The sequence below is a fragment of the Drosophila obscura genome, unplaced genomic scaffold (genome assembly GCF_018151105.1).
Source record: "Drosophila obscura isolate BZ-5 IFL unplaced genomic scaffold, ASM1815110v1 contig_73, whole genome shotgun sequence".
In the NCBI taxonomy this organism is placed as follows: Eukaryota; Metazoa; Arthropoda; class Insecta; order Diptera; family Drosophilidae; genus Drosophila; species Drosophila obscura.
Genome location: NW_024542865.1, coordinates 8313061 through 8449971, shown reverse-complemented (window position 1 = coordinate 8449971; position 136911 = coordinate 8313061). Strand labels below are relative to the sequence as shown.

The following is a 136911-nucleotide window of genomic DNA, read 5'->3' as shown; positions in this document are numbered from 1 at the left end:
GTATCTATGATGCATTCAAGTATGTATCTTTTTTATATGTTAATTTCATGTATGGTTTATGGTTTATTGTTTTTTGTTTTGTTTTTTGTTTTGTATTTTTGTTCACTTGGCCGTCGGCCTGTCGCTGCTATCGCTACTGTCGCTACTGTCGCTCTCTGGCTCTGATTCTGATTGTGATTGTGGTTCCGGGCTTCGGCTACGGCTGCGGCTTTGTCACTGGCACTGACAGCCGCCTACTGGATCTCCGTTCTGCCAATTTGAATATATCTAGCGGCACGGAGAGCGAGAGGGTACGACTGAGAGATGGAGATGAGGCCAGACAGAGAGTGGTGGAGAGAGACAGAGAGAGAGAGAGAGAGAGTGAACGAGAATTGAGTCTGCTCTCCTGCTGTTTTCTTTTTTCCTTTTAGTTTCGGTTTTAATTTGGGCACAACAAAAAAAAAACTTTATAAAATTTATGTTTAATTAAAAACAATAACAAAAACGAAAGAGAAAATTTATACGGATATGGTGGGATGATTGGAATGCACTCGCACTTCTGTTGTGGTTGTTGTTGTTTGTTGTTTGTTGGTTACTTTTTCTTGTTGTTTGTATCTTTTTGTTTGTTTGTTTTTGTTGTTTGTTTGTTTGTTTGTTTGTTTTTCTGTTTGAGCTGCTGCTGCTGTTGCTGTTGCTGCCGCTTCTTGCTGCTGCTGCTGCTTGCGGTGGGTGACAGAGGCGTCAACGTGTCAGGAGGCAGCCGCCAGGCGCCTGCTTAAACAAACGAAAAAAAAATCTGCTGTATCCGCGCCAAAGTTAACGCCGTCGTCGCTGATCGTTCAAAGGCTTGCAACTGTTTCACGCGAACAAAAAGCTTGGCCAAATGTCGACGTCGCCACACTCCAAGCAGAATGCTGCAGCCAGCGCTCTGCCAAGGGGCGCGTCCCACACAAGAGAGCGAGCGGGAGCGCGCTAGCCAAGGCCGTGGCGGCCAGAGAGAGCGAAAGAGATTCCAATTCCGATTTCAATTCAATTCCGCCAAAGCGCTGGCTGCGCCAACAGCAGCAGCGCCAGCCGCCAGCCACCCATCGCTCGCCCCTCTGCTCAAAGGCAGAGCAAGCGGGACGACCATAGGGAGCCGAACCACCACCACCGCCACCACCACCGCCACCACCACCGCCGAGAGATCATCATCGGCGTCGGCTATGATGGATGGAGGCTCAGAGCGTGGAGAGAGCGCGCGAGAGAGCGAGTGCGAGCGAGCGTGGGCCCTTGCGGCAGCTGCGGGGCTCGGGTTTCATTCATAAAAACCGACTGGCGGCCCGACAAACGAGTTTCGGCCAGCCCCCCCGCCGGCCGACACCCAGCGCCGTTTGGCCAATCGCAGCATTGTCTTTGGCCGAGAGTGCCCTAACCTATAATTAGAGCGATGGCCGCTGTGCGAGCGGGATGGCCAGCTGCCTGGCACGCGCATGCCTGTCTATTGTCATCCCGCTCTGCATCTCTACAGGACTGCGCTGCTGCCCCTGCTCTCACTCTCTCTCTCTCTCTCTCTCTCTTTGGCTTGTTCTCTCTCACTCTCACCTCGCGTGAGTGAGCGCCCCTTGACGTCAAAGGGAAAACAAAACAGAGCCCAAAAGGCAGCGCAGTTTTTCCTTCGGTATTGTTCCTTTTTTTTTCTTTTCTTTTTTTTCCTTTTTTTTTATACCATTTTCTCATTTTTATGTTAAATTAAATGTTCTCCAATGTTGTTTCTCGGAATTGGACTGGCTGATTGTGAAAAATCTACGCGCTCGCCAAAATGACAAATTGTTTTCCACATTTCCAGTTTTTCCTTTTTCCATTTCTTATCGCACTCTGGTATCGGGTTCTTTGACATTCGTTTGGGTGGATATTTCCACCCATGGGAACGGCATTAGCCCATTCTGGCGCACTTCAGGCATACGATGATGAGGGGCCACTTGGTGGCGCCGCTGGAGCTGAATTTTCGCCTGGCTTGGCCCCTAAAAGTAGACTTCGAGCCGCATGGTCAAGTTCAAGGGGGGACAAATTAGCTTTTGTTTAGAGGGAACGACTTAATCCCTTGCGGGAAGCTCTACTTGTGAAACATCCGAATGATCCTTTTGTGAGCGCATCCCCTCAACTCAATTATGAACTAGGGCCCTGCCCCTAGGGCTGAAGTTTCCGGATCAAAGCAGGCCACTTTTGGGCCACCGCCCACAGCTGATGGATGGAATGAACTGTTGCATCTGGGCTTCTGCTTCAGCTGGGAAGTAAACTAATTGAACCACACCCCGGATTGGCAGCTGCCGCACTGCATCCACACACCACACTGCCCCGGCCTGGCCTGGCCTGGCCTGGCCCGCCCCGCTCCTGCCCAGCTCCACCCCCCGCGCAACGCCTTATGCAAACAGAACGCCCAAGCAGCCGAAAAATGCCCAGCCCCTGTAACCGCCCGACAACAGAAAAGCTGAAAAGCCCAAAAGAGCCAGCCAGCAGCCGCCGGATGGCGGTTGGCGGACGGAGGGAAGTGTGCTCGGTACAAGCCACTGGGCCGCGGGACTCTCGTGGAAACCTGATGCACTGCGAGAAAATCTAGGAAAAACAAAAGATAAGTGGCAGATAACTTAAGAGCGAAAACTGCCGTAACGAAGCGGAAGACAGGGGTCGGCACGGTCCTATCTATTGGCTATGGGAAAAGGCGCTGCCGCTCACTTACAGTGTTCCGATTTGCCTGCTGTATAGGAACTGCAAAAAACATGTGAATGTGTGCGTGCCAACCGCTGCTACAGATCATAAATGGAGCCTTTGCTTAAATATCAGGAGTACCAAGGGGAAGTTTGAGAAGACTCTTCCTTTCTGCCGAATCTATTCCCTATATATTGCGCTTTCCAAGATGTTGTTCCTTTATTTCCGTTTTAAGATCATCCTAAGCCACAATCTCCTGTGTAATTAAGGCCTTAAAGATCGATAGATCCCCAAGGTTCGGCCCTTTCCTGTTAGTTTCTTTGAGTGCATTGGATGATGCCCAAAACTGGAACTGGAACTTGGACGGACTCTGGTGGTGCTCTCTGTAGGGGCTTCGGGGCAGACATTGTCTGCTGCGCATATCTCACGACATGGCTGCAGGACAAATGCAACACATTAAGCGGCAAGTTGGGACTGGGACCTCTCTCTGGGTCTAGGAGGGGTGGCCGGACGGAGATGGGGATGGAGCTGGTGCTGGTGCTGGTGCAGGAGATGAAGGAGTATGGCATGGGGGTGTGCCAACAAAGTCGAAGGCAAGGCCAACTAACTTCCTGCCTTGTCATGGCCTAGAGGTTGCGGTCGCTGCTGCCCATCAGCTGACCAACTTGATAAGGCTCCCTCCGACCCTCCCGCCCTCTCTCTCTCTGCTGTCTCTCTCTAACTGCCTCTGACTGACTGACTGACTGATTGCAGTGGTGTAACCACCAAATACTCTTACCCCTTCACCTGCTTGCTCATCAGTCCTGAAGGTCCTTCTCCGTCGACAAAGTATCTCGCAGCTCACTGCAGAGATTTGTGCGGGCGAATCAGCTTTGTGCTAGCCATCTTCTGCTCTCGCTCTCTCTCTCTGTGTTTCCCTCTCTTTCTGTCGCTTGGGCAGGGTGGTCGGCCACACTGCTGCCTGCCCCCTTCTACAGATATTGTGGGTGGTTACCTCTCGGCATTGTTGCCTTTTTTGAGTGGCCCTGATTGCCTCTGACTCTAACTCTGCCACTGCCTCTGCCTCTGCCTCAGCGATGGCACACATCAACTTGATACAAAGCTCCATATTTCTGTGTATGTGTACATGTGTATGTGCAGCAGTTACAGTTACAGTGACCCCTGGCTATGGTAAACGAAAGTTAGAAATTTATTTCTTGATTTTTCAGCTTCCTTTGGAGCTTCTTTCTCATCTCTCATTGGTCTGATATTCCCCTGACTCACTTCTGGCATTTCTCTGTTCGCTGCCCATGAGTGTTTACTGTGGGCTTCCCGTTTCACTGTGGCTTTGAGCACGACTTTATTTACGATTTCATTAATTCAATGCACGCACTGCACGAAATCGTCGTCGTCGTCGTCATTCTCCATCTCCTTCTCTTTCTCCACTCTGTCTTCTTCTCTCTCTCTCTCTCTCTCTCTCTCTCCCTTTCTCTCTCTCTCTCTCTCTCTTTTTGCCCCACTTCTTCTCTGTCTCTGGGCCCGGGACTAGCAATTTTCCAACTTCATTTTGGGGCGTTGCCCGTTGCTCGATTTGCGGGCGCCCCAAAAGGGGGTGCTAGCGCTAGGGCTGAGAGAGGGGCAGGGGGTACGTGGTACTGCTGGTCCTTTGGCCAGGTCCTGGCGATGATTTGCACTTTCGTTCGTTGTGCCTGTCAACAATTATAATGACACTCTTACTGTCCGCTGGGCCATTCGAGACTTTTGGCTTCGCTTTGCTTTCGCTTAATTAAACCATTTTGCAATTTCGTTAAGGGTACCCCTGTTGGGGTGTACCCCTACCCATACCCACACCCCTCTTACATGCCCACTCCAATTGCTGGCCACGCCCACACACCTCTGGAAGGGCCCTTGAGCCCGCGCAAAAGGCAGCAAAAGAAGTTGTCCCATCGCGACTTTTATGCATTTAATTAAAAATTAAATTTTTAATTGCACTTTTTTCTGATGATGATTTTCTCCTTTGTTTCTGCCTACCCCTCCACCCTCCACCCTCCACCCTCCACCCTCTACCCATTTTCTCTGTCTCCTTTGCTGTCTCTTTGTACTGTGTGTGCTTTTTTTATTGCGCTTTTTAATTAAATTGTTTGCAACACCCACAAAATGACAGCCGACGACAGGGACTCCAATGACGAGGGAGGGGAACGGGAGGGGACCGGGAGGGGGCGCCTCCCTTGACGGCAGTCATCATCAAATGAGTTTTCATTTAGTTAGTTGATGGCTCTCTCGCCCCGCTGATATGTCTCAATTAAAAACTGCTCACTTAATTACAGAGTTCAGAGACCGCGCAAATCGATTAGCATACGATCCCCCATCTGGCGATGATATAATCCAGGTCCCCAAGCCCCCCTCCCCGCAATGCCCGAGCCCCGCGGCGCCAATTAGAGCCAATTGCCAAAATTTTGGTCGCAATTAAGTGATTTATGGATGGCCAATGGATATGAATGGACTCTATAGATACATATCTATGAATGTCCCTGACACTGCGGGGATTCAGATCCATGGCTACGTCAGTCATTCATCAGCATTAAATTTGTACAATGGATTTGAAATTTAGATTGCTAAAACTTAAAGCCTTCAAGTGATTGAAACCAGAGAAAGATTGAAACCAATTTATTATTTCCTAACATAACTGCAGATGAGGCACATTTAAAGTTTCTAATAGAGCCGAGGGCCTCGATACTAGAGATTGAATATTATTATTATTATTATAATTTATTATATTATTAGCTTTAATATTATTTCCTAATATATTCAAGTAAGTTTTAATAATAAATAAATAATAAACTTTTAATAATATTTGTAAGTATTCATTACTAACTTTGTAAGTATTCATTAATAATAAATAATACGAATTTTAATATAATCAATAAATAATAAACTTTTATTAATATTTGAAGTATTCATTAATAATAAATAATACGAATTTAAATATAATCAATAAATAATAAACTTCTAATAATATTTGAAAGTATTCAATACTAATAAATAATACGAACTTTGTAAGTATTCATTAATAATAAATAATACGAATTTTAATATAATCAATAAATAATAAACTTTTATTAATATTTGAAGTATTCATTAATAATAAATAATACGAATTTTAATATAATCAATAAATAATAAACTTCTAATAATATTTGAAGTATTCATTAATAATAAATAATACGAATTTTAATATAATCAATAAATAATAAACTTTTATTAATATTTGAAGTATTCATTAATAATAAATAATACGAATTTTAATATAATCAATCAATAATAAACTTCTAATAATATTTTAAAGTATTCATTACTAATAAATAATACGAACTTTGTAAGTATTCATTAATAATAAATTATACGAATTTTAATATAATCAATAAATAATAAACTTTTATTAATATTTGAAGTATTCATTAATAATAAATAATACGAATTTAAATATAATCAATAAATAATAAACTTCTAATAATATTTGAAAGTGTTTTTTGAAGAGCAAACTTCTGCAATCTGTACCTTGAACATTCTGTACGCAAAAAGAGACTAAGGAGAGACTCTAACGAATAAGAAAATTCGGACTTTCTTGACGAAAATAATGCTGGACTTTTAAAGAAGTAAAACAAATCGCTCAAACATATGTATGTATATGTATGTACTTATGGTATGTACTCTGTATTTCTAAGAGACTTGCCTGTTCCCCTAGTTCCCTGAAATGCTGATGATTCATTTGGTTTCATTTCATTTTGTACCTTTAATTTCCAACACACTTCCTGAATAATTCTCTTAAAAGCAGAAACGAATAAAGGATTCCTGAAGAAGTCTAACGATGAACTTAAGCATTAAATGGGGGAAAAACTCTTACTTAAATTACTCCATTAGTGAGTGTTGCCACTGGGTGGGGAAGGGGGTTTCCTGCTTTATTTTCGGACTATTTATTTGGTGGTTGACTTCTTTCATTGCAAACGTATTGCCCGAAAGGCGGGGGGAGGGCATTAAAGTAACCCCCGAAAGCCGCAAGAACTACCAAAAAAAAAAAAAACTACTCGCTGGCTATTTTACGGATATCAAAATACGATTCCACCAGATCCAAGGGGGAGAGAGGAAGGACAGAAACAGAAACCCCCTTGGCTCATGAATGCGATGCGAATGTAAATGTGTTGTGTTGTGTTGTGTTGTGCTGTGTCCATCCATCGTTGTTGCTTCGGTTGTTTGCTGGTTGTTTCCTCATCGCCGTCGTCGTCGTTGTCGGTTGTTGGTGGTTCTTGATGGGGTTTGGGTTTGGGTTTTCGGGGGGGTAAAAGTACAAGTTCTGTGCGTCAAAATAACGCCAAGGGGAGGGCGGCTCGTTGAGGGGTCTGTAGCGGTTCGAGGAGTCCAAGTTCATTCCTCCAAATTGCTAGGCGAGGGCGTGGCACAGAATCGTAAATCACTTTGAAGTGGGTCGTAGACGTCCGAGAGCTCCGTTCGAGACAACATAAAAAGCAACAGCAACAGCAGCACACCAGCACCAGCACCAGCAGACACTGAACCCCTCTCACTTTGCGTGCCCCGTGCCCCTTCCCGCGTGCCATACAAAAACCGCAGTCCCTCTCCGCAGTCGCAATGCCCCGCGGCGACAGGAAAAAGCACGCTAGGCGCTGCCAAAGCTGCTTATCCTGACACACGGTAGCCGTTAAGTGTCTAAGTCAAAGAAAAAGAGAGAGAGAGAGAGAGGGAATGAGAGAAACCGAGAAGAGAGAGACAGAAACAAAGAGAAGAACAGGAGGAAGCACTGAGATCGATCGCCCAGCGGGACAGGAGCAGCAGCGGCAGCAGCAACAGCAGCAACAGCAGGAGCCCCGAAGCAAATCAATCAACAAATTTATTGATATCACTCAACGCTTCTCTTGGCAGTGTTCGGCAAGTCCCACAGCCCAGAGCCGAGAGCCGAGAGCCCAGAAACAGACCGAGAGCCAACCCATTTAATAACAATAATTACTAAACAAATTAAGCCTCACGCATCCTGAAAGTGCACCATGACCAGTCATGCCCCATGCCCATGCCCATGCCCAGGCTCAGGCCCCATGTCAAGCCACAATCGATCTTCGATCTTCGATCCGATCTGCCTGTCGATCTGCAGTGTTTCGGTGTTGATGACGTGCCCTGCCCAGGGGAGTTCAATTGATCTGTAAAGCCAGTGCAGATCCTCAGATATTGGTGTGAGGAACTATGGCTATAGAATTTCCAATATCTAGATCGTTATATGATATATTTTCTAGCAAGAGAAAGCTCTTTGGTATATCTTAGGTATTTCCTGAAGTTATTTAAAATCCTTTTGAATCCACAAAACAGATCGTTAGCAATTTGTATGAGAAATCTATCAAAAGGGGGTTGGAACCTACAATCAGATCGGTGGAGAGCTTCCAAGCTTAAGCGACTGTCTTAGGGGGGGGGTTTTAACTTCGGATTTCGAATTTCGGATTTCGGATTGTTTTTAATAGAGCTATCAAGGTGAAATCTGTTCAGCGGGTGAAATGGAGGCGCGCTGCGCAATCAACGCCAACATATTGCACAATATAGCATACATAAATTCCAGGGTGAGGCCCCAACTTACCATATAATGACTACCTACCTTGATTACACACTCTCCTTCACTCTCCGTCCGTGGCATGTAGAGGGTGTTGCTGCCTCTGCCTCTGTCTCTGACTCTGAGTCTGAGTCTCACTCTGACTCTGGAGCAACTGTTGCTTCTGCTGTTTTGGGATGGTATGGATGGCATGGACGGCATGGGATGGCATGGGATGGCATGGGATGGTGGATGCTGCGTAGCCCAAAACCTGTGTTTAAGCTGAAGAGGGTGCCAACATGCGGCGACCCGGGAGACCCACACAGAGAGTGTGAGACAAAGAGAGAGTGAGAGAGAGACAGAGAGAGAGCGAGAGTGTCCAAGTCCAAGTCCAGCGAGTACTCCACTCGAGGCACGGATCTGGGCTGCGTGCCACATGCCGACGCCTGATTGGGCCCCTCTGATGTCTGATGTCTGATGCCTGATGCCTGATGCCTGATTCTGTTGTATTTTGCTGGCTTCATTGCACTTAATTATTGTTATTTATTATTTTTATATTGTTTTGATGAGATGTTCCACAGCATGTTGACGAAATGTCGAATTTGCAAATTGTTTAAATCAGTGAAGAGAGAGAGAGAAGAGAGAGAAGAGCAGGACAGGGTCCTGCCCCCTGCAAAAAGGAGTTGAAGATGTAGATGGAGATGGCAGCTCTCTGGATAATTGATCGATTGCAGGCTCGGGGCGTTCTGGGCAAAATTATCATAATTAGACTAAATGCATGCCCCCAAAAGAGCTACCGATGGCACCTCGTTGCCACTGCCTGCCTCCCCATTCCTTGTCAGCTCCCTTCAACCCATCTCTCTCTCTCTCTCTCCACTCACTCTCTGTGGCCCTTTTGACACTTGTGATTTTATTGATGGCGCCATGGAATGGCTTAAATGGAATGCAATGGCCTGGACTGAACTGAGCTGAACTGGACTGGACGGGACTGACCGAGATTGAGCATTTGGCGCATTCAAATTTAATTGCATAATTGCCTATAATTATACAGAGAGCAAATGAATCCTCCGGCTGTCTGTACTGTTCTGTCCGAACGAGCTGTAATAACCTGCCATCGATTACAGCTGAACGCCGACTCAATTGAGCGATTAATTTGCCAGGACTTTGTATTTATTTTGTTTTTGGATTTGCATTTGCATTTTGGTAATTTTTAATATTTGGCGCAGGTTTAAATCCAATATCAAATTCGGGCATCATTTGCCCAAACGGTAGCTGGAAATGTGTCAGGGAAAACTAATGGAAATTACCAGTGCCACAGCCACAGCCACAGTCAGAGGCACAGCCATGGCCATTACCCGAGCAAAGAGCCAGCGCTCTGGTCAAGCTCCAAACCCGTTCCCAGTGCCCAGTTACCCCGGCTCTTGGCTGCAAATAGTTTTGTCTTGAACAATTTCTGCTTTTCTCCTTTTATGTTTTGTGTTTTTATTTTTTTTCTGTTTTTTTTTTTGGCGCGTCCACACAATTAATTACACAAAAAGTCGGCAAAAGTGCCGGGCCAGACCATAAAAAAAAAGAGAGACACACACACACACACACACACACAGATATAGATGCAGATACAAACGGAAGGAAAAATAAAAGAGAGAGAGAGAGAGAGAAGGAGAGAGAGACTCTGGGATACATTTTTCTTCTTTGCAGCGCAACCTGTAATTATCGTTCGATACAAATCGAAAAGCGAGAGACACAAAACAATTTATTATTGTGAATTAATAAATTTTATTTTTTTTTGCTGTTGTTGTATGTATTTCTCTCCCTGTTTTCTCTCTCTCTCTCTCACATGCCTTATGCCTTCCATTTTCCTTTGGCTGAAATACACCAGAAATACCCAGTGTGTTGCTGTGTTGCTGTGTGTCTGTGTCTGACAAGGCGCATATATCTTGTGCATTATCTTGTCATACGATCTGGCAGCGGCATTAAAATGCTAAAATGTGAAAAAGTCAAGAGTTGCAGCAGAAATACTTCGTACTCGTACAGCACAAGAAACGTATATCTCTCTTTTTTTTTATGGGTTTGTTCGGCTAATTCCGAATGGATTGGATTGGATTGGACTGGACTGCCAGTGAAGGGGAGATGTTGTGCAAATTGTTTCATTTTCGTTTCACATTTACAGCTTACACGTTCCGCGTTCATTTCATGAATGCCCACAGTATAATATATACCCAAAAAAAAAGAGCCAACCGTTTAGGTATTTTGCTGTGTAAAATAAATTGAAAATACTTAATGATTATTACCTTCTTTTTTTGGTATGTATTTTAATAGGCTTTCTCCATAGTTTTCACCAGTTTTCTTTATCAGTGATAATTTTCCCACAATTTCCAGCTAAAATCCCTTAAAGTTTTTTACAATTTAATTGCTAGGGGAAGAAATGCTGTAAAAATGCATTTAAAAAATATTACGCATACGCCGTGTGTAGCGCTTGTTACCCCGCCTAGCAGCGAGCGGGGCGTGGCCGTTGCATGGAAATTTCACTTTTTTGTATCCTTCCTTTCCCCATGCTTCAGTGTCTCTCTGTTTTTTATGACAACTTTCAATGTGAAACACAACGAAAGGCAACATTTAATGAAGTTTCAATAAAAATGAAGGGAAAACAAAACAACAAGATGGAAAATACATAAAAAAAAAACAAAGGGGGGGAAGAGTGGGCAGGAAAAGAAAAAGGGAAATAAAAAATCAAATAAAGAAATCAAGCAACAAGAAACAGCAAAGAAATAAAGAGGAACGATGGCGATGACAATGACAAAATAAAAACGAATAGGTCACAGAGGGGAGGTGGGTGGAAAGAACGAAAGAAAGAAAGAAAGGATCTATTTGGATAGATAGTACAGCGATAGATGGATGAATGGATGGATGAATGGATGGTTGAATGGATGGTACGGTTTAAGGGCCCTGGAACACAGAACCAACTCCGCTACCCACTACCCACTCCCCACGCCACCCCACAGGCCTCGTCTCTCGATTGAAATTAACGCAAAAAAGGCGTGGCCTGTGCCGTTGACAACAACAGGGAAAGAGCAGAGGCACACAGAGAGAGAGAGAGTGAGCAAGAGCGAGAGCGAGAGGGGTAAAGAGTGGGTGGTGAGTGGGTGTGGTGGGGTGGTTTGTGTGGTGCTGGTAGGCTGGTGCTTAAGAGAAGCAACAAAACCGCCAAAGTGCAATAAACAAACAGAGAGGAAACCACAGAAAGGGGCACACATTTCGACTGGGGAAAGTCGATGTATGAGATGCCCTTCTAAAGATTTAGCTACTGGAAGTTCTTTATCTAATTTTAAAATCAAAGAAGTTCCTTCCTTGAATCCCACACGTGACAGTAGCAATTCCGGGCATATATATGGATATAGCTAGTAGAATATTGAATCGAAAGTGTGTATTACCCTTTTGGAAAGCGTATTGTAGCAAAGGACAACGAAACAACAAAGGGGAGTTGGTGATTTAAAAAAAGAGGGTGGGTGGCTTGGCTGCAGGGGAGGAATTTGCGTTCGTGTGCGTGTGCGTGTGTGTGCGTGGTGCAAGCAAAGAGTCAGGCAGGAATCGCCTTTGACTGCCACTCAATTAGTTTTTATTGCGCTGTCAGCAAACTGGGCCCAAAACACACACACACACAAACCAAAATGTGGTGGGGGGCGACTGGGATGGATCTACCTCGTTTTGTCAGCTCATAAAAATGTCACAGCAGCTAATTAAAACGGAGACGAAGAGAGAAAGCCAAAGGGCAGCGTGGGGGAGAGAGAGAGAGAGGGAGGGAGAGCAGTCGACTTGTTGTGACAGTCTCTGACAAGCAAACCAAAAATCCCTGTGCACGAACAGAAATCAGAGCAAAGCAGACCCCCAGACACCCAGACACCCAGAGCCCCACAGCTCAGATGATTGACAGCTTGCCCAGATTGCTAGACCGATCCCATGCTCCCCTCCATAGCATGGCTAATCACCTGCAACGCCAGAGTGTTGCGTAAATTGATTTTCATTAGCGTTCCAACTAATTAATTGGCAGCCAAACCACAACCCACCGCCGCCTCTCTGATTAATTTGCATGTCGATTTGTTGAACAGAACCCAGAAATCATCATGTACAATGGATCGATCGATGGATGCTCTTATGACAGAGTTTCAAATCCATTTCTTATCTTCATTTTTTTTTTGTGTACGAGCTGTGCGTACATGATACCCTTGGCTGTGGCTAGCCTAGGCCCATGGACTTGGACTTGGAGTTTTTTTCTCAGAGCTTGCCGCTCACTCATTAGCAGCCGCAGCCACAGCCACAATTATGCAGATATATATTGGCCCCAAGGTGGGCGTGGTTAAAGCCTAGTTGAGCAGAGCGCAAAAAAAAAAAAAACAGAACTAAAAGAGGGAAAAATAAATCGGAATGTAATAATTACGAGAGTGCCAAACGATCTATTAATGAATGGACAAATGATTTTTGTGCGGCTCGTTTTGCTTTTCCACGACTTTTGTGTAGCTTGGCCGAGTGAAATTTCCATGTCAAAAGCACCGGCCTCCAATCCCCCATTGGCCATGCTAAATTTTCGTGATGCTGCGAAAGTCAAATATGAACCGAAAAACCAACCAAAAAAGCACACAAAAAAAAGACCAACTTCAAAACGAAAAATGCCGACAGAAAGAAGAGAAAAATATGCCAAAGAAAAGAAGCCAAAAAAAAGAAATAAGAAAAGAAAAGAAAAAAAGAATATAAAAGCCAAAACATTTTCGCAACGCTCTCGAAAACCGAAAGCTTGGCAAAGTCCCAAAAGCGGAGATGGAGATGGAGTTGGAGCTGGAGAGCGGAACGGGTGGTGGAGCGGGGGGGGGGGGGCCTTCTGGGGGTCTCACCTGCCCCAATCCACAATCCACAATCCTCAATTCCAGGCATCTGCATCTTTAACCTCGACGACTTGACGACTTTGACTTTTGTTTAGCTCGAGCCCCGAGTCGTCTCGGTATACTGTCTCTCTGTCTCCTCCGGTTGCCCACGGGGCCTCAGATACCGACGCGTTGAAGATTTTGTGCCAACCCACTTTTTGGCCACAGAGACAAGGAGACAAGGAGACTCTGGTGCTGCGGCTGTAGCTGTTGCCGTAGCTGTAGCTCTGGATCCACGATGGGGCCACTGGCAGACATGGGGCCTGACCTGAGTGCCTGCATTTGCCTTCTTTTTTCGCTCATTTATTTAACGTTGCCATGAGAATTATTAAACATTTTATTCGCATAATTTGTGAATTATTTTGTGTCTGGTTTTTTTTTTCTTTCTTCTCTTTTTTGTTTGGTTTTGGCTTCGGTTTTGGTTTTGGTTTGGTTTTGGTTTTGCTTTTCCTTTTCCTTTGGTTCTGCGCCTAAACGCCTTCAATGGCCGCCACGCCAACGTTTTATCGTGGAGCGCCAAATGCAGTTCCCGTTTCCCCCCCTCTCTGGAGACGCGACTTAACCCTTTGGCGGGTCCGTAGGGCCAGAAGCACCGACAAGCTGCCCAAGTCATACAGTTTCTTATTTTGATAGGATTTCCATGGAATATTCAACAAATAAACAACAGATTCATGTGCAGAAGTCATGCGATAATTTTTGTTAGAGAAAGAAAGAATTTCAAGTGCTTGTGCTCTCTCCCGGTGTCGCTTAGCAGTAAAGGTTTTGTGTCACACAGCCACACTAGGGGTTAAGAGATCATGGCGTCTCTCTCCCTATAGCCTTCTACTGCTGCTCCAGCTCTCCCTCTCTCCTTCTACTGTATCTCTAGCTTTTCCCCCTGGTGCCCACCACTCAAGGGCTACCCACACAAAAAGCCAAGCGAAATCTTGTTGAGAAAATTCGTTTGCTTAACCACGCGATAAACATTTTTAATGCATAATAATAACGCAAAACTAATTAAATTGTTTAGGCTAAAAGGCGGCGGCGACTCTCTCCCTACCATCCCATCTCAAGAGAGTATCTGTGGAAAGCATTTTCAGGGGAAAAAGAGGCAATGGGGAACAGTAGGGGAAAGAGATCAAATGGAATATTCTTCGACGATGCTCAAGGGGGAATCTTTAAACTCGCTGTTGAAAGCCATTGAAAAAAGCCATTGCAGATACTTCTGAAAGCGAAGCATATTTTAATTCTTTCATTATCTGTGGCTTCCGAGTCCACAAATGACAGAGGAGGAATCATGTGGAACATGGCCTGGCAACTCACAGAGTTCCCCCCGCAATGGCAGTGGCGTGGCCCTGTAGTTTGGCCGAGTCCTGTTCGGGCCATAATTATCCTTTGGCATAGATTTGACATCATTAGGCCCCCCGCTGGACGTTGCCAAAATTCGGCAGCTGTCGGTCGGCGGTCGGTCGGCGGTGCATGGGCGGTGCATGCTACATGGTGGTGCATCATCTAGTTCATCTTTCCCTCTCTACCAGTGCTATGCTATGCGCTGCAGGTGCTCCTGCCTTGACCCATGCCGCCGCCGGAGAGGCACGGTGCGGCACGGAGAGAACTCATTAGCTATCGCCCCGGAATTCGGGTGCAGTTCCAGGAATCGCACGGGCAAAAACCAACGGGCAACCGGCAAAATTCATTCAGCAATTGCACTAATTACACCTTCAAGTGGCAGCGGCAGTGGCAGCGGCAGTGGCAGTGGCAGCGGCTGTGGCAGGTCGGTTCATTCATTCATAGGACGAATCCATTTATCACTCTGAAACTTTTCGGCAGGCCTTTCGGCCTCAAATGCCTCGAATGTCTGCTGTCCTGCTGCGTTTAATTAGCCAGAAACGAGAGGAGAAAGGAGAGCCACAGAGGAGCAAGCAGGCAGGACACACGGACACACGGACACACAGGACTCCTAACAATTCCTATGACAAATTGTCAGTTTGCTGCCAGCAATTTGCTGCACCAAGAAACAATTTTGTAATGAAATTAATTGAACTCCATCCAGCACACGGGGTTTGCTTGCTCCAATTTCGGTCAACGCCCAACCGACGAAAATCTAATAAATGTTTTTCAGCCCTTCAGACATTCAGAGGGGAGTTCTCTGAGCAGTCTCTGGAGTCTTGGCTTGGACTGGCTTGGACTGGCTTGGACTGGCCTGGCCTGGCCCTAGGCATCCTTTTGACACCTGTTTGTCATGCGGTCGAGACGGTGCCACAGCCAACAGACAGAGGCTGAGACGAAGGCTTCCTCCTCTCGACTTGTTGTCTGGGCTCTGGTCTCTGGTCTCTGGGCCCGAGCAGAAACTGTCTACAAATCATTCATCATTGACCCCAGAGCAACATTAACATTTAGGAGCTGCTTCTCCTTTACCTTTTTTCACTCCTTTCGCAACTTTACTTCTGCTCATCTTTCATATAAATGATTTCTTCGTTTCGTTACGTTTCTGTTTCTCGTACTGTGTCCGCGCTAACCCATAATTATGCGTCTTGTGACCCATTCGGCTGGGCCGCGGTTGCAATACTCGTATTGCGTTTGTGCGAGAATAAAATAAAAAGGGGGCTGGAGCGGAGCGGAGCGGAGCGCTCTCTGTTGCTCCAAAAAATACTCGGAATTTTCAGATACATATATCACTGGGCACTGGACACTGGCCAGTGGCCAGTGGCTGTCTGCTCAAGGATATGGCTAACATCAAATACACAAAACCCAAAGATTCAGCATGGAAAATAAATGATGAAACTCTGAGCTCTGATCTGTGTACAGGTGCAGGCCATTCGTGGGAATGATTCTGCCTATGCTGCTTAAGCATTCAGCCCAATCCTTTGCTCAGCCCCCCTAACCTTTTGGAGTCACCAGCAAGAAGCTGCAGATCATTGATGTGGGGTTCCTCCTGGGCTGCCATTCGTTTCAAGCTTTTGCTTTTCTCTCCGATTTCCATTCGTGTGTCGTGTGAAAATCCCAGCGGACAAAACTAGACTCATATTCGATTTAATTATAATTGATTTCGGTTGCAGCCTCCTAGCCTTAAGTGTGTGTGTGTGGGTGTGGGTGTGGGAGGGGAGTGAGTGGAAATCGATTAATGCAAGCCGAAAGGAAATTAATATAAAACACATTTCTGGTTTGGCCCCTAAGTGAGGCGGCACGGCACGGCTGCCCATTCAGCGGCGCATTCTGTGGCGCCACTTTGGGCCGGCGCATAATTAACCAAACAAAAGAGCCTCTCCCGCCGCATAAGCCGTTAAAGTGTCGAAGTTGAAGTTGAAGTCTTAGGGCTGGATGGGCAACTGGATGGGGTTCGGAGTCAGTCAGAGACCAACACACAAAAGACCGTAAAAAAAAACACACACACACACAGGAATAGGGCAAGGAGAGAGCAGGTAAGGGGAGAGGAGACTACTATTTTGAGAGCCGAAAAAAGCAAATCAAAAATGCGGCAAAGTACAAAGAAGGGGCACAAGGAGAGAATGAGGATTGGAAACTGTAACGAAACGATCTCTCCTCTCTCTCTCTCTCTTTCACTCTGTATCTGTATCTGCATCTGCATTTGTATCTGTATCTGTATCTGTGCTGGTGTTAACCACCTACGTACCGAAATTGATCGACGAACGAAGCCCAAGAAGACATGAAAGCATGAGCTGCAGACGAAGACGAAGATGATGATGATGATCAGAATGAGAATGAGAATGAGTCTAAGGATGTGGATGTAGATGAAAGGAAGGGCTCTGGGTCTCTCCAGGGTCTCTTACGGCAGCAGAAATCATTAAGCGTGATTAAAATGCGCGAAAGGATGAAATGTTTTCCCTCTTAGATGAATGCGAATGGTTCGGCTCGGCTCGGTTCGGTCCCAGCACTGCACTCCACTGGCCTTTTTGGGCTGGCCAAAAAACTCAATCAATATAACATTTTTCACTTTTGCTTTCAAGTCCCTTTGCCCAACAACAAAATGCAGTGTGGGAAATTAACAAATTTGCTCATTTGATGAGGGCTGAGAAGGATGGCGGAAGGTTGTGGTGCTATGGGCAGGAGTTGAGTTGAGTGGCTGATCGCAAAGGTTCAGCCGATCGATTCAGGGAACCAAGAAAAACCTGAGAAATCTAAGAAATACGCGTAATATATTATAGAGACAAGTTGCACCACAGATATGGGACTTTTGGCGAGCTTTGTGGCTCATTTTCTGATAGATCTTTTGAACACTTCCAGTCTGAAGAGCTCTCGTTTACGAGTACTACGGATATCTCTGGTTTGGCTTCTTGTTTCGGGACGGGGGGACTTGGAAACCCCTTTCCGCTGGGCCTGGGCCTGGACTTGAACCTGGGACAAATGCAAATAAAGCAGCAGCTTGAATATATCATTTCTTGGGGGCTTGTTGCTGTCGTTGTTTCTGTTTCTGTTGTTTCTGTTGTTTCTGTTGTTGCTTTTGTTGCTGTTGTGACAGCCTGTAATTAGCCGCAGACGTTCGTTGCCTGCCACTCGCCTGCCTCTCAGAGAACCCATCCCTCTTCTGCTTCTGCTCTTCTGCCTCCTCCTCGTATTTAGGCGTCTCTTCAGCTGCTGGCGGCGTATCTGCAACGTTTCTAACTTTTCAAATCCAAGACTCTACAGCTCCCAGTTGCAAGTCCAAGTCCATGGCCATGGCCAAAAGTTGTTGCCGGTTTTGGGCTCGTCGTTGCGGCTTTTTGACGTTGCCCGTTTGACCTGCCAAGCCAAAAAGAGAGTCCCCCCCCACCGTCCACGGACAGGCGCTGCTGCTGCTGCTGCAGTTCTCGTTCTTCTACATATAACTTCGCTGTGTATCTGCGTGTATCTTTGTATCTCTGTATCTTTGTATCTGTGTATAAGTTTGTTGTTTCTTCTCTTAATTTTGTTTTGGTTTTTTTTGTTTTTTTTTTTTTTTTTGCTTTGTAGGCGCAACTCGTAAAAGTCTAGACGTGATTGTATCACGATTTCTATCGCCATTTTTGTTGTATTTTCCCTTCCCCTTCGTCGATTCCATTTTTGTGAAAAATTCCTGGGAATTCTCGACTCTTCTCCGCTTGCTAAAAACATCAAAAACAAGAAAAAAAAAAGCAAATTTCTCATTAGCCCAGGCTCTAATCCAGCAGCAAGGCCCCGCCATGCGTGGGCCCCCCGCCAAAATGCGGAGCAGGAGCAGGCTCCTCCAGTTCTTAATGAGTTTTTTGTGCTTTTGTTTTTGCTTTGATAAAATAAAATTTTAATATGCGGCAGCCATGAGAGCAACACCGAAACGAACGGTAAATGTCCACAGAAATTTATACAAAATGTTGAGGCGATTCTCGGAGGAGGTGGTGAACGTAGTTTTAGCTTTAAGAGTAGTTTGCTGCTCCCTAAATACTCCCTGAATACCGCCTGAATGCCGCCTGAATACTCCCTGAATACTCCTTGAATAACCCCCTGAACACTCCTTGAATACTGGGCATACAAATCTCAAAACTAAAAAGGATTTTCCCCAATATCAAGCATACGCCAGTGGGCAAAACTATTCTCATAATTAAAGGCTTTCCATCAAATGTCAATTATTTGGAGCAAAATGATTGAGCTGTCACGCTATGGAAAAGGGTTTGGGTTCGGGCTCGGGCTCGGGCTCGGGCTCGGCCTAGGGTTTGGGCTTTTCCTCTCAATCATTAATCAATAATAAACTTAACCCCTTGGCGGCGGCCATGGCCATGGCCAAGCCAATATACAAAATATTTTAATTTATACAAATGACAAAATAATTAAAATTACCCTGCAAGTCGCGAGTCGCCGTTAACCAGGCTCATATATCATTAGTGGCAACAATGGCCGCACGAATGGGTGGGGGGTAGCTCTACCTGTGCGTCCAGTCCACCCCTGTGTGTGCGCTGTGTGCCCTCCCGCCCGCCTCTGGTGACAATTTCCATTATTGACAAATTAATTGTCACCTTTTAACAAAATGCAGCCAAGCGGCCCGTGAACACAGAGACACAGAGACACAGAGACACAGAGCGACAGAGACACTGGCCCATGGTGGCACTTTTCAGAAACAGAAGCCCATTTACCCGGGTCCGAAGTTGCCTTTCCTTGGCTCAGCACAAACTCAATACAAATTACAGTACAAAAAGGAGCAAAAGGAGCAAAAGGAGCACTTTCTTGTGTAGAAATCACATAATTATGATTAGATCTCGCTCTCAAATAGAGACACACGCGTACGCCCAGTGACTGTTACGACTATGAGGATACCCTAAAGGAGTGACAGCAAACAGCAGTTGGCCGGAAGTTCCCTCAGCTATTCAGCTGAAATCTGTACATAAAGAGCCGACCCTTAGCACCCCTCAGGAGGGCCCCCCCCCCCAAAGGAAAAACAAGCGTAAATGCCAAACACGTCAAACTTAGATTAGCGCCTTTTGTGCGACCCACACCCCCCATACCCCACAGGAACAGGAACAGGAGCGAGCAAGGGCAAGGGCAGGCCGCGGCCCCCTCACTGCAAAGGGTCATTAGTTAGCGCAGGATACGGCGGAACAGGTCCCCCCTTGTAGCAGGGAGCAGGGAGCAGTGAGCAGGGAACAGGGAGCAGGGAGCAGCGACTGTGTGTGGCTTCAGTTCTAATTAAATAGACACGACAATGGCACGAACCACAAAAGTTAATCATATTTTAATGTTCCAGTCAACCCCCAACAAAGACCTTGAGGATAGGTATGGATAGATAGCCAGATAGATGGAAAGGTGGATGGATTTGGCTTGGAACCAGCCACGTAGCCCCCGTCGGCTAATTACAATAACAAGTGGGTGGGGGAAGGGGTGCTACACGGGAGTGTCATTAGAGCTTCGCGTCGATTGCCATCGAAATGCCTTTAGTGGCAATTTGTATCCACTACAGGTCCCCCCCCCCCGCACTAGGAGTCAGCCAAGGTCTTTGGCTGTAGCTACTCCTTGTTGTAGTCCTTCCCGCTGTACTCTCTGCACATGTCCCCTGCTTGTCACTTAATAATTAAAGGGCCAACTAGCAGCTGGCAAATGTAATTTATCTAATGCAGTCATTAATTTCGTATTAACAAGGTGTGGATGGTAAATTATACAGACAGATAGACAGCACAGAAAGACAGACAGACAAACAGACAAACAGACAGTGAAGACAGTGAAGACAGTACAATGGCAGTACAATGACTGCGACTAAGAGGTGTCCATGGGGCGGGGTTTAGGGGGGTCCAAAGGCTACTCCCAGATGGTAAGTTGCATTCCGGGGTACTCGCATGCAAGTGAGACATTTCCCATTCAGCAAAAGATCTCCCATTCCGGGTGGTGTCATCATCCAGCTCCCCCCGTTTACTCATTAGCCTTGGCTTGGTGGCTTCCTCCACCAACCGCATGGAATGCCCAGTTTCAAGTGCACTGGCTCTGTGTGTCTGTGTGTGTGTGTGTGTGTGTGGACCTCCCACCACTCCACACATATCCCATCCACATCCACATCCCCAAATCTCCTCACACATCCAAGGAAATCCCATTCGAGCTGCCCGCCGTACTGAAAGATAAATCTACAAATGTCGCAAACGAATGCCACGTGACCTTTGACACATTAGTGTCAGTTGTTGCCCATCCCCCCGCTCCTCCTCTGATATGGCAGATTTTAAAGATATATATTTTGGATGGTGTGGAGCGAGCGAGCGAGCAAATCCAAAGCCAAAGCCAAAGCCAAAGGACAAACAGCAGAACGAGGCAATTTACACAATTGTTGTCAAATTAAAGTGCATCCGCTTCGTTGGTCATTTAAAGCACAAGTCAGGCATCGTTCCCCGTCTCCCCGTCTGCCCGTTCCTCGCCAGAAACCAGAACTTCCCCCGTTGCCGAAGCTGGTAATGAGGGGCATCAGGATGGCATCATGTACGCTTCTCAAAAACAGTTTCAGTCTGATTTGGCCACAAAAAAAGGGAATGGGCAATGGGCAATGGGCAATGGGAACATCAGCTTGGGGGGGTAAGTCCTGCCTGCTTGGTGGTGTCCTGCTAGACAATGTTGACGTTAATAAATTATAAAATGAAACTAATGACAAAACACATAACGAAGAAGGCCATGAGCCGCTGTGGGGGAGTTATTTTTGCTGCGATTTTAAAATTGTCGAGGGTTGAAACAATTTCAACCGCGTAACGAGCGCAAATTGTTTGCTTCCCTTCAGCTCCCATACCACAGCCACCCACCCCCCCCCCCCACGCCACCGTGACTGTAAAGCGATCTGGGAAGGACATCGTCAGGCACGTGACCATGGGGCTGCAGGAGAACATATTCGAAGGCCCACGGACCCACGACACAAGGCAGGGTGTCCGTTTTCTATAATTGTTTTTAGCTTTCCACACACACACACACACACACACACACACACACACACTATGGCACATGTAATTGTCTCCTTTTTCTGCCAGTTTTCCATTGATTTTCCTCCCGCAAAACTGTTTGAAATGAGAGCTAAAAGCTAATGACTGAAAGGCGGCTCAAAAGAGACCAAAAACACTCCCTGCTTCCCCTTAGCATTTTACAATTTATATCCTTATTCTCACACTCTCCCCCCCCCTCTGTCTCTGTCTCTGACTCTTTCTCTTCCTCAGACGCTCTCCTCTGCCCCCCTCCCCCATTCGCTGCCACTCTTCTGGGCAATGATTTAATATTACTCATACGCCATGTAAGTTAATTAAAAATTCTTTCGAACATGAAATTAATTTTTAGCGTCGCTTTGCGCATTGCCACAACTGCTCCGCACTGCTCTCCACTGCTCCTCTCTGCTCCCCTCTGCTTCCCACTGCATCTCTCTGCTCTCCTCTGCTTTTTTTGCGTCCCGTTGATTTTTCTAGTTGCTGGCTGGCTGGCTGGCTGGCTGTCTGGCTGTCTGGGCACACCTGCAAAGTGTCAGGGCTGCCAGCAGTCGAGGCTTTTGGTGGCTTTCGGAGGAGACCACAACGTCGTCGGCTCGTCGTTCAGATCCACACGATTCGATAGTGCAAAGTGTGCCGCACAACGCTGCAACAAGAGCCACAAAAACTACCAACAACAGCAGCAGCAGCAGCAACAGCAACAGCAACAGCAACAACCACAACGATGCAACCAACGAGGCACAAACTCAAGAAATCAAGCAGAAAAAAAAAATACTTTACAACGCAGCAACAACAAAAACAAAAGGAGTAAAATTTATTAAAAAATAATTTCCAGAAATTGCCTGCTTGCCTCTCCACGTGTCTTGCCCCCCCAGTACCCCTACCCCTACCCCTACCCCTACCACAACCATTCTCCAGGTTCTCCTGGTGCCCCGTTGCCGGCGCACTTTATTAGATTTTTATCGGAGGGGGCTCCATGTTTAAAATGACTTTGTGGTATGTGGCCACAGCGCCCTGCAACAGTGCAACAGTGCAACAGTGCAACATGGCCACAGCCAGAGGGGCGAGCGATGTGCCCAAGGAGAGTCCTTGAAAGAGAGCAGGCGGCTGGAGGGGGAGAGCTGAAACTTGCAGGAGTCCTGGCAGATACCCTCCAAATTATCTGTGGCTTTTCCCACACTCATTTTATACCCCAAACGATCAGATCAGCATTCAAGTGGAGCTTTTGCTTCTGTGCTGGGATCGAGCTCCCATCAACCCACCAGCCCACCATCCCAACATCCCACCATCCTGGCGCTATTATTATCTCGTAGATGTGCATTTAGAAACCATAAAGCGGCGAAAACGTTCGACAAATTGCATTTAAAATGCGAAGAAACCCCAGCGGCCTCATCGACTGCTCGCCTCAACGTAATCTACGACTCATCCAATTTGCTGACACCCATCAATCAAAGGCATCAATCTTCAATCGCTGAGTGCGCACCGCGCTCCATTCCATTCCATTCCATTCAGTGCTCTCAATGTGGCTCTGTGGCTCTACGGCTCTGTGGCTGCTTGGGGGAGGAGTAGGAGGGCGTGCAACAAAATGATCGCCGGTTCATGCGCTCAATTGAGCATTCAATCAATGCGCACGCCCCAACGCCCCAGAGAGAGTTTTGTTGTTGTTGTTGCTGTTGTTGTTGTGGGTTTTGTTTTTGTATTTTAGCTGGCTTCCCTTCCTTTGGCGTTTTTGGGCTAGCCAGCAGCAGCAGCAGCAGCTGGGCAGCAGCAGCAGCTGGGCAGCACAGTAGTTGAGGCATGGGGATGGGCGCGTGAGTGAGGCTCGTGAGGGGATAGAAAGGGTTCCTGGTATACCCACTTGCTGTGGCTTAATGATGGATCCACAACCATGAATAGGAATACGTAGCTGGAGTCGTGTCCTTGCTTACTTTCACCGCCCCCCCCCCAGCTGCACGCTGCAAGGCTGCACGTGTCACGCACTCATCTCCCTGCTAGGTTTTCTATGGGGCACGCACCGCACCGTCTGACATTCAATTAAGCCACACGAAGAGCCACAGACAAAAAAAAATTTAAAAAAAAACCAAAAAGAAAGCGACGCGACGGCTGCTGCCTGCTGCCTGCAATTTTCATCGAATGAAAGATCTCTGAGAGATCTCTGGAAGATCTTTTGGCGGTGGGTGTTGCACTTCAGTGGTTCCGATGCGATGGTGGCTCCTCCAGTGGCTGCTGCTGCTGCTGCTGCCTTGCACCTGTACATAATTTGCCTATTCATGGAAAACGGGCAATGGCCATGCCACGGCGTCGGCGTCGGCGGCTTTTGAAATCAAATTAACAGCCGCAATAACGGCTGCAGGGACCGGGGGGATGGATGAGAGAGCGAGAGAGCAGCACTGAGATTTTCTGTTTGGTCATCTTTACATCAGCAGTTTTGTTTTGTTTTTTGTTTTTTTTGTTTGTTTTCGCTCGCAAAACTTAAAAGCATTTTTGAGTGCGGCTTTAACAGAAGCCAAAGCCCTGACCAAGACAACGACGGAGACTCCACGCCACTCCACTCCTCCACTCCTGCGGCTGAATGCTTGATTGATGTCATGCTAAAAGTAGCAAAAGTTGCGTAGAAGTCGCCGCTGCTTATCGCTTTAGGATCAACTTTAGGATGCCGTCATCATCATCATCATCATCATCATCATTGTCATCATTGTCATCATTGTCATTGTCATTCGTTGACTGGCATAGGACTTTCCCAGGCAATCCCTTGCGGCTCGGCAGAGCGCTGCAGAATATTTTTTTATCTAATGCTGTTCAAATGTTTTGCTTGCTCTGCCGATCAGAGCCAAGTCTCGGACTAAGGACTGAGACTTGTTGCTGCACTCTCGATCCCTGCAACATTTTTGGCGATGCCTTAGAGCCCTGCTCACACCCCTCTTGTGGCTGGGCAAAAGAGCATCGGTGTGTGCCAGAGCTACTTATTTCTAAGAAATAAAAACCATTTGGGCGTGTCCCCTACGCCTGAAACCGCCCCAGAATCCAGCCCAGCATCAGAATCAGAGTCAGCATCAGAGTCTGGAGACGCAGCCAGGGCCCGACGCACGGGTTGGCTGGGTCCTCAGCCTTTGGCAGCTCATGCGCGCCGCCACTTTCAATAAAACACCCACTTTTCAGGGCAGTGTTCCCTTTCCCCTTCGCCTTGCCCTTCCCTTTCTTTCGGCGGGGGGGATGCTCGCCCAAAGATGCTCCGTTTCAGCTTGGGCTGTTTTTGGGTTTTTTTTTTTGTTTGGTTGTTGGCAATGCTAACGGAGAGTGCTTGCCGCAAATCAGTGGCAAGGAAAAAATGGCGCAACCCTTTCGAAATTAACTGCCAACCCACGCACTTGGGCCCCCGAAGAGGAGCAGGAGGCGAAGTCTCCATCTCTGCTTCAGCTTTCGCTTTCATTTGATATTGGAAACGGGAAAATGATGATGCAGGCTCCCAGACAACAGCTCAGACTCAGACTTGGAGCGAAAATCGAATACTCTACGAAGGCAAACAAATTTCTATGGGGTCTGGCTTTAAGTTGAGCGTCAAGTGCCACGGCACACAGAGGTGCGTGAAGGAGACTCTCCACTAGAATAGTTCCTGGAAAACTTTCCCAACTTTCCCAACTGGCAGAAGTTTTCAGCGGGCCAGTGGCCTCGTTCGAGAGCCGCTATCGATCCGCGAAAGTTGCAAAGCTCATAAAGAATGCATGTGACCCCTGGCTGACTGCTGGCTAAAGCCAAAGCCAAAGAGTTTTGTGTGTGTGTGTGTGGATGGGGAAAACTCTATGCAGCATATTGCCAGTGTGTCTGTCTGTCTGTCTGTCTGTCTGTCGGTTTTGAGTGCGTGTGTCACAAGGCTCAAAGCCTGTTGGCCTGAAAAATGGGTGTCAACGCATGAAAAAGCTACAAACACTCATTTCGTGCGGAGCCAGTATCCAGTCGAGCAGAATGCAGGGCACAAGGAGACATCAAAGAGTTGGCAAACTCAAATAACCCAAGCGAAGCGTTAACCCCATCGCAGGCCCACCCACGCCAAGGATGAGGACTGCACATAGAACGAGGACTGAAAAGGGTTCATCAAATTATTGGGCAACGACAACGACAACGACAACGATGACGATGACGACGACGACGACGTCGACAGTGAAGTCCATTCATTTGAATGGAGCGACGAGCGACGAGCGACGTTCGACTGATTTTGCGTTTTGTGTTTTGCCAGGATGTGCGTGTGGATCGAAAGGGGGGTGCAGGATGGGGGGAAGGGGGGGTGCGCTGCTAATGCTAATGCGAGCATCCAGGCAATTGGAAAATTTATTCAATTGTTGGCAATTCAACTAAATCACTCATTGGCTTTATTATGTGCGCCTAATTTAAATACACGCGCGCTGCTCTCTCTCTCTCTCTCTCTCTATCTCCCCCTGTTCTTTGAGTCAGCAGCCCATCGCCCATCGCCCACGCCCCACAGCAGCCCTGGCATTAGCATTCGGCTTCAGCTTCAGCTCTCGGGCTTGCTGGAAATAATTCGAAAATTGAAATTACTTTGTCTTCTGCGGCTTGATTGAAGGCATATTGCCAGTCATCAGTCGTCAAAGTGGGAGGAAGAGAAGGAGCAGGAGATTCCTTTGAGGGGCAGTCAGTCTTTGCAGGCTATGAAAATAAAGAAGAGATATGTATACTATGTACTATGGCAGGAGCTAAAGAGCGGCACAAGTTACTGTGGAACCATAATAATTCAACACTGTTCAACACTGCTATTTAGATGATATGCCAAAAGGTGCCAAGGAGTCCGCATAAAAGTCCAGGAAAATGTTTGATTTAAAATCAAAGTTACATCTTTAATGTCAAGCAAAAGGCGTTGACCAACACTGCACTGCCATGCTTCATTTTCATCAAACCTACACACGAGCCTAGGTCTCGTCTGCTCGTTTTCTTTGCTAAGATCTAGAAAAATTTTATCCTGTTGCTATCCAACACTCTTTTTCGAACAATTTTAGATTGCAGATTTATGCAACACTCACTAGAGCTTCAGCTGGACTGCAGACAGCACAATCATATTCCAATACTCTTTGTTCTGGATTCCTGTGCTGATTCTGTGCTCTGGCTCTGGCCCTGCCCTGCTCACATTTCAATGTCCAAACTGCTGTCCGAAACGGGGAAGACACATGAGAACTCATGAGAACCGAACGAACCCTTTTTCCATGTTTTGTTAGCTATAATTCGTTTGGCTCTGACTAATGCTGCTGGCCAGCAGTACGCATTCGAATGAGAGCAGCAGAGCCACTGCTAAAAATATTTCAAATACGATAAATCAGTTGCCATTACACGTGCGGCAGCAGCAGCAGCAGCGGCAGCGGCAGTAATCGGCCCAAGGGCATGAAATATTTCAACTTGATATTTTCCATTCCTACATACGAATATTTCACTGACGGCACAGAAAGAGAGTCTTCGAGGAGCTGCTGCCGCTGTTGCTGCTCGATAATTATAGACTACAGTTAACAGGCAACATAAAGCATAAAATGGCATTTCATATGCGGCAGACGATCGGTCGGGGCTGCGGCAGCTGGGCAGCCCGCCGCCAATGTATGTGCCATGTCAATTGATATGAAATATAACGAAAACAAAAACGGAAAAAGGTAACAAAAAATTGTAATGGCAATGGCAATGGGAATGGGAATGATAGCTGCAAAGAGGTGGTGCACCCGATACAGAACAGAACACAGAACACTGAGGACAGAGGACAGAGGACAGGACACTTCCCGTCAGGTGTCGCACGGTGTTCGATCGCCCGAAATGAAATGTGAAATTTGAGCAGACTAATCGCCGAATCCTGAGCACTGAATCCTGAATCCAGATCGCATCGCATCGCGTCGCATAAATTGTATCTTCATGCGAATTGTATCTTTCGAATTGCGCACAATGCTCAAGTGCGCGCGCGGCAGTGCCAGGATATGTCAAGGATATCCGTTGCCGCATAAGTCTCTCTCTCATATTCTAAGGGAATGGGGCGCAATGTTTGCGTTGTGTTTAATTTTTCCGCTTCGGCTCAAGATGATAAATCGCATATGCCATGGGCGGGGGTGGGGGGATACAGATATTCATGGCGTATCCCTCGGATGGGATGCTGCGGGAGTGGGAGGAGGTGTCGGTGTCGCCATACAGGAAGCCCAAGCTTGACACATGAAACGTCCTGTGCGAGCACAAAGGGGACAAATGTTGTTGTTGTTGTTGTTGTTTCGAAGGAATGAATGTCCTTGCGATGCAACGAAGTTTGTATGCCCTTCGCGGCTCTGCCAAAAAAAAATTCCATTCCATCTGCAATCAGTAGAGCTAGCTCCCTGCCATTTATGTACATAAATATTCGTTAGGGATTACCATGAATTGGCTTAGGTTTGGGGAAGGCATTGGAAGCCATGGACCCAGCCATCGTGTTCCCTTCTTGTGCCTTAGAAAAGCTGCAAGTTCGATCAGTAAGCTGGCTAAACTGCAGGACAGGATTCTCCCTCTCTCTCTCTCTCCCCTCATTCTGTTCTATACCCCATCCGCATTGTTCCCAGTTGTGTTTGGCGCTTTGGCATTTTGGTTTTTCTTCTCTTTTTTTTATGCATTTTTTATGTATATCGAATACACGATTTGGTTGTTGTTTGCCGCCGTTGTTGTACGACAAGTTCATAAAAAATGCAAACATGCTGCTTCAACTGCGAGTCCACACCCATCCACCCATCCACCCCCCCATCCATCCATTCGTGATTTATGCATTCAAGTGGAGAGCTCTTCTGCTCCATTGTTGTGTGCCGGACCACGGACGACGGAGCACGGACCACGGACCACGGACCACGACTGGATAGCGGTGCCAAGTCGAACTGGGCGCATGGCGAGTCCCTGATTCCTGTTCGGTTATCGAACACACACACACACACACACACACAGACAGACACACTGCTGACCGTGCGGCATCCATTTCCGCTTCCGCTGACCGACCATGTTTTTTATGCTTTCCTTTCCCCTTTCCCCTTGCCCCTTGCCCCCTGCCCCTTTTGTGCTCTTCATATAAAAAAGTTTATGCAAATCGTTTGTTGTTTACTCTGTCAGCGTTTTTCCTTCTTTTTTTTTGGTGTATGTGTGGTTGCTGAAGTGTCGATTTCAAGTGGCAACAAAACAGCAGTCGAGTGCCACAGATGCGAGGGGAATGCATAAGTACACGCCAGCCCCCGAAGGGGCAGCACCCCCACAGCTTCAAGCTGAGTTAAACGATTTAAGAGCGATCGATCTATGCCAAAAGAATCAAATAAACTTTCATGCGAAATACTTTTTGCAGTAAATAGAATCTGAATATTTATAGATCCCCCAGGATCTATTTATTTTGGCCTATTAGTATAGAAGATATAGAAAACATCTACAGCTATTTACCCCCCCCCCCTCCCTATTCGGGCAGCCCCTCCTTGAGCAGCTTGAGCTGCTTAGCGAATTTCTATATTTATTTTGTGGTTTGGTTTATTGCTCGGCTATAAATAATGGAAATGGCCCACTAGAAGTCACCGACAACAAACGGCGAAAATTCTCCTATTGTTTGGAATCGGCTTTCGGCCTTTTCACACATTGTTGTTAGGTAGGAAATCTCTGCCTGCTGTGCTTGCTGTGCCATAGCCTGGCTCTGGGCCGTCGTTGACTGGTGAGGTGACTGGGTGACTGTTGACTGGTGACGGTGCCGGGGCCACACACTTTGTAAGTGTTTTGCGGCCATAAATAATCCGGAATAGTTCGCTGGGTTGTTGCTGAAGTTTGTTACATGACATAAATCAAATTCTTGATTTATAATAATTGCAAAAACACTCACTCAACGTGTGTGTGGAGCCAGAGCCAGGGTGAACGCTTGCCACAGCACAGAGAGGACTTGCAACTGTCCGACACATGTCACCCAACAGAGAGCGGGTTTCTGGTTGAGTGGTGGGGTGGTGGAGTGGTGGGGTGGGGTACCCCACAGGATAAGCGTAATTGTTGGCACACACGTCAACGCCAGACAAACAAACGAATGGAAACTGAATAGGCAAAGGAACAGGAATCGGTATCCAAATCAGGCACTGGGCCTGGCGCCACTCGCAAAAAAAAACAACAAAAAGCAGAATGAAAGCAAAAAAAACCACAAGACACGAACAGGATCCACTCGAATGGAAAACAATGAAAATACAATGGCAGATAAGATGGAAATGCATACGGCAATAATGCCATTAGATACCCTGTAACCTGCCTAACAGCAACTTCTAGCAACAAAAAACTAAAGAAAAATCGTTGGAAAACTTCTGAAAATTTTAATTGCAAGTTCACTGATCGATAAGCCATAGAAAAAAGTGCAATAAATGATGCTAGAAGAGAACCTTCTTCAACCTCTCCTTCAACTTGCTCTCCTGCTCATTTCTTGAAATATTCTCGACTTAACATTCAGTGGGGACAGTAGCCGTTTACTCCCCGAATGCTACCCTATGGCAACGGAAATCACATCAAAAAGCAGGCGCAACAAATCGATTTATATATCACCCATTCCAAAAGGGGGAAACAGGGAAACTGGGAAAGAGGCAAAGAGTAGGGGAAAATGGGCAAAGGAAAACCTAATCAATTCGCAACGCTCTTTTGTGGCTATAATGCGGATTATTCAAACAGACATATATACACATGTTAGGGGCGCCTCAGCCTGAGAGGTGGGCGTGGCTGGCGGTTGAGAATGAACTGTGCTGGACCGGACTGTGCGGGGGGACATGCAGACATTTAAATGCATTTTAATAGATTTTCCATTTTTTTTCTCCATCTATTTTTTTTTTTTTTTTTTTTTTTGGTTTAGTTTGTTGTTTTTTGGGGCGGAGGCGGGCACCCGGAAATGGCAGGGCGGTGGGACAGAAGGGGGAAACATACAACACACGCGTGTGGGCGTAGGCGTGGCACACACACACACATAAATATATCGATAAGCCGCAACCAAATCGAAAGCAATCGTTTCGTTTTGACGCAAACAAATAATCGGAGCGCGAACAATAAAATCAAATTAAATGCACCAGAAAAAGGAACAATTTACTCGAGGACTTTTCCTCTACACTGAGTGAATGTGTGTGTGTGTGTGTGTGTGTGTGTGTTTGTATGCGTGTGTGTTTGTGGAAAATACGCCTGGTCATTGTGGAGCCATTAGCGGCTCGAGAGTTGTCGTTGCTGTTGCTATTGCTGTTGCTGTTGTTGTTGTTGTTTTCTTTTTCCACCGCTTTTCTGTGCTGTCAGCATGAAAAGTGGAAAATTTATTGACTGCACATATGTCGCACTTTTCCATTGGCTCCTGCTCCTGCTGCTCCTACTCCTGCTCCTGCTGCTGCTGCTGCTGCTGTTGCTGTTGTGTTGTGTCCTTAACGTGTGTCCTTAGTCCTAATACACACATAAATATTTTAATTTGTATGCCGCAGATGCCGCCAACAATTGAGTTGTTCCCTGTCCTGTCCCTGTCCCAGTCCCAGTCCTGGCAGGTCCTGCCCCATCTCCTTGTTGCTCGCTCGTTGGCCACTTCGATGTGAATGTATGTGTGTGTGTGAGTTTCTTTCCCCCCCATAATCCTTTATATATCCTTGACGATTGTCACGGCCTAATGTGCTCGGCATTGATTGGGTCACGTGCCGCCCGCGAGCCCCTTGCCGCATGAATGTCTAATCGATCGATTCATCGGTATTCATCATACTAATTAATTCACTTCACATTTGAATCACAAGTGCAAAACCATTTCTGTTCTCTCAACTGTTATACTCATGGTGCGAGTAATTTGTTTCATATTTTAAAATCTGCTATACGGGTATGCCATCAATGTAAGCCCAAATTGTTCCGATTTCCATTTCCATTCCATATTTCGCATTAATTATATTCTCACCTCTGACATTTTCCAGCACTGGAATAACCTTACAGTGTTATATTAATGGCTAATACTGTTGTATTGTAGCTTATTATAATATTAGCCCTTTATTGGGGATTTATTTCTTTATTTATTGCTCATTCCATTGCTTTAATTAATTCCTTAATTCTGTTTTCCCATTTTTCAGCACTGTAATTTTGCAACACTGTTATACTTTAACCCTTAGCTAAATCTGTTGTGTAATCTCTTACCATTAGCACACTCCAACAATAAATTATCATATTTATTTGCAGCTGCCATTTATCATCTCCATTCATTGCCATTCATAACCGATCGATGCCTACACACTACTTCCTATCTGCTGTAAGTCCAGCAGCAAATTAAGAAATTATCCTCCTCCCCGAACCCTCTCTTCGCCTATAGACCATAGGCTCTCCTCCACTATGGCAATCACCGCAGCAAATGGCAATCCATCTTCATAGTTTATCTTTTGGCAAAAAGGCAATCGAGATTGCGATCCTGTTGCCCAGCTGATTATCCTTTAAACACATGTCACTCTCTCTCTCTCTCTCTCTCTCCCACTGAGATGCGCACCCGCACCGACTCTCGAGCCCGGTCCAGCCCAGCCCTGCCATATGCCGCAACGATGCTCACGGATAAACAAAAGGGAGAACAGAACCCACACAGGACCTGGGAGTCGGAGTCGCAGTCGCAGTCCGAGCTCGACCGCAAGACAAAACCGAAATTTATAATCACCGATGACCATGTCAAACACGCCCCCCGGCCTACACCCCCCAAACGAGAGAGCGAGCACAAAGAACGAGGGAAATATGAAAAGTGAAAAGTAAAAACTAATAAATACCAAGTGCCAAGAGTGCCAAAGAGTGCCCAGACATCGGTCGATGAAACATAAAACATTTTCTAGTTAAGTCATGTTCGATCATCTAACCTGGGCACTGGGCACTGGGCACTGGGCACTGGCAGGACCCTTTTTGGACACGCTTACTTAGCGCAGGTCCTGCCGCCGGGCGAGCGATAATCTCAACTCAATTTGCTTTGTCCCTTTTGTGTGTGTGTGTGTGTGTAGGAGCCATGCTAGCGATCAGCGATCAGCGATCACCAAGGCGCGCAACATCAAAACATCATTTCCATGGAAAATGTCCCAATGTCAAGTCAAGTGGCTCTTGTGCAACCAAACCGATTATTTATAGCTTTGATCAAAATTAGAACGATCTCTGGTTACACGACCCGCGAGGAGTGAGGACCGAGGAGGGTGAGGGGAGTACCCACTTGAGACACTCCAAGGACCAAGGAGCGTGCCCATGCCCCCAGTAGGAGTCGAGTCGAGTCGATTCGGTTCGAGTATGTGTGACAACACTCTGGGGTTATGTGCCACTCGAGCTCGGACTAGGAGTGTCTCTCTCTCTCCGCTCCATAGGTGTGGTGTCGGTTGACCCACAATTCTGGGAACTTCTGTGGCTGCTGCTGCTGCTGCTTGATCTGCCTGAGCTGCCTGAGCTGCTGATCTACATAATTCTCCTTCTCAAGTGGAAGACACTTCTGAAATGATTTCATTAGGAGCTGTTTAAGCTGTGGATTCTGGCAGACTCTCAACTAACAAAAACGCTCAATTGACAGGCTTCAGAGTTCTACGCTTCAACGCTGATGAATTTCAGATGGAATGAAACTTATTTATCGGTAGGTGGATGGAAGTCCGAGCATTGGTGTCATCTGCCTTTGAGCGCCTGCGGCCTCCAGTGGAAAATCTGTAAACGAAATCATTTGAAGAGTCACCACAGGCACAGGCCCAGGCACAGGCCCAAGCACAGGCACAGATGAATGATCAACAAATCACTTGCCAGTTAGAGACATCTCTCTATGTTTCTGTAACCCATACTTAAAATTACACTTTCGCCCCAGAGAGCGTTAGAGGCAGATCGGCCGCCAGACTGTAGGGTGTGGAGGCGGTGGAGCCATTAAACTGACCAAAACAGAAAAAAAAAAAAAAACAAAAAAAAAATACGAAAAGAAAGAGCCTCATGTTTCGGGTTGATGGTAACTGGCAACAGGCGACCACTGGGGGCACAACACGCAATAAAAGCGAGACGAACCTGAAGAGGGACTTGAAGAAAAATTAACAAATCATAACATCATCATTTATCATCATTAAGCCGCCGCCGCTGCCGCTGCCGCCAGAGAGCAAGTTCCTCTACGCTCGTTCGGGGATTTTATTTTTTTTTATTTTATTTTCCCATTTTTCCCTCGGACTCCAGACTTCAGTTATAAATCAATCAGATTTTGTTTGCCATTTGGTGAAGCCCCAAAAAATAAAAAGGGTTTATTTTTTTTTTTGGGGTATCGTAAATGCTTTGCGGTCAATGCGGCGTATGATTAACGTGCGTGTGAAGTTGTTGCGCTGGCCCATCACACCCCCAGCGATGCATAGTGATGCTTATATGTATATAGAAGAGAGCAGGAGGAGGGATCTGGGGGCATCTACGAGTACCAATAGCACCACTACCACCACCGAGGTTGTCAACCGTTGCCAACCAGGGACAGAGACGGAGGGAGAGAGAGAGAGAGAGAGAGAGAGACAGGCCAACCTGGAACTCGTCTCATGTTTCGTTGGGTGCTTGGGGCGTGGGCTCGTGTGGGCTTGGCGCTCCACTCAACTTGAAAATTGATTGATGCCCCAGGAAAGCCTCCAAGAAGCATAAATCAATATTTTATATTGGCCACAATCAATCTGCTATCCTCCATCTGCATCGCGTATGGCATGGCGGTATGGCTGTATGGCCGTTTGGCCGTATGGCGGTATCTTCACGCCATCGTTGGCTACGACAAAGTTGGCCATTTAATTACAAAAAATAAAAAAAAATAAAACTCTGTTGCTCATCCATTTGGGCCTGCGATTGGATGCGGGGCTGGCCAAGTGGGATAGTCCGGGAGCGAGCAAATTGACTCTCATTGGTTCCTTCCCCCACTACCCCTGCCCCTCACCCACCCTGAGTTATGATCCCTATCTGCGCGCAAGAGATGATGGGAAATTTCTGAATTAAATTCAATATTGGTAATCGATCGTATCGCATCTATTTGCCTATAGGAAAAAAAAAGCTCCTGCACGTTAATTGGAATCTATAAGAAACCTATGAAGAAAGGAAGTTAAGAGAGGAGCGATCTACGCTGCAAAGGAAAGCTGCGAAGGATTTCTGTAGATACGTTAGATATTGAGGATACATCTAAGGGGTGTGGCAACGCTTTCTTCCAGCCATATCCTACCCTCAAAACGGTTGCAGTGCATGGGAAAGTGTCTGCTGTCCGCTGTCTGCACTGATCCAACGCACCCAAAAGCTATACAAAAGTATAAACAGGAAGTCAAGAAGAAGCTCGGAGAGCAATCCAATGCCTGAATTGCCCTGCAACCCCAATCAGCGCTCCCTCTGCTGATCAGCAACCCCTCCTCTACACTGGACTCAAGGGTGAGTCGTGGCTCGAGGGATCACATAAGGATCTTGTTCTGTTCTGTTCTGTTCTGTTCTGGAAAGAAGTAAACTGGAATTCGCCTTTTGTTTTCGATATAATTTTGTTCGTTTTTGTTTTGTTTTATTGTTAGGATTTTGTTGTGTTTTTGTGTGTGGATTTTGTCGCCTTTTGTTGTACGATTTGCTGTACGATTACGAGTTAGGTATACACATATACATATATATTTAATTTATCTTAAAGACAATTAACAATTATTACAATTATTATGGTACACAACTAGATGGTTTCTCTCCTCTCCTCTCCTCTCCTCCCCACATATATACTTCTTATATGTAGGATTGGTATATGGTATATCGTTCTATATAGAGTTATGTACACACATGCAAAAAAAAATCACTTTCTCCTAGGACTATTAAAAAAAATTGGACAAAAAAAAAATGGTCTCTTCTTATGGCTAAAGATTATTTATATATTTGTATATATATATATATATATAGAGATTACTATATATAGTAATATCTATCTGTATAATATAGACTGCATCTGCATCGGCATCTGCTCTTTTTTCTGTAGATTTATCAACAATAAACACATTTATATATAGAAAAAAAAAACACTAGATGGATCTCGTTCTACGGTTTGCTTCTGCTCAAAGAATGCTTCGAATATCTGTGTAGAGTCGTCCACACCAGATACCCAGCTACTCACTTGGAGAGAATTAAAGAGAGAGAATGTGGGGTGGGTGGTATCGGGGATTAGGGGCATGGCATCGGTTTCAACCGTCAACAACAACGAGGATGGGCATGGGCATGGGCATGGGGATGGGCATGGGGATGATTATTAGGAGGACTGTGGATTGTGGAGCCGCCCTAGGCAGTGGCATGCGGATGATAGGCCGCTGCCCAGGCATTGTGATGATGATGCGGATGCGCGTGCGGATGATGCGGATGCGAATGCGGATAGCCATAGCCGGTGGAGCCGGTGGCAAACTCCGTGGGATAGCTGGCCGCATACTCCGACTTCATGTGGCCAATGAGGCTGGAGTAGCCGCCGCCACCGCCACCGCCACCGCCGCTGGAGGAGTGGCTCGACACAGCATTGGCGGCGGCACAGCTCGAGCTGGAGTCCTGGCTGGCGCCGCTGGCTAGGCCGGACATGGTCAGTCCATACTCTGCCGCCAGCTGGGATTCGCTCTGCATGGCCAGGGCGGCATAGTGTTGCTGCTGCGAGGCCAAGGCGGCCACAGCCGCCGATGCCGATGCCGAAGCCGAGGCGGAGGCGGAGGCGGATACAGATGCGGATGCGGATGCGGATGCTGATGCCGTTGCAGACGGGGATCTGGCGGAGGCGGCGGAGGAGGACGGGGAGCTGGCCGTAACGGGCACTGAGGTGGCGGTCGCTGAGGTAGTCGGTAGTTGTATGGCACGATTATTGGCGGCACTGCTCCACGGCTCGTAGCTGCTGCCCAGCCCGATCTGAGACTGCTGCTGCTGCTGCTGCTGTTGCTGCTGATGCTGGAGTGGCGCCTGCTGCTGGAAGAGTGGCGGCGGCGGCGGTGGGCCGGCGAGCGAGGCTGAGGCGGAGGATGACTGCTGGTAGAGATTGGCATAGGGGGCATAGCTGTGGAGCAGGGCGCTCTCCGGCTGCTCCTGCTTGAACTCCACAGGTGGCGAGTGGGCCTTTGGCTTCTTTTGCAGTTTCTCCGCCTTCTCCTGCTTGATGGAGCCGGTGCCGGTGCCGGAGCCAACAGCGGCTGCCGCCTGCTCCTTGGCCTCGGCGGCCAGGGCCTTCTTGCTCTTCTTGTCCTTGAAGTGGGTCTTCTTGTGCTTGCTGAGGTGGTCGCTGCGCGAGAACTTCTTGGAGCAGATGGGGCAGGCATACGGGCGGTAGTTGGTGTGGGTGCGTCCGTGCCGCTGCAGCTCGTCGGAGCGGGAGAAGCGCTTGCCGCAGGTGAGGCAGAGGAACGGCCGCTCGCCCGTGTGCCACCGCAGGTGGGTCTTCAGGTGGGAGGCCTTGCCGTAGAGCCGCTCGCAGCCGGGTATGTGGCAGATGTGCTGCTTGCGGCCGCGCTCGTCCGGGCCCACAATGGGCGGCAGGCCGCTCATCTCGTTGGTGCAATTGGGGCAGGTGCATCGCACCGAGCGGCGCTGCAGCTGCGTCTGGAAGGCGATGTCGTCGAAGTTGAAGCTCGGATAGCTCTGCGAGGACCACGGCTGGTACAGCCGCTCCTGGTGCGAGAACCAGGCGGCCGACGAGGACATGCCCACCGCATTCCCGTAGTAGTCCGATGCGTACTGTGCGTACGGGAATTGGCTTCTGCAATCATTACAAAGGGTGGAAATGGGGAAGGGATTGGAATTAGTTGGGGGCGCTTTCATGGGCGGAGCACTTTCTGCTTCCCTCCTTCCTTCCTCTCTTTCTTTCTTTCTTTCTTTTTGCCTTCCGGCGATATTTACCTTGCGGGCAGGCCGGAGTAGGCGGCTGCTGCCGTGTTCCATCCGTAGGCGGCGCTGGCCACCGCCGCTGCGCCCAGATCCGCGGCTGCCGCTGCAGCTGCTGCTGCCGCCGCCGCCGCTGCTGCTGCCGAGGATGAGGGTGAGTGGGAGGATGCGGAGGACGAGGAGGATGTGGCTGCTGTGGAGGCGGCCACTGCAGCTGCTGCTGCTGCTGCTGCTGACGATGACGATGATGATGATGGAACGGCGATTCTGCTCTCCCCCGTGGCTGTGGGACTGGCCGAAATGCTGGCAAAGGATTGGGCCGGCGAGGGGAAGATGCTGGGCGACACGCTCGCCGAGGAGGGTGCCGACTGGATGCTGGAGTTGGGCGATGCCGTGCCCGTGGAGGAGGCCTGTGGCGGATATTGCATTTCCATCTTCATTCCGGGTTTCCCGATGCCGATGCCCAGACCGAGGCCGATGCCCAGCCCAATGCCGTACAGCGGGGAGCTGCTGGTGCTGCAGCCGCTGATGCTGGAGCTGGAGCTGCTGGAGTGGGAGTTGGGGGTGGTGCCACTGGAGGCGCTGACGCTAATGAAATCATGCGACGATTGCTGCTGCTGTTGCTGTTGCTGTTGCTGGGTATGTTGCATCTGTTGCTGTTGTTGCTGTTGCAAGAGGAGCTGCTGGTGCTCCTGCTGCTGCTGTTGCAAGTGGAGTTGCTGCTGCTGTTGTTGTTGCTGCTGCTGATGTAGATGCGGATGGGGATGTGGATGCTGTAGCTGGTGGGGATGTTGCTGCGGTTGCTGTTGCTGCTGCTGCTGCTGCTGCTGGTGGGGCAGGGCATAGGGATTCAGGTAATTGCAGGCCGCATCAATCATATTGGAAATGCAATTTATGTGATGATTCCTGGATGCTGATTCCGGATGGAGGGGGAGCTGGAGTACGAGTACGAGTACGAGGATGGCTGGTTGCGAATGCTGACTGCTTCTCCTCTGCTTCTGCTCTTCCTTTTGGCTTAACAATTTTCGCACATTTCGCTCTCTCACTTATTGATATTTGTCTTGTAATTATGGCACGCTTTTCACTTTAGTTTTATAATTATAGTCTTTCCACAGCCGCTCGCTGGTTGCTGGTTGCTGCCACTGCCACTAGCGCTGCTTTTGCCACTGCCGCTGCTCCTCAATAATTGCTGACGTCGATGCGTCGCACACACGCGAAATGGAGCCGCACAAAAACAAAAACAAAAACCAAACCCCAACGAACGAACGAACGAAGCAAATTAAAGGCTGAAACGCAACCAAAAATTCACAAGTCCCCCGGAATCGCGTGGTATATATCGTGTATATATATATATATCGAGTATATGGTTGATCCGAAACAAAGTTGCAGTTTTTACTGTAGAGTTACGCTGGCTGGCTGGCTGGCTGGCGGATGGATGGAGGGAGAGGGGGGTTGGCAAGCTCTCGTTCTCGGATTCGAATTCGTTTTCGATGTCGATGGTCGGATTCTCCTCTTCGTGCTCTTCTCTGCTGCTGCTTTGCTGCTTTGCTGCTGCTGCGCGTGATGTGATACAACCACCGTTAATTATCGTTCTCGACTGAATTCCAAAACGCAGCGAGAGAGTCTAACAACGTACAAAACGAATCACTGATGACGGCAGCAGCGGCGTCGTCGTCCGTTCTGCGGGTAGCGGGCAGGCAGAGCATGCCAGCAGCAGCAGCAGCAGCAGCAGAGACACATCATAGTGCTGTGCTCTTCAGACGCACTGCTCGGCTCTCTGCCTCTCAGTGCTGCTTTCTCTCCCTCTCTCTCTCCCCTGTCTCTCTCGCTCTGTCTCTGGCCTGCTGCTGCGGCTGCTGGTGGTGGCGGTGTGGCGGTGTGGCGGTGGTTGTTTTTGGATTTGCCTTTAGGGCAGCTAGCCACTGTCTAGCTATCCCACTTGCTCTCCGCCACAGCCATGCTTGCGGGCTCTACCTCTCTCTTTCACTCTCTCGCTCTCACTCTGTTTCTCGTTTGTGCTTCTTCTTTTCGGGTATCCGCGGGCGTTTTGTTTTAATTTCTATGTGTGGGTTTGTGTGTCAAAGCAATTGGGTGAGCAATTCCATTTGTTGTTGTTGTTGTTGTTTCTGTAGCGCCTTATTCTTGTTGCTCCTTTTAGACTCCTCTTAGATCTGAGTGTTCAAACGTTTGAAGCTTCTTTGCGTAACTTTCGAAAGCCTTCAAGTTGCCTACCATATGGAAAACGAAATATCAAAATGCTTAACCCAGGATTTTCTGCTCTTTAAAGTTAATTATTTTCAAAATTTTCTGTACTTTTATTTCACTTAAATGCTAAGCCAGAAAATATTCCATCTGAAATATTCTAGTATATTCTAAGTTTTTCCTTAGTGTTGCTTAGTTATTAATTCATAATTAAAAACCAAATAGATCTATGAGTCATCGCACACTTAGGGTATATAATCTTCGGCTTTGTGTACTAAGATTCGATTTAGTTTAGAATTAAAAATGTTTTTTAATATTCTGAGTGAAGAATAACAAGATACATATGTAAATCGACAGATTTGGTTCATCTGTACTCCTCTTTAAATTCCCATTGTTACCCATACCCATACCCCCCATATTCTCATTTATTTTCATGTAATTTTTACTTTTTCTTCAACCAACAATTTTTCAAGAGTAAACGAGAAAGGGGAAGATTGCTCATCATTTTAATTAAATTAAAATTTCTGTTTTATGGCATTTAATTTTTCATTTTACACTCCGTCTCTCTCTCACTCTCTGTCATGGGAAGGGGAACACAAGAAGGAGAAAACGAAAGGGTGGGGTGGGGTGAGAGTTAGAGTGCCGGAGCGGGTATGGGGAGCGTAATTCAAATATCAATACAATAACAATAAAAACTAATAAATTTGTGGTCGCGGCCCAATGAAATAACTGTATTTAAAGGGGCGTTAACCAAACACCACCACAAAAGAGAGTCGGCAGAGACGGCAGAGCGGGCAAAGGCAAGCGCAAGACGTCGACAGCAGCAGCAACAGCAGCAGCAGCCGCGGGTACCTCTCTCTCTCTCTCTTTGTCTATCTCTTTTGTGCTTATGCACTCCTGCGTGTGTGTGTGTGCCTTTGTGTGTGTGCGCACATTAATCACAATTGTTGTTGGCTCTCCTCTCCTCTCCCCTCCCCTCCCCACCCCCTCACCCATTCCTCTGGCTATCCCTTTTTATTATGCGGCGTTTTTTTTATTACGCATACGCAACGTGGGTCCCCCAGCCACAAATTTTACGATTTGCTGCCGCTGCTGTGAAAAGATAATGATGACTCCTAAACCGAAACGAGCCACAAAACAAGAGGCACGAAGCAGCCAGCCAGAGTGATCGACGGCAAAGCTACCCAGTACCCACCATGGGAATACCTTTAATAGGGGATGGGAATGGGGATGATGTTCCACTGCCATCCAATGGAATTTTAATGCATAAAACTTTGCGAAATATCAGTGTAACTTTCATACACAGTTCGCATACATAAATCTCTGTGGCAGCACATTATATTCCCATTGATTATTTTAGTATGAACGCAAACTCTCCCGCACGCCGCATACGCCCTAGGCTTCTGTGTGGCTCTGCATATCCTCTGACTGGGATGGGACGCGACTCGCTGGGGCAACATGTAATGAAACGGAAGATACAATTATATTGAAGCAACCAGAGTTGCAACAACAATAACGAGGAGTAGGAGGAGCACTGTCTCGTGCTGCCATGCCAGAGGAGCACTCTCTTTGGCCCCCTTTGGTGGCTCCTCCGCTGGCGAAGATTTATGACAATGCTGAAGTCAACTAGACTTGAAGACCGTCTGCCCTTCCTCCTCCCCGCTCAGCATAGCCCTGCCCTGCTCCCGTCTACCGGTCTGCCCGGTCTGCCCAGTCTCCTGTTGCCAGCTTTTGTCCTTGTTCTTGTTCTTGTCCTTGGGCCACAGCGTCGCCGCATAATCAATTAGCAGAAAAGAGAGCCCCAGCCCGGCAAGGAAAGTTCTGCCCCATACGCCGCCCCCTTTTTCCTGCCTTCCTGCCAGTAGGTCAAGTGGAGATGGAAGAGTGCCTGCTGCCTGCCTGCCTGCCTGCCTGCCTGTCTGTCTGTCTGGGAGTGTCTGTCCGAGTGGGAAAAGAACTACAATTAGATGCCAAAACTTTGAAGAATCATCTCAGCAAAGATCTAAGGAAGTGTACAAAGGAGGATCCAAAGAACAGCCGAGAAAGATCAGAGGAAAACGTAAATATGTATTTACCAGGGAAGGGAGAACTTTGAAAGAAGTTCGCTGCCAAGTGATGCAAATCTCCACAAATATTGTGCAATTTTTAATCTTTTGAGTGGGAATTGAATCCAAATCCAAATCCAATTCCAAATCCAGTCTCAAGCCTACACAAACAGTCAACCTTTAGCCGCAATCCTTTCTCCGCTCTGTTCTGTTCTGCCCTGTTCCCCAAGCCAAACCCCGATTCAATCCATGGCGATAATCAATTGATTAGCCAGGACGAGCCCACCAAACAGACACAAACAACTGCTCGTACGCGGATCAGAGCCAGGATCACGGCAATGCAGGCCATGCAGGTAGGCATGGCAAAAAGTTTTGACTTTTGTGCATTTAGCGACACCAAAGCTCCTCATCCCTATACGCGCTGGGGATTTCTGGGCTAGATCGCCGCTAATCCACGCCAGAAAGGAGCAGAGCTGAGCTGAGCTGAGCTGGTCGAGGATTACCGGGAGGGAATGTTGTGCTACCTAGCCCCTGACTCGGTTACGCCTGAATCGTAATTATTGATTCCCTGATTCCCTGATTCCCTGACGATCCAACCAACCAACCAACCAGCCAACCAGCCAGCCAGCCAGCCATCCACCACCCATCGAGCAGATTAATATCATATCTTCCTGGTCTCGGATTAAACCGCACCCCTGCTCTTGTGGGTGAGAGGTGAGTCAGTGTGCCAGTGTGCCTGTGTGCCTGTGTGGGGGCCATAAATGCATAATCCACGTTTTACGATCGCTTAGCAGGAAAAGTCAAGGGATCGTCTGCGGTAATCCGCAGCCAGAGGCAGAGCCAGAGGCAGAGGAAGGAGACACACATATAAGGTGGATCCACAGCCACAGCCACAGATCGAGAGAGTGAGAGCGAGAGTGAGGGAAAGATGGAAATCGAGTCACAGGTATGAAAATCTTATTCAATTGAAATTTCGCATTCCGCTTTGTAATCCTTTCGGTTGCAACGGCGACCCTTGCAACGATTCGTGAGAGATCCCTTAACCCGTTATGCAGATTTATGTTAATTGGATTTATGGGGATTTTCGCATTTAAATCCTTTCACTGTCTGCAAATATTTTGGCCTTTCTAACGTCTTGGCCCCTGCTCTTGCCCAGAGATTAGCCACGAAACCTAATCCCTTGCCCGGGGGTTTTTTGCTCGCCAATTGACTTTGAACTGCGAGATCTATTCTACGCCGATCCTGTGTCCTGTGTAGCCCCTATCTGCACTGCTATTCCCACTATACATACATACATACACACATATATATCTTTTTTGTTTTAGCCAAAAATGTGCATCCAAATAAATTATATTTTAATTTCGGACTTAATTTGTATTTTATTTATTTAATTTGTATTGCTATTATTTCAATTGGAAAACAGAATATAATTAATATTTAATAAAAAGAACATTTAAGCGTGTGGGGTAGCTTTTTGATCCCGGTATCTCGGTCCCCAGAGACCGGTACTTACTGTTGAGTTTAATTTCGATTATAATCATTTATAATCTTTATTTTTAAGCTGAATTTTTTTGGATAAAAAATAATGATTATGTTTAAAGCTTATTAAATTACTCAGAAATAATGATTATCATTGAAGAAAACCGTACAAAATTCAAATAATAATAATTGCAATGTAATTTTTAAAATATAACTTATAATGATTACGGTCCCTGATATTTATAATGCACCTGAATATTGTGATCTGATCATCCTATATCCTGGAATATACCCTTGTCTTAGCTTAGAGCTTAGCTCCCATTTATAATCCTTTTTGGAAAACTTTAAGCATTGTAATCTTCCATGGTAAAATATCTGAATAAAAACTTAAATTTAGGTTTCTAAATTGAATATCTTCCAAGCCAAGAGAAACGGTATACTTAAGCATCAAATAAAGTTTTTTGTTGTGGCAGAAGTACGCCTTAACAGCCACCGCCTTGGTGCAGTTCTCCAGGATATTTTCATTGTTTCAGATATTGGCCAAGCGTGTGTCTGGCAGAATCTACATACCCAGCCAGAACAGAAGTTTGTTTTTTGTTTCTTTAAATCCTTTAATATCCCTTTTAACTGTGCGGACGACCCCAAAATACATATACATATCTTCGAGATCTGAGGGCAAACAACAGCTGGGCCTAACCATCGATCGATCTATCGATCCAAATCCAAATGGGAATCGGGGAACGCCTTCTACTCGGACTCCGGACTCCACTGCCCTCTTTCTGAGCGACAGATTGCGCAATGCCTCGATTTTTGGCCCAAGGCCAGGCCGTGCCATGCCATGCCGCAGCCGCAGCCGCAGCCGCGTTGCGCCTCCTTTGACCTTTTTCGTAGCAATGGCTTGGGTGGGGGGAGGGGGGCGCACTTGCAACCGAATCTTCATCTACTTCCAGGGAATTCTCTAATCAAGCGGCTCCGATGCAAAAAAAAAAAAACACACACACAATAGAATCAAACAATAAATTTTAATTTCAATAATAAATATTTCTCGTGTGCGTGTGCGTTTGTCAGGGGCAAGTGGCAAGGGGCAGGGGGGCACAGGCACTGGCACTGGCACTGACACAGGCAGGGGCCGAACCGCGAACAAGATATTAGAGATCTCCTAGGAGACCATTTTGCACTAAAAATGTCAACAGCATCAATTTACAGGACCCCGAAACAAGAGAAACAAGAGAGAGAGAGAGAGAGAGGGAAGAGTGCCGAAACAAGAGGATTCTAACACTTCCAGGGAAATCACTTTACCCAAGCTAAGAAAATCCTACCCAAAAAGAAGGCTCAAAGGGCAAGGCACTTGTTCGCCGGTGGAACGGGAGCTGGGAGAGACACAGAGAGAGAGAGAAAGAGAGAGAGAGACTCCGAAGAAGATAAGAAGCCGCCGTGCACCATAAATGGGGTGTCGAAAAGATCATCATTTTGAGGGCGCCCCGCGGCGGCCTTCGGGGCCTCTGATCTGGCACCGCACGCCCCGCTGCGAGCGAGATAGAGCGGGGAAAACAGTGGCAACTGTGCGAAAGAGACAGGAACAGAGAGCGAGCAAGAGAATGAGAAAAAAAGGAGCAGCACAAGAGCTATGGGAAAAATCGATTTGATTTTTGCAAAAAAAACAAAAAAAAATTAAACAAAACAAAACAAAAAATTGGAAAAACAAGGCGGCAAAGCAGGTCACACACAGGGCACAAAGGACAAAGGAGGACTAATTGGTTCGATACTAAATTGCAAAAGACTCGTAAGCAGAGACCGCTGTTCCTTTCAAAGTCCTTAGATGTCCTGCCGCTGCTGCTCCCCTGCCCGTGTGCTGCTGTGGGATCCCCTTTGTTGGCTAATGCCATATGAATCATGTGACAGCGAATAAGAAAATAAACTCAGATACGATTAAACATAGTAATATCATTTGGACATTAGTTTAGTGCCACCAACTAACTCCAACTGCCTGATATTTAATTAACTTAAAATTTTTAATTCTTTTCAATTCAAATTCAAACGGATATTTTGTCATACCACAGATGGCGCTTTTGGTCCGTTAGCAAAGACACAAACCATGTGAATTTAGTGCCCACTTTGCATTACAGAGGGCGCTGTCTTTTGTCGTTACACAGTACTAAATAGTTGGTATTTACCAGCACTGAATAGTTTGTTTGGTTATTTGACTTCTGTTTTTCACAGTCACACTTAGAGATGGTCAGCTTGCAGGATCGGCACAATTCCGATAGTCGTGACCATGGCAATAGGTTATTTAGCTATTGTTAAAATATTTATACAATATTCTGACGATATCTTCCTATATGAATTTTAATGGCCAACTCTAATTGGACACCCGGCATATTGATGAATCAAATAAAGTTTAATAATATACCCAATAGATCACTTCGTAAGCATATCCAGTATATGGCTGACTTTGCGGGTGGTTTTAAATTTAATTTAAATCTAACAATAAAGTATATATGTATACATATATATTTGTGCTCAATTTGAGCTGCTCAATTAGCTCAATTTTTGAGCTCAACTGTGTTTTTCGCACGCCTGGTCTCTCAATTTTTTGGCGGCGCTGATCAGCGTCTTTCGCACGTCTTTCAATTACAATACATAATCATATTTAACAATTTTAATATTTGTGTGCGCGCATTTTCTCCTGCCGTGTTCCTTCCTGTGCGTGTCGACGCGTTCCCTTGCATGTGTGTGTGCATGGAACGGCGCATTGTGAAAACTGTAGAGCACAGGACCCAAGCCAGTAAAACTTAAATCATATTTAACAATTTACGGCATGGCATGTGTGTATATGCATGCTGCAGGCGTGTTGTAGTGTAGTAACATTGTTACTATCAAATACTATCCAGTTTGATGCTTTTCTTATGCTTTTCATTTCCAGATCAAACACCGTCGCTCGAAACGATCGCGAAAATTTGCTTAAGGGAGCAACCTCCAGCTTTAAGTATCAGAGTGAGGGGATTCTATTTCTATTTATTTACCTGTTTATTCCATATTCCAGCAACAGCAACAAATCAACGCCTTGTTGACGCACAAGTGACCAAGTGTCGTTGCACCAACATTTCCACATTAGCGGTGGCCGTGGTGGCCGTCGTGGTCGTGGTACCCGTGATGGCCTCTCATTGTTGCCAATAGAGAGTTTGAGGCAGAGGCAGGAGAGGTGGTCTCTTATTTCTGATCGGGCTTTTGAAATGATGCTTGCCGCCCACAATGGCAAAGTGGGTGCCATTGCCGAAGTGGGGCGGACACTCTTACGAAGGCTTAGAAGACACAATATTGGGCTCGGCCAGAACTGCAACAGACGCAACAGCCGGAGCAGCTACAAGAGGCTCAGCAGCGACATCAGCCACAGCCGGAGCAGCTACAATATCCACATCAGCTACAACAAGTGCAGCAACATCTGCAATATTCTATGCGGCATATAATATAATATATATACATATTATATAATATATTTATATAATCATATTATCTGAACATATTTATTGCAACTGCTTGTCAATTGGGATAGGTCTGAACATATTAACAAAAGTTTATACAATATACAAAACATATACAATAACGAATACTTCCAGATGTTAAGCAAAATACAATATTGATATGTACTTGAAATCCCACTGCAACTTTATTGCGTTTCTGAAAGGAATATACTCGTAATAAATTGGATTTGCTTTTCACATATGTAAAAAAAGCGAATTAATGCCAAGCGGAGACGGGAATTTCCGTGCATATGTATGCTCCTAAATAGAAGCAACAGACAGAAAATAAGATTTTAATGGCAATTCCAATATATTAACCATTTAATTTTATTTTTAATATCAATTAATGTACAGTTGCGAAAAAAATAATAACACCACTTCCCTCTGAACAAAAACAGTGCTACCGCCCTTCAAATTTTTGTCTATATATTTTTTTTTGGGAATTTAAAAAAAAGCCCACAAAAATTGCGAAAAAAAAATAGCACCATTAGCCCTTTTTTGGGGGGAATCCCCTGAATTTCGTAGCATTGCCTTTGCAGAATGCATGTGCTCATTAGTTTTAACTAAGAACTCACTGTTTCTATCATAAAAGTTAAAAATGATAATTAAAATGGGACGTGAAAAGCACTGCACTGCGGAGAAGCGCGATCTTATCAAAAAATTTATATTGGATGGAAAAACTTACAGAGAAGTTGGATACTCCAATAAAATAATTTAAAACGCCTTAAACTATGAAGAAAAGACTGAAACACGCGGGCGAAAACGATCTATGACCCCTGTTAATGTCAAAAGACTGATTCGTCAGAGCAAGAAGGAGCCCTTCAAGCCTGCTACTGAGCTTAAAAAAGAGCTTACAATAAATGCGACGGACCAAACAGTTCGCACATATCTAAGTCAACATAGCCTTAAAGCCTGCAGCCCAAGAAAGGTACTACGCCTGAAGTTTGCCAGGGATCATGCAAATTGGACATCCCCAAAATGGAGAAATATTTTATGGTTAGATGAGTCCAAAGTGGTTATGTTTGGTGGAAAGGGATGTCGATCATACTTTAGACGTCCAAAAAAATACTGAAAAAAACCCCAGTACACAACAAAAACTATTAAGCATAGAGGGTGTAGTGAAATGGTATAGGCCTGCTTCTTCTACTATGGAGTAGGTCCAATACATTGGATACAATACATCATGGATCAGCACGTGAATATCATGGAGACAGTAATGCTACTCTTTGCACAATATGAAATGCCGCTCATATGGGTCTTTCAACAGGACAACTCCAAACACACCAGCAATAAAGCAAAGAAATGGTTCAGGGCAAACTCTGTGAACGTTTTGGAGTGACCTGCTCAGTCGCCTGACCTGAATCCCATCGAAAATCTGTGGTGTGGTCCGACGTCAAGAAGGCAGTTGCTGCTTCTAAATTAAAGAGTCCTGGTCTGAAATTACCCTAAAACGATGCCAGGACTTGGTTGATTCCATGCCAAGACGCTGCGCAGCTGTTATTGCCAATAAAGGACACTGTACTAAACATTAAATTATGCATAGATTTAGTATTAATAGTTCAAAATGGTTAACTATTGAATTCGTTACATATTGCTTATTTTTTTTAAATTTTAAATCCATTTTTGAAAAGTGGTGCTATTCCTTTTCGCCTAGTTTTATGAATTTCAATTAAGTTCCTTAAATATTTTAAAAACGTTACAATAACATGATTTTTTTTTTTGTATTTCCAGGTTTGTTAGTCTCCCATTTCTAAAAATGTGCTTAAAGCTAAGAATGTGAGTTTGGCAATTATTTAAAAATTGCTTATGGTGGTGGTGCTATAATTTTTTTCACAGCTGTATGTATTTAAACATGTACCAATCCAATTCCAGCTGGTTCCAGAATATTCCTTTATTCCTAGAAAAATTAACCAAAAGCCGGCAGCGACCCAGTTTTTGGCTCAAAAAATCTCTGCCGATGGGAGATGACGCACAAGGTGACCTAAAAGTCATAATATAAATCAAATTAAAAATTACACCATTACTGATCTAAGTTTAAACAGAAGTAATATGCGACATAAGTAATTTAGCTCCACGACTTTAAAATATTTGTGAACGATCGCGGCCGCAAGCAATTTGCTCATCTCTGACGGGGAGAGCATAAATAAGGCCTGCTGCCCCCCGCCTGACCCCATCATGGCGCACTTTTCCAACAACAGAGGAGAAAAGAGAAAAACAGAAAAAAAGAAAACGTAGAAAAAGGTTTGTGGAGGAAAAATTGGCGCAAAAATTACACGCGAGCCCCGAAACGTGACGTAGTCGTGACGTTAGTGCACGTTAAAAACAGCCGGCAAAACGTATGTAGAAGAGCACACTTGTTCGCAATTAATGGCGCACTACCAGAGAATGTAATTCAATTATTGGGCAAATGCATTTAAACGTAAAAATTGTTGGGCATTATTCCCAATCGTCACTTTGACATTTTGGATAGAAAAATATATTTTTCTCAGCAGCGCACTCTCAGAGAATACACTCACTCGCTGACGTGACTGACTCGTTCGAGTGCGTCACGCCAGCTGGCCCGCTCACACGCACGCAGAAAATGCCAGAGAGAGCGGCTCTGTCTATCTCGCTTTCATTCGTGCCAACGTGTCTGTCTGCGTGTGTGAGTGAGAGTGCTCATGCTCTCTCTCTAAAAATGCATCTGTGTGTGCGGTGAGTCCAAGCAGCCGCCATAACAAAAAAATTGTAAATAAATAGGCTGCCGCCCGTCGAAAGCGCGCGCCAAAAAAAACCGGATGGAATACGCATCCGGATGAAATGCGCGGCGGAGCAATTGTTGGAACTGGAAGGCAGCAACTATGTGGCCTTTTATTGCGGAATAAATCACAAATAAATGTTTGATTCCGTGCGCTGTTGTTTCGATGGCCACCGGTTCGTCGGACAAGGACAACACTAGTGGTGTGTCCTGTGGCGGATGTTTGCGGCCTGTTGTCGCTCTCTCTGCAGCCGTCCGCTCACCGAAAACATGCTACTCCGCGCGTTGTCTAACACTGAGGCTCATAGAGATGCGAGAAGTAGTGACTGGGGTTATTTCTGTTTGTGGCTGATATGTGAAATAGTTAATATAGTTTTTAACAAAAAAAATTCCCAAACAAGCAGACATTTAATTAGTCAACAATTAAAATATCCATGGTGATTTAATGAATCACAAATGATTCTTTGTAATAGCAAATTAAACTCAGTAGCTGCTAATCTGTCTAGCATTTTCGCTTTGCTATGAAATTCATTTCACGAATTTTATTATCAATATGCTTGCAAAACGATAACTTAAAAGGTTCCCTGTCTGATGTTTGATTTTCCATGCGCCTTTAATCCAAAGATTATATAATAAAGAATGTTTGCAGGGAATATCACATAGATTATCCATTTCAATTATAAATATGTACATCTGATATGTTTCCTGACTAAAGACGTATGCATGTACATGTGTGTCAGCTACATGCCCCGATCATGTTGGGACTTGTCTGTATTCTTGTCTGTATATAATACTCCCGAACAAGTAGCACGATCAGTCACGATCGCAAAAGTAGCGATCTAGTGGCTTAAAAATATTTTGCCAACAAGTCGTGACATCACTATTCGACCACTCGCTGCTGCTTGTTATCTGGCCCGCTCTTTCGCGCTCCGCTCCCGTAGTAGCGGACCCGTAGTCGTTTCAGCTTCAGTCTTTCTTTCTAGTTCTGTTGCTACTCGTTCGCGAAATCAGTTGACTTTCTGCTGCAACACAAGCGGATGAAATTTTTTTGTTTTAGTGTTGCGAAAAAGTTTGCAACAATTGCCAGAAATCGGGGAAAAATGTGAAAATTATACGGTATAAATGCGAAATTCGAGAAAACTCCATAGAATAATACAAAATTAAGTGCGTGGCAAAAAGTTGAAGTTTACAAAATTAATTCGCCGAACAGAATAACTTGAAATTTTTTCCTAATTAACTACGATATTTTCCCGAATTATGAATTTGCCGGCCAGAATTTTGTGATTTTTTGCAAGGCCGCCAAAATTGCCTAATGCCTGGGCACAACACAAAAAATTTCTGCAATAGAAACTTTGAAGCGACGTGAAGAAGAAAACGACGAGCGGAGCGACACAAAAAATTGAATATATTTCTGTCGTCGTCTCTGTTTTTCTTTCCTTTTCCAATGCTCCTCGCACTCGCTGGTTGCTTACCCATAGTGTGTGTATGCTCACATACCAACCATTAAAACGCTAGCAGCACACTAGCAAACGTGCGAGAGCGTGTTACTCTCTTTCTCTCTCTGAGTCGTGTCGCTGTGAGAGCGTGCTTGTGTGTGTGGTGAAAACTTACGAGAATATCTGTACTCGCGTTCCATCTCGCTCTGGCGCCCGTCTCCACCGTAGCCACTGTCGTTGGAGCTTGGTCAGCATGACGAGTGACAGACAGAGACCCCAAAGCAAACCCAACGCAGAGGCGCAAAAAGCTTTTCGTCCAAAAACTTGCGAGTAGCATCTCGATTGAAATCTCGTACGATGATGGCGCCCGCTGCTGCGCCTCCCAATGCGGAAGCAAAATCAAAATAATGCAACTTTTGCCTGTGTCAAAGAACTAACGTCAGAAATTATGTCTGCCCTGTATGGGGAGTAATTACTTGAGTGAAAATTTTCGAATATACCGTACTATTGATTTTGTGGGAAATGCGAATGTTACGAAAAGGGCGGCACTTGTTTGGCCCTGGCGGCAAAACTATTTGATTATTTTTCCTATTTTTTGAACTGCTGTGCAAGAGCGAGAGAGGCTACACGTCCACGTCTGGTTAGAAATAGCGAGTGGGTGAATAATTGCGAGTGTGGGAGCGAGTGAGTGCGAGTGCCGTTGTCAAGTCGTGTCCGTTCGTCTGCGGCGGTGGCGGCGGAGGAGTCTGTGTCTCCGTCTCGTCTCTGTCTCGTCGCCAGGAGGTGGTGGCGTCGGCGGAGGAGGAAGCTGTGGTGTGGCAGGAGGCAGCCCGGCCAGAAGGCGGCAAGTCGGCTAAAAAGATAAATAAATATTGGCAATCGTAGCAGCCGCAGGCAGTAGCGGGAATGACAGTGTCGCAGTGGTCGCAGTCGTGGTCGAATTCGTAGTCGTAGTCGCGTTCTATGGGCCTCTCACCCATCCATCTCCCATGTGTTGCATCCTGTGTCTTACGCTGGGCTTGTGTGCTCTTTTTTTACAGTTTAAGTGCAATGTTAGATCAAAGGCAACGAGGAAAGACGGAGCAACAACGCAGGAGGCAGAAGCAGCAGCAGCACTACGTAACAAACGCAACACAACAATAACAAGTGCAACAATTACAACAACTACAACAACAAACAACCAACATGTGAATTGGGTTTTTTTTTTGTACCACAACAAAACCACGAAGAACAAGTGTAGCCACAGCCTGAGAGAGAGGGAGAGTGAAAGAAGGAGAAAGCGAAAAGCGAAGAGCGCCATAAGAAAGAGACAAAGAAAGAAAAAGCCGCCAAAATGTTATAACAACAACAGAAACAACAAACCAACAACAAATTACAGCAAACAAATACAAAAATAACAAAAACAACAAATGTAAAATGAAAACGCAATAAGAAATAACGGTTAAAGCAAAACAAAACAAAAACCATTTCGCGCGCGCTCTTTTTCCTTCTACCCTTTGTTTCTCTCAAATAAGGACGAGGGAACACTGAAACACACACACACAAAAAAAAAAAAAACCAAACAAACAAACAAAAATCGCTGCTTCTACGAATTTTATTATTTCGTCAAACGTTTCTTTGAAAACTTAATCCATCATCGATCGTCATAATCGTCAAAATACCCCCCACACCCAACCACAATATTCCGGCAATAATAATAACAACAACAACAACAACAACAAAAACTGCAAATGCAATAAAATGAACAACTTTTACAAGTTGGTAGAAACAGCAACAGAGACAGAAACGTAAGAACAGAAGAAGAAAAAAAAGTGCAAAAAGGGAGCAGCCACCACCAGCAACACCACCACACACATCCCCCCATCCCCAAACCAAGGTCATCTCTTTGGTGGGGCAAACCAACACGAAAATGCAAATGCCCGAGTTGTGTTTTGACTGGCATTTAAAGGAGTCAACTTGGTCATTAGCACATTCTTTCAAGTGTATTGATATTTGGCGTTTGGATCGGGAGCGGCGGGAGCGGGAGCACAACAACACAAATAGTAACGTATCCGCAGCAGCCGCCACAGCATCTGTGCCGCCGCCAGGAGAGGGTACTTCGACGAACAGAACGTCGAGATCATCTGGTGGAGCATCAACAGGAGCAGGAGCAGGAAGAGGAGGAGGTGCTGAAGCTGCCACAAACCACAAAATAACAACAACAACAACAACCTCAACGACAAGAAAAACTAAAAAGAAAAGAGAAACAGCAGCAGGAGCAGGAGCAGAAGCAGAAGCAGGAGCAGGAGCAAATCAGTTGACAGCTTTATCAAAGTTGCTGAAGCAACAAAAGATTCAAATTCAAATCAAATATTCACTGGAAACTCAGCAACAACTGAAAACCTTTAAATTTCAACATCCTACATTGGTTTTTGCCATTTAAGTGCTGACTGTCGAGCCGTACAGTTCTAGTTTCCCCCGTGCTCTCGTGCTTGTTCAAATTCTCGTTCCCGCGTACGTTGTTCCCCCCTTCTCGTGTGTATTGTAAAGTGTGTAAAAAAAAAAGGGAAACGAAAAAAAAATCGAACTTTTTAACGGGATAACACAAAAAAAAAAAACGAAAATTTTAAAAAAGGAAATTTTAGAAAACATTTTTTTGACAAGCGGTGGTTAGTTGCAAAGCGGCGGCGGCGGCGTCCTCTCGGCGTGCAGCGGCGTGCAGCAGCTCTGCAGCATCGTGTCGCAACTCGCAGTCGAATTTTCGTATAGTTTTTGTTGTCATTTTTCCATTTAATTTCGAATTGAAATTTTAATTTGGATTTTGGTTCGAAAGTCTGCAAAAATCTGCAGAACATAACGGAATCTTCATGATGGCGGATCATTTGGACGAACCGCCCACAAAGCGGGTCAAAATGGATCCAAGTGAGTAATCCTAGCCCCCCCCACCACCACCACCACTACCCCCACCCACTCCCACTACCACTCCCCATTGGATACAATTTGTAAATTTATTTTTCTTGTTTCTTTTTTAGCGGATATCTCTTTCTTTCTGGAGGAGAATCTGCCCGATGAGCTGGTGTCTTCGAACAGCGGCTGGTCGGATCAGCTGAGTGGCGGCGGCGGCGGTGGCGCTTCAAATGTCGTCACAAACACAAACAACACAACAGCCGGCGGCGGACCTCAAGCCGTCGGCGTAGGACCAAACAAACAGACAGGCCCCGGCCCAGGTTCAGGAGGGCCAGGCGGCCAGGTCGTTACCTCACAAATGAACGGAGCCGGCGGCGGTGGCTCCCAGCAGCAGGGAAGTGGTGGCGACGATGGCAGCGGCAACAGCAGCGGCGGCGGCGGCGGCGGTGGTGGTGGAGCGGGCAATCAGCAGCAGCTCCGCCAAATGCAGCAGCACCAGCAGCAGCAGTTGCAGCATCTGCTCCAGCAGCAACAGCAGCAGCAGGGCCAGAAGGGTACCATGGTGGTGCCGGGCATGAACCAATTGGGCAGTAAGTCTCCGAATCTACAGTCCCCCAATCAGGGCGGTTTGCAGCAGGTCGCCACACAGATGGGCATGGTCAATTCTATGCCCATGTCCATATCGAACAATGGAAATGGAAATGGCATGAATGCCATCCCAGGTTAGTGGTGGCTTGGCTAGCTAATCTCCCTGATCCTTACCTTAAGGAAAAGATCTGCTTTATACTATATCTGTCTCTGTCTCTCTCTCTCTCTCTCTCTCTCTCTCTCTCTCTCTCCCTGCTCCAGGAATGAACACAATCGCCCAAGGTAATCTGGGTAACATGGTCCTCACCAACAGCGTCGGCGGCGGCGGCATGGGCGGCATGGTGAACCAGCTGAAGCAGCAGCAGCAGCCAGGCGGCGGCATGATCAATGCTGTCTCAGTGGCAGGGGGACCCGGTGGACCCGTTGGCGCTGGCAGCGGCGGCTCAGTGGCCCCCAACCAGGGCATGCACATGCAGAACGGTCCGATGATGGGCCGCATGGTCGGCCAGCAGCATATGCTGCGTGGCCCACACATAATGGGCGCAGCCGGTGGCGGCAACGGACCAGGCGGCCCAGGGAATGGACCCGGCGGCGGTGGGCCACGCATGCAGAATCCCAACATGCAAATGGGTAGGTCCCAGAGTCAATGAAGTCCGTGGGCCTCAGCCTCAGCCTCAGCTAATCCTCTCTCATTTTGCTCATTTTCCCCGCAGGACAACTCAACAGCATGCCCTACGGCGTGGGCCAGTACGGCGGACCCGGCGGCAACAATCCCCAGCAACAGCAGCAACAACAGCAGCAGCAGCAACAGCTGCTTGCCCAGCAGATGGCACAGCGAGGAGGAGTCGGAGTCATGCCGCAGGGCAATCGCCCCGTTGGGACTGTTGTCCCGATGCCCAGTTTGGGCGGCGATGGCACCGGACCCACCGGCCAGCTAGTGGGCGGCAATCCCCAGCAGCAGCAGATGCTTGGCCAGCAGCAGCCGGGTGCCCTTGGACCACGTCCCCCACAGCCACAATTGCTGGGCCATCCGCAGCAACAGCAGCAGCAGCAGCCAGGAACCTCCCAGCAGCAGCAGGGGATCCAGGGTGTTGTCGGCGCCGCAGGAGCTGTGACGGCGGCTGGCGGTGGTGGAGCGGGTGGAGCGCAACCCAATCGCCAGGATGTGCCCGACGACCGCAAGCGCCAGATCCAGCAACAGCTGATGCTCCTGCTGCACGCACACAAGTGCAACCGGCGGGAGAACCTCAACCCGAATCGCGAGGTTTGCAACGTCAATTACTGCAAAGCGATGAAGGCGGTGCTGGCGCACATGGGGACCTGCAAGCAGAGCAAGGACTGCACCATGCAGCACTGCGCCTCCTCCCGCCAAATCCTACTCCACTACAAGACCTGCATCAACAACACCTGCATCATTTGCTATCCGTTCCGCCAGAACCAACCGGTGTTCCAGAACGCCAATGTCGGTGGCGGCGCTGGCAGTGGTGCGACCTCCGGCGGGGGACCACCAGGCAGCGGAGTGCCAGGCGGTCCCGGCAGTCTGCAGCAGCAGCAGCAGCAACAGCAACAACAACAACAACAACAGAACCAACCTCTCACTGTGCTCGGCGGCGTTGGCGGAGTCGATGTCAAGCAGCAGCAGCAACAGGTAGGAGGCCCAGGAGGAGCACAGAACTCGGGTCTCGTGATGCCCCAGCAGGGCGGTGCACCCAAATCCAATGCGGAAATGGCCCAGCAACTCGCCCAGCAGCAGCAGCAGCAGCAAGCCCAGCAACAGCAGCAACAAGCCCAGCAGCAGCAGCAAGCCCAGCAGCACCAACAACAGGTCCTGCAGCAGGAGCTGCGACGCTTCGATGCCATGGGCCAGGTGGGACTCTCCCCCGTGACGGCTGGCAATATGATCGGCGGCGGCGCTGTCGGAACGGGCCAGCAGCAGCAGCAGGGGATGCCTCCGAGCATTCGAATGCAGGGCGCCCCACCCACAGTGAGAGTCCTTGGACCCGTGGGTCCCGGTTCTGGCTCCGTCCTGCCCAACGATGTCAACAGCCTCCAGCAGCAGCAGCAGCAAATGCTCCAGGGCCAGTGCAATGCCGCCAATGCTGGCAATCGGCGACGCGGTGGCGGCGTTGGCGGCCTCCCCAACATGGTCGACCAGCAGCAGCAGCAACAGCAGCAGCAGCAGCAGCAGACGAATGCCTCCCAGCAGTTGGGCAACATTCCCACGCCGCTGTCTGTGAACGTCGGTGGCTTCGGCAGCTCCAACTTTGGCGGAGGATCGGCGGACAAGCAGCAGCAACAGCAGCAGCAGCAGCTGGTGGGGCAGGCGGATCAGCTGGCGAAGCTGAAGGTGCCCCAAGTACATCCGCAGGTCGTCGCTGGAGGACCTGGCGGTGCGACTGGCGTGACTGCCGGCGGCCAGGGATCCAGTGTCTTGATGCCCGCCGATACGACGGGTGCCAGCGGTGGGAATGCGAATGCCAATCCCAATCAAAATGCAGCCGGAGGCAGTGGCGGAAACAGCGCCAGTGGCGGTCCCGGCGGAGGAGGAACGGGCGCCACTGGCAACGACAGCGAAAAGGACTGGCGGGAATCGGTGACGGCTGATCTGCGTAACCATCTCGTCCACAAGCTCGTGCAGGCCATCTTCCCCACCTCCGATCCGACGACGATGCAGGACAAGCGGATGCACAATCTCGTCTCGTATGCGGAGAAGGTCGAGAAGGATATGTACGAGATGGCCAAGAGCCGCTCCGAGTACTACCACCTGCTCGCCGAGAAGATCTACAAGATCCAGAAGGAGCTCGAGGAGAAGCGGCTGAAGCGCAAGGAGCAGCACCAGCAGATGCTCATGCAGCAGCAGGGCACTGGCCCCGTACCCGGTCCCGGACCCGGACCCGTTGTGGTTCCCGGTGGCGTTGGAGTGCCAGGCGTTGGTGTCGGAGTGCCCGGCTCCGTGTCCGTCTCTAATCCCACGGTGAGTGCCCTGCAGGGCTGCGTCGGGGTAGGGCCGCAGCAACAGCAGCAGACACAGCAGCAGCAATCCGTTGGCGGAGTCCGTCCCATCATCAGTCCCATGGGGGGCGTGATGCAGCCACAGCTCCGTCCCCAGGGTCCTGGCGGCATGGTTGTCGGTCAGCAGCAGCAGACGGGCGTTCCAGTTGGCGGCGTTGGCCCCGTGGGTGTCGCAGGACTCGCTGGAGCACTCGGTGTTGGCGTTGGAGTGGGCGTCGGAGGAGTCGGCGGCCAGGCGAATATGGTAACGATGCGTAGCCACTCGCCCGGCGGCAACATGCTCACGATGCAACAGCAGCAGCGCATGCAATTCCCGCAACAGCAACAACAACAACAGCAGCAGCAGCAGCAGGCGGGCAACATGCTGGTGGGTCCTCCAGGACCCAGTCCCGGCGGCATGGTAGTCAATCCCGTGCTATCCCCCTTCCAAACGGCCGCTGGAGTGGCCAATGTCCTCACCAGTCCAGTGCCTGGCCAACAGCAGCAGCAGCAGCAGTTCATAAACGCCAATGGCGGCACCGGAGCGGGCAGCAATCCGCAGCTGAGCGAAATGATGAAGCAGCGACAATTTCACCAGCAGGCAGCGGCGGCAGTGGGCATGCTCATGCCCCAGTCGCCCTTCAGCAATGCCACGCCCATTCAACAGCAACAGCAGCAGCAGCAGCCGAACAGCAACAGCTTCAACTCTTCCATGCAGCAGCAGCAACAGCAGCAGCAGCAGCAGCAGAAGCCGCCTGGAAGTGTCCTCAACAACATGCCACCAACACCCACGAGCCTCGATTCAGCCTTGAGTGCGGGCGGAGGAGGAGGAGGAGGAGCAGGCAACACAGGCTCTGGCACGGCGGGTAGTGGAGGAGCAAGTGGAGGAGCAGGATCAGCGGCAGGTGGTGGAGGTGGAGGAGGAGGAGTACCCCTCGAGTGCGGGGGGAATGACGGTTTCAGCGCCCAGTCCCTCGCCCGGAGGTGGAGGATTCCTCTCGAATGGCCCCGTTGGGACTCCCTCCAACAACAGCAACAGCATCATCAATCCTCCGTCGGTGAACAGCCTGATGCAGCCGATGAGCAACCGCGCCAACACTCCGCCCTACGTACCGGCCTCTCCTGTGCCGGCCACCAGTGCCTCTGGCCTGGCGACGAACAGTGCCCCCACCTCGGCGGCGGCCACGTGCGCCAGCAGCAACAGTAACAGCAATAGCAACGGCAGCAACGGGAGCAACAGCAACGGCAGCAACAGCAACGGCAGCAACTGCGGCAGCGGCAGTGGGAGTGGCAGTGGCAGTGGGAGCGGCAGTGTGGGAGGAGTCGGTGGTGTTATGGCCACCACAACGACCACGACAACATCCGCAACGACGCCGCTCAGCTGTAACTCCTCCTCGTCGGCGACGGCAACGATTGCATCGAGCGGACCGGGCAGCGGTGGCTCCCTTTCGGCGCCCAACAGCAATCCCCACATGCTGATGTCTGCACGTGGCGAGGGCAGCGGCGGTGCGACGACCTCCTCTGGGGGCAACAGCAACCAACAGCAGCCGAGCCGCATGATGAGCAGCTCGAGCAGCCTCTCCTCCCAAATGGCCGCCCTGGAGGCAGCGGCGCGTGATAACGACGACGACACCCCATCGCCCACAAACGACACGAACGGCAGCGGTGGCGGTGGCAAGGCCTCCAAGGGCAAGCTGGACTCCATCAAGCAGGAGGACGAGATCAAGAAGGAGTTCATGGACGACAGCTGCGGCGGCAACAACGACAGCTCCCAGATGGACTGCTCCACGGGCGGCAAGGGCAAGAATGTCAACAACGATGGCACCAGCATGATCAAAATGGAGATCAAATCGGAGGACGCCGACGGCGATGGCGATGTTAAGATCAAGACCGAGCCCATGGATGTCGATGAAAGTGCCTCGTCGGCCACACACGAAGGCGGCGGCGGTGGTGGCAAGGATGACATCAATGGTGCCCACGATGGCGTCTCTGGAGGCATGGACATCAAGCCCAAGATAGAGCCGAAGCCATTGGTGCCCGAACCACTGGCCCTCAATGCTGGCGACAAGAAGAAGAAATGCCGTAAGTTATAAAGAGAAACGTCCCCTTAGGCAACCCCCCACACACACATTTACATATTTATTTATTTTATTGGCTGCTGTGTTCCAGCGCTGGTCTGAATATTCTTTACTTTTTGGGCTACATATTCCCTGCAGAGATGCGAAGACAAAAGATAATCAAAGATAGCTGACGGCACAGCTTACACTCTTCGTCGCTCTCTTCGTTCTCTTAATACTCTTCATATCCTTGATATCAATCCCATTTGAGCACATTCTCATTACGTACATAACTCTCGCAGTCTCTGCGCTGAACGCAAGTAGCTTTAGTGGGGAAAGTGCATAAATAATTTGTTTACATTCAAGTGAGTTTCCCCCCCACCCGTTGCTCTGATTGCCGAAAATCGCATCCCAGAAAGTGCGAACTCTGCAGCAAATGTGCGCTCTCGCAAAGCGACACTTGATACAGCCAACCGCTATCTGTCTATTGACTGGCATAAACACAGACAGAGTGCCCTGTGCCGGCATTTGTGCTCCCTCTCGGCCTCGTTCTATTTCGCCACAGATCCCCATCCTAGAGGGATCAGTGTTGCTTTAGCAATGAGAACCCACGCACGTCTCGCTGAGAAACCAGCAGCAGCTTTTCCAATTATTTACTTTCGTTATCGTATGAAGCATTCCAAATCCAGCCAGAGCCAGAATGTCCCTGCCTTAATTTGAATCGCAAATAAAGAACGAAATTATTAATTCTTGTACAAATTCGATTGCAGAATTCAATCCGGAGGAGCTGCGCACCGCATTGCTGCCCACGTTGGAGAAATTGTTCCGCCAGGAGCCGGAATCGGTGCCGTTTCGGTATCCGGTGGATCCGCAGGCGCTGGGCATACCCGACTACTTTGAGATCGTCAAGAAGCCAATGGATCTGGGCACGATACGGAACAATATCCAGAACGGGAAGTACAGCGATCCGTGGGAGTACGTGGACGATGTCTGGTTGATGTTCGACAATGCGTGGCTCTACAATCGGAAGACCTCACGCGTCTATCGCTACTGTACCAAGGTAACGTATAGCATTTGGAATTGCTACTGCCAAATCGATGCTAACTCTCTCTCTCTCTCTCCGTCTCGCCCCTTTCCTTCGTTTAGCTTTCGGAGGTGTTCGAGGCTGAGATCGATCCGGTGATGCAGGCCCTGGGCTATTGCTGCGGCAGGAAATACACGTTCAATCCGCAAGTGCTGTGCTGCTATGGCAAGCAGCTGTGCACGATACCGCGCGACGCCAAGTACTATAGCTACCAAAACAGGTATGTGCTCCTCCACGATGTGGTTCCTGTCTCCTCCTCCTCCTCTACCTCCTCCACCTCCACACATCTGTTTCCCAAAGGACCATCGACGTCACGTATATTACTATACTCGTGTATCCCACGTGTTTATCTGTAGTGCTTCTAAAATGGTCCGCTGTGCTTAAAGCATTGATGATTACCTGCTAAAATGTCGAGATACTCCTTTTCCTCCGCCTCAGAGCTACACTGCCACCCAGCTGCTGCTGCCGCTGCTGCTTCTGCTTTCCGTGTGTCCAATAACAAGCAATTTCCCCCGTCCCGAATAAAAATAACACTTATCGATAGTATGGCCATAAATTATCTTTAATAAAATTCAACATTCAAAGGGAAAGAGCGAAAACTTAACAAAAATATGAAAAGATCTCCCGTAGAATATTTCGGAATAGATATTCCCCCCTCTAGATTTTGTAATCGATGCAGGAATGTCCTTCAAGGGTCCTTTCATGAAGCCTTTTCGTTCCCTTCGGCCCCATCCGTCCATTCCTTGCCCCCTTGCCCCTCCTTTTGCCCACCGTTTCTAATTGTTGTAATAATTGTGTGTAAACAAATTTTAATGCAAATTACCTAACACTTTTCGTTTCTCTTCCTTTCTTTCTTTCTTTCTTGCGTTCTTTACCATTAAATCCCCCTACCACCTGTGTGTGTGTGTTGTGTTTCTTTCTCCCGCCAAAAACCAAAACAAACAACAAAAACCATAAACAATTCCCGTTAAACTGTGTTGCGCCTCATAAATGTGCATATATTTGGGCATATCTGTGTCTGTGTCTGCATTTGTGTCTCTGTGTTACGTGTCGTCCGTCTCTTTATCCATATATAATAATACGTGTATTATCCATTAACTGTGCCTCTGTTTCTGTGTGTATTCGTGTGCCGTAACCATTAATTAATTAACAAAATGAAACAAAACAAAACAAAATAAAACAACAAAAAACAAAAACACCGAACCGATCGCCACACAACCATTCCACTCTCTTTCTCTCACGCACACAACACACCACCCGCGCACGCACTCCTCTCCAAAATGCACTCACAAACACACACACACGCATATGATGATGATGACGATGACCGTCTCGCTCGTACCCACCCACCAAAACCATCTGCAACCTGCCAACACTTGACAACACTGCTCATCGACCAACCAACCAACCTGTAAACCTGCCAACACTTACCAACACTCGCCACTCGTCTGCGCTCGTTCGTTTGTTCGTTGTGTTGTTGTTATTGTTATTTTTGGCTGCCATCTTCAAAACTCTCTCGTACATCGCATCCAACAACAAAACTAAATCAATCTTCGTAAACAAAAACAAAACAAAACAAAACCCAAACAATCAAACAAACAGTCTAAAGGAATACGGTGTCGCCTCCAATAGATACACCTTCTGCCAAAAGTGCTTTAATGACATCCAGGGGGACACGGTCACACTGGGTGACGATCCGTTGCAGTCCCAAACGTAAGTATTTACTTTTTATCCTTATCGCTGATCTCTAATCGAATCTCTCCTTCCGTATCCTCCTCTGTAGACAAATCAAAAAGGACCAATTCAAGGAGATGAAAAACGATCACCTGGAGCTGGAACCTTTTGTGGACTGCCAGGAATGCGGCCGCAAGCAGCATCAGATCTGTGTCCTCTGGCTGGACTCCATCTGGCCCGGCGGCTTTGTCTGCGACAATTGCCTTAAGAAGAAGAACTCGAAGCGGAAGGAGAACAAATTCAATGCCAAGCGCCTGCCCACCACCAAGCTCGGCGTCTACATCGAGACGCGCGTGAATAACTTCCTCAAGAAGAAGGAGGCCGGTGCCGGCGAGGTGCACATACGCGTCGTCAGCTCCTCGGAGAAGTGCGTGGAGGTGAAGCCGGGCATGCGGCGTCGCTTCGTTGAGGGCGGGGACATGATGAACGAGTTCCCCTACCGGGCGAAGGCCCTGTTCGCCTTCGAAGAGGTGGACGGCATTGATGTCTGCTTCTTCGGCATGCATGTGCAGGAGTACGGCTCCGAGTGCCCGGCGCCCAACACGCGCCGCGTCTACATCGCCTACCTCGACTCGGTGCACTTCTTCCGGCCGCGCCAGTACCGCACTGCGGTCTACCACGAAATCCTGCTCGGTTACATGGACTACGTGAAGCAGCTGGGCTACACGATGGCCCACATTTGGGCGTGTCCGCCCTCGGAGGGTGACGACTACATCTTCCACTGCCATCCGACGGACCAGAAGATACCAAAGCCGAAGCGGCTGCAGGAGTGGTACAAGAAGATGCTCGACAAGGGCATGATCGAGCGCATCATCCAGGACTATAAGGACATACTCAAGCAGGCAATGGAGGACAAGCTTGGCTCCGCCGCCGAGCTGCCCTACTTCGAGGGCGACTTCTGGCCGAATGTCCTCGAGGAGAGCATCAAGGAGCTCGACCAAGAGGAAGAGGAGAAGCGCAAGCAGGCAGAGGCCGCCGAGGCAGCTGCAGCGGCGAATGTAAGCCGATATTCCGAGGTGTTCATCACTTCTTAACTTCCGTTTTCCCACCCTCTAATATATTTCTTTTTTCATCGTTGGCCCAGCTCTTCTCCATCGAGGACAACGAGGTGAGTGGCGATGGTAAGAAGAAGGGCCAGAAGAAAGCCAAGAAGTCCAACAAGTCGAAGGCCGCCCAGCGGAAGAACAGCAAGAAGTCCAACGAGCATCAGTCGGGGAATGATCTCTCTGCGAAGATCTATGCCACGATGGAGAAGCACAAGGAAGTCTTTTTCGTGATACGCCTGCACTCGGCACAGTCTGCTGCCAGTTTAGCGGTGAGTGTCTTGAGTCTTGAGTCACAAGCAGAAGGATCCATCCAGTAACTATAATTGTTTTGATCTTACAGCCCATTCAAGACCCCGATCCTTTGCTTACCTGCGATCTGATGGACGGACGCGATGCATTCCTCACGCTGGCCCGCGACAAGCACTTTGAGTTCTCGTCGCTGCGGCGAGCCCAATTCTCAACGCTATCCATGTTGTACGAGCTGCACAATCAGGGCCAGGACAAGTTCGTGTACACGTGCAACAACTGCAAGACGGCCGTCGAGACGCGCTATCATTGCACTGTCTGTGATGTAAGTCAAGCAACCAACCCATCTCCTAACAAATACAAGAAGATCCAATCGCTAATCCTTATCCGTGTCTCATTTGACCATTTTGCAGGACTTTGATCTGTGCATTGTGTGCAAGGAGAAGGTCGGGCATCCCCATAAAATGGAGAAGCTCGGCTTCGACATCGACGATGGCTCTGCACCGGCGGATCACAAGCAGGCCAATCCTCAGGAGGCGCGCAAACAGTCCATCCAGCGTTGCATCCAGTCTCTGGTGCACGCCTGCCAGTGCCGCGACGCCAACTGCCGCCTGCCCTCGTGCCAGAAGATGAAACGCGTCGTCCAGCATACCAAGAACTGCAAGCGAAAGACGAACGGCGGCTGTCCCATCTGCAAGCAGCTGATCGCCCTTTGCTGCTACCATGCGAAGCACTGCCAGGAGCAGAAGTGTCCCGTGCCCTTCTGTCCGAACATCAAGCACAAGCTGAAGCAGCAGCAGCTCCAACAGAAGTGAGTATCCAATCCAATCTGCGCCTCATTCTCATCCTTCCATCTGCAATCTCTAATCTGCAATCTCTTTCCATCAGACTCCAACAACAGCAGCTACTGCGTCGTCGTGTGGCCCTCATGTCGCGGACAGCCGCTCCTTCGGCACTGCCCGGACCGGCGGTTAGCGGGCCGACAGTCGTAGCTGGTGGGGTGCCCGTTGTGGGCATGGCCAATGTGATGCCTGGCGGCCAGTCTGCAGTGCTGCTGCCAGGAGTGGGCGGACATTCACCGTCCGCCGTGCCAGTGCCTTCGCCAGTGTCTGGCAGCGGAATGGGCGGCATGACCTCGCCGCATCCCCATCAGCCGGGCATCGGAATGAAGCCCGGGGGCGGACACCCGCCGTCGCCGAATGTCCTACAGGTGGTGAAGCAGGTGCAGGAGGAGGCCGCACGCCAGCAAGTGCCGCATGGCGGTAACTTTGGCAAGGGCGTCCCGATGGCCCCGCCCGTCATGAACCGCACCCTCGTCGGTGGAGTTGGAGGCGTCGGAGGAGTGCCCAATCAGAATGTGAATCAGCTGGGAGTGGGCATGGTCGGTGGAGTGGGCGTCGGAGGAGTCGGTGTTGGAGGCGTTGGAGTCAATGTGAATCAGCTGGGACCTGGCATCGGCGGCGGTGGTGGCAACCCGTCGGGACCGGTGCCTGGGGCCGGCAACTGCGGCAACGTCTTGAATGCCAACAACCTGCTCTCCATGGACCAATGGGGCTCCGGCGGTGGCGGTGCGGGAGTGCCCCAGCCGCGGTACGTCAACAATGCCACGGGAATGCGCCAGCCGAACCAAATGATGCAGCAGCAGAACGTTCTGCAGCAACAGCAGCAGCAGCAACAGCAGCAGCAGATGATGCTGCCCAACCAGATGGGCGGCGGAGTGGTCGGCGGCGGCGGACAGATGCCGGTGGGCGGACAGCATGGCATGGGGATGGGCGGCATGGGCACACCAATGGGCGCGGCCGGTGCCGGAGGCGTGCGCCCACCGCCTGGAGGAGGCGGCGGCCAGGCAGCCGGCGGCCTGAACACCCATCAGCTGGCCCAGATAATGCAGAAGATCAAGAACAACCCCACCAACGAGAGCAACCAGCACATTCTCACCATCCTCAAGCAGAATCCACAGATCATGGCTGCCATCATCAAGCAGCGCCAGCAGACGCAGATCAATGCCGCTGCCGTGGGCGGTGGTGCACCCGGCGGTGGCCTCCAAGCGGGCAATGGACCCCAGAATCCTCAGCAGCAGCAGCAGCAACAACAGCAGCAACAGCAGCAGCAGGTCATGCAGCAGCAGCAGCAGATGCAACACATGATGAACCAGCAACAGCAGCAGCAGCAGGCGGGTGGACCCCAGCAGCAGATGAATCCCAACCAGCAGCAACAGCAGCAGGTGAATCTGATGCAGCCGGGTGGACCGGGAGGTCCCCACCAGCGTATGCCCAATATGCAGCAGAGCTCTGCCCAAATGATGATCCAGAATCTGCCACCAGGCGTCACCTCACAGGGTGGAATGGTAAGTGGCGGAAGCCATTCCAGATTTTCTACCGAATAGAATTACGTATGTCTTTTTTATTGTTTTAATATTGTTGTGGCTTATGGTTTTCTACTGCTACTTTTACTGTTACTGTGCATGTCTAACCCCCACTACCCACCCTGTTATCCTGCCCCCCCACTGATACCTGATGAGCAGATTAATATTTCGAATGTGTATGTATTTGAGATACTCTTTGCCATGGAAATGTACGTCTATAGGCAGTATGGGCTTGAAGGTCTTAAAGGGAATGAGAAGAACATACTGCTGGAATTTATAGCCAAAGACAATTAAAACTTGAACCCATCCAACTACAACTACAATTATTGTTCTCTACCAGAGAACCAGAATACCCAGAACCCAGAAATCCCCAGAAACAGAAGTCAAAAATGCAAAGGCAAAGCCTGAAATCAAAGCAATATTAAACTAAAAATAAAATAAATTCAAATACACAAAAGATTTTTTCTTTGCTAATTTTCTTGTATCAGAAAATACTATTTGATTTATTTATCCAATTAAAATACAACATTTGCACGCACAACATACCAAAACGTATACAATAATACCTTCATATGCTATATTTAATTTAAACCCCTTTCATACACTGACGAGCAAAACTGTAACACTAATTCGGTACTCTCACTCCAACGATCTGTATCTTGTTTTCTGTTTTAAGTAGGTTTTTGAAAATTTTAATTTGACGGTTTGCCGTGCCGCACAGTACCTGGGAACTGGATAGTAAGGTCTCTAGTTCAATACCAGGAGTGTCTGACTCAAAACGATTAATTTTTGTTTTATCTGAACCATATAAACTTATCCCACAATCCAGTCACCAGTCACCAAACCAACTTAAAGTCACCATCACCATTAATACAAATATTTTCCTTAAATATAGCCGCAGTGCAATGCTGTAACATTTGACTTTATTTACATTTTGGTATGGCATATTTCTTCCGGCGTATCAAATAACTTTAAACTTTTCAAAGTTAAATGAATCAGATCGTTGAAGGGAGAGTACTGAATTAGTGTTACAGTTTTGCTCGTCAGTGTACTTATTTTGTACATTTAATATTCATTATGTTATTCAATGTAATTCCCACACACACACACCCACCGCACACCCACATCCACCCACACAGATATTCTATGACACAAGCATTCAGAGTTTACACGGCCAGATATGGTGGCAATACACAAGACCAGGAAAACCCCCGCTAGAGCGACATGGCGGGTACAAACAAAGAAAAAAAAAAAAAAAAAACGTTCCACAACACGTCCTAAAAACGCTTAAAACTATTCAGACAACACTGTAGAACACAAAACTAAATCAAACACGACAGCAACGAAACGCTAAAACATTTCAACCAATTCATAAATCAAAATTCAATACCGAAACGCAATGCAAAAAGTATCCAGATCCAAATTTACGGAGTCAAATTTCAAGATCAAAAATCCCTGGGAGATGGCAAAAAAACATTTTCAAAAATTCTTCAACGTCGTTGTCATCGTATCTTCGTTTGATGGTGGTTGGTTTTTCATTTCGACGTGCTGAGAGAGTAACGGCCTGAGAGAGGAAGATGAGCAGGAGCAGAGGCATAATTATATTTTTATTTCTATTATTTAACATTAGCGCATTTAAATTAGAATTTGATGTTGATTTTGTGTGGCTTTGCATGCTGTGAGAAGGATTAACGCCCTTGCAGAAGAGTATCCCCGTACCCCTCATGGCCCAGAACTTCTCCGAGACTAAGAATACCTTCTGCAGGGGCGAAATATCCCCTCAAATCGTAGAATGTTGGCTGAACAGTAGTTCGAATAATAATACCAGACGATGGATAATACCCGATACTTGAGATTTCAATTTTCTATCCTTAAATCACACATGTTTCCCCCATAAATACATAAATCCATCTGTTTGTCTGCATGTCCAAACCATCCCGTAGATATGTACATATCCCCCTTTTAAATGCTTCTGAGTATCGGGTATTATTCCGGTCTGTATCCGGTTGTATCCGTAGCTATTGTGCTTTCGTCTGTGTGCCTGTGCTTTTCTATGTGTACGTTTTTAACCCAAATAAGATCGAGTAATCACATATTTGTACCCCACTTTAGGTGCCCAACCAGAGCTGGAACAAAATGCGCTACGTGCAAATGAACCAATATCCACCTCCGTATCCACAAAGGCAGCGCGGCCCGCATATGGGTGGAGCGGTGGGCCAGCAGCAGCAGCAGTTCCCGGGCGGCGGAGCAGGCAACTTTAATGCTGGCGGCGGGGCAGGTGCGGTGGGAGTGCCTGGCGGTGTGGCTGGGGGCGGCGGCGGAGGTGCAGCTGGCCCCGGAGCGGATCAGTATTCCATGGCGAATGCGGCAGTGGCGGCGGCAGCATCCAACATCCTGCAGCAGGGCCAAGGCGGAGCCGGTGTCGGAGTAGGAGTCGGCGTCGGAGTGGGCGTGAAGCCCGGTCCCGGCCAGCAGCAGCATCAGCAACAGCAGCAGATGGGCGTGTTGCCGCCGGGTATGCAGCAACAGCAACAACAGCAGCAGCAGCCCCTCCAGCAGCAGATGATGCAGCAGGTATCGATGCCGATTGCCCAGAATGCGCAGCAGAATCCGGCTGTTGTTGGTCCCGGAGGTGGTCCCGGCTCCCAGGTGATGGGCCCTCCCACGCCGCACTCCCTCCAGCAGCAGCTAATGCAGTCAGCGCGCTCCTCTCCGCCCATCCGTTCGCCGCAACCGACGCCATCACCCCGCTCAGCGCCCTCGCCGCGTGCCGCGCCATCAGCCTCGCCGCGGGCCCAGCCTTCGCCCCACCACGTCATGAGCCACTCGCCAGCGCCACAGGGCCCACACGACGGCATGCACAACCACGGGATGCACCACCAGTCGCCGCTCCCCGGTGTACCCCAGGACGTTGGCGTCGGTGTGGGCGTAGGCGTTGGCGTCGGTGTGGGCGTTAATGTTGGCAACGTAAATGTCGGCAATGCCGGAGGAGCCCTGCCCGATGCCTCCGATCAGCTAACGAAATTTGTGGAGCGGCTCTAGTGCAGCAGCAACATTGGCCACTCCATCAGCAGCAACAACAACAACATTGGTGGCCACATCAACAGTAGTAACATGGGAAATATCAGCAACATCACGAACATCACGAATATCGGCAATGACATTGTCAACTATCGCTACAACGGACAATCGCCGCACTACTTCTGATCGTAGAGGTAGCCAACAGACAGCGACAGCGACAACGACAACGAAAGGAGACCAGCAGAAACCAGAGACCCAGGGATCACACCGTGTGTTAATCGTATTGTTAAATCTTTTATAAAAATTTTACTCTTCCGTATCGATTGGTTGAGCGATCCGATCACTCCACACTATCACAATTATCATGTACTTTAGTTTTAAGATGCGTCCCACAGGCCACAGCAACCAGCAGCAGCAGCCAGTAGCAGCAGCAGTAGCAGTCCATCAATTCATTCTACTCTCGATGTATAGCAGGCGGAAAGGGGCAGCAGAGTGTTGAGAAGTGAGGGGAGTAAGGGGACAGGCGATGCAAATGCTGCTGTTTGGCTGCTGTTGGTGGATGTTGGGGGGGATTTCGTACACCTCCACACGCTCCACACACGGATTATGCTTAGGCTTAGGACAACATTTGAACAAAAAGCAAACGCAAATGCATTGATTACGATTACAGTTACGATTATTACAGCTATGATTAGAAATTATCGATTACTAATTTCGATTACGAACTTTTTTTTTTTTTGATAGTGTAATAACTACTACTACGTTTACGTTTACATAGATCATACGTTATACCTATGGCACTAGTACCCCTTTTACATACATATATATATATATTTATACATGCACATACACACACACACAAATGCAAAATTTCTTCTTATATATTTCCCCTTCTGCGCCCCCCCAAAAAAATATGCACACAACAGCAACAGACAGACCCCAAATCAGACACCACAGAGACACACACACACATGCATGTCTATATCTATGTCATTCATGAATGAAAGAGCGAACAGAGAGAGAGAGAGAGAGAGAGAAAGAGCAAGAGAGAGAGAGAAAGAAAGAGAGCAAGAGCAATGTTTCAGCAACCTCATTTGCAACAGTTAACAGCAAGAGCAATACTTGCAACAGCAACATTAAAAGCAAAAGAATGAAAATTGAAGAATGCAGAATACCACAATCGATGATGTAAATCCCCAAAACGTCTAACGTTTAACCCCCGAGCCCTTCCCTTAGTAGACTTAAAATTTAAGAGCATTTTTATACCCCGAAAAAAGAGAAAAGCAAAAAGAAAATTTACAGTTCACAGTTACAGAAAAGAAACGAAGAATTTAATGATTTATTAAACGGTACACAATATTAATTTGAACAATGCAAAAGCCAAAAGCCATCTGCAATGTGAAATATGAAATTAATCCTGCGCAATCATAAATTTAATTGAAATTCAGAATATTCGATAAAGAAAAGTGTTTAGTTTTTTTTTGTACCTACATACAATATAGTATAGTATATTATATATATATATAGCGAGAGAGAGATGGAAATAACGGATGACAAGTAGTAGATGATTATTATTAAGCAATTGAGCCACACTAAACCATTTGAATCAGGCGACTATCAGATAGAATCAGAATCACCCAAACATAAGCATCCAAATACCATAATGTGCATCGGAAACTGTGTGTTTTGTTGGCGATCGATCGATGTATTAGATCAGGTGGCATAGGCAGTTATTATAAAACGTGCTCCTTATAGGAGCTTCCAATTTGGGAACAGAACATCATAAGCGAATAGAGTAGAATACATACAATACATATTTTTATACCAATCGAATCGAGAATCAAATTAACTTAAAACTAGAACTAAAACTAAAGTGAATTAACCAACGTAAAAAAAAAACAAAAAAACAAGAAACAACAATCACCCCAGGCCAGGCTCCAACCTCATCAAGAAAGAAACCTCCCCAAGTTAATTGATATTTGAGCATAGAATAGAATAGAGATCCAGACCTCAGTCACAGGAAGCGACAGCAATAAACATGCGACAGCAGGAGGAGCACCACTTGTGCCAGACACCAGCCATCCAGCCACCCACCTGTTCGGGAGGGGAAGGACGATGATGGTATGGTGTGGCTTGTGGTGTGTGTGGTAGGGCTGGGCTGGGGTAACAAATCAGAATCAGGATGAGTAAAAACAATGCCACATAAAACCTTAATTAAATTAAATTAAATTAAAAATAAAATATACAAAAGTTACAAATGAATGAAATCGAAGACACCAAACAAACAAACAATCGATGATGTTACAGAAGGAGGACGAAGACGATGACGATGGATAGGAGAGGATTAATCAGGATGAACATGAACATTACAAAACATGTGCAACAAAATAGCAATAGAATACAATGCTTTGTAAACCGTTAGAGTACTTCAAATATATATATATACTTTGATACTTAGGATATAGGGAAACGAAAACAAAAGCAAAAACAAAACAAAAAGTCAAGGGAAAACCACGTTCGTAGCTTGTAATAGAATTGTTTCATACGAATTGTTCTTGATTTTTTTTGTTCATATTTTTTTTGTAAGCGTAATCGATGTTCGTGTGTGTGTTGCATGTTGTGTTTGTGTCTTGTCTTTTGTGTGTACGAGTGGGGTTCCGCTTGCGGTTCCCCCCACTTTGTGATTTGTCCCCAAGTGTGTGTTCCAAAACCCACCCACCCAATCCCAATCCAAAATTTACATATAGTCTTAAGCAAACAGCGAACGAATGTGCGCGTGCCAGTGGGTGTGTGGATGCGACAGAGAATACTTTAAGGATCTTTAACTTAGTATTTGATTTTGTGATAGCCAATATGGAGAGGGGGGAGCCAGCAGAGATCAACACAGTCTAGCTCCCCGCAAACAAAACAACAGGATGTCTCAAACGAACAGAGAAGAACAGAACAGAGCAGAGCAAAGGAGGAGTAGAAAGTAGAAGAGAAGAAAAGTGTTTAAACGGAATCCCAATACAAGTTTCCAATACCGATACAATGCGATATACACAACATGGAGAATGCTATTTATTAATGCTAGAAAACGTAGGATAAGCCATCGGGTATATACATAGACTACATATACAACAAACATATGTATATGCATATGACCAGGAGGAGGCCAAGCAGATCGTCAACAACAAACGATGAAACCGGATGACGGGTTCTTTCTAGAATAGATTTTAAATGTTTTTGTACTGTTAGAAGAGTGTGTTAGAAGGAGCAAGGAGCAAGGAGGAAGTGCAGTGTGCGTGCGCTCCTCGTTTTCGTTTTCAAAATGTATTTTTTCTTTATTTGTACAGCAGTTGCCGCCGCCCAAGACTACAACTACAACTACTACTCGACAGATAGAAAGTACGTACACTAGGAGGAGAGACAGAAAGGGAAAGCGAAAGCGAATATATATAGAGAGAGAGGGAGAGGGGAGTAAGAGAGCGCAAGATGGAGTAGGTTTGGAGAGAGTTTTGTACATTATAAATACTAGCATTATAGTACATCAAATCTTAAACTGCGCATAACAAATGCCTTCAAATTGCGTCACGAGCAAGTAACACATTAACCTTTAATTGTAAATATATACATTACATTATATACAAGATATATATACATACATATATATATATATATATATTTACTACATATGTAGTTCGATAGTTATCCTAGTTGGTGGCCCGACCCCCCCGCGATAGCGTGGAGCGGCACACACACATAAGCAGAAAAATCCGTTTGTAAGAAATCCATTTGCCCCTAGTGTGTAAGAGGAAACGCATTATGATACGATATATGATATAAGGGAATAGATCTACATGAAAGCGTTTATACATACAGATTTATATATATACATATATATCGCAACATATACACATACATCTACTATATACACATATAGTATATATTTTAGTTAGTTTGTGTGTGTTTTTTAAAACTAAACCACGTAGTAGACGGACCCGCGCGTAGTAACAGCAAATTACAAAAACAATATATACATATAGAAACATAGAAACAAACGAGAAGAAGAAGGAGGAGGAGGAGTGTAGATGGAGATGTCCTGCGCTTCCTGCGCCCCACTGCCACTGCCGTCAAGTCAAGAATCAGACACAGAATCAGAATCAGAATCAGATGAAAGATGAAGAATCAATACAAAACACACACACACACACACACACAGATCAGATCCGAGTGATATGTAGATGATCATCCAACTGAATGCGAACCCGCGCTGCGCTGCACACAATCAAAAAACAGACACCAAAAAAAACCAACAAGTTAATTGTTAAAGTAAATATATTAATATATGTGTAAAAAGAAAAAACAAAAAAAACGATTAAGAAATAAGAGAAAACAAAAAAAAAAAAAAAAAACAAAAAAACGATTAAGCAAAAAACGAAAAAAAAGTATAAGGAAAAACAAAACAAAAACAAAAACAAAAAATACTTAAACATACTCAAGTCACAGGGCTCTGCCGCCGTATGCCTTTGTACTTTTAATGTATGGAACAATCGATAACGTAACGATTACGATAACGAAACCGTAACATGACGCTGCCTTCACGCGCAGTCGCCGCGTGGTGGACGTGGACGCTTGACGGTGCCGCACAGTGCGCGGGCGCAGCGGAGCAGCAGAAGAAGCAGCCAGAAAAATAAACAACATCAACACACAAAAAGGGAAGGAGAGAGAGAGAGGAGAGAAAGCTTGCAGTTTCTGTTTTTATTATGTGTTTTAATTTTTGTGTAAACCGTTATACGTTTTAAGTACAGTCAGCAGCGATGAACAAAGCATGGGACAGTAAGTGGAAGAGTGTGAAATATTTATGTTCTATTCGTTTAATTTATGGCAAGCGATGTAGAGGAAGGAGAAGATGAGATGAGATGAACGAGGAGGAGAGGTAGTAAGAGATAGCGAGAGAGCGAGAGCATATTCCAAAACTATTTGTGATTACAATTATATATGAACAGAAATAGAGAGCAACCACAAAACGCATTAAGCATTACGCGAATCGGGAGTTAGCCCCTAGCCCCCTAAGAGCCTTAGTCTACACAAACGCTATATAAATACAAATCTATATACACACATACACACACACACATACATACATACATAGTTATATATATATAGTATATACGATCACACACAAACACACAACACACACACACACACACACACACCAACGCATGCAACCCTTATTTGACAAGGAATTAGTTAAGAATCAACGATTGTAAATTATATACATATGTGTAGAGGTATGTGAGAATGAGATGAGGAGAGTGTCTCATTCTAATGGGATGGAAACGAGGCCTCAGTATCATGATTAGAACATGGAAATGGACGGACGGATGGACACTTTGCTAGAGAACAGCGTTTATATTATTATGCATACAAAAATGTAATATCGAAAAAAAAGAAAAAGAAAAGGGAAACCTAACAAAAAAAAACAAAGCAAAAGCAGGAAGCAGGAAGTGTGCTCTATGGACGGATGAGTGCTTTAAGGAGGAGCGTTTAAGCCTAGTTAAGTCACGTGTAAACCAAGCCTTAGTAAAAACTAGTTCTAACACGACAACACACAAAAAACAGAAACAACAACAAAATAAAAGAAAAGAAAAGAAAAGAGAAATCATCGTAACAACTATGAGTACGAGTAATATTAATAAAAATGATTACCAATAATTATAGCGATTAAAGATGAAAGATCGAAAGATGATCGAACCGTTGATAACTGATTGTATGTAATATATAGAGATGCGGCGACCGATGCGCTGATTACTGATTACTGATGACAAAACGATAATTGATAAACGATTAGATGATAGACGATTTGTGGAGACGATACCGTTTTTCATTAATTTTAACGAAAATACACCCTCTAAATAAGTATATTGTATACATTTATCCATTGCATGATTCTGATTATAAACAAATACAATTATATACACTTTTTTTTTACTACTATTACGATGATTATTATTATTAATTATTAATTATTAATTAATTAATTAATTAATATATATATATATATATATTTGTATTTGTATTGTATGATTATTATAATTGTTTTCACCAATCTCTATCTCTTATATTTAATTTAATTGCCCCTTATTTTTTTTTCGTATGATGACCCCCCTGAACCCCCCTGCCCCAACCCCCAGAAATCACAGCAAACGAAAAAACAAACAAACAAAACACCACTGTAATTAACTAAAAATACTTTGCTTGAAAGTGTAAAATAAATTAATTTAAATAAAAATTATGAAATTAAAATGAAGTTAGGTATTTTTTACTAGGGGACAGAGGGGCTCTGCTGCATGACCAACCCTTATCGAGGAATTGCGTAGATCTCAAGTGGATGAATATGAATATAAATTCGGCAATCAGGTAGGTGATTTCTATCTGAGTATAAATTAAGATTATATAAGCTACACTGGTTAGTTAAACACCCAACAATAGTGGCAGGCGATTGAATGCGAATATCATTCCAAATCCGAAATGACACAATCCGATAAGGGCCAGAGCAGTGCGAGCAGAGGGTGATAAATAAACCATAGTACGATCCGCTTTCTTACAGAGTCTACAAAGTGGGAAGGATCGCTGATTCACTGCCCCCCCACTTGATTTACTGCACTTTGGGTTAAACTTTCCCCCACAAACGATATGGCCCAGACGGAAGTCGGGAGACGGGAGGAGGTTCTGCTCTGTTCTGCTGTTCTGCTGTTCAGCTGTTTAAGTTCAAAGTCCAATACGATTTATAAGGACTGGGAATTATCCGGGTGGCCGGTACTATCGTACTTTCAATATCAACCCGTGCCATCGTCATATAGAACATCTATAAATAATGTGTCGAAAAACACTTTCGAGGTTTCAAGTGGCAACTCGTAATTGACGTTGGTTTCGATTCGTTGTCGATGAATGGTCGTATCGTATCGTGTCGAATCGAATCGAATCGGATCTGATCTTTGATAGCCACATGAGGGAAGCACAGCGGCTGCCTTCTGTGGGGGGTCTCAAGTCCAGTCCACAACTCAACAATGGGGGCAATCACTCAATGTGGGTCGACCTTGCAAGCGATTATCTTCAAAACAATACAGAAAAAAACACTAGAGTGGTGCAGAAGGGATCAAGGGAACGTCGGAAAAACCATGCCCGACATTCCTTGTGCTTTATGACTATTTCCTGAGCTTGTAAATCGCATTTAATCACAGCCAAAACCAAAGTAAAAATTGCAGCTAGTAACCAGGTTAATCCTCAGATAAGATTGCGGCTGGGTGTGGGTACTATTATGGAGGAAGAACTGAAGGACCCGCCAACCCGCTGGTTCCGACTCTCTTTGTTGTTCCCACGGCATAAGAGCGACCACCACCAGGCACCAGGCCATCCATTTGTAGTCGCGCGGATCGGATCGAATCGAATCGTATCAGACAGTGGACAGTGGAATTCCTGAAGCTTTGCACTCGATCTCAAGTGACTGTCACATAAATTATGGACGGACCGCCGCACATAGCACTCGTCCCTAATGGAGTGGCGCAGGTTACCAGTGCCAGTGTGCCGACTGCCGTCTGCCCCAAGTGCCACCAAAGTGGATGGATGGCCCGGATCAAAGATACCGTCCACAGCGATTGCCTAATACAATAAATGTCTCTGATTATCGATTTTCGATTTTTGTTTGTGGCTTATAGCCCACAAACCACTCCACCCCACCCTCATCCATGTGATATGATACGATTCGATTCGATTCTATTCGCTTCCTATATGCATACGCGTAGTACGACTACGAATACAAGTACGAATATTATCATTTTCGTTTTTAATTCCTCAGAATCTGATCAACGATTCTTGAGAAGTCTTTTCCATATGTATATGGCAGGGATGGATGAGGGCTCTGTTCTACCATAGAATATGCGTCATTTAATTAATTGATATTCCATTGAATTTCATTGCTTATTTTAGTTTATCTATCTCTATCTTTACATGCTTTCACACTCCATTCCTTTCAACACCTATCCGATTCCTAACTATTTTTAGTTGAATACCATTTTCCATTCTATTCCACCCATGATTCCCCCTATTCCGAGGGCTTCCAATATCCATGTACGTCATATTACCTAAAGGTGTTATGACCACTCCTCTCCCCTAACTCTCCCCTATGCATATCGACCTTGAACGTCGATTACCCTCGGATCTAATTCTGATATCTCTGGCCAACCGAAATTATCCGATAATTGTCTGTTTCGCGCGTTCAAAGTCCCAAACCTTTTCATTAATTTAATTAAACCAAATCTTGGTTTGGATCGTCGTCATAGGATCGTCGGTGGTGCCAGTGGATCGCTGCTTATCGTTCCCATGAACTGTCTGCAATCTTGGCCCACAGCTCTGGCGATTATTATTTTTGGGCATTGACATGAATTTATGGTCGCCGGGGTCCAGTCTATCCGTTCGTCAGCTAAATCCATGCCGTATGGAGAACGGGGACCTAAACGAGAAAGGCCAGGCCAAAGAGCCAGATAAGACAGCACAGCACAGCACCTTGATAATGTGGATGTGGATGTGGATGTGGAGGGAGCCAATGCAAGCCAATTGATTAGGAGACGCGCTCTAACGTCTTATCGTTCGGCTGTGTGGCTAAGAGAGAGAGAGAGAGAGAGCGAGAGAGACCTGTACCTCTACCTGTATCTATGTTGAAAATATTTATAGATTCCATGGGCGACTGGTGCTTGGTCATCGCCGTTGCCGGCGACTCAAGTGCCCCCACTCCACACCCACTGCCACTCCCACTGCCCACTGCCCACTGGCCATAGGCACCTCCCCCGCCCAATCGATAGCCTATAAAAGCCACGATCCCGTCAATCGCCACTCAGTTCTCCATCCTTCCGCATCGCAGCGCGCTCGCGTCGAGTCAAGTCGCACGAGCAGTTCCACGAGCAGGCAAAACAGGATCCACACACTCCCCCGCAGGATTATGGGACGTCTCCATGTCCTGGCAGCCGCGCTGCCGCTGCTCCTGATTGCGGCGGCATCCGCTGAATCATCGTCATCGTCGAGCCACCTGCTCAGCGGCCACTCCACGCCCATGGAGAGCAGCATGGCCCATCAGTTCTTTGCCCTGGCCGCCGACCAGGCCATTCTTGTCAATGCCACCCATGGGTCGCGCAGTCGTCGCGACGCTCCAGCCACAGCCATAGCCACAAACGAGTACGAGGATCGCGTCTACAATGACGATCTGTGCGACCGGGATGTGATCCGCATCCGGGATGCCATCGACAATACGGAGGAATGGGCCCTTGAATGTAAGCTGGAAATGTGATTTATCTTTGGGCATTTGGCTATGGAAAATCCTAGCTAAGAATGCCCCACGCCCATTGAGCATCACTGAGCATCACGATCGGTTGTGTGCCTTCCATCTCTTCGTCGTTTCCTGTTCTTGGAGTGAATCATGTGAATGAAAAAATAATATTTGATTCCTCAGTGGTGTCAAAAATTATCAATTTATTTTTTTGTATCCCAATCTCTCTAAACTTTTCTGCAAGTACGCGGTCGCGCGTCGTGCGGTTAGTGCCCCTCGGTTTGCGTTTTTTCGCTAGGCTACGGCTTGGTGTCGCTTTTTTATCCTCAGTAATACTTCGATGAAGATCATTTAATCTTTCAATTATTTCTAATCTCCCGTTTATGACCAATTCTTTTATTGGCCCTTTCCAATCTGCATTTGGGCTTTACCTCTTAGCTTATTCATAAATCCATTTTTACCCTCGATTTTGTTTTTATGATGGACTGTAAATTCAATTGCTATTGGCAATTTCTGACTAATCCTCGCATAACAAATCAAAATTTGATTGCCCCCATTCCAGTCTTCAGCCAGCGATAAGATCTGGCCCCTCAAAATCATGATAGCACTGACGTAATTGCCAGAGAATAAAGGAGCAACATTCGCAAAAAGATTCCAAAGAGTGTTCCGAAAATAAGTCCTTCTCTCAGGCATTCCATTGAATCTTCATTTGATGCATTGTGGTTCTGTGGTTCTAATCATTCGATTCGATTCGATTTGATTCGATTCGTTTCGATCGTACCCCACACCGTCAGCCGTAGATTGTAAATCAAAAAGTGCACTTTATGGGGCTTATAAATCAGGCAATGTTATGCAAGAAACCACCAGAGGCACCTTCTGGCTAATTGCATAACCCAATCTCCTTTCCTGCTTATCGCTGCAAATCCCCAAATGCAGGTGGGGGCCAACCATCGATATTGATAAGTATAGCGAGATATAGTCCACATGGGGAAGAGATTAAGCACTGAAGCGACGTCGACTCACCCTCTCTGTTCTCTTTGCAGTTCCCGACACTTGGGGCCGCCTGCCCATGGGCCTTTTCTGGGGTCACACGATCAGCATGGGGCAGTATGAGGAGTGCGTGGCCGCCACCAGCACCTACGGGGACGAGATCCGCGGACAGTACTGCCTGGCTAGCCTGAACATCACCCTGTTCTACAAGGATGTGAAGAAACGTGGCGAGGAGTTTCAAACATCCCGCATCAGCTACAAGCAGTCCGATCCCCAGGTCTTTGAGCTTGGCATCTGCGTGCCCAGCACTTGCAGACCCAACAAAACGGAGGAGCTGCTCAAAAATGTGATCACCCACTTCTATGGCAGCGATGTTGTCGATTTTTCATATGATATGGTCACCGAAACCCGCTGCAAATACGATGCACCCATCCAGCTGCGAGGAATTGATATATTTGCCATGTAAGTTAGAGATTTTTAGATAGGGAACCGAACAGAAGGAAACAGACATCCAACAAGATAACGAAAATGTGCGTGTGAGATTGTCGCAATGGCGTGCATCCATTGTGCAAAGCGAAAATTGGAACAAGGAGCGCTTTTGGGGTTTCTCTCTGAGAATTTGTTGTAAAATCTACTGGGGGTTGAATGGGGGTAATCCGGAATCAGGAAGTTTTTGGCAATGCCAAATCAAAAGTGGAACTGAAAACAGAAAACAGAAAACAATAGGCTGGCACCAGCCGATAAGATAACAGAGAGAAGTGAAGTACCTTTCTTTGACGACTGTGTGATAAGTGTGGAGTAGAGTAGAGTACCTTTTCTAATTAAGTAAATCAATGAGGGGGTATTGGAATTTAATGGTCAAACACTTATGCACCTTTATCCTTTATGCCCTGACAGCGTCTTCTTCTCGTTGATTGTGTTCTTCATGGTTGCCAGCAGTGTCTACGACTACGTGCAGACACGCAAAAAGGGTAAGACATCATCAGCCCTACAGAATCCTCATTTAATGTGATATTTTTTTCGATTAGCTCCCAAAAAGCCACTGCTGATCGCCTTCTCTGTGCTGAACAATGCCCCAAAGATCTTCACGGTGAAGAAGGTGAACAACCCGAATGTGATCCACTGCCTCAATGGGCTGCGATGCTTCAGCATGATGTGGGTGGTGTTCGGTCATGGCTACATGACCTTCTACGATCTGCCGCACATCAATCGGAATAAGTTCTACACGTGGGTGGAGACGCCCTACTCGATGCTCGTCCAGAATGGATCCCTCTGCGTGGACACGTTCTTCTTCATGTCCGGCCTGCTGATGTGCTGGGGCGCCTTCCGTGAGCTGGAGCGCACAAAGGGCAAGCTGAACATCCCCATGATGTACTTCCATCGGTACATTCGTCTGACACCGGTGGTCGCTGTTGTCGTCCTGTACATTATGTCGCTGTACAAGTACTCGGGCGAGGGACCCATGTGGTTCAAGCTGGGCACCCAGGACAAGCGCTGCGAGGACTCCTGGTGGGCCACGCTCCTCTACATCCAGAACTATGCCTACCCCTATCACATTGTGAGTCTCCCGCATCAGCCGCATCAGCATCTCTCACTCTCTGAGTCTATCCTAACCTGATCTGAATTCTAGTGCGTTTCCCAATCCTGGTATCTGGCTGTCGATACGCAGCTGTACTTCCTCTCGCCGCTGTTCCTCATTCCGCTGTGGAAGTGGGGCAAGAAGGCCCTCATACCCATCTCGATCTTTGGTTTGATCTGCCTGGGCGGCACCTTTGCCACCTTCATGGTGAAGGACTTCACATTGTTCCGCGTGCAGGACGAGCATGTGGATCTGCGCCAGAAGATGACCTACTATCCCACACACACGCGCATACCCACGTGGCTGATCGGCGTCATCTTCGGCTACTTCCTGTTCACCCGCAACCGCGGACGCCAGATCCCGCTGGCCAAGGTCTGGGTGGTTATTGGCTGGACGGTGGCATTCGGCACCATGCTGGCCGATCTGTGGGGCCCCTACTGGCGCATTCTGCCCGACACACCCGACTCGCCGCTGATCGAGGGCGCCTTCTTCGAGCCCCTCAGCCGTACCTCCTGGGCCCTGTCCATCGGATGGATCGTGTGGGCCTGCTACAACGGCCACGGTGGCCTGATCAACGACTTCCTCTCGTGGAGCTTCTTCACCGGCTTCAGTCGTCTCACCTACTGCATGTACGTCATCCATCGCATTGTCCAGCTGGTGAATGCAGCCCGCCTCCAGACCGACACCCATTTCTCCAACTACGATGCGGTAAGTGATTGATTCCTCTTGCTTCTTCTCTCTCAATTGATCTTCACTCATGACACTCGAATCTCTCGCATGGCAGATCCTCCGCTGGTGGCATGACTTTGGCATCACCCTGACCGCCTCCATATTCGCGACGCTGGCCTTCGAGGCACCCATTCTGGGCATCGAGAAGGCTATCTTCGGTGGCTCCAAGCCGGCGCCCAAGAAGCCCTCGCCCGGCGATCTGGCCAAGAGTGCCCCCGCCGAGGTCAAGGAGGCCGAGCCTGCTGCTGCTGACCCCAGCAACGCTCCTGCCCCTGCTACAGTGGAGACTGAGGCGGAGATCACGCCCTCGCCCGGAAGCATCCCCGAGGAACCATCGAAGGTTTAGCCTCTAGGCCTACGATGATCCTATGAGAGCAGTGCACACTGAAGCAGCAAACACGAACAGCTAAACCTATTTTTTTTTCTTGTATTTAGTTAGTTTTATTTATTAAAAAATATTAAAAAGAAATATCGTTTGAATTTGGCGCCAATCCCAGTGCACTGCAACCAAAATATCATGGTGTGGCAGCCCGCAGCAACTACGAATTGCACGAGTCTGGCAATGCCAGCAACAACGATGACTTCTCTGGGTGGTAAGGGAATGGGTTTGAACGTTTTTGTTTGAACCCTATTATGTACATAATTAATAAAACTAAACAACCAATCTTGGACAAAACTTATTGAAGAATTGGATAAAATTGTTTGTTTATGGCTGAGATGGCTAACTAGGTGGCAATGTTAAATCGAATATCAAAGTCGAGGAATATCAACGCACATTGGCGTGTCCGTCGGTATATTTACGGTATATTATTTAATCAATAATATATTTTTCAAAATGACCGCCAAACTCCATTTAGCGCACAAAAAATACCGAAATTGTTCGCTCTTTCAAATCGTGATTGTTTTTCAAAATTTTCTCTCTTTTCCGAGGCGAAGACAGCGCTTTCGTGGTGACTTTCCTCTCTTCTTCGTGGTGTGTTCCGCATGTTCCTAACGGGAACGCGTAGAAACGTCGCAACAATGAATCTTCTTTATCGTTATTATGAATGATATGATTTTAACAATTATTAATGTATATTTTTGTTGAACTCAGCGGACTTGTGAAGAAAAATATTCGGCAATATTTTGTTGTTTCATGGTCGCGCGAACATTTTATTGGACTTTGCCCAGAAAACCACCACAAATGTTAACAGAAAATTTCGTACGATTTGATTGGCTGAAAGTTGAAAACGCGTAAGGTGAACCGTTACTTTTTTAACGGGTACCATTAATACGTATTAGAACCGGGATAAATGTATATATAAAACACAAAACATATGCATTAATATCTTTATTAATGTTTCAATGGAGCTTGGAACAACAAATATAACATCAATTAAAGGAAAAAGGGTATACAAAAGTCCATACGCATGCAGAAACTAGGTTGACCAGCAACAATGACGGAATGTGACCGGAGTTCACACTTCGTTTTATGCTTTGGCCGCTTTTGCTTGAACCTTTTTATGTACACAATGCAATCAAAAAAGACTTCTGAAAACAATCCTGATTAAAATTTATTGAGGAATTGAATTAAATTATTTGTTTAGGGTTGAGAGGGCTAATTAGCTAGTAATATTAAACCGAATATCAAAATCGAGAAATATCAACGCAACTTGTCGAGTCCGTCAGTATATTTACGGTATATTTTGACAATGACAAGGTATATTTCGATACATTTCTGAGTGTCAGACGGTATCTTTTGTCGATAAGTCCGCGGTCACACTGTAACGGCGCGAACAACAACACAGAAAAGCCGAATTATTTTTCAAAGTTCCGAAAAGTGATGATATATTTGATATTCTCGCCAAAAAAAATATCACCAAGAAATATATTATCAAAACACCATATAGATCAACATTCGATATATCAATAATGGCGTCGGAGGCAGAACAACAAGAATTTGTAAGTGTCCCCGTCCCGTCCCCCGTGAAACAAATTCCATATTGTTATTATTATTATTTGGAAAAGCTAAAATTTAAAAAAGTGTCACGCCTGCGGATCTGCGGGGCAAATATGTTTGATCCAGAGGGATTTGCAGGCGTTACCACAAACACAACAACACAAACAACAAAAGAAGAAAAAAAACTACACCGAATTATTTTTGCGTGCGTGTTTCAACCTGTATTTCTTTGCTGGTATTTGTGTGCGTGCGTGTGCAGCAGAGGGAGTGTGGGTGTGTGTTGAAATTTCGTCAGAGTGGTGCAGTCGTGTGTGTGGGTGTGTGCCTGTTTATGTTTGCCAACACGTGCCGCCCACCCTCCCACACTCTGGAATTCCAATGCACTTCCCATTCCTGTTCCAGTCATATTCACCATTCCCACCCCCTACTCATCCTCCGTCGTTCCAGGCAGAGGCACACTGTTATCAGCTTATAATCGTAACTGTAACAGTTCGTTCTCCCATGCATGTGTGGGTGTGTGTGTGTTTGTGTTAGTGTCGGTGTGTGCGGGTCTCGCTTCATTAGGGAAAGTGATTTCCGGGGCTCTGCTCTGTGTGTTGCAAGCAAGGGCCACAAAAACCAGTTTCGGCCAACAGGCGGCAGAGGCAGAGGCAGTGCCAGTGGCAGTGGCAGAAGTGGCCCAGGAAAAACGCTTTCCCTTTGCCAAATGCCTTTTGTGGTGGTGGTGCTGCTTCTGCTGCTGTTACTATTTCTTCTGGCCTTCCCAGACACCCGCGTCCGTCGTTCTCCATGTTGGCCAATTGTGTTACCATTCCATTGCACAAATCTTTGTGCCCAATCCCTCACCCACACAAACACATGAACATACACACACACACACACATACAGACAGCTGATGGCGCGGGTTCATTGTTTGCTTAATCGTCACGCCAAAGGGTAATGAGAGGGAGGGGTGCGCGGAGGTGGCAATGCAAAATATTCTGAATGAATATTCGTTGGAAAAACATTTTTTGCCCCATACAAAAACAATTGCTATAAATATTTCGAAGCGTTATTGTAGAGGAGGGGGGATGGGATATGTGTGTTCCGATATTCGCCAGTTTTAGGAAATATTTCCAGTTCTCCAGAGATTTATATTCCAGCCGGAAGAAGGAGAAGCGTGATAGAGGGTATCTTATATTCTTATGTACAGCTTCTGCGATTGTTTTTCTTTGCTTGTTTTATTTTCCTGCTACGGAAATTTACTTAGATTTTTCATTTCCATTTGCATTTTCCGCGGAATCGGAAGCTCTGACGCGGACGCTGCTGCTGCTGCTGGCTCTCTGGCTGGCTTTCTTCTGTTTTGTTTTTCCTCCACTGTTAATTTATTTGTGTTCCATTGAAGAGCCCCCCACTGTTGCCTCTCTAGTTCTTTGGAAATCTTGTATTTGTATCTTTATCTTTCCCCCACACCCCCAAATTTTCATTCATTTTTGCCAAAAGGTACAAAGCCGCGTGGGGGGAGACGAAAGCACAACATTTTTCCGGAATAATGATTCCAATTAAAATTTTCTGTAGAAAATGATTGCCATGCGATTGCTTGTTTTGGCTTCTGCTATGTATTGTATGTTCTTTGGGAAACCTAAGGGAATATTAATGGAAACCCTGCCACACAAATTTCATAGGAATTTTAATTGGATGACTCTGTTTACCGGTCAGGGGATAGAAGCACACCCCCGAAAGGGCGAAGATCTATATTTAAGGAGTAATTAGCAAGTAAAAACGCTGCTGCCTAACTAAATAGGACTCGAATCCCTATATCTATGAGGCTATTCCATAGATAGTCCACCATGAGCCATGTACCCCGTTTCTGAATTGCCAAAGTGCTTCCCTTCTCTCATGAATATTTCATAGATAGAATATTCAATTAACTATCTTTCAGCCACTGGCATATCCTTTTTGATTCACTTATGTGTCATGCAGTGGGTGAGGGCAGGGCTCTCCCCCCCCATATATGTACATCCCCGTCATCGTATTTGCATCAATATGCGCTTACTTATTTCTGAGTGATGTGGTGTGGTGTGGTGTGTGTGTGTGTGGCATACTACACAATTGATTTCGCTTGAATTGACATTACAGACTACAAATTGTTGCATTTTCATTGTTGCACATTTGCCAACTTTTGCTGCCTGCCCCAGTGGTCTGTCTGTCTGCGTCTTTCTGGGTGTCTGTTTGCTCAGTGCATAAATCAAATTGCTCATAAAAAGGGCAGACACTCGGGCAGCAGCAGCAGCAGCAACAACACTTCAGCCGTCTCTGCCTCTGCCTCTCTTTGTGTGCACACAAATGAATTTATTCGACTTCATGTGTGTGTGTGTGTGTGTGTGTTTATTCCACTAAATAAAGCAGTGGCAGTGCAGTGGGGAAGAGGATCCCTCTGGCTCTGTCTCTGCCACAAAACTTATGAAATATTTGTATCCTGCTGCTCGCTGGCTGCTCTTTTTGGGCTTGCCCTGAATTTATTGTATCCTTAAGGATGGAATGGGATGGGGTTGGAGACACAGTACAATAACCCATGGGGGCACGAGGTAGACATGGAGCATAAGCAGGATGTGGCATGGGCAGGGTGCAGCCTGTTGCTATGCCTGAGGCTTGGCCTCGTCCCGTCTCTTCTCTTTTCGTCCTCATTTGCGTTGATTAAGCCGCAAGTTCTGCCGCCGCAGATAGCAGCAGCGGCAGCAGCAGCCGCAAATAACTTTCATTAAAAATGAAAACCGAAAAAAAAAAGAAAAAAACAAATAAAAATAAAATGAGAATGAGAGTAAAAATAAGAATGAGAATGGAACACAAACTGCGTTGTGCAACGAAAAATAAAACATGTGGAGGCAGACGCACACACACACACAATAGGGTATTCGTATCCGTGTGTATACATGTGTGTGTGTGTGTGGTGAAAATGGGTCAGGCCCAATGTACTCTTATCAACAGAGAACACCACAGAGAACAATCCAACCAACAAACAATCAGAAACACCAGAGTACAACCCACCAACCCAGCAACCCACACAACAACCACCCCAACTACCCAGCAACAATTTGAAACCAAACCGAAATCAAAACTGGAACAGGGTCCAACGACACAGTGACAGAGAGCGACAGAGACAGAGAGAGAGAAAGAGGAATAGAGGAGCCCTAGAGGGCCTATCCGAATGAAAAGGGGAGCAAATGCAAAAGAACCTACCGCTGTTTGAACGAGGGAATGAAATGTTTTACCCCCCCCAAAATCACGAAATACATATATGTATACCATAAACATTGGCTATCCTATGTGAAAATATCGTTGTAGTTTGGATCAAATAAAAATGATCATAGCTTCAGGATTAGCCTGTTTGCGCCTCTGCCTTGACGGCCCTGCCTGTACGAAAAGTCGGTTCCTGGGAACCCTTGAAATATTTTTTTCTTACTTATAATATTCATTCATTCGATTATAAATTATGGTTAAATATACTCTAGCGTGTATAGTACATACTCTCGATGGCTGCTGATTGTTTATTTAGAGCAGAACGTACGAGTATGATTACAATAGAGTAGATAATACATATGTATGTTATATACATATATGTATACTCGTAAGTATTCTCGCAATTTGTATAATAAAATATGAAAAATATGCATGGGTATATAGTATAGTACATATGTATGTATATGGTATTTTATATTGATACTCGAATTTGTTGGAAATTGCGTTGTACTTTCCCCTCATGAAAATGTGTATTTTCGATTGGCAAAAACCTAATACCTATAATGATTTTGTTGATATTTCTTTGAGGAGAATGCCAAAAAGCATTATCTGTTATTGCAAATGATATCTGTTTTATCTCCGGATCTTTGGAAGCCAGTTAGAATTAAGAATCCATTCAAAAATTCATCCCACCCATTCCCCTTCCTGTGTGGGATTCCCTCTGGGACTGGGCATGGGCCTGGGCCGTAGCTATAGTTATAGTTAATTGAACTCTATAATCACTTTGCTGGCCACAATTGGCTATCAAATGTCGCAACCCACACCCCACCCCACCGCACTTTTCTGGCCATTCTCTGCTTCCGCATGCAATTGTTGGCTATAGCCTGTTGTTGTTAGCTCTTCCCTAGGGAGGCCCTGCCACCCACTTAATGGACATATTGCTTCCGAAGTGGGTCAAATGGATGCCGCCTGGGTGCCTGGATGCCTGCTGCATGGCTTAATCACGGCAGGAATCCCTCCTGGTCCGAAGTTTATTACTATTTTCCCTTTATTTATGCATAATTGGAGGAACCATTGCGCTTGCGATGCCTGCGACAGTGTGGGTGTGGAAGTGGCAGTGGCGCTGTGGGCGCTGTGGATAGGATAGGATAGGGGCAGTGTATTGTTGTTTTCCATTATTCCTCTCTTCTCATTCGCTTCTATCCCAATCCGTAGCTTCTCTGTGGGAGTTTGTTGAACCCCACAAAGCACAAACACACACACACACACACATATGAGGAGAGGCCTCGACCGGGCGAGTGGCTCTCAGAGAATCGCGGAACGGAGGCTGCCGCTGCTGTTTCTGGCACGGATTTGACGTCGTTGGCTTCTTGGTGCTTCTGCTTCCGCAATGCTGCCGACCCTCCAATCTCTTTCCCCAAACAGCAGCAGAATGCAGTGGGCAGTGATTCTTGTCTGAAATCAACAATTCGATTTTCGGCGCAAAAATATACCCAAAATTAATCGATAATTCCATATAATGTAGCTACAACAACTACAAAGTTATTGATACTTTCATTAAATGATGATAAAAATACCAAAAATGCATCGATATTTCTATTAAATCAAGAAAAAAACGTCAGAAAGTGATCGAAAGCTCGATAAAATCATGGGGAAAACTTATATATTTATCGATATTTCGATAAAATCATGTAAAAATCATATCGATAGTTCGATAAGTTGATTGAAAAATATCCGAAAATGAGCGATACTCGAATAAAATTAGGGAAAATGCTAGAAAGAATACTAGATATGGCGATAAATTAATGGAAGCGAAAGCGATTGTACTTTCATTCGATTATCTTTAGATGAAGACTGCTTGAATTCTCTGGCTTTGGCTTTCCGAGTTTTTGATTATTGAAAGCATAAAAGCAACAAACGAAGCTGAGGCTGTGTGTTCCTACATGTCTAGTGCCCACTGTACTCTTATCGCTGCTGATTTGCCTGCAAAGCTCTTCTCTCCCTGTCTACCTCTCTCCTTCGCTCTTTTCCTTTGGCTTTCTTTTCGGGGTCGGTCTCTCTTTTTTGTTCTTTGTATACAAATCTGTAGTTTCTAATGCGGGGTCCCATTGTCTGTTGGAGTCTTCATTTCCGCCTCTTGTTGTTGCTGTTTTTGTTGTTGTTCTTGCTGTTGTTGTTGTCGCTCTTCGCTTGTGGCCGCCGCGTGCTCAAGTCTCTGTTGCAATATTTTGTGGGGTCGGTCACTCGGTTGGCTCAAGCGCAGGGCTAGAGCTAGGGTTAGGGCTTCGGCCTGAAAATGACGTGGACATCGCATCTCATCACAACACATTCTCAATCCAAATCCAAATCCCCATCTCATCTCATTCTCAATCCCATCCACAACACTTTCAAATGCCGCGGGGCCCTGGGCTCTAAAATATTTTTTCGTGTTGCCTCCACAAAATATAAAAAACCAGCACAAAAAGCGCCATCGCCATCCAGTTGAAAGAACTCTTAGAGAGAGAGAGAGGTGTAGAGGAGAGGGCATTGTGGCTACATATGTATATGTATATATATTTTTTTCCTTTTTGATTGGTTTGACCGATTTACATTGTGCAAAAGAAATGAGTTTCAAGAGGCAAGAGGGCGAGGGAGCAAGGGAGCGGAAGCGGGAGTTTAGCTCTAGCTTCGCATTGAAGAGCTTTTTCATTTTTCTGTCTGTTGGCCTACATAGTAGGCCCCCCCCCCCTCTCACCCACCGTCCGAAATAACAAAAAAAAAAAAAGAACATGTTGATGCTGGCTCTGGGTCTGGCTCTAAGTTTCTTTTACATTCCATTTGGTCAGGGGCAGGGGTCTCTCTCTGTCCATCTCCGGTGCTACACACAAATTTCTGATAATTAAAATAGAAAACATTCGGCCCAGCTTTTGCTCCTGCTTTTGGCCGAACGCCCATGGACCTTAAGTTACAGGACATTATGTTGCATAGAAAGCAGCGGAATTGGAATAAAAATCTGTTCTGGATATGAAATGTATAACAGGAGGACAGGGCCACTCAACGAACCCAGCACTACTATGAACCACGAGGAGATTAAACTCTTATTTTCTTATTCCCTTCGGTCGATTTCGTTACCATCAAATTTTTATACAATTTTCGTACTACTTTTGAGTTTAGAAACACACAAAAATATAAATACTGAAAATATAGTAAACAGAAATACAAAACACACACAAGAAGGAGAATCTGGAGTCTTAGCTTTAGATATTCAATCTGGATCTGCGATTACTGGGTAATGCGGTATGCAGTAGTAGTCTCTCATTATTTTCTGTGTATTTCCTTGCCTTGATGTCCTTGAATCTCCAGGATATAGTCATTAAAGTCAAATCAGAAATTGCAAGTTCTTGTATAATGGATGATAAATGACATAAGAAGTAGAGCTAGAGCGAGAAGTGGGGTCTGGTCTGACGCCTGGCCGGTGGTTGGGGGTCTGTGGTCACGTTCCAAGGCCCTCGGAAATGTGTCGCATCATCGGTCGGTCGCCTCCCACCCCAAAATACGCTCTGATGTTGCGTAATCAAGAGTGTTGCGGCGCGATGTGACGCCGGACAGCAGCAGCAGCAGCTCTACAGCTCTACTAATCCCATTTGGGGGATCACTTTTTATGCGGCACGGCACGGCACGGAACGGAACGGGGGCAGGCAGAGCACAGCGCTGAGCGTCTGGTCTGTCGTCTAATTTGTGGATCAAACTCGTTTGGCTGCAGGGCTCTTGCCTGCAAAGTGTTGTGTGTGTGTTGGAATAGAAAAGAAAAGAAATAAGCATAAATGATGTGATTTCTTTTCGATGCGATGCGATGCGCGGATTCGCTGTCTGTGTTAAACGCATTGAAAAGAAAGTTTATCTTTTGGCTTTAAAATACTCGCGTCCGTACGCGTCGGGCGTGCATGCACGATGATGGGAGCTTGGAAGCTTTTGTCTTGTCTCAATGTCACGCCCCCAGGCCACACAGAGGCCCCCAGACAAAGACTGCAAGACAGACGGACGGACTGGCTGACACGGTGTGGTGGGGGGGACGCTCAAGCCAGCGAGCATTTTGTTTATAATAATCGAGCGCCATAAGAAAGCGTAGTAATAATCGTAATAATAAACAAAATAATGGCAATAATCATAAGTATGAGCGAGCGAACGAGCGAATGGTTGAAAACCCCATCCAATACCGATACTCACTCTCCCCGTAACACATACCTATGGAAATGGATATGGATGTGGACTTGGACTTGGATATGGATGAAGAGCAAGTGAAACTTTTCCAGCGACACTCGAAACTGTGGCGAAATTTCTGAACACTTTCCCATAAGAAGTCATAAAAGCAGGAGAGCGCAGTAGACAGTAGAGAGGAAAGAGAGCAGCACCAGCAGCAGCAGTAGAAGTAGAAGAAAAGAAAATAAATTAAATTACGAGTAAGCCCAGCCACAGCACAAAAGCTGTTCAGCGAGCTACATATGGGGGAGACTTCAGATTGGCTTAAGATTTTGGCAGTTGTTTTTGCAGACGGAATAGTATTAATTGTATTCCAGGAACAGCTGCTAATCATTTTGGGTTTACTTGAAATTAAATGAATATAAAGCTGAACCAGCTGGTTTATAGGACCAAAACAGACCGCATGGATTAGGAAACATAGGAAAGCATGTACAATAAATATATGTTGTAAATACATACATACATATCCATGTATGTATACACAGCTGACAGCTCTTACGGCTTTTACGGGAGTACCATTATCAGCGGCATCCCTTTATAAGAATCAATCACTCTCTCGGCTGTCCGATCTCTCTATCCCATTCCCCCATTCCCATTCCCATTCCCATAGTCAGATCCAGCTCCAGCGCTGACATTGAACTGTGTCAGTGGCAGCGGCAGAGGCAGAATGCACTAAAAACAATGAATAGCAGCAGGCTGGGCGGCTGCAAGGGGTTGGGCGGGCGGTCGGTCGGTCGGGCTGCTGCTGCGTCGGCGCCGCCTCGTGTGCGCGATCGCTCTCTTTCTTTCGCTTAACTCGCTCGAGTCGAGCTGCGCAAAGTGTATTAATATAAGGTGAGGCTTTTTAGTCACTCTTCGGATCGCATATGTACTTATTTTCTGACCACTCTTTAACTTGATGTGTGCATGCGAATGCACGAACCGAAACCAAAAACAAACCTACATATTCCATGATATTTATGTGCAAGTGCCTAACCTTTCATTAATACACCTTGAAGCCGAGAGGCTCTCTGCTCTTGCGCAGCGACGCGACTGGTTTGGCCCGGCATGGCATGGCATGGCAGAGACAGAGGCAGTTGTGTGTGCCGTTTGTTTCATTGTTGTTTCAGTCGTCTCGTCGCGTGTTCATCTGTTGCCTCTTTTTCGGGGACGATCGCGATCGCGCGCCCGCGATTTGTTTTTTTTTTTTGCTACACACGGGTGGAGCATCGCATACATATGTTCTAGTTATTAAATATATTTAATATTATTTATTTATTTTACTGTGCGTGTTCGTGGGTGCGTGTGATCAGTGTCTCGTATGTGTTTGTGTCTATGTAAAAAATGCAGCAAAATGCAACGACGCCAGCAGAACAAGGATCAACAGGAATCTAAGGATGACTGCAGCGACAACGACAACAACAACAACAACAACAACAATAGGAGAAACAATAGCAGCAGAAACAACAACGGCTGTCATCAGCGTCTCTTCCTGTGCATTGCCAAGGTGTGTGTGTGTGTGTGTGTGTGTGTGTGTGTGTGTGTTTGGTGTGTGCTCTCTCTTTCTATCTCCCCTAATTAGCCATGCCCATGCCCATGCCTCCTCTTATTTACTTTCTAAGATTTATCTTCTCTCAGTTTTTGCTTTTTGCTTTCGCCTCAACTGCATCCATCTTCTCGTTTTACTTTATTCGCTTCATCGGGCTGCTGTGTGCTATCCCTGTCCATCTACCCTCCCCCTCTAGCTTTTCAGCTCTTCGGCTCTCACGCTGTGCTGCTCCCATCAGTTGCAGTTTCGCTGCTGCTGTTGCACTTCTTCTGCTGCTGCTGCTGCGGCTGCTGCTGCTGTTGTTGGGCTATTTATAGACTAACTTTATTAGTTTTTGCTGTCTTCTTCTCCATCTCCTTTTTTGCCTCGTCTCAAGTCTCTAGCTGGACTTGTAGCTTCCCCCTCTCCTCTGCCACTGCTGCTGATGGGCTCCTTTGAGGTGTTCTCCCGCTCTCTGCCGCTCTCTGCCATTGCAGAGAAAAAGCTTTGATGCTCAGTAGGGGTATTCGTGTAAGCGAAGTATAAGCCTAAGGCCATGCATTCCCATTTGTACGTTTCTTTGGCTAAAGAAATTTCCATAAATTTGTTTATACGATTATGAGATCCGGTTCCATAGCGGTTCCAGCAGCAGCTGTTCGGCTGAGCTCTTTTTTTGTCTCTTTCTGGGCTCTTTCTTCTTGGCCAAGTTCCGTTTTTTGCTTGAATTCGGATTCAGATTCGGACACACATAATATTTCTCTTGGAAAGTTTTGATTTAATATACAAATAGGTGTGGAAGACCGTAAACAGTATGAGCAACAGCATCACAGCGTCAGCAGAAAGCGAGGAATCCCCTCCGACCCCTACCCCCACGTGTACCCGCTTTTGTGCTCAACAATTGACCTGCTGTCCGTGTTGGGCTCCCCCCGCTTTCTCAAACCGACTCTCAATTGGCGACTGGTCGACGGGGCCACCGTCGACCGGCGACTGACTGCCTGCCTGGCTGCCCCATGAGCGGAAGCGTGTTAAACGTGCGCTTAAAAAAGAGCATTTCGCATTTCCAAAGCATTGCCCCAATGCGAAAGTGTGAAAGGAACTTCCTCTAACCCCCTACTGTCTGTGTCTGCCCCCTTCGACCCCTCTCCTACTCGCTTCTCTATTGCTCACTGCTCACTTCTCACGCTGTGCATTTCCTGCTGCTGTTGCTGTTAAATGTGCGGCAATATTCTGTCTCCGACAACAATCTGTCAGCAATATCCTGCATCCTGGGCTCCGTGAAAAGAGGAAATTGCTTGAAAAGGAGTAGGAGTAGGAGCAGGAGCAGGGACAGTATGAAAGAGGATCTGCGGATCATCTGCTTTTCAAGCAGTTAATTCTGAAGATAAAGCCAAAGGCTATTCTTTGTCTTCTTCCATTCTTGATTCTTCATCAATCACTGCGATTAAGTATCTTGTATCTTTCGCCAAGCATAACTGTCTCTCTCTCTCTCTCTCTCTTGAAAAGTGTCTTTCCAATCGCTGGCTGATCGCTGGTTGGGTTTCAGAGCAGAGCCAGCGAACTGCTGTCATGCTCCTCGGAGTCCGTTAAAAGTCTCTATCTATCTATAGCCTACCTCCATATCGCGATCTACTACTACGAGCTAGTATGCCTGCCTCCAAGTCTCGAAAGTTTTACAGTTGTGTTTAGAACAGAACCGAACCGAACACCAGCGCAGCGCAGCGCAGAACGGAACGGAACGGAACGGAACTGATGTCGTCGCGTTTTGTGCTTTTACTTTGCATGATGTGATGCACAGTTATACAGTTAGGATTGGATGCTGGAAAAACAACAGAGGGATGGAGAGAGAGAAGAGAGAGATGAAGCTGAGTTAGAGGTAGAGGTACTCTAATTGTTGCTCTATTAACTTGCTCGCGCGCTAGTGGCTAAGATATTTACGTGATCCAAAGCAGAATGAGAATTGCTACTGTAGAGAACCGGAAGTGACTGCTAATTGCCTGCCCCACCTGCACCTCCTTCTGCTCCAGTTGAAAGACGAATATTTTGTTTATCTTTTGTTGTTTTTTTTGTGAGTAAAATATCGTTATTTTCCTGCTGTGATATTTATAGATTGTTCGTTGGGGGGATCAGAGATCGATCGAGTATGGGTCCTTCATATTAGCTCTCTTTTTGCCCCAATTGGTTTGCTCTGAAATGAAAATGGTTCCAAAAACAGACGATCCCCCCAATAGATCTACATATGTGTAGGAAATAAAACAAAGCTCTCTTATCGAAAATTAAAACAAACTCAGGTTCCAGTTCCAGTCCCAGACAGAGGTGGGTGATGCATTCCTGCCCCCATATCTGCCCCTGCCCCAACTCGGAAAAGAGGGGCATTCCATAGCCCAGCCTCCTCAAATGACTTACTATCCAAGACCATCAATCCGATCCGATCTGATCGTGTCTGCCAAAAAGTGGAAAGTGCAAAGGGTAAGAGAGAGAGAGAAGTGGAGGGCGAGGGAACGTTAGCCAGAAAGAGGGAAACGCCTTCCATTCCATCATCCAATGGGGCTGGGATGATGGGTCCTCCCCGATAACCGATAATGTATTCCGTAGAAAAAAGGAAAGGAACAAAAGAGAGAGAGAGATAAATGTGAAAATAAAAAAAATCACATACAAAAGTTAACGAAATGAACAAAAAAAGGTGATAATCATAAACGTGGTGACGCATCGACGCTCCACTGCACGCTCCCCACTTCGTTCACCATCCGTTCCGTTCCATAGCGACCATACCATCCATCTCTCCATTCGGAGGAGATCGAAATCCGCGTTCGGAGGAAACCCAGTGACCGCACAGCACACCGGCACACAGTGGGCCTCAGCGCACATTTACCGAGTAGAAACGTATCTAAGAGTATTCGGCGAATCCTCAAACAGATCCAAGATAAACAAAAACTGAAATTCACATGAATACAATTTGCTTGACAACCGTCTGTCTATCTATAACTTTTTTTTTATCGCTTGTCGAACAACTAATCAAACATTCGCCCAACTGGCCCCACTGTGCCCCCGGTGTCTAAAGGGTGACATATGGTGGTAGCAGCAGCAGCAGTAGCAGCAGCAGAGGCGACTGCGGCGGTGGCTCACGTCGTCGTCTCCCGTCGGTGCCGCCGCCGTCGCATGACTCAAATTGTTGGTATGCCCGTCCAGCGACGACCTGCTGCCACTGCTGCTGCTGCTGGTGTCTAATGGTTCTCGGAAATTGCCGCATACGAAGCTCTGCCGCAGTGCTGCCGCCGCAACCCTTTAATCAACTTAAAGCCCAGAAAAAAAGCTTAAAAACTCAACCAAAAAAATAGCTAAATAGCCCCACAAAGAGACGAATTGGTTCTACAAAATAAATACAAAAAAAAGCTTAGATACTCACAGAAATCCCACAGAAATCAATTAAAATAGCCTGGAAGGCCTTTTCTTTCTCTGGCTACATTGCAGAGGATATATCTTAGTCTAAGTGGAAGAGTGGATTAAAATTGGCAGCAAAAATAAGAAAATTTGAAATAAAATTCCGAACCTTCCCTGCATTTCAATCAATATTGAAAAATGCTAGTTTTGGAAGCCATTTCTATTCTGTTTTCTGTTTGCGTATACAGCTGGCAAAACGGATCATTGTATTGGTGCCAACCACTGTAATACACGTGTACTTGATCGGCGGTGCAGCAGCAGCAATAGATAGGGCCGTGCCGACCCCTGCTTTATAGCAGCAAAGATTCTATGATCTGGCTTGAAATGAGTCGAGAGGGCATCACTGCTGCTGCTGCAGCGCTTGGTTCAATACACTCGGACGCTAGCAGCGCTGGAGCAGCGGAGTGAAGTGGAGCTGTGGCTATCAGCCGATGACGATGACGACGACGACGACGACGCCGCCGGTGGAGTCTCTGACTGACGCGATCGAAGTGCTGCCGCTGTCAGTAATGGGGGAAACTTTGAACGCAGCGGAACGTCGCGAATAGAGATACAAATAAGAGAAAAATCAAAGAAAAGAATAGCAAAAGCTAAAGCTACAGCTAAAGAAAGGAAAAGAGGAAGTGATAAGCGGTGGATATTTTGTTGTTTTATGTGTGTGTGTGTTCTGTTCTGTTTACAATTGGTGAACGATCCTCTGAATAAACAAGGATACCTACGAATAGGATACGGATACAAGATGGTGCATCTTTACCAGCGACGTCGCAGCCGCGAACAGGTGGGTGGAGTGGAGTGACGTGAAGTGGTGAAAGAGAGAACTGGGGATGGGATCCGGAGATCCGTTCCAGGCGGCACGCGTCATCATCTATTTTCTAAGGAAATGTGTGGAAGTATCTACATATATGCATCTGTATGTGTGTGTGTGTGTAGGTGTGCGTGTGTGTGTGAGTGGGGGGGAAAGAGCTTCGTGTCGTGCATGGCATACGGATTGTCTAATTAATTTCCCATAGAAATTGCGCATGAATGAATGAAAGAAACGAAAAGTTTATGGAATTTGTACCATGGATAGGGAAATGTATCTACACTCTTATCATAGGAAGAGGTAGAGAGAGAGAGAGAGATAGAGAATTGTGTAAACATCCACTGTTTAGAGAGATGCCAGAGAGAGAGAGAGAGAGAGAGAGAGGCAAAGAAAAGTACATAAACCCATTAATTTTTTTTTTGGATCGGGGTAGATTATTTTGCATTGCTTTGAACTGAACTGCCTCGAAACGATCGGGTAGCGTGGGGAAACGAGGTCAAGAGGTTGTTGCTGAAACTTGCACTTTTTTTTTTTGGTTGCCCCCCTCCCCAAAAACCAGAAGCAGCAGCTGAAGAACTCAACGAATGATATTAAATGAAAGAGATTCGAATGACACGAAACTCTGTTGGCAATTAAAGTTATCACTTAGCAGTTCCGGAAATGTGTATCTGTTGGAGATAGAAAGAGAGAGAAAGAGATTTCCGATTTGCAATTTCCGAAGCGATTCCATGGAACACACCGTTGAATAATGTTCCAGTATTCCAGGAAATAGCTACCCGTAATGGATGTTTAATCTTCCTCCCACTGGGATGGATCATCGAATGAGTAATTCTTTGCTCAAAATTATAGCAGGGGCATAATCGACTGATTAATTACACCATCTTGATGGCGCATCGCATGTCACGACATTCGATGGAAACGTCTCATGCTCATTCTTAGTTTGGTTTGCATCATCATTCGCATTCGCATTCGCGTTCGCATCCGTTGCCACATAAAAAAGTGTTTGGCATAATAAAAACTTCTAGTTTATGTGGAACTCTTCTCCGGAGAGACACGGCAATGAAGTGGGTCGAACATCGAATGGGAATGCCTCACAAATTTCGTATTTTATTGATTGAATCCTCAATGCTTTTTTATTTGAACGGAATGGAAATGGATGGAGGCATCTCTACAATTCTACAATTTACTCATTTTCATTGCATTTCTCTTCTCTTTTTTTAGGCTGTGAAACAATTCATAGATCTCTGCAACAATCTTGGTGCCACAACAGCAGCAGCAGCAGCAGCAACAGGGACATTGACATCATCCACATCCACACTATCAGCAGCCTCTGCTTCTGCCTCTGCCTCTGCCTCCTCCACAGCCTCCGCCAGCAGCACACATATATTGTCGGGATCTGCCGCCCCATTGGCCTTTACAGTGCCACCCACAGAAGCTGCCACAGCTGGAGCGATAGCCGGAGGAGATGGACCATCGCTAGCGCCCACCATAGCCAGGCGACACATTTCACACACAACAGCCGTCAAGTTTTTATACGCCCGTAAATTCGATATACCACGAGCCGTGTCGCTCTACGAACAGCATGAGCAGATCCGCCAGAAGGAGTATCTATACAACATCGATCCGGATGTGGAGCCACTGCGCTCCGAGCTGCAAACTGGGAAATTTACAATCCTCGTAAGGGTCCAATCAATTCAAACTCCATGAGTGTTTCCCACTTAACTTAACTTTTTCTAATGTTTCCCATTGCCAACAGCCCGCTCGGACATCCAGTGGAGCGGCGATTGCCCTGTTCACCGCCAATCGACACAGTCCATTGAGCGTGGGGCATACGACGACGCTGCAGGGGATTGTCTACCAACTGGACAGCGCCCTGCAGGACACGGAAACGCAGCGTGCGGGACTGGTGTTCATCTACGACATGAGCGGCTCCAAGTATTCACATTTTGACTACGACCTCTCCCAGAAGATACTCACCCTGCTAAAGGTGAGTCGGATATGGAATTCAATGCGCTCTCTAGCGGAAGGGATTTAGGAATGGATGCGTCATGGGATATGGGATATGGCATATGGGACTCAGAATGCGAATCTTCCCAGGAGCTTAGTTGATTCCCTTGTAAAACAGAAACTACAGATTGACGGATCTATTGATTCCATCACTCTTATCTCTCATAGCAGAGATCTATGAGAAATCGTCCTTGAACAACTCTGCTCTGAGTGTTTCAGTTTAAATTTAAGTATTCAGGGTACACAGCTGCCATCAAAAGTCAGGCTTTTTCTTGCGTAGTATACGTGCAATCAATGTCAGCTTAGAAGAATCCTCTGGACTGCCAGTCGAAGGTGGAGTTGGTAGAGTGTGTGCCCCATTTCCGGCCTAGTCGCGTGTGTCGTCGACTCCACTCCAATCTGAGCTTGCCCCTAAAAGTCACGGAGCCGTGGCTCCCTGGCAATTACGAATATTAAAACATGATGTTGTCTCCTCTATTAATATTTCCCATATGCTGCTGGCAGCTATTTTGTCGCAGCTTTTGTGTCTATGTGTTGTACACATCATCTACCTACCAGTACGTTGTGCGGCATGGGGCATGTATCTGCGTATCTGTGCCACGGGGATGGGCTCTGTGGGATATGGGCTGGGCGGATTCATTCTCCTATCAAACAAAATGGTTGGGAAATGTCTTCAAGCTGAAATTGTTTCTGTTTCGTTTCGTTGGCTTTTCATGTCATGCGTCAAATTTTCTTCATTTTCTTGCATTTGTGGGGGGTACGATTAGATGGAGAAGAAGTGGAACGGGGAGGGACTACAGTTAGACCAGGGCTTGGAAACAATGTACATATTTATTACATATGTACATACATAGATACATACATATGTATGCAAATTATTCTGCTAAATCGTCTCTTGCTTAACAGTGCTGTGTTAGCTTCTTAAGATCATTTCTGTTAGCCAACAGCCATAGCCTTCTGTTAGCTAACAGTGTGAGCTCTTCTGCTGCTCTGCTCTGTTAACCGTTCTCAACATGGAATGTTACCGTCTGTTCCTCTGCTACGGTTAACATGGCAATGTTACTTTACACTCCCCATCCCTGCTCTGCTGCCAGAGGCTTACATTTTGCTGTAAGCTTAGTGTTGCCATCGATGCCGGTCGAGAGCCAGCTTTTGGTTCCCATAGTAACGAATGACTCGGAAATCCTTCGCCGCGAACAACACCCACACACACACCCACATGCATATTTCTGAGAGAGAGAGCGAGAGATTAGGAGCGAATCACTCACTCGCAGCGTCACAGCAGCAGAGCAGCATCAACCGGGCGGTGCGTGGGCGTTGATGTCTCTCTGTGTCGGCGACGGTTGCGGCGGCGGCGGCGGCGGCGTCTCTTCCCACGCAAGAGCTGGGAGATGGCAACAACAACAAAAACAACATGAAAGCTCAAATTACTCTACCCTTAGTCAGAGTAAGACGCAATTTTGATTGGGGACAACCTGCCCGTAGTCTGTCTGCCCCCATTTCCCCTTACCCTTACCCCGTACCCTATCTTCTCCGAGCCTGCCCCCTACCCGCTTGCCATCCGCTTATTTGCATGCAGTGTCGGCAGAAAAAACAACAACAGGTAGCTGTTATCGCTCTTGTTGCTGGCAGCTTTGTGGATACTCTACCCATGCGGCTCAGGGAATAACGATTTTGTGACTGAATTGCCATTGAGAAAAAAATATTTTTATTTGGAAATATATTTCTGTATTTTTGTATACCAAAGCGACCCATAAGAAAGGTAGTATGGTATCAAAAGCGACGGAGCCTCGGGCGAATGGTCTTTCCTTTCTTGTTGTTTTCCATCTCATTGATGCTGGCTGGCTGGATGGGCCCCCCGCTAAGCCGAAGCACACTTTCCATGATCTTTGTTTGCTTGCTTCTGTTTACTTTGCAATTGCGTTTTATTTTTGCCCCGTCCAGTGTACCGTACCGTTGCTGCTGGAGATCATAAATAAGAGGAGTACGGGTGTAGTGGTACGTGGGGAGGGGGAAGGATGAGAGAGCAGACATTGCCGGTCGGCCGGTCGGCTGGCTGCGGGGGCAGAGCTTGCCTTGCTGTTGTTACTCCTCCATTGACCCGAAGGAAGGCCTTCAAAAAAAAAGGTATATAAGCATACCTCTACATACATACTGGTATAATCTACCCACATACTCGTGCATGTAAATAGCATGTATTTATTCCATATATATTCCGCAGTACGAAATCAAAACGCACATAAAATAAAGTTAACAATGAAAATGATTTGCGTGGGCGCTCTCTCTCATTCACTCATTCTCTCCCTGTCTCTGTCTCTCTTGGTCTCATTTTCTATTGAAACGCAAATGGAACACAGCACAGCTGTGGGAAGGTATATTAAATAGCAGGTGAGGCAGAGTCGCTTCAATGTGTGGCCAGAGAGCCGATTACGTTTACCTTCACATTTCACACATGTACATACGTTACCTTTTGGCCATAGCATCGACGTGTGTGAAAGAAAGAGAGAGAGAGAGGGAGAGAGCATAAGCCAACATACGAGAGTGTGTGTAGGTGTTCGTTCTCTTTGGCACGCGTGTGCGCTGGTGTTTGCTGCTGAGCGAGGTGAGACAGCGATGGGTGGAGAAGGTAGGCCGGAAAAGATAAATAGCGGTTAATCTGCCTCTGTCTCTCTGGGCACAGGGTGCCTCAGGGTCTCAGGGTGCTGCGTATGCGCAATTTCCAATAACATCACGCATACGCAACATTTTGCGGCTTGGATGGAAATGAAATCCATGAAAAGATCAGATCAGATCAGATCGTCGAAAGCGTACATAAATACATTTAATCTCACACACACACACACACACACAGTGGTGTGCGTCATATGGCCTACGCTTTTTCACTCTCACTTTTTAGTCAATGGAAAGAGGGAGAGGAAGCCAGCCAGCCAGCGAGCGTGCAAGTGAGCGTGCCAAAGCTCGCTCCGCTCTCACTTGCTGCCACTCACTCTCCCACACCACACTCTTCGTGCGCTCGCTCTCCTGCTCTTTCCGCCGTGTGTGCTTGACGGCGCTACGTGAATAACGTCGCTTGTGGCTATCTTTTGCCTGATTAACTAATTCAGTTGACGTGTTCTAGTCGTCGTTTATAGATTGTATCCGAAAGTCCACACTCCACCACAGCAGCAGCAGACCAGACCAGACCAGCAACAGAGAAGAAATACAGAGAGAGAGAGCGAGCGCGAGGAGATCAACAAGAAGAAGTAGACGGAGACGAACAGAAACAAAAAGAAGCGGAACATGTGCGTGTGTTGAATTTATTGTTGTGTAAAAGCATTTTCCAATATGGAAAAACCATTTCCGATACGCGATACGAAACGAGCGCGTGTGTAAAATATTTCGAATAATAATAATAATAAATAGTGCTTTTATTTCACTTGTGCGATGTGCTATGTGCGATGTGGGGATGTTCTGGGATGTTTCTGCTTGCACTTGGCCCACAAAACACTTGACCAAAAACTTGATTGACAGATGGGATAGACACTCTTTTTGAGATATTTATAGTACCAACAGAGAGACAGAGAGCAAGAAGGAGAAAGACAGAGAGAGAGAGAGAGGAATTTCATTCATTCAATCACTCAAACTGGCTTATGTACGATTTGTGTGTTATTTTTACAACGTGCTTTTATTCTTTTTGTTGTTTTCTGCCAGTGCCTCCCGTTTGTGCCTCGACATTGACGTAAATGTTGAGCATTTATTTCTACATTTCTCTCTCTCCCTCTCCCTCTGTCTCTATCTACATATATGTGTGTGCAAATGCAAATTCGATCAAGAAACAACGGAATTGTATGTGTCTGCCCCCCAACACCTCCACTATTTGGACACGAACGCGAATCAATTACATTTCGAATTTCCGCATTACAACAGAACTGTTATTTGACCATTTGGTGGCAACCCTAAACCAAGTTCCACCCCATTCATTCTGGGGTTCCATTCCATTCTGGTTCTGATTGGAAATCATTTAATATTGGTTTTCAAGCAAACAAAGAAGACCCTGTAATTATTTTAGTCGTTTTTATTGGAGAGCCCTGGCAACCCTGGTGCAGTGTTTTCTCTGGGGGTAACGGTAAAGTACGAGTAACCGAATTTCGAAAACAGCTGTTGGCTTTTCGTTTCAAAATGAGAAATTCTGGCAATGTTTTTTTGATTACTGAGGGGCCGTATGGTAACACCCCTGTGTCACAGACAGCGATGGCAACCCTGGCAGCGAGCAACCACCACCCACTCGACAACAACAGCAGCAGCAGCTGCAGCGACAACAGAGACACATGCAACCTTGCAGCAGGCAGGCACAACGAACAACCCTCACAGTATGACCAGTAGCAGTATTCTCTCGCTTTCTCGGGCCAGCAGTGGCAGGCAGGCAGGCAGGCAGCAACCCTATGACTCTCTCTGTTGGCTCGTGCCGTCAGACACAGAGAGAGAGAGAGAAAGAGAGATGGGAATGGCGATGGGGAGGGAGAGGGAGAGAGTGACCGAGGTGGTGGCGGAGAGCGCGTGCGCCGAGAACGCAGAGCCGTAAATACAAAAAAAAAAAAAGCGAAAAAGCGAAAACGAAACGAAAAAAAATAAAGGCAGCCGCCGAAGCAGCAGTCAGACGTAGTTCAGCTTTCCACGACGAGACGACGCGCGAGACGAACCGATATTAATATTCATATTCATGCAATATTCAATAACTATTCAGAAACAGCAACTATTCGCATATTCAAAAAGGGGCACGCGGCACTCGTAATATATAATTGTAAAATAAACCGCCCCCCCCCCGACAGACCAAAAACCTCATCGAATTTTTTCCAAGTGCAAAAACGGAACATAGTGACTGCCAAAAGAAAACCCACACACACACTCGCTAGCGTTACCTTTCTGTGTGTGTGTGTGTGTGTGTGTGTGTGTCTGTGTCGGTGTGTGTATCCACAGAAACCAAAATTTTGGTTTTTAGTTTGTTGAATGTTTTGACAGCAGCACCAAAATAAAAAGATACAATACCCAGAGATCCACGTCGTCGGGGAAGTGAGAAAAGTATCTACAAGTGCAGGTCCGCCTGGCCATAAGCGAAAACCCCCCGAAACGAAATTGAGAGAAAATAAGTTTAAAATTTTGTTTTGTTTTTTTCTTACCCCTCCCCCTCCTTGCTGGGTCACCGTATCCGTCTACGTGTCCGTGTCCTTTCCGGGCGGCGTGTCTGTGTGCCACAGAGCAGAGGATGTGGCTGGTGCATCTCTGCCTGCCTCTCATTGTGTAATGTGACAGGCAATCGTTGAAAAAACAACAACAACAACAAAAAGTGCACAAAAACAAAAACACAACAACAACCAAAAACAAAAAAGTTATGTAAAATAAAATTGTTCAATTGAAAGTGCAACCAAAAAAAAAAAACCAAAAGAGAAAAATTAGCATTTAATTGTGCGAAGCAGACACCCAGCAGCGGCAGATCCCATGCCCCCCATGCCGGCCCTGCTACCCCCCCACCAATCCTCCCTCGAAACTATATACTATTACCATATAAATCTGAATAATTAGAAGAGAGAGCAACAATAACAACAACAACAACAATAACTCACTAAGCGGCCACAACGTAAGCTCCACTCAGGTACTACATATTTAATTGATAATTGAATATAAATATGAGATATACCCATACCAGATATAAAACTAAATATATATAGATTCGTACACGAGTCGCCCCCTCATTACTGCTATTTTTCTTTTCTCTCTCTCTCTCTCTCTCTTTCTTTTGTTTAGTTGTTTTTTGTTTTTTTTTGTCTTTGGTTTTTCAAGGTATTTGTCGAGAAACATTTAAATATAATTTGGGTTTTGTTGTTGTCTGTTTGTCTTGCTTTTTTTGTGTGTTTTTTATGATTCATTAGCTTTCGAAATGTATTCAGTGATTCATTGGATTCACTGGATCCACGGATTTACACTTCCAGCAATTGATCATAGAATCGCGCACTAAAATTTGACACCCCACACACACTCTCCTGCCTTTGGTTATTAATCAATAGTTAAGGTGTTTCGCTTGTCAATTAGCCAGGATGATTTCGGGGGTAGAACTCTCCTAATAAGTAGGTCAACTAATTGGGTGACTGTGGCTGCGGGTGCCTGTGGCTGCAGTATGCAAATTGTAGAGGAATCTACTTACAACACTGGGATTTGAAAAGTAATGAAAGGCAGAACTACTAGGAACAGGAAGAGGGGCAGAAGTGGTTCAAGTTGGAGCTTCTTGCAGGCTAAAACACATCCTAACTGACCGAGTGGCACTGCTGCATGACGTGCGGAGACAGGAGACGGGAGAAAGGTACGGAAAGTAACCACTACTTGGGCTCTCTTCTGTTCTGTTTTCTTCTGTTCCGTTCTATGCTGTCGATGTTTGATGTTGGCAGCAGGTGATGTGCTGGTGGGACTTTTTTCTTTTCTGGGTTTTTTTTGTTGTTTGCCTTTGGCTCAAAGAAAGCTGTCAGCCACAGAAGAAAAAGAACAACCACAGCAACATCAAAACAGCAAGGAGGAGGAGAAGCACAATATAGAAGGTAGAAGGATAGGGCAGAGAAGTAAAGCCAATCAAACACAGTTGGTTTGACTCAATGGCACGTACATTTCACGTTTTATTTTGTATTTGTTGCTCTTTACCTTTTGTTTTTTTTTTTTGCTGTTTTGTTTTTTTGCTGTTTTGGTTCTTACTTATTTTTTGTGATTTATGTCCATCATTCTCCTCTATCGTATCGTTTCGTATTGTATCTATAAATATATGTAGATGTAGATGTACAGTGCGTTTCAGAATTCTAAGAGAGAAGTCTGCTGCCACATGCAGCATTTAATAGTGTCAGACAGAAAGCGTGCACCTCTTTATCGAAGTGAATGATTATTTATCGTTTGTGGAGTGATCGCATGTGATCGATCTGCCGATATCGATTCTCCTTTCTTAATGGAAGGAAGCTATCGTGCAGTTATCTTCTACTTTGATGTGTTATATGTAGCTACAAGGGGCCTAGCGTTGAGTCTAACCGATTGAGGATGGACTGAGGAAAGTTCAAACAGAATTTCGATGTCATGGGAAAGGACCAAACCCCAAAAGGAAATCATAAATAATATTCGAATGCAGGAATGAAGGACACGCATCCCCCCACACGCCCAAACACACACACATTTTCCACAATCCACAGTAAAGTGGAAAAGGTGAAATCAATATTTGATGGCTTTGGATCGAGAAGGAAGTGGAGGCGGAGGTCGGGGGATACGGGGCATAAGCCATGCTAATTGGAGAGCTCTTTACATCGATTGAGTGACACACGACACACATACAACATTCATGCCACATGCCACATGCCACACTCAACGCAAATGGCAACCTATGCCAAAAAGCTAATCAATTGGAAATCCCTTAGGGAGCCACTGCCCTGCCCTGCCCTGCCCTGCCCTGCCCCACCACTTGGTGCTAGCTTGGTGTATCTTTTCGATTTATTGTTTGAATGGAAATCTTACGAGTTTTACGAGTATTAAAAATTGTGTCTTGGATACCGTCTACCATGCAACATACATACGTGTATTTGCATTTCCCTATTGGAAACATTGATGACTGGATATGACCAAAAAGTTTTTTTTTTGCTTCTTTCGCTTCATTCATTATTCCTTCTTCTTTGTCTCCCTCTCTCTCTCTCTCTCTCGCTCTCCCTTTGTCTGTCTCTGTCTTTGTCTGTGTGTGTGTTTTGTTTCAATGCGTGCCGCTATCGCCTTTTTTGGTCAAACGTCGAACGACGACAAATTCGTTTCATGCCCAAAGCCGGCGACAAAGCTTGAAAAACCAAAAATGAAAAACAAAAAAAAAAAAAAAAGCATTACCTATTTTGGGCCAATGGCTAATTTTACATACATACATACATATATTCTATTTGTATTTATTTATTTATTATTTATGTGCCACCCCTACACTCTGCCCCAGTGTAGGGGGAACAAAAAGGGGTCTGGGTTTCCTTTTCCTATTCCTAGAAATCTCTTCTCCTAATTGGTTTGGCATTTGTATTTCTCTTGAATATTACCTAATCCTCTTATTTGTGGCGCCTCGTGCCAGTGTCGCCACCACCTCCACCTCCACCTGCCCTGCCCTGCCCTGACCCCTTTTCCATTCAATAATACTCCTCCGAACACTTGACGCAAAGATTCAAACGAAAAGCAATCAAAATGTAATCACATCGTTTTGTATCGTTTGTAATTAAGACGCCCCCTCTAACGATTGTTGGGAGTGCTCTTGACATTTGTTGCAGTTCGTGGAAGAGTTTTATGTTGCAGTTTTTCATTGGAAAATTAGCGAAATAGAAATATTAAGTCTCTGGCTCTGGCATGGCGTGATATTTTCTCTGAAATATAGAAAATGGCATTTCAATTTTAGCTGCAATAGGATTTCCAGGAATCACAGCATAGAAATAGAAATAGCAATAGCAATAGCAATGGCAATAGCAGAGATTGCGTAGTATCCAAAGTTTGCATTTCATGGGAATATTGCATATTGCAGATACATTCTATGTTCTGGGGAAACACACAGCCAGCAGCCAGCTCCACCCGCCACCCGCCACCCACCAACACTCCACCTCACTCCATTCTGTGGGTGTGTGGGTGTGGGTGTGGATTTTCCTTTGAGACCAGCACTTTGGGGAAGTAAAGCTGCCTGGCATTCAGTGGCACCTATTTTTAGCACAGCCTTTTTTTTAGCCATTTGCATCCTGTTTTCAGTCTCATCCACAGCATCCCATTCCATCCCACGCACACACACACACACACACACACACACACACACACACATCTTACCCAAAGGCAAGGCAAAGGATTTGGGGGTTGGGTTGGGTCTGCTTAAATGAATGAGAGGCATGCCCAGGCACGTTACTCTGCCCACTCGAGGAATCCATCCTCAAGGACTCCTGCTGGAGTTTCTTTTAGCAGATCAGAGCAAAAACCGACGCGACTTTTGAATCAACTTTTCCGCACACCCACAGACAAAGACTTTGACCCTCAAGGCAAAGACACACACACACACACACGGCAGACAGCAACGGTATGTGTGGGAGCGTTGTATCGTGCCACCTGTGCCACCGTTCCTGTGATTGTTCCTGTTGCCATGTGGCCTGGACATTTGTCAATTCAATTTCTATAAATACACGATACCATATAAACACATACATATGTATATCCATGGCAGGAGGAGGACTCTGATTGTTGGGGCAATATTATTGTCTCCGTCCAATCGCAGCGGACGTACTCGCACATATTCGTATCTGTATCTCTGTATCTGTATCTCTGACAGTCAGCCCAGTCCTCCTCCCTCCTCCATCGTCCTGAATTCAATTATAAATGAATGTGTGGGACAGCCATACAGATAGCCGGCCCTAGAGGTCGCATAACCGGAGGTGGAATAGGGGCGAATGTTGGTTGGGGATTGGGATGACCCTGAAATGTTGTCAGGAATAAAATTCGATTTTTGCAACAGTCAGTCTGGAATAGTCAGCAAAGAAAGGAAGGAGGAGGGAGCACACAGAAGCAAAACTTAAAGAAGTTTGCCACAGGGAGAGTTTTGAGTGTGTCGACCAATTAGAGGGAGAGTCCAATTATCACATTTTCCACATATAAATCCGAGTAGCCCCTGCAGTATGTTGCTTCTGTCGCACTCTCTGGTTGGTTTATTTTTTTGGTCTGCTTGTCGCTTATTGGTTTTCGGTTACAGGCAGCAAATGCAACATCCGTGGTGTGGCAGGGGCAGTTTTAAACTAAATTATGACTCATAGTTCCCTGTGGCACTTAAACAGCAACTCCATTCAGTCATTCATTTCCTTTCATGTCCAATATTTCTTTCAAAAACCACTTTTGGGGCCAGAGCCTTCCCACTGGCTGAAGGATGCCGTCTCCTCCTGCATCACAGCATTCAGGAATGGAGTATGGTGATGTTCTTGGTTATGCAAATTGGAAACCCAAGAAGGGAGAATGCCAGCAGTACATATAACGAATGCCCGAACGAATTCATTCAGAGCGCGAATGCATTTTGTTCACTGCAATGGAATGAAATGGAATGCCATTGCTACGCCATTGCCTACTTTCAAGCGCCACCTTTAAGGGCAAACAAGTGCCTGCCCGCTGACACGGCCCGGCACGGCCCGGCCCATCCCCTGTATGCTACCCACAGGTGGGGCAAGACCAAGTGAAAGTATACACAAAAAGGAAAGCCCTGGTCGGTGGGGTGCCAGGGGGCAGCCATAAAGCATCGAAAAGTAACAAAAGAAATCCCGTAAATGTGTGTGCATGTGTTTGGATGTGCTTGTGTGTGTGTGTGCCTGCACTTTTCCGATGCATCCGATTCGAATGCCACCCATCTGGTATTTTTATTTGTAGTAAATAGTATTTTGAAGGTCATATTCTACTATCAGTCTAGTATTATTCTAGCAAGCTAAATGCTTTATTTTTCCGTATGTCTAGTATTTTGTGGTATTATTTCTAGTAATTTCTGGTATTATTTCTAGTACTGTTCTAGGTTTATTTAGAGAGAGAGAGATACCGCAATAGAGAACTGCCCCTTACCTTCCGTTGAATTTACCTTGGAATCCAACGACATCGTCGTAGAAGATGCCTTAATGGAAAAATGCTGGCAATTAGAGCTATAACGGGAATTTATTGAGCCATAGAGAGAGAGCGGGGGAGAGGGGGAGAGCAAGAGAGACGGCGACAAAGTGCCAGTATTGTAAAATGCTTTTTAGTAGAAAAGCTGCAACCCGCCAACAAACGACCAAAACGATGGAGAACTTTAATTAAATTTTCCCATGAACATGAAATTGTTTTCCACGAACACTAAAAAACAGACACGTACACACACACACACACACACACACTCTTTCCCCTTCCTACTTTTGTTTGCGTGGGTTTTTTTGTTTGTTTTTATTTTTTATTTTTATTGTGATTTTGCGTTTAATTAAAGTGCCCACAAATGCACGCCAGCACTAGAAGTATTGCAGGAGATACAGTATCAGTATTATGCAGGTCATGCAGATATGTACATTTGTGCATCCCTTCGACATATCAGACCCCTAGCAAAGTTTTCTATCCAGGAAATATACGAGAATTGGAGGATAATCTAAGGATATCCTGAATGTTTCTGAATATGTTTTTACCCACATATTTATAAAATTAAAGAACTGCAGAACCATCATCTATGTACGTATCTTAAGGCTTCGTTCCGTTTCCCTCTAAAGAGTCTAAATGCAGGGCGTTTGCCTCTTGTTGATTTTGGCTTTGCCCTGATTTTCCTCTGCGCCCTTTCCCCCTCTTCATACCCTAAACAAATCTGCAACGATGGGGCACTGGGCCGCTGACCTTAATCTGGCTGGTTGGCTGGTTGGTTGGCTGCGGCTGTGGCTGCCCTGTGCTGCACTGTGGACTCTGCCTTTGGGCGGAGGGGAGGTGGGGGTGCGGGCTGCCAATAAACCAAATGATGATGACACGGATACACAGAAAATGCAAACAAACAGACAGACAGACGGACGGACGGACGGAAAGATGGCTTCCTCTTCCGTTGCTGCCTCGTGAGAAGAGAAGGAAGGGAAGGAAAGGGAAAGGAAGAGGAGGGCTCGAGGCTGGGTCTTCACTGTACTGTGTGTAGTACCTTTAAGTGAAGCCAAGTATCCATCTATTACTCCCCTGTTCTGCCCTCCCCCCGCCCTGCGTTGCAATCGGCAATGTGCAATCGAAAATGAAAAAAAAAAAAAAAAAACAAAAAAATGCCGCAATGAAATTTGTTCCCAAAAAGTGGGTGAAGGTCTCTCTCTCTGTGTATCTCTGAGTGTCGCATTTTTCTTTTAGTTGCTGCTGCAGTCCGCAACTTAATCATTGGGGCATGTGGCACGCAACTCTAGCATCTCTGGCGCTGGCACTGGCACTGGCGCTGGCTCTCTAAATCCGGGCAATGCGGCTCGTGTCGGTAACCAAATGCAGATGCTTTTCCTACTGATTTTCCATGCTGTTTGTTTACACAGAATCCCCCTACCCGTCTCCTGCTTGTAGCTTGTCTTTGGTTTTGATTCTGATGGGTTTTCCGTACAAAATGCACACACTCTGCTGCTCCTCCTTCTCCTCCTGCTGCTGCTGCTGCTGCCACTCACACGTTGCCGTTGCGCAACACTTTGAAATTCATGCGAAATTCGAAAACAATCGACAGACCACACGTGTGAGCGGATTGGCGTACTCTAAGGATTGTGGTGAGAGTGCAAGGAAATTGCCATGGAATCCGTGAGAATGAAATTCCGTGGAATTTCTCTGTAGTTTTAATGGTGCTTCACGCTTCAGCAACAGTTACCAAAGTTGCCACTCTGAGAGGGAACTCTAGCCGCAAATTGGATTTCCCAGAAAACTACTCAATTGAATTGGATGGTTTGGATGGGTAGAACTATGTACTATCACCTTTATTTATTGCTTGGATTATTTAACCTTCAACTAAACTTCAACTTCAACTGGTTTTCCCTTTCACTTATTTTCCCACAGGGTGGCTATCCGGCGCGGCTGAAGAAAGTCCTGATTGTGACGGCGCCGCTGTGGTTTAAGGCCCCCTTTAAGATCCTGCGCCTGTTCGTGCGCGAGAAGCTGCGCGAGCGGGTGTTCACTGTATCGGTGCCGCAGTTGGGCTTGCACGTGCCGCGCAAGGCGCTGCCCCTGCATCTGGGCGGCACGCTGGAGATCGATCACGCCACATGGTTGCTGAATTGCCGCCAATCGATGACGAATCGTGAGGACGAACTGCTTGCCAATATCACAGTGGGTGTCACAGGTGTGGCAGCTGTGGCAGCAACCACCAATGGCACTGGCAGTGGCAGTGGCAGTGGCAGTGGCAGTGGTACTGGCAGTGCAACTGCTGCTGCTGCTGCAACCATCATAAGTGCCGTCCATCAGCTGGCGGACAACAACACCACCGTGGTGACTGTCAGCAATGGTGAGGGCAACGATGCCACCGCCATGCTTGTGGCAGGCTCTGTGGGCAGCATAGAGCCCAACGAGAACATCACAATCAATGGCCTGAGTCCCAGCCATCGCGGCGGCGGCAGTGCTGCCACTGGCGGCGGCACATCACCCCTCAAGCTCAACACCAGCGGCGTTCCCTTGGACAGCAATGCCCCGGAAGCCAACACAGGAGCTAACACCAACACCATCACAGGAGCTGGCGTGGCAGGTGGCGCGGTACGGGCCACGGGCGGCCCGGGTGCTGGAGCCACCAACGGCGGAGAGTTCTGGTCAGAGAATCCACCCAGCAGCGCCTCGTCGGGCTTCAGCGATGACGACAGTCTGGCCGGGCAGGAGGGCGATCCCAAGCCCATCGAGCAGATTGTCCAGATGGTGAAGCAGCGGGGACGCCACGGGCTCGTCAAGGAGTATGCGGACATTAGGAACCGGACGCCCGATGGCACCTTCCTGCATGCGCGGTGAGTGTGCTTCGATGACTTCGATTGCTGGCAACGATAGCTGATTAATTTTCCATCGATTTATTTTTCGCAGAATGCGCGCAAACCTGACCAAAAACCGTTACACAGATGTCCTCTGCTTCGATCACAGTCGAGTGGTGCTGGCACACGAGGACGGCGGCGAGGAGCTGTCCGATTACATAAATGCGAATTTCGTCGATGGCTATAAACAGAAGAATGCATATATTTCAACTCAAGGTGCGAATGAAATGCCAAGGCCATACATAGCCTGTAGGCTGTAGGCTGTAGGTCTGTAAGCTGTTATTTTATGTCTCTCTCTCTGTCCATTGCAGGTCCATTACCAAAGACATCCCATGACTTTTGGCGCATGATCTGGGAGCAACATTGTTTAGTTATAGTGATGACAACGCGCGTGATGGAGCGCGGGCGTGTGAAATGCGGCCAATACTGGGAGCCGGCTGAAGATAGTTCCTTAGAGTATGGCGACTTCCATGTGCGAACACTTAGCGTTGAGTGCAACGAGGACTATACGGTTGCCTCGTTGGAATTGAGAAACATAAAGGTAGGAGAAGATGGAAGATGGAAGATAGCATGCCTGCCACTGCATCTATAATCGTTTATCTGTTTTTGTCTCCTTTGCTTCTCCATCAGACTGACGAAATTCGCAATGTCTCACATTGGCAGTTCACCAGCTGGCCGGATTACGGCGTACCCAGCTCGGCCATGGCCATGCTGAACTTCCTCCAGAAGGTGCGCGACAAGCAGGTGGAGCTCGTCGATGCTTTGGGCGATACCTGGGCGGGACATGCGCGCGGTCCACCCATTGTGGTGCACTGCAGTGCTGGTATCGGGCGTACAGGTGTGTGTCCATTATACTATATATACTCGTGCTTTCCCCCCGTGCAGATCATTTCATTTCGTATTCTGATGCTTCTGTTTGCCTGCAGGAACATTCATCACTTTGGACATTTGCATATCGCGTCTGGAGGATGTGGGCACGGCGGATATACGCGGCACCGTGGAGAAGATACGCTCGCAGCGCGCCTACTCCATCCAAATGCCCGATCAGTATGTGTTCTGCCATCTGGCCCTCATCGAGTATGCCTACTCGCGTGGCATGCTCCAGACGGTCGATCTGGCAGGCTTTGATGAGCGCGAACCGGACTCAGAATAGAGGAGGAGTACAGCAGAGATGGAGCAGCAAGTAGCAAATAGAAGAGGAGGGGAAAGGCGCTAAATAAACAACGGAAGAACAGAGCGACAGACACGAACACGCAACACACAAATTGTATACAGATTAAATTTATGTTTCTATTTTTCAAATTTGGAATTGTAATTAGTTTTTCGTACTTCGATGTTTGTCCCGAAAATATATATGTGAAAAATAGAAGAAAGGAAGGGAAGCGAAGCGATAGATAGAAGAGAGGAAGACCGGAAGAGGAGTAGGAAGAGTAGAGTAACCAATTTACGTTAATGGACTATTTTTTTTTTATTATTATTATTACTCTAATTATTATTATTATTATTATGACATACCAATGCTATAGCCGATGTATAGCGAAAAAAACACACACATTTATAAATATATACATAAAATTAAATTAAATTAAAACTAAATGAAAATGAAACAACAAATAGCTAAAAATAAAGAAGAAACAATTAAATTAAAAAATAAACAAGTAAAAACAAAAACAAACAAAAAAAAAAAACAGTAAAACCAGGAAAATGAATCCACAGGAAAGATAAATGCCTGAAGAGAAAGTTAACTAAACTGTGGATGAGATAAGAGCAAAGGAGGCATGAGAGAGTACAACGAAGGCAAAGGACGTAAGGAGAGCACGCGAGTAGATCCGTTGATCAGCCACCAAGAAAAGCAAAGCCGTCCGGAGCAAAAAGTGCAAACGGAGAGTCAATACGGAAACTGAATTGGAAACGGAGAGGAAACAAATACGAAGACGAATACAGATGAGCGTGAACCATGTTTTTTTTTGTGCATTTCTTTATATGCAAAAATTTCCTACAATCAACTATAAAGCTGAGGCCCCTCCCCAAAGGAGCAGCAGCATATAACTTATATATAGCATGCCGTATGCTACATACAGCATATAGAAATATACCATACATATATATACACGCATATAGTGAAAGGGAATAGGAGCAGATTGTTGTTTCAATGTTGTTGCATACCCCCGGCAAATATCCCCAAAAAGTAAACAGGAACGCAATACTTCTCCTGCCGATTTTGCCACCTTCCCCACGACCTACAGTTCTCTACCCCCTTCCCCCGTGTCCATCCCCAAACAGCTGTTAAATGTGCATTCTTTTTTTAATTTAACATTAACTCTTTTTTACAACAAAATATTTATATACATATATAGAGCAAAACAAAAACAAAAGCAAAAAAACAATTGCAAGTAAAATTGTAAATTGCAGGCGAGTTTGTAGTGAATTTTACTAAACAATACAATTTACCAACTAAAGAAAAAAACACACACACACACACACAGACACAAGAAGAGAATTTTAGATGAGGAAAAGACGTTTCGCATATAAAGAAAAGAGCAGAAAAATATATAAAGAATTTCGCCTTCTTTCCTACGCTTTTCATATGCCAAGTAAGTCCGGAATCCGTGATCTGAATCTGTATCTGAATCCGAAAAAGCTAAAACGGAGACGGATGCAGTAAATGGAAAGGAAAACAAAAATGAACATATTTTGTATTACTTTTTTAAATAAAAAAAAAAAAAAAAACCGATCAAGAAAAACGATATCTATATAATAATAAAATAAATATTGGTTGGTTGTTGTGTATGTAGCCGGAACCAAAACCAAAATCTAAGTCGAATGGCAGCTTTCTGAAACTAAAAAAAAAACTAAAAAATAAATAAACTAAAGAAAATTACAAGAATACAAATGGAAATATTAATGTGTAATATTGTGTGTAAATGCATTTTCTCTGTGCAAAAAGTATTATAAAATATTTATATAGTATATAGATGCATATTTATATATAAAACGATTGAGGGGACACAAAATAGATGGAGGCAACTATTTTTTTTTTCATCACATATGTACTATATGCATACAGTATTTTTTGGTGCGAATTTAAACAAAATTAAAATATACGAGTATCAAAATGGTATACAATCGTAAACTTTGTTGGCTGCACTATGCCTTCCCCACACACAAACACACAACACACCAGTTCATAAAAACGCGCACTCATAAAACATGTATATCATTAGAATTGTAAAAGCTGTGATCAAACCCCGAGAAAAAATTATAAATGGAAAAGCGAGCAGAATGAAGTACAGATAGAAACCGAAATTAATACAAAAAGATTATCCTCATCCACACACACACACACACACAGCCAGACAGACAGATATACAGATAGAACAAAGAATAACATTGCATACTCATATGTATATGAAAGCTAATATTATGTACTATATAACAAAGATAGTACTTTACTCACCACAGAACAACTTTCAATTCTTTCAAAGGCCTTTTCCGAGGGAAACAAAATACATACATAATACTCGTAACCGTAACCGTAACCGTACCCGTAACCCTAAAACCCCCCCTCCCCAAGAAGAAGCCAGTACGATGATTGTAGTATGGGTTGAATATGCTATGAATATTCCGATCCCTACCCCAATCGATAAATGCTATATATTTTTATAATGCTTGAGACAGTAAAGAAAAAACCCTATACATACATATATATATAGTGCATAATCCAAAAACCAAAGAGAACACGAACACTATATATACATACATACGTACATACATATGTGTGTATGTAGAGGTGAACATGTACTCGTAGATAAGTATGTACTACCATATTGTATTTTTTGTAGGAGAAGGATGTCTCCCGAGGAGTCGGTGGACGAATGAATGAATTTATTTAAAATGTATCCACGTATCTTACGGATATTTACACACATACAAATGTGTAATGTAAAATGAAAATTAGCAAAATTTCTTCAAGTGTAATGTAAAATGTAGCTAGAGTTACGAAAAAGCCCTTGTTTTCCGTTCGATATTGATTAGCAGCTTAGTGTACGCGCAACCACCCCATCCCTCCTCTGTTCTCTATATAGTACGTACTTGACTCCCCCGATGTGTTGCATGCTTTCTGAAAGCTTTTGCTGTGCACACACGGATACACATACACATATACACACAAGGACATACGAAACCAGATCGATTGATCCAGCCCACCCTTAATCAAATATTAAAGAGATCTATCCACTAGCATCTATCTATCTACCCACTTACCTTTATTCTCTCTGTCGTCACTTTCCCAACCCATTGAATACTTGCATATTGCATACATATATACACCCATACATATGTACACCCGAATATGCGAATACGGATACGGATAGGGATAGGTACTTACTAGCCGACTAGCCGAAGACCATTTATGTACTTGTACTTCCATTAATCCCCCAGCTCAAGACTTACGCGAGACACTGTACATACAAACGCGCGGCCCAGCAGCAACCAGGCTGCAAAGATCTACAATATACATACATACCCCACACACACACACCAGACACACAAGGAACTCTGAGCCTAGAGAAATGGTCGCATAATATGTAGGGGCATGCCACATACATATGTATGTATGTATGTGATATGCTACCATTTCACACAACAAGAAAACAAACTGAAAATTGATGTATCTGCAAATTGCATTTTGCAAAAGAGAAAACCAAAAGAAAATTGTGGATAAAATATATAGAAAACGAAGCCAATTTGTTTGATTTTTCAAGGGACATGGTTGTGGAGGATCAAATATTATGAGAAGCCAAACCAAAAATTAAATGATAGTCCTCACTCAGGACCAAGGACATCTGAGGCTTGTAGGCCACAGAATTGTCCAAATCGGGCAATAACATTTCAAATCGATAACAAAATACAATTAAAAAGGTCGTATCGTTATTTTTTTGAGGATCGAGGATACTCTCACGAGAAGCCGTAGCACGCCCAGATCGGTCAAAAAACGGCCGACATATAGCATACAAAAATTAAACCAGCATTTTAATGCAAAATATAGCGGCGCTGTATCGCGTCCAAATAGGCCAAAACGTAAGGATTCAGACTGTCGATCGGCATTCACAATCATCTTGTATTCGATGTTCCAATGTTCCCACGATCACAGAAACGCTTGACACTGGACATAGCAGAGTTATAGCGATTAAATGGTAAGCAGGCAATATCCTTTGTATCCTTGGTGCTCTAAATGATCGGGTATATTCTGCCGATCACGTGAAGGCGCTGCAGATCCTGATCAGACATCAAGTAGCGGAGTTATAGTGATTAATTAAAAATAGGCCTAAAAAGTAAAGTGAAGCACTTTTACGCCCCCACAACAATGAGCGGTAAGTTCTCGAACTAATCTTAATAATCTGGTTCAAGAAATACTCGGTGAGTGCGGCAGCGTCACTGTGCAAAAACTACAACAACTTTTGTTATACAAAAATCAACAAAATCATTTGAAAACGAGAAGGAACGTGTGAGACGCTTCTGGGGACGCGACTCTACTTATACCCGTACTCAGTCAGCATATACATTTTTGAGCATATAATTATTTAGAATTAAAAAAAAAAAAACATTTTACAATTTTTTGCTACATCTGTTATCTACATCTAAATATACTATGTATATTCTACATCTAACATGTATATTCTACATGTACCATTTAGATTCTACATCTCCTCCGCTAGGGGTTGCTCGCGCACTGAACGCGGCAGAGTGTGCGAGCGAGAAGGAAAATGAGTTGCGTTATTGTGGGCAGGAGGGGGCAGGGGAAGCAACAGAAAATTAATTTCTTCATTCTGGCTATAATTATGATTCGATCTAGTTCAGATTTGGCAATCTAGTAGATATGGGCATTCTCTACGATACTGCTTTTTTAGTTTTATCGTATCTTTAAAATTGTGCCTGCCACAGATTTTCGTCTTTTGTGGGGGCGGAAGGGGGCGGGGCGAAATTCTGAAATACACTTGTAGCAGTGTGATATCACATAAGTCTGGAAACTAAATTTGGTTTCGCTAGCTCTTATAGTCTCTGAGATCCAGGCGCTCATCGAGACGGACAGACAGACAGACATGGCTATATCGACTCGGCTATTCTTGCTGATCAAGAATATATATACTTTATGGGGTCGGAAAATTTTCCTTCTCTGCGTTACACACATCCACTTTTACCACAAATCTAATATAGCCCTTAACTCTTTTTTGAGTACGGGTATAATAAAATTCAATTTTACCATGAATAACAAATAGATATGATGCCACGATGCTTCCTCCTAAACCATAAAAAGGGGGAACACGGATTTGCTTTTGAAGTAAAAGGCTCACATTTATTTGTTTATAATTATAGTTAATTTGTTCATAAATACACGCACATTAATAATAATAATAATTCATTAAAACACATTCGTCGTTTATCAATATAAGTATTTCAAAAAGCGTTTCTCTTTCTCAGCTTCTGCTGCTGTTCTCTGTCTCTTTCTCTTTTGCTGTCTCTCTTCAAATCATCATAGCCAGCAGCTCTCTCTCTATCTCTGTCTCTGTCTGTCGCGTCCTCGTTCCGTACTCAACTAATGCCAAAAATACATTTAAAGAAATCACCTTTTCGTTTGCTTTTTGCTTTTCGATCAATAATAATCCCAAACAATTTGTTCAATTATTTAGCTAAATGTTGAATGTTGGTTTTGTTGTGTCGAGTTTCTTGTTAAATTTATACTCGTAATAATCGGTATTATTATTATATAAATTGTATGCGTCGAATGAACCAATAAAGCCAAAGCAACGCACTGGACCAATAATCAATCATCTTTGTTTGTTGGCAAAACAGCAGCCAATTCGTGTATATATATATATTATACCCATACTCATACAGATCCCCGATTCGGGGGCTCCTCTGTGCGTGCGTCCTGGTCAGAGATCTACATTTTGCCAGCACACACACAAACTGTGGAAACGCCCTTGCATTATGGAGTTTGGGGAGGGGGGGGGTTGGGGATTTTGGGTTGTGTAAATCTAAAAACAATTTACGTACTTTTTGGGTTAAAAGGAGTAAAAGGATTAATGTATATAGTAGTAATAACTAACATTCCTATGCGCTCCTCAATGCCATCCTCCATCTGTAATGCCAAAAAGGAATGGGGGGAGCGCTCTTGAGTTCTTGCGGAATTAAGGCTAAGGAAATTACAACATTACAAGCTAGTTAAGTATTGGCATAGAATTGCTCTCTCGCTCTCTCTCTCTCTCTCTACCTTTCTCAGCACTGTGTCTCTTTGGGGGAATGCTACTACGTTGGAGTTTTTACTCTGCAAAAGCTTGCTTTAATCTCTGCTTAGGGGCTGGGGCTGGAAATTTCTCTAGGGGCAAAGTCAAGCGTGGGACTCTTAGGTTCTAGGGAGGGGGTGTCTCTGGTTCGTGTGTATAAATCTTAGGACTAGTGACTGGCGGCGCTGGCGGCAAACCTTCGCTCTTTGCTCTTGAGGTAACATCAATTCAGTAAACGGCAAACGAAGGCAAAAGGGGGTGCTTAGGAGATGCTGTCTGGTGTCATGGGATCGGGATTGGGATCCCTGTGGAGGGGGAATCCTATAAATAACTACAGTACAATAACTAACAATATAACTAGGCAAGTTATAAAGAACTTCTAAAATCAATATAAAGCGCTTCGGAATGCTTGGGGGACGGGTACTCTCATGGGTACTCATGGTGTAACAATGGGGAGGGAAAGGGAATGGATGGATGGGGAGGGGAATATCACTCGGCGGAGAGCCCCTCTCCTCTACTCGATGCCGAACGTGTTGGTCTCCTCGACGGCCAGCAGCAGCTTCTCGTAGAGCAGCTCCGGTGTGGGATAGGGCGGCAGGTCCAGCCGATTGAAGCAGGTGTGGGCACGCGGCAGGGCATTCGGCTTGCCCCACTTCTCGATGCAGAAACGACGCGGCCCCGTGGAGCCGCGCAGGGCCGAGAAGCCCTCGTACGGGATGCTGGAGGTGCCCGTGACGAACTGCAGCAGGCGCAGCCGCTGCTCGTTGCTGAACCGCTCGATCACCTGCCAGAACCAGACGATCACCTGGTGGTTGTCGTGGTAGCCCGATCGGTACTCTGTGTTCAGGCGCCAGTCGTTGGTGTCGATTTCGGCGGTGCCGGCGATCACCAGCTCCAGCTCGCGGGCATCGAAGACGGAGACAAGGCGCGAGTCGACCACTTCGTAGAAGCCGCGCACCAGCGACTCGGTCTGCTCCTGGACGCCACGCTCCAGCCGCCACTTGATCATCCGCTCCAGATACTCCTTCTTGTTCTTCTCGTTGACAATCATGTTCTTGCCGCCCGGCTTCAGCTCCCGCTCGACGACGCGCCCCAGCAGCTCCTCGGTGACGCAGAAGGTGAGGCCCAGGTCGACGCCCGTGCCGATGTCGTTGTCCCGAATCCACTGCAGCGACTGGTGGAACTCGTTGTCCAGCGACTCGAGGTCGCTGAGGGCCACCGGCAGCCGCAGCAGCGCCTTGTAGAAGGGACGCGTGAAGAACGCATCCAGCAGATACTGGTGGACGAGGGCCAGGCCCAGGACGCGGCCGCTAAAGCGGAACCAGTCGTGGCAGTTGTCCACGAACGCCGACAGCGGCGACACCTGCACCGTGTACGTGTCGTTGGCCGAGTACTCGAACAGGCCGTAGTAGGGATTGAACAGCTCCCGCGACAGCAGGAAGAAGAACTCGCGCGACGGCCCGCCGTAGTCCAGGCCCTCCTCAGTGTCCCACAGCACAGCCAGGCGTCCGCGCTGCAGATCCTTCTTGTTGGCAGACATTATCCGACGGAAGGCGTCCTCCAGCAGGTGGCTGCGACGAATGTGTAATCTGTAAGGGAGGCGGCGGCTCGTTGTTAGATTCGCTGTCGGGTTGTTTGGCATGAAACACTTACTTGAGCTTGTGCGGCCCCTGGCCGTAGCCCTTGGACTCCAGTTTGCGGTAGAAGCTGCGCAGCTTGGCCTCAAAGTCGCGCCGAAAGGGCGGCGGCGCACGCTGCGGCATCCTCGAGCTGAGCACCGGCGAGCCCTGTGGACTCCGCTCTTCAATAGGAACATAGCTCATGATCTCCTGCTCGAACAGGCTGTACCAAAGGAAGAGTAGAAAGAGTGTGAGTGTGAGTGGTGGTGGGAGGTTGATAGCATTTATAGATTGGTGGTGCCATAAATCTACTTCCACACGCGACTGACGTCATTCCCCAATGCTTCGATGCCAGCGGGAAGGTGGTGCCTGGAGGTGATGCAATTGATTGCAAGTGGAGCCTCGTTTATGGATGCTATGCCACATGTGCGCCGACCACTAAGCCGACTATTGATTAGCTGGCAAGCAAACACTCGACCAGGAGAGGAGTGCGCGGATGGCGAAGCAGATGAAGTTCTGCTTGCACTTTTTGGTTGGGAGTCTCAAGGACACACAACAGGCGGAACAAAGTTAGATTTCCACTTAAATTCATCGCATGTGTGGCTGGCCCCCTCCATGCAACTAAATGAATGACAGAATCACTCCAAAGAATTCATTCAGCAATGAAATCATGACCAACAGCGGCGAATGGGGTCGAAAGAGCAAGTGATTTGTCATGGGAATTAATGTACTCCCCGCACATTTGCATTTTCATTCATCAAGGAGAAGAGCACCCATCAGAATGGCATGGGGTAGATAGATACAGGGACCAGGAATGAAGGTTCTTCAGGGATGATTCAGAGTCGGAAATGTTCCCTTTGGAACCACAAAGCGGAAGAATCAATCTCAATCGATGCAATCGATCGATAACCTTCGCTGGTGGCCACAACAGAGAATTGAGAGCTGCGGCCTTTTGGGCCGTTCTATCGATTGGTGTGAATTTTATATTGGCAGCAGCTAATACAGAATGGAATGGGAATGGAATGGAATGGCATGGCATGGAGTATCTATCAATCTGTCTATCTATCTGTCTATGAGTAGTATTCTAAGTAGCCAGTAATCCGTAATTTAAATTGCTGTTTTGTTGCGCCTTTTGCTTCCACTTTGGCCTTCAACTTGAAATTGAAAATTGGCCAATTAATAACGAAATATTATGACGGTCAACCGCATATCGGCGGGGAGTGGGTAGGTGGGGAGGTGTGCGCTGTCTGAGAGGGGGGGGGTTGCTGCGGTGGCCCAAAAGTGACAACAGTTTTGCATGCAATTATCGCCCCTCGGAAATGACTAATTTCCAAATTGGAGCTGCCTGCCACTGCTGCCCCTGCCTGTTCTCGTTCTCTCATTAATATTGCTCATTTTTGGAAATGGAAACTGATCAATTAATGAGGGGGGTCTATGGCGCATAAATATATCTGCTGGAGCTATGGCTATGGCTATGCCCCCGTGTCAAATTACTTTTAAATTGAATGAAATTTTTACAAATTATTGGCAACTGAAAACAGCAGGAAGCTGGAAATTAACGCCAATCTAAATAGAAATGAAAGCCAAGTAGCCAAAAATAATCGCGCCAAAAAATTGAACAGCAACAAAACGAACGCGTTTTTAAACGCGTGCGCACAGAGCCATGTGAAAATTGCACGCGTTTTTAGTCGCGCCAAAACAGAGGCCTGCAAATTGTGTCTTCGGGTTGGGTTCTGGGGTGTCATCACACCATTTCTTGCACAAAGAACTGCTGCCTGGCCATTGTTGTTTCTCGAGGGGCAGTGTGCGATAGGGCCACAAGTGGGGCGTAGGAGTGGGCGGTGGGGCGTCGCATTCATGACGGAAGAATATCTACGATGTGTCTATAATACATATAATTAAACAAATGTATAACGCAATCACCCATTCGGTCACTGACTTCTTTGGTTGGTCTTTAAATGTCCGGTGGGGAGGGGGGAAGGGTGCTCAAGCATGGATATGGCTATGTAGTTTGCGATAATCAATGGGAGGCCAGAAACTTTAAATGAAACTTAAGGAAGGGATAGTTGGAAGTGTGCAAAGATGAGAATTATCTCCAAAAATAGGCGGAATATTACGAGCGGAATAGCCATGCAACTTGTTGCGTCTGGTTCCACAGCACTACCCAAATATGTAATGTATCCCCCCATCAGTATTCTCTCTGGTTTAAGAACATTTGGAACATGATTGCCATTAAAGGGATTTCAATAATATGTGTGTAAACAAAAAAGAGAGAGAAAAAACACTTACGGCTCCCACATGTGGAAGTTGTAGACAAACTTTGAGAAGAGACCCATTTGATGGGCCTGGCGGGTTTTTGGGTTGTAAAACCCAAATGGATTCTCAATTAGCGATGCACTAAATCCACCAAAAAAAATAAAAACATCAACAGCAACAACAGCAACAAAAAAGTAACACACGAACAGAAAACACTTGGGGCAAAAACTTTACTAAAATCAATTCCCAATTTCACGATATTTGATATTTGATACACGGAAGAGGCAGACGACGAGGGCAGACGACGACGGCAGGCGACTGATTTCGGGCTCTGTTTGAACTGCAGCAGTCCCCGACCGACCGACTTACCGACTCTGGACTGTGGGTGGTGGCTGGTGGCGTCGATTGGGAGTGGGTTTGATAAGCTGATAAGCGAACGGGGCGAACGGGGGAGGGAGGAGGCCTATGATAATGCAAGCGAGCCTTAACCCATTTCGGCACTCTGCCGCCCCGAATGAGTGAGACAGAACTTCCCCACTGGCTGGGTTCTAAGTGAATCAGAAGAGTTATCTGAGAAGTTGCGACAGCCACTAGTACTGTGGGGGAGGGGGGGAAGGGGCGATCGTTAAACTATAAGAACATTGTTGCAACATCCAATCGAACGATTGACCAACCCCCAAAAAGAAATACAGAAACAAAAACCCCTGATTAGGAGCCTCAAAAGGAAAGAAAGGCCACAAGAATGTAACACGAAGAAACCACTTGAATCGAATCGGGTACCGATTGATATCTGAAAAGAACTAAAAAAATGTTCGGGCAACTGGAGACTGTGGATACTGGATACTGGGCAACAAAAATGTAGCATAGAATGAGTGTACGTTAGGGGATTGCGCCATCACATCACTCTGGGGAAAGGGGAATGGGCAATTTGTTGGAATTGTTTACTCGGCATTCCATTTGCTATTCCATTCCTGTAACCCAAGAGATGAGTACCTCCCCCCTCCCACCCCTGCAGCCTGTGTGCCCACCCGACAGCAAACAGTTCTTCGCGTCTGGTCTATGAGAAGTGAGAACGTGGGAATGGAATGGGAGCCGCGAGTACATCGCTAGAACTCGATCCACGCCTTCGGATACAGTGGCCCGCCAAAAAGTGCAGAGCATACGGAATCGCTCTCAATGGAGCAGTAATGCTGGGGGGCAGCTTTACGAGGGAGCCAATGGAGGAGGAAGAGATAGTCAACAAAAGTCGGATGCAACTGACGGACAGGATGTGGATATATGTATATATGTGTATGTATGTTGTTTTGCATGCCCAAGCAGTTATGAGATACAGATACAAAGGAATACAATGAGATGTATGTAAATTCATGATTCGGTGGGAACATTCCGAAGGGATGGAAGAGCGAAGATTCTTGGAAGAGTGCGCTTCAATCACACGGGGATAGGGGGGGGGACCTAAGTCAATACAAAACATCATTAAGCTTCTGTTTTCTGTTTTATATTTGTTTATATTATATTTATTTATATTCCCTGGGGGATGGATGGAAGAAACTTTGGCAATAAAAGGGTTCTGTAAGAACTGCGTTTCATATGACACTTTAAGGCAATAATCGTACTTGATACGATCAACCATTCATTGGGACACGCACAGAACAGGAAGGGTGTGCGATTGCCACGACAGGACGAACGCTGCAACTGATGCTGTTGTTCCCACGGACTGCAAAACTACAGAAAGTTCCTTTCTACAAAGTCAAATTATGAGGCCTACAAACTTAACTTGCAGCCGAAGCACATTTAATGAGTTAACAGTTATTCTCCGGCATCCTAGGGCTGCTGCAAAAGCTTTGCCCAGGAAGCCAAGGAAGCTTTTGAAATCTTCAACCAAAAAGAAAAATAAACACATTACAGAACAGAGTGTGGATCATCCGTCTCACCTCATCCTCATCACATGTACGTAAAATATGTAATCTAACGGCGCATTTGCTCACACCTCGAACGTCATACATACAACAAGAATGATGAGTAAACCCAGCACGGGGATTCTAGGGCTTAAGTGTTAGGGCAAAGGGCAAAGGGGGGTTGAGGTAAGGGTAGATGGTTGGCTGGTACTTACACGGCCCACACGATGTAGGCAGCCTTCGATAGAAATCCCATTTTGTTGCGCTCGCAAAAGGTTGAAGCACTGAATAGTTAACCATTCCGTTCACCTGGGATCGAGATCTCCAGGATATATTTTCACAACGGAACGGGGCACACACACACACACGCAAATAATCTATGGATAACGGTTAATGCACTGCACGGAATATGAACAGTTTTTGGGGGTGGAATTGGATCGTCGGGATCGTATCGTCAGAACGACCTGCACGCGCTTTGACAGTTGGAACAGAAATGCTTCTGCCGCTTTGGCTGCTTCTGTGGATTGAAAGCTACGCAAATCGAATGCTGAACGCTGAACGTCGAACGGCACGGCGTACGTCGCATGGAGCGGAGCGGAAGAGAGAGCGAGGCGCGAGCCAAAGCAAACGGAACTGAACCGGCGTTGGTTTTAGTTGGGGAGTCATAGATAAAAGAGACACACAGAGACCCCCTAAGCCCAGGGCAGAGTAGAGTTTACTCTCGCTTTCTGTCGGCTCCCGGCGAGAGAGGGGTGGCTTTATGCTTTTCTGGCTGCTGCTGCTGCTGCTTTATTGCGCTCTTCTGATATGATATGCTCCTTCTGATACGCCTGCCTGCCAACTGCAGAATGGTGGCGGCATTTTTCCCACCGCCCAGCCAAAAAATATGAAATGAAAATTAAATTGAATTTAGGCGGCAAAGAATATTATTGAATTATTTTCTGTTTTTGTTTTGTTCTGCTTGCAGTGCGAGCGAAACAAGACGATCGATCGATAGATCGGTTAGCAGCGTTCGCGAGTGCAGCGCGCAGCCGAAGACAAAGCAGAATCAGAATCTGCCGAAGTTCTGACGCCTTCGTTGGCGCAGAGGCGGCAGTGCACGCCACTCCACAGTGGGGCTGCCTGGCAGCAGACCATCGCATAAACGAAGGGAGAGGGAGGCCAAGAGAGAGAGCAAAGATCAGGGGGTAATTATCTAGCGCCAGTGTGCCCGCTGCTGTCAGCTGTGGCCTGCATGACACGACCCGTTCTGCCTCTCTCTCTGTCACTCTCTCTTGGCTCTGGCTCTGTCTCCTGACTCACCACCCACGAGGAGTGCACTCAGCTGAGAGAGCAGAGCAGAGCAGTGCAGAGCAGCGGCAGCGGCTCGGCTGCATGGCAGAGCAGTGGCTAGCCTCTGTGTGTATGTGTGTGTGTGTGTGGCGTTGGTCATGGTCAAGGCATGTTAAATAGAGGGTAAAGGCAAGTGCATGGCACTAGGGATCTCTTCTTAAGCTGCCCCAACCCTCCATTTAATATACTTTGGCCATGTTTATGCTTGTAATTGTTCGCTGATCATCGCTTAACCCAGCGGCGGCCACCACGCCCTGCATCAAGCACGCCCCAAAACGGAAGCCACAACAGACAAGCAGACAGACACAGGCAGACAGAGACAGACAGACGCATATCACTGTTCAGTCTGTGTGCCTCCGAATTGTATCCAACTGCACGCATGCGCGCGCGTCCGTCGACAAAAACCCAATGAACTGTAAACAATCAACAGAGCAAGGGCCACAAGCAAGGAAGGCTGCCGCGGGTCGAGCTTTCAGATGCCCTAACCCAACAGCTGAGCCCATCCACTCTCCAGAGCAGCCATTGAGGAGGATAGCCCATGGCCCATGGCCTGTAAGGGAACTCTCACACGAATAGTAGATGGACTCTGCTTAAGGTTGAACATTTCGCGTTATGTGTTTGCAAACATCTCTGGCCAAAAGATGAATGCCCGCTTGATGGAAGGGTATAACAAAGGCGAAACTCTCCTTCTATGGGTCAAATTTGAAATACAAATACGAACGTCAACTCCATTTCCATTTCAAACTTCCCGCAACTGCGGCAGCCAGTAATAGCAAATTACTGAAACTTGTCAACGCTTCAGCGAAGTTCAATGATGATGACGACACTGCTTGCCCTGCCCTGCCCTGCCCAGCCCAGCCACACCCCCACTTTCTGGACTTGTGTGTGGAGCCGGCGGCACCGCACCGCAGCTAAAGTTGAGGCCAGAGTCTTGAAGTGGAGGGATACTCAAATTTGTGCCCCGTTTGGCCAATAAATTATGGTTGATTTGGAATTTGGAATTGGGTTAAATTTGATGTGTGTGTGTGTGTGCTGGGTCGGCGAACGGGGGATTAGTGTGGTTAGATGAAGATGCCCCCTGTCCCGTATTTATGGGGCAGCAGCCAGCTGCTGCTGCTGCTTTGCCCCTGTCTCAGATGTCCGAGTGGGAGGCGTGGCGGCGTCCGAAAGTGGAATGTCCCACCATAAAGCAATCAACAGATCAGAAAATCCTAAACTCCAAACCCCAAAAAAATATCCCAAAATTCCTCGCCAGCAAACCCAACACCCTCTCTTTTTTTTTTTGTATAGACGAACTCTGTTTATTTAGCTACGAGACGAGGCGAGACAAGAGTACGAGTTACCCGTATTTATGCATCGTTTTTCTGTTAAATCATATTCACAAATCATCACAAATGATAATTTAGCCAACTGGCGAAATGCGAGGGATAAACAATAAACAAATACGAGTGTATTTATACCTATACCTATACCTATGTGATGTGCATGTACAACCGATACGAGACACGAGATACAAGATACTATCGTGTGGTACTCTCGAGTATTTGCTGACTCTTAGTCGTCGCTTATTAATTGCTCATTGAGGCGCAGACAGGCACAGTGGAGGAGACAGTGCAGAGAGAGAGAGAGAGAGAGAGTGTAAGGGGGGCAGGCAGGCAGCAGAAAAAAGTCCAACAGAATACATATCGGAATATGTGAGTAATAGGAGAGCCGAATGCAGATTGACTGAGTAGGTACACGATATACAACACGAATGGAGATCGGAAAGAGAGTCAAATCTAGCACATACAGTGAAATATCTCTGCAGTGGAAATCAATATACAGGAGGTGCTTTTTTTTTCCTACATGGAGCTGCCCCAGAAAGTATGCTGCCACAAGCTGCCCCTCTGTAAATTCCATGCGTCAATTTCCAGCTTCAAATGAATATCAAAACTCCCACGGCTCATGCCACATTACGCTGACATTGCTGCATGTTGGATGTGTGCGTGTGTGTGTGTGGGGGGAGGCAATGAAGCGCGACATTTGGGCTAATTGAAATTGAAATTGAAATGCAATTAAACGGCTCAATCGGTATCCAAATCGGAATTAGAAATTGCTGGTAAACTCAGATTTAGATTTTAGATTAAGATTAAGGTCAATAAATGCAGGCGAATGGCCCGGCCCGAATGCAGCGGCAGTTCCTCAATATTTGTGGTCCAAGTTGAATTTAAGAATTCATTTTTAAAAGAAACACACGCCCAATTAGACAATAAACACAGCACTTGTATTCCACGGAGTGGGAGGGGGGGGGAGGGTACATGAATTAACCTTGGCTGTGGGCTTTGCTTTGCTTTGGATTGCCTGCCTTTTGCCTGTCCGTTTGGAGGTGTTGTTTGATGCTTTGGAAAATTAGCCAACAACCTTCGGCCACAATTTTCAAAAGCAATTAAACATGCGAGTACGAGTACATGAGTGGCAGTGGCAGTGGCATGAGTAGTGCCATGAGTTTTATGAGTACAATATATCAGAGAAGCACTCAAGCAGGACCGCTGCTGCACCACAACGACACCACCAACAGCAACAACAAATCGATCAAAACCAAACCAAAACAAATTCAAAATCAAAGTTGCAACCAAATCAAGACAATGACGCACCACTCCACCACTACAATGCATGCAATTTGCAGGCGGCCAGGTGGATGTCGGATGTGGGGAACCTTCGTCAAGTGCAGGTGGAGGTGGAAGTAGATGCGGATGCATGTGCGGGTGCGTCACTCATCAGCTGTAGACCAAATCGGGGTTTGAGCTTTTGTGGTCTTTGGAATTCGTTGAATCTATATCCAAAAATATTTCATCTGCTTTAAGGGCCGCTCCCAAGCAGATCGTACGAAAGAAAGAAAAACATAATACCTGAAATATACATAGCATCAATCTCAATTGGAACTGTCTAAAGGTATTGCGTGATTTAAATTTTGTCGATGCCTCTAAAAACCTCTTAAACAAGGGGGAACGTTGTGAGTCGCTGCTGTGGCCGCGACTCTACTTTAGATCTTATAGTCTCTGAGCACTAGGCGCAGACAGGCATAGACTCAGCTATTGATGCTGATCAAGAATAAAAATACTTTATGGGGTCGGAAACGTTTCCTTCTGTCCGTTACACACATCCACTTCTACCACAAATACAATATACCCCTTGGCACTTCGAGTAGGGTGTGTAAAACCCCATCGGCCCAGCGCATTTCATTTAACCTTTCCTATGCGAGTAGTTTCATCTTATAAGTAATCCACTGCAAATGATTCCATTCCCGCCCTGTCGAACGATTTGAGTTTGCTCTCACTTTGAGTGAATTCAGTGTTAAATGGGGTCACGGGTCATTGGCTTCGCACTCACCTAAGCAAAATGGTCAATTGTAGGTCATGACCCAGCCGCTCTAGAGCCGGCACGCCCTCCACTCGTAGCACATTGATTTTTTCGCGCAACGAACGGGACACCGTGTGCTGTCCCTGGCGCTCGCGCAGTATCTCCAGGATGTTGGGCTGGCGTAGAAACGCAATGACCTGGAATCGATAATCAAGCATGTAGAGCCATATGGAGCCACTGTTTTATTCACTCACCTTCTCGTTGTAGGCAATGGGCACATCCTCGTAGCCGGCTGCAGTGGCTCCGCCTCCGCCCGCTGCTCCGCCCAGACTGTATGCACAGCCGATGGCCGCCGTTGTGGTGCAGTTGTGGCTGCCCCCATGGCCACCATGGCTGCTCCTTCCGCTGATGCCGCTGCTGGAGGAGGGACGTGGCGGTGGCAGGGGCGGCACACCCGACACCGAGCCCAGGGAGGACGAGGCAGCCGAGGCAGAGGCAGAGCCAGAGCTGGAGTTGATGTGGCCACTGGTGGCCGACAGGCAATTGCCGTCCACGAGGTCAGGATGGAAGTACGACTGATGCTGGTGCTGCTGGCGATGGCGCACGACACGGGGACACTCGACAGGCAGGCGTGGGTCCATGAAGGAGGTCTTCCGGTGCTGGTGGTCGATGAAGAACTGCTTGCCGGACTGGTCGAGCTTCGTCTCCCAGCAGGAGGGCAGCTCGCGGCCCATCTGGGCGAACGTGTTGACGAGGGCCACCAGATCCTTGTTGTACTGGTACCGCTGGAAGCACTGCGGGTCCCGCCTGATCCGCATCACCATGTGCTTGAGGGCGGCATTCCGGTTGTAGATCGTCAGTGCCGCCTCGTTCGTGTGCAGCAGGGAGTAGAAGTCGGGCCGACAGAGCATCAGTATCGCCGGATGAATGTCCGAGGAGGCGACTGGTGTCGCTGCACTCGCTGCAGTGGCGGCACCTGCGGCAGCAGTAGTGGGGGCCGCTGCCCCTGCCGCCGCCGTCGCCGCCGCTGCATTCGACTGCCGGGGCGGCGGGGGCAGACTGTAGACGGCCAGTCGATTCTCGTTGGTGATGGTCCGCCGTATGCTTTGGTAGCGCCTGTCCAGCTGCTGGCGATGGTGTTGCTCGCGTCCCGCAGGTCCCCCGCTGGGCGCCGCTCCGGGTCGCTGCCAGGATGTCGTCCGTGTGGTGTGGTCTATGTAGAAGATGCGCCCGTGACTGTCCATGCGCGCCTCCCACGCCGGTGGCAGTGGCGGCTCTCCAGCTCCCCCGCCCAGTCCCCCGGCTTCGACTCCTGTTCCGGACTCTATTAGGGCTCCTCCGGCTGCTGCAGCAGCTGCCGCTGCCGCCGCCGCCGCTGCTGCTGCTGCTGTACGCTCCGGAATGGACGGCAGGCGGGTGCTGCTGATGTGGACCATCTCCTCGGCGGCGGGCTCCAGGGCCGCTGGCGACCCAGGCGGCGTCGTCTGCAGGTAGATGTAATCCAATTGACTAGATGGGGGAGGACTGGAGGAGCACTCCGCCGGATGGCTGGAGTTGGCAGTGACGGCTTGAAGGCGGGCATGCCGCCGGGCATGGTGTGTGGGCGTGGGTGGGCAGATCAAGGATGATCCTCCCCCTCCTGCTGCAGTGGACGTAGCTCCCGCTCCTCCTCCCACTCGCTTGAGAAGCCTCTGCTGTGGTCGCTGGTGGCCATGGAAAGTGGGCGTGCCGGGAGCCGCCGCCACCGCCGTCGTCTCCGCCATGGCAGTGACGCCACCGACGCCCCGACCCCGCGTGGGTGAGTGCTGCTCCGGACTGGCGGCCACATCCAGCGGCGAGGCACTTCTAGTGGAACAGCCGGAGGGAGGACTCCGTTGGTGCTTGGGCGAGAGCAACAGACGCGGCGAGGAGACCAAATGCTGCTGCTGGTGCTGCTCCTCCGCGGACGTGGAGGCGGCCTTGCCATTGGACAGGGCTCGGGACAGGGGACGATGCTGGCGCAAATACGGGAACTGATGCTGCTGCTGGCTGCTGCTCAACGCTGAGTTGTTGCTCGGCGAGGAGCTGACGGACACTCCGGCCGAGCTCCCGCCCAAAGGGAAGGTGGGGGGGAACTCGTAGCTCTGCTGGACCCCCGATCCCGTCGCCACTGGCACCTTCTGCGTGCTGATCGTGTTGATGTAGCTGTCCGGGCCGATCTTCTTCTTGATCAGCGGCTTGAAGCGCACGGGCGGCGTGGAGAGCGGCGAGTTGTGCTGGGGAGTGGTGCTGTTGCTGCTGCTGGCGCCACCCTCCTCCGCCAGACGCTCGTCCGTGTCAAGGATGTCGAACTTGAAGACATCGCCCTGCAGCTTGAGCTCCCTGCCGACGGCTCGGGGCTGCCACGATCGCTCCAGTGGTCGGTGCTGGGGCGGCGAGGGCTGGCGGAGATGCTGGTGGTGCTTCTGTCGGCGCTGGACATTGGTGCTGGCCTGCAGGGCGGCGGCTGCCCCCAGTAGACTCTCCACGGCGGCCGCCTCTTCGTCTTCCTCGTCCTCCACCTCCTCATCCACCTCGGCCACGCTGAGGCTGTCCACCATCTCGGCGGGCACCGTTTCGAAGCACTCTCGGGCCACCCACAGATTGAAGCTCTCGCCATTGGCGTTGGACAGCGTGGAGCAGCCGGATGGAACTGCAGCAGCTGCTCCTCCAGGAACCGCAGACACAGATTTTGTTTTCTTTTTGGCTCCGCTGAGGGGCGTGGAGCCGCCGCTCTGGGGCGACAGGGTCCAGGACTTGCGCCGTGCTCCGCCGCCGACGCTGCTGCTGCCATCGCTGCCGATGCTGCCGTTGTACGAGTTTGTGGGCGAGAGCGTCGAGTGGTTGGCTGGCGTTTCGCAGGATTTGGTTGAGAGTAGCGTCTGATGGCTCCGTGGCGCCTTATTAAGCAGCGTTTCCACTTCGGTTTCCGCGTCTGGCTTCGGATCCTGTGCTGGCAAGCCCTCTTCGTTGTGTGTCAAGTCTTTTGGGGCTGCAAGGGGGATCGAAACATATATACATACATATATCGCTTGCAGGGCATGGGCAGGGCAGGGCAAAAAATACTTACAATTATCACGTTTCCTGCGCATCAGCACAGGGGCATCCATCAAGGCAGCAGGGCCACAGGCAGAGGCACTGCCACCACCGGGGGCCGGCTGCAGCTGCTCGTCCGCATCGCTGATGCTCACCTCCGGTTGAGCGTTGGCCAGTGTTAAAGCACTTTGGAAGGCCTGCTCCAGCTCGTCGCTTTCGTTGCCATTGCGAGCCTCGTAGAACGCATCATCCTTAGCATCATCGTCATCATCATCATCAGCATCACCTGAACTGGGCATGGCTGTGCGGGGCACGACATCCGCTGCATTCCTGTCTGCCAGGCAGCATGCCACCAACGGAGTCAGGGCCACTGCCGCCGCCACTGTGGGTTCCATGACAAGGATGCCCCCAGCTCCTCCTCCTCCTCCGCCCACTGTTACACCAACTGCTGCTGCTGCTGCTGCTGCTGCTCTACTTTTGATTTATAGATTTTTTTGCTACGCATTGCGTTGCCACCCCCCATTTACACAATGGGCACTCGCGCAAAGGACTCAGTTCATGGATGCGCCCCCCCCAGATTGTCCTGTTTCACCTCGTAATTAATAAAAACTACACTACTCAATAAACAGCAATAATTAAAAAAAAAATTCAAGAATTTGGCTGGACAGCTGGGAATAGAGGTGGCCAACTCCCGATGGCGCCATCGATGAACGCAACGTGCCGTGCCTATCGACTGCATCGGGCTGGCACAGCTAATTACGGATATTGCCAGATCGTCTACATAAATACGGTCACTTTTTAACCGTTATATAACAGATTTTTGATACATCAAACAGTCTCTGAAACGAGAATGCTGAAAAGTATGGGGATTCCTGAAACAGTTTGTGTTAATTGGTAGATTTGAGAGTTGATTAAACAGAGGCTTATGCTGGTTGCTGGTCTCATTGTTGATGGTTATACATACTTATTTATGTATATTTTTATTGTTCTAATATTGTTAAAACTAATAGCAAACAATTTAAAATTGAGTTTTAAATGGATTTGGAGATCGTTTTTGAGTCTGAGGTACAGCGGCGCACCATTAAGTGTTGAGAATTGTAGTTGCGTCTGGACTTTGGTTCCGTGAATTACAAGTCAGTGTCTGAATCTTCCTCTTTCGATGCTTCTATCTTGTCTACTTTTTCCTCCTCCTCCGCATCCTCATCCTCCTCCTCGTCCTCACTCTCCTCGTCCTGCTTATCCTCGTCGTCCTCACTATCCTCGTTTTCGGCGTCCTGTTCCTTATCGGTATTTACGTCCTTGTTTTCCTTTTTCGATGCTTCTAGCTTGTCTATTTTTTTCTCGTCCGCCGCATCCTCGTCCTGCTCATCCTCGTCGTCATCGTCCCCGTCGTCATCGTCCTCGTCCTCACTATCCTCGTCTTCGGCGTCCTGTTCCTTATCGTTATTTACGTCCTCGTCTTCCTTTTTCGATGCTTCTAGCTTGTCTACTTTTTCCTCGTCCTGCTCATCCTCGTCGTCATCGTCCTCGTCGTCGTCGTCATCGTCATCGTCATCGTCCTCGTCCTCACTATCCTCGTCTTCGGCGTCCTGTTCCTTATCGTTATTTACGTCCTCGTCTTCCTTTTTCGATGCTTCTAGCTTGTCTACCTTTTCCTCCTCCTCGTCCTCCGCATCCTCGTCCTGCTCATCCTCGTCGTCGTCGTCATCGTCGTCCTCACTATCCTCGTCTTCGGCGTTCTGTTCCTTATCGTTATTTACGTCCTCGTCTTCCTTTTTCGATGCTTCTAACTTTTCTACATTTTCCTCCTCCTCGTCCTCACTCTCCTTGTCCTGCTCATCCTCGTCGACCTCGTCCTCACTATCCTCGTCTTCGGCGTCCTGTTCCTTGTCCTTATCGTTATTTACGTCCTCGTCTTCCTTTTTCGATGCTTCTAACTTGTCTAGTTTTTCCTCATCCTCACTCTCCTCGTCCTGCTCATCCTCGTCGCTCTCCTCGTCGTCTTCTTCTTCGTCATCGTCATCAGACTCGGAGCTTTCAACTTGATAAACCTTTGCTATAACATCAGTGTTGATATTCTGAGAGCTCTCTTCTTGCTCTGTCTTTTCCTTTAGATCACTGTTGATATTCTGAGATTGGGCTTCCAAGTTGGCTATAGCTGTAGCCGCTTTTAATTCCTCTAATTCTTCTAATTTATCTACTCCCTCCTGCTCCAGACAGATAGACAGCCTTGGACGTTTGGTCAAATTTTCTGGAGCTGCCTCCAATGGTTCAGGATTCTCGGCACATGCGGCAGTAGGAGCTTGCCCTTTCCCTTCTTCAAGTGAACGCGATACCTGGTTCATTTCAATTGTTCCAATTATGTCTGACATTTTGTCTGCAGATTCTCCGTCTGCTACCTTTTAGCTGAAACGATAGAAGCGAAATTTCGCTGTTTGAGACCTTTTTGGAAATGGAAACAACTTTGACATGCCAACGACGATCGGAAGCACTTTCATACCTTCAGGCCTTCGACTGGCTGGAGGACGGTGCACATGGAGGGTGAAAGTTCAGACAACGGAGGGTGGCGTGTAAATAACTTTCACGTCAAGAGACATCCCACACAAAACCGCGGATGACTGGCAGAGTGAGGAGGACAGGACCAACAATGGGGAGACTCACCTGAAAAAGTTGCTTAAATTTGATCAGATCAGCCTTCTAATTGGAACTATGTTCGACCAAAATGTCTTGCGTTGCGTACGTTAGTACGTTAGTAGATGATGCAAAATGATTTTTGAATTTCCAATGAAATTATTGATAGCCAGATAAATTATTATGGGAGGCGGCTGACTTCGTCTTTGGTTCTCAAGATAATGATAATGACAATGAGCTTCAAATACAAACACGATATATCTATCGAACGTTCCTTAGTTCAAGTTCCTTCTGAAATCAGAATTTAGATCCGACACGTAAGTAAAATATATATTTTAAGTGAACTACTCATGTGACATGCAGCTTTCAATGAATTCATGCAATGGTTCCTTTTAAGTTCATTTTGGAACTAGACAAAAATTTGCAACAACACACATGTATGTATGTATATGTATGTATGTATATGTATGCATATGTATGTATGTACGAATAAAGAAGAAACTGCTAGAATCTGTTATGCAAAATTTCTGTTTTCGCTTTCCTTTCTTACAGCCTACACATGAAGAGATACCCACACTTACACAAAAACACACACAAGCACGCAAAAACTCGAGTTTTATATGGAAAAGTAGCACAAAATTTTCGTTTATTTCTTTTTCAAGGCGATCCACGCATATATTTCCTGCTTATATATATTTTCCTGCAAGTGAAATGATACCCACACATACACAAATACACACAAATGCATTGAAACACAAAAAAACAAGAATTGTTTAAGGAAAAACCACCAAATAATGTTCGTTTCTTTCTTTTACAATGCGATCCATGCGAAAGTTCTCGGAAGACATACGAATGAATACATTTAAATGATTTTGCAGGTCCCAACACAATTTTTTACACACACACACACACACACACAAAAAGCGGAGTAATCAGAAAGAATAACTCACTCAGCAATAGATGGCCAGACATATGGTCGACTTTTATTAGAATTTGATCACTATTTTCACCAAAAGAAAACTTCACTTAGAAAAATGTATTTGTTTGAGAGCCGAGAGCTGATGTTCTTTGCACTTTGGAATCCGAAAATTGAATGACTGAAAAAACTGTCTGCAGTCGGAAGTTAACTTGAGCGCAGCCAACTTCATATGCCAGTTCACAAAGTCGCCAGATAGTTCATTTTGACAGCTTAGACAAAAATTTGCGCACACACACACACACGTATGTACGCATAAAGAAGAAACTGCTAGAATCTGTTATGAAAAATGGCCGTTTTCGCTTTCCTTTCTTACAGCCTACACATGAGAAGTTACCCACACTTATACAAAAACACGCACATATGTAAATGCATTGAAACACGCAAAAACTAGAGTTTTGCATGGAAAAGTTGCACAAAATGTTCGTTCATATCTTTTTCAACGCGATCCACGCATATATATTCTGCATATATATATTTTCCAAGTGAAATGATA

General features: G+C 46.7%; 6 protein-coding genes and 2 long non-coding RNA genes across 21 annotated transcripts; 5 read left to right on the top strand and 3 right to left on the bottom strand.

The window, feature by feature from the left end:
* Positions 1–35434: 35434 nt before the first annotated feature.
* On the bottom strand, positions 35435–38464 carry LOC111082026 (transcription factor btd). Its single transcript, XM_022378205.2, has 2 exons — positions 37347–38464; positions 35435–37206 (listed from the first exon to the last, which is right to left on the bottom strand). Exons 1-2 carry the CDS (start codon positions 38207–38209, stop codon positions 35760–35762), a joined length of 2310 nt encoding a protein of 769 aa, XP_022233897.2. The 5' UTR covers positions 38210–38464; the 3' UTR covers positions 35435–35759.
* A 7176-nt stretch (positions 38465–45640) lies between these two features.
* LOC121405026 lies at positions 45641–46904 on the top strand. Its single transcript, XR_005968331.1, has 3 exons — positions 45641–46051; positions 46101–46610; positions 46675–46904. It is a non-coding gene; the product is annotated as an uncharacterized LOC121405026 (long non-coding RNA).
* Positions 46905–50210: 3306 nt separating this feature from the next.
* On the top strand, positions 50211–52656 carry LOC111082168. Its single transcript, XR_002608715.2, has 2 exons — positions 50211–50431; positions 51792–52656. It is a non-coding gene; the product is annotated as an uncharacterized LOC111082168 (long non-coding RNA).
* Positions 52657–53009: 353 nt separating this feature from the next.
* Positions 53010–69876, top strand: LOC111082075 (CREB-binding protein). 5 transcript variants are annotated; one of them, XM_041595609.1, is made up of 14 exons: positions 53010–53652; positions 53763–54359; positions 54487–54855; positions 54939–58059; positions 58154–59298; positions 60044–60333; positions 60420–60577; positions 61990–62070; positions 62141–63089; positions 63176–63406; positions 63478–63708; positions 63797–64194; positions 64272–65730; positions 67861–69876. In XM_041595609.1, exons 1-14 carry the CDS (start codon positions 53598–53600, stop codon positions 68788–68790), a joined length of 10014 nt encoding a protein of 3337 aa, XP_041451543.1. In that variant the 5' UTR covers positions 53010–53597; the 3' UTR covers positions 68791–69876. The 5 variants fall into 5 exon arrangements, with proteins under 5 accessions (XP_041451543.1, XP_041451542.1, XP_022233965.2 ...); XM_041595608.1 differs by having other exon boundaries at positions 61960–62070; XM_022378273.2 differs by lacking the exons at positions 53010–53652; positions 53763–54359; positions 54487–54855; positions 54939–58059 and having other exon boundaries at positions 58130–59298; positions 62141–63107.
* A 7773-nt stretch (positions 69877–77649) lies between these two features.
* LOC111082323 (nose resistant to fluoxetine protein 6) lies at positions 77650–81812 on the top strand. The gene is made up of 6 exons (XM_022378519.2): positions 77650–78077; positions 79117–79525; positions 79961–80034; positions 80092–80621; positions 80694–81350; positions 81427–81812. The coding sequence occupies exons 1-6, from the start codon at positions 77750–77752 to the stop codon at positions 81715–81717; spliced, it is 2289 nt and encodes a 762-aa protein (XP_022234211.2). The 5' UTR covers positions 77650–77749; the 3' UTR covers positions 81718–81812.
* A 1320-nt stretch (positions 81813–83132) lies between these two features.
* On the top strand, positions 83133–113627 carry LOC111081204 (tyrosine-protein phosphatase non-receptor type 9). 4 transcript variants are annotated; one of them, XM_022377215.2, is made up of 8 exons: positions 83133–83312; positions 97737–98192; positions 98272–98502; positions 111072–112003; positions 112077–112240; positions 112336–112565; positions 112655–112862; positions 112951–113621. In XM_022377215.2, exons 1-8 carry the CDS (start codon positions 83283–83285, stop codon positions 113175–113177), a joined length of 2478 nt encoding a protein of 825 aa, XP_022232907.2. In that variant the 5' UTR covers positions 83133–83282; the 3' UTR covers positions 113178–113621. The 4 variants fall into 4 exon arrangements, with proteins under 4 accessions (XP_022232907.2, XP_022232891.2, XP_022232898.2 ...); XM_022377199.2 differs by lacking the exon at positions 83133–83312 and adding an exon at positions 92073–92254 and having other exon boundaries at positions 112951–113627; XM_022377206.2 differs by lacking the exon at positions 83133–83312 and adding an exon at positions 96372–96491 and having other exon boundaries at positions 112951–113626.
* A 5840-nt stretch (positions 113628–119467) lies between these two features.
* LOC111081946 (E3 ubiquitin-protein ligase HECW2) lies at positions 119468–133633 on the bottom strand. 3 transcript variants are annotated; one of them, XM_022378119.2, is made up of 5 exons: positions 132843–133633; positions 130009–132764; positions 129785–129951; positions 120964–121152; positions 119468–120899 (listed from the first exon to the last, which is right to left on the bottom strand). In XM_022378119.2, exons 1-5 carry the CDS (start codon positions 133201–133203, stop codon positions 119825–119827), a joined length of 4548 nt encoding a protein of 1515 aa, XP_022233811.2. In that variant the 5' UTR covers positions 133204–133633; the 3' UTR covers positions 119468–119824. The 3 variants fall into 3 exon arrangements, with proteins under 3 accessions (XP_022233811.2, XP_022233827.1, XP_022233819.1); XM_022378135.2 differs by lacking the exons at positions 129785–129951; positions 130009–132764; positions 132843–133633 and adding an exon at positions 125299–125608; XM_022378127.2 differs by lacking the exons at positions 129785–129951; positions 130009–132764; positions 132843–133633 and adding an exon at positions 123219–123345.
* A 128-nt stretch (positions 133634–133761) lies between these two features.
* LOC111082347 (glutamic acid-rich protein-like) lies at positions 133762–135555 on the bottom strand. 5 transcript variants are annotated; one of them, XM_041595451.1, is made up of 3 exons: positions 135470–135555; positions 134776–135214; positions 133762–134499 (listed from the first exon to the last, which is right to left on the bottom strand). In XM_041595451.1, the coding sequence occupies exons 2-3, from the start codon at positions 135178–135180 to the stop codon at positions 133936–133938; spliced, it is 969 nt and encodes a 322-aa protein (XP_041451385.1). In that variant the 5' UTR covers positions 135181–135214; positions 135470–135555; the 3' UTR covers positions 133762–133935. The 5 variants fall into 5 exon arrangements, with proteins under 5 accessions (XP_041451385.1, XP_041451384.1, XP_041451386.1 ...); XM_041595450.1 differs by having other exon boundaries at positions 133763–134271; positions 134431–135214; XM_041595452.1 differs by having other exon boundaries at positions 133763–134178; positions 134485–135214.
* Positions 135556–136911: the final 1356 nt, after the last annotated feature.

Bases quoted from the DNA above. Each gene is read 5' to 3' on its own strand.
- LOC111082026 (XM_022378205.2), bottom strand. From the start codon at position 38,209: ATGATTGATGCGGCCTGCAATTACCTGAATCCCTATGCCCTGCCCCAC. The intron at 37,207-37,346 runs GTAAATATCGCC...TAATGATTGCAG, and splicing joins TACTCCGGCCTGCCCGCAAG to AAGCCAATTCCCGTACGCAC.
- LOC111081946 (XM_022378119.2), bottom strand. From the start codon at position 133,203: ATGGAACCCACAGTGGCGGCGGCAGTGGCCCTGACTCCGTTGGTGGCA. The intron at 129,952-130,008 runs GTGAGTGAATAA...TATCGATTCCAG, and splicing joins CCATTGCCTACAACGAGAAG to GTCATTGCGTTTCTACGCCA. The intron at 121,153-129,784 runs GTGAGTGCGAAG...CCTTTGGTACAG, and splicing joins CAATTGACCATTTTGCTTAG to CCTGTTCGAGCAGGAGATCA.
- LOC111081204 (XM_022377199.2), top strand. From the start codon at position 92,102: ATGCAACGACGCCAGCAGAACAAGGATCAACAGGAATCTAAGGATGAC. The intron at 98,193-98,271 runs GTAAGGGTCCAA...CATTGCCAACAG, and splicing joins CTGGGAAATTTACAATCCTC to CCCGCTCGGACATCCAGTGG. The intron at 98,503-111,071 runs GTGAGTCGGATA...ATTTTCCCACAG, and splicing joins AGATACTCACCCTGCTAAAG to GGTGGCTATCCGGCGCGGCT.
- LOC111082075 (XM_041595608.1), top strand. From the start codon at position 53,598: ATGATGGCGGATCATTTGGACGAACCGCCCACAAAGCGGGTCAAAATG. The intron at 54,856-54,938 runs GTAGGTCCCAGA...TTTTCCCCGCAG, and splicing joins GAATCCCAACATGCAAATGG to GACAACTCAACAGCATGCCC. The intron at 62,071-62,140 runs GTAAGTATTTAC...CCTCCTCTGTAG, and splicing joins GATCCGTTGCAGTCCCAAAC to ACAAATCAAAAAGGACCAAT.
- LOC111082323 (XM_022378519.2), top strand. From the start codon at position 77,750: ATGGGACGTCTCCATGTCCTGGCAGCCGCGCTGCCGCTGCTCCTGATT. The intron at 78,078-79,116 runs GTAAGCTGGAAA...TTCTCTTTGCAG, and splicing joins GGAGGAATGGGCCCTTGAAT to TTCCCGACACTTGGGGCCGC. The intron at 80,622-80,693 runs GTGAGTCTCCCG...TCTGAATTCTAG, and splicing joins ATGCCTACCCCTATCACATT to TGCGTTTCCCAATCCTGGTA.
- LOC111082347 (XM_041595448.1), bottom strand. From the start codon at position 135,180: ATGTCAGACATAATTGGAACAATTGAAATGAACCAGGTATCGCGTTCA.